The sequence below is a fragment of the Arachis stenosperma genome, chromosome 8 (genome assembly GCF_014773155.1).
Source record: "Arachis stenosperma cultivar V10309 chromosome 8, arast.V10309.gnm1.PFL2, whole genome shotgun sequence".
NCBI classification, from domain to species: domain Eukaryota; kingdom Viridiplantae; phylum Streptophyta; class Magnoliopsida; order Fabales; family Fabaceae; genus Arachis; species Arachis stenosperma.
In genome coordinates, this window is record NC_080384.1 from 20,367,535 (window position 1) to 20,511,713 (window position 144,179).

The 144,179-nt window shown below is 32.4% G+C and overlaps 10 protein-coding genes across 11 annotated transcripts; 6 read left to right on the top strand and 4 right to left on the bottom strand.

Annotated features, from left to right (window-relative positions):
* The first annotated feature begins 16,603 nt into the window (after positions 1-16,603).
* Positions 16,604-22,086, top strand: LOC130946874 (ATP-dependent zinc metalloprotease FTSH 4, mitochondrial-like). The gene is made up of 7 exons (XM_057875757.1): positions 16,604-16,761; positions 17,346-17,433; positions 17,697-17,960; positions 18,996-19,232; positions 19,332-19,456; positions 20,089-20,565; positions 20,924-22,086. Exons 1-7 carry the CDS (start codon positions 16,735-16,737, stop codon positions 21,815-21,817), a joined length of 2,112 nt encoding a protein of 703 aa, XP_057731740.1. The 5' UTR covers positions 16,604-16,734; the 3' UTR covers positions 21,818-22,086.
* Positions 22,087-22,882: 796 nt separating this feature from the next.
* Positions 22,883-25,380, top strand: LOC130946875 (acyl-lipid (9-3)-desaturase-like). The gene has a single exon (XM_057875758.1). The coding sequence runs from the start codon at positions 23,748-23,750 to the stop codon at positions 25,104-25,106; it is 1,359 nt and encodes a 452-aa protein (XP_057731741.1). The 5' UTR covers positions 22,883-23,747; the 3' UTR covers positions 25,107-25,380.
* A 7,304-nt stretch (positions 25,381-32,684) lies between these two features.
* LOC130945080 (NDR1/HIN1-like protein 13) lies at positions 32,685-34,046 on the bottom strand. Its single transcript, XM_057873747.1, has one exon. It carries the CDS (start codon positions 33,880-33,882, stop codon positions 33,094-33,096), a length of 789 nt encoding a protein of 262 aa, XP_057729730.1. The 5' UTR covers positions 33,883-34,046; the 3' UTR covers positions 32,685-33,093.
* An 8,926-nt stretch (positions 34,047-42,972) lies between these two features.
* Positions 42,973-46,673, bottom strand: LOC130944065 (uncharacterized). The gene is made up of 7 exons (XM_057872202.1): positions 46,482-46,673; positions 46,287-46,386; positions 46,077-46,197; positions 45,547-45,668; positions 45,300-45,421; positions 44,138-44,297; positions 42,973-44,051 (listed from the first exon to the last, which is right to left on the bottom strand). The coding sequence occupies exons 1-7, from the start codon at positions 46,618-46,620 to the stop codon at positions 43,943-43,945; spliced, it is 873 nt and encodes a 290-aa protein (XP_057728185.1). The 5' UTR covers positions 46,621-46,673; the 3' UTR covers positions 42,973-43,942.
* Positions 46,674-62,657: 15,984 nt separating this feature from the next.
* On the top strand, positions 62,658-63,401 carry LOC130945553 (uncharacterized). The gene has a single exon (XM_057874262.1). The coding sequence runs from the start codon at positions 62,658-62,660 to the stop codon at positions 63,399-63,401; it is 744 nt and encodes a 247-aa protein (XP_057730245.1).
* A 13,509-nt stretch (positions 63,402-76,910) lies between these two features.
* On the bottom strand, positions 76,911-79,004 carry LOC130945554 (uncharacterized). Its single transcript, XM_057874263.1, has 3 exons — positions 78,416-79,004; positions 77,727-77,874; positions 76,911-77,628 (listed from the first exon to the last, which is right to left on the bottom strand). Exons 1-3 carry the CDS (start codon positions 79,002-79,004, stop codon positions 76,911-76,913), a joined length of 1,455 nt encoding a protein of 484 aa, XP_057730246.1.
* A 1,825-nt stretch (positions 79,005-80,829) lies between these two features.
* Positions 80,830-82,955, top strand: LOC130944622 (zinc transporter 4, chloroplastic-like). Of its 2 annotated transcripts, none has more exons than XM_057873025.1 (5): positions 80,830-81,090; positions 81,199-81,250; positions 81,371-81,828; positions 81,901-82,191; positions 82,278-82,955. In XM_057873025.1, exons 3-5 carry the CDS (start codon positions 81,445-81,447, stop codon positions 82,731-82,733), a joined length of 1,131 nt encoding a protein of 376 aa, XP_057729008.1. In that variant the 5' UTR covers positions 80,830-81,090; positions 81,199-81,250; positions 81,371-81,444; the 3' UTR covers positions 82,734-82,955. The 2 variants fall into 2 exon arrangements, with proteins under 2 accessions (XP_057729008.1, XP_057729007.1); XM_057873024.1 differs by having other exon boundaries at positions 80,832-81,090; positions 81,416-81,828.
* A 29,031-nt stretch (positions 82,956-111,986) lies between these two features.
* Positions 111,987-118,157, top strand: LOC130945032 (serine/threonine-protein kinase EDR1-like). Its single transcript, XM_057873683.1, has 13 exons — positions 111,987-112,448; positions 112,601-113,041; positions 113,401-113,504; positions 113,692-114,782; positions 114,871-114,911; positions 116,174-116,242; positions 116,326-116,426; positions 116,555-116,633; positions 116,728-116,826; positions 116,921-116,989; positions 117,126-117,175; positions 117,272-117,448; positions 117,615-118,157. Exons 1-13 carry the CDS (start codon positions 112,143-112,145, stop codon positions 117,718-117,720), a joined length of 2,733 nt encoding a protein of 910 aa, XP_057729666.1. The 5' UTR covers positions 111,987-112,142; the 3' UTR covers positions 117,721-118,157.
* Positions 118,158-119,290: 1,133 nt separating this feature from the next.
* LOC130945556 (transcription factor MYBS3-like) lies at positions 119,291-120,283 on the bottom strand. The gene is made up of 3 exons (XM_057874264.1): positions 120,223-120,283; positions 119,976-120,071; positions 119,291-119,634 (listed from the first exon to the last, which is right to left on the bottom strand). Exons 1-3 carry the CDS (start codon positions 120,281-120,283, stop codon positions 119,291-119,293), a joined length of 501 nt encoding a protein of 166 aa, XP_057730247.1.
* A 7,310-nt stretch (positions 120,284-127,593) lies between these two features.
* Positions 127,594-128,645, top strand: LOC130946702 (abscisic acid receptor PYL2-like). Its single transcript, XM_057875540.1, has one exon. It carries the CDS (start codon positions 127,811-127,813, stop codon positions 128,429-128,431), a length of 621 nt encoding a protein of 206 aa, XP_057731523.1. The 5' UTR covers positions 127,594-127,810; the 3' UTR covers positions 128,432-128,645.
* The last annotated feature ends 15,534 nt before the right edge of the window (positions 128,646-144,179 follow it).

The following is a 144,179-nucleotide window of genomic DNA, read 5'->3' on the forward strand; positions in this document are numbered from 1 at the left end:
ATTTTAAGAAGAATAAGATAATTAATAACAATAATTCAAATCCTAATTAAAACTAATTCAAATCAAATCCTATCTTAATAGAATCTTCCAAAACCTTGAGCTAACTTTCATCTTTGGAAGAGTGGGCCTTGATTGGCAGTACACTTGGGCTTGTGCCATGGCACGCCAACTTATTGTGGGCTTTAAGACATTGCATGCCTGGGCTTGGCGTGGCACGCCAATTCTTGCAAAGCTTCTAGGACTTGAAGGCATTACACGCCCTTGAAGTGGCGTTACATGCCAGCTTATTGGCGCTCGAACGTGTTGCACGCCCTTGGTGGCATTACACGCTACTTTGTCTTGGCTTGGAGAGCATTGCACGCCCTTGGTGTGGCATTGCATGGCACTTACTTTGACTTGGAGGGTGTTGCACGCCAGTCTTTCTGCATGGCTTCATGGATTTAAATGCCATGTGCTTGGCGTTGCATGTCACTCCCTTTGCTTGCCTTTGAATGGTGCTTCCTTTACTTTTTGGTTTTTTTTTCTACTTACCTATATTTCTTTCAAAGTACTTAGAAAATATATTAGCAACAAAAAATACCTCAAATTAGTCAGTATAGATGAAAGAAAATGTAATTATCTTTAAGAAAATATGAAAAGAATGCAAGAAAAACTACTAATGATGCAGATGCATCACAGCTTCTCCGAACAAGTGAAGAAATTCGAGAAATTATTAACAATTTACTCATCTCTCACAGCAAGCTCACTTACTACAAGAAAGACATGACAAAGATCAAGATAGAATATGCACAACTTGAAGTTTCATATGCATCATCACAAAAAACTTATCATAAATATGAAACAAATGTTGCTCATGCAACCAATACTCTCAAACAACTAGTTTGACAAAGAGAAAAACTTGAAAAAGAACTTGCTCAAGTTTATGCAGATGAAGCTCTACTGCGAGGTCCTTTTCTCAAAGTTGATAAGAAAAAAGACATTAATTGAGAACTATGCGAAATGAAAAGCACTCGAGCTGAGATCAAAATAAAATACGAGAATTTACAACTCGAAGAACATAAAGAGATTCTTGTTTATAGCTCAATTGATGAAGAAAGAATACGTCTCAGATTCAACTTGGAAGAGCTTTTGGAGCCATATATATGAAAAAGTCATATCAAATTTCTTTGTATTTATTTTTTGCTTACACTTTTGTTATCTTCATGCTATCGATATTTTGTCTTTTATTTCAAATATTATCTTCTAAACATTGATACTGTTTTAAATATGTCCCCTAATAATGTTTTAAATATTTCAAATAATTGATTTTATAAGCATTTTCTGAATACAACTTAATCACTTGATAAGGTCCCTCCCAATTAAGGGACCACTTTCCATAAACTCTCGATTTCTTATCTAATGGTAAAATAGCCTTTAAAACTAATTCACCAATATTAAAAAAAAAAACTTTTTCTTTCACTTGTCGATTATAAACATGAGCTATACACTCTTTTTTACGGATAAGATTATCGAGTGCTAAGATACACACACTATTTAAATCATTTAATTTGTCAAACATTACATTCCAATAGTCTTTGATTGGCAAATCATCTTATCTCATCATTCGCATAGTGTTAAGATTAATTTTCAAAGCCAACATGGCGTCATGGCCATAGACCAATTTATAAGGAGACGTATTTGTCGATCCTCTCGGTGAATTCCGATAAGCCCATAAAACTTGACTCAATGTCTCATGCCAAGTATGTAGTTTCTTTACCAATTTGCTTTTTTATTAAATTAATCAAAATTTTATTGCAGTCTCAACTTGACCATTTGCTTGTACGTAATATGGAGTTGAAGTTATCATTGTTATATTTCTCGATGCTGCAAAATTTTTAATACGTTGGCCAGTAACACATGGTACCTCTATCAGTACTTAGAGTTTGAGGAATCCCAAAACAATAGATTATATGTTCCTCAATGAAATCAATAATTTCATTTGACTAGCTTCTACTAAAGGAACAACTTCTACCCACTTTGTAAAATAATCAATTGCTACCAAGATAAACTTATGATTCTTCGATGATGAGGGATGAATCATACCAATCAAATCTAAAGCCCAACCTCTAAATGGCCAAGGTTTGACGATCGAATGCAGTTCGGAAGCAGATATTTGTTATATTACACCATGTTTTTGACATTCTTGATATGCTTTTGCATACTCAATGAAATCTTTAATCATAGTCGGTCAAAACACTCATCATGCCGTAACACCCATTTCATTCTTTCTCTTACTTGATGTACTCCACAAATACCTTCATGAACTTCACCAAGAGCAATCGCTACTTCGGATTTGCTTAAACATCTCATGAGGCTTCCTTCGATACTTTTTTATACAATTCATCACCTACTACTACAAAGTTCATTGCTCTTAATCTTGTTTTTAGATCAACTTGAACATTAGGAGTTTATAGATACTCAGTAATTGGTTTCCTCCAATCATTATCATCCCACTCATTGATCACCAAAATTTCTCGCTCTTCGATGGGCACGAGGATTTGTTGCACCTTCACCAACTTTTCTAAAGTTCCAGGAGAAACTTTGTATCTCGAAGCAATTTGAGCTAACTCATTTGCTACCTCATTTCAAACTCTTGAAATATGTATCAATGATACTTTTTGGAATGATACCAATAATTTCCATGCTATTCATAAATACTTTTGTAGTATCTCACTTATACATTTAAACTCTTTCGATAACTGTTTTAAAACTAGCTAGGAGTCTCCTAAAATTTGAACATCTAATGCCCCTTTGTCAATCAATATTTTCAATCCTAATATCAAAGCCTTATACTCAGCCACGTTATTTAAACATAGATATTTTAATTCAAACAAAAATTTTTATGGGAATCCTTTTGAGGATATAACCAAAATACCAATACCAGCATTATCTTTATGCTTTGATCTATTAAAGTACAATTTCTAAGGTTCAAATTCGACAATATTTTCTCCTTGGTCATTAAGATTATCCAGTTGATCCACCGAAAAATCTGCAATGACTTGTCCTTTAACTACCTTAGTTGGGACACATTGTAAATCAAATTCTATCAAAGCAAGCATTAAATTTGCCAATTCGACCCCACAGAACTGGATAGAATAACATGTATTTAACAGGATCCATTTTTGCAATCACTCTAATAGTTTTTGCAATCATGTAACATTTAAGCTTTGTACAAGCGTAATAAAGGGAAAGGCATAAATTTTTGATAGGAGAATATCTCATCTTGATATCGGACAAAACCCTACTAAAATAATAAATAGCTATTTCATTCCCTGCTTTGTTGTCCTGTGCTAACATACACCCTATTGTGTTTGTCGAAGCTGCAACATACAATTTCAATGGCTCTAAAGGACAAACGGTAGCCATATGATAGGTGCATTAAAAAGATAATATTTGATTGAATCGAATGCCTCTTGATGTGCCTTAGTCCATTCATACTATGAATCATTTTTAAATTTGACTAAGGGAGAAAAAATTCAAGCTCGACCAGATAGATTCGAAATAAACCGTCGCAAGAAGTTTACTTTTTCAAAAAAAGATTGAACTTCCTTTTTCAACATCGGAGATGATAATTCCAAGATTACTCTAGCCTTATTTTGATCAATAGCAATTCCTTTCTTCTGAACTATAAATCCTAAAAAAATTTCCTACAGAGACACCAAATGCACATTTCAAAGGATTCATTGTTAATCTTTTTCGATGCATTGTATCAAAGGCTTTGAGCAAATAATCGAGATGTTGATCTATTGAACTCGATTTAACCATCACATCATCGATGTAAACTTCCATAAACGTTCTAATATACTCATGAAAAATGGCATTCATAGCACGTTGATATATTACCCTCGGCATTCTTTAAACCGAAAGGCATCATAACTCATTTATAAATACCTAAGGCACCAAGACATCGAAAGGCCGTTTTTGACATATCATCCTCAACAATAAAAATTTGATTATAACCAAAATATCCATCCATATAACTTAGAATTTCATTACCAGCCGCAGAATCGAGTAACATATCTACCACAAGCATGAAATACTCATCCTTAGGAGTTGCATTGTTTAAATCTCGAATAAATTTAGCTTTGATTAATCGCTCGATCTCCTCCTTTATTTTTAAATTTACTTCAAGAGCAAAACACCGATGATCTTGTTTTACTGATCGAGAGAATGACTTTGCTCAGCTAAAGATCGATCAAGACCAGACATTTCATCATAGTCCCAGTCAAAACAATCGTTGTATTCAGTCAACAGTTTAACCAATGCTGTTTGAAATTCCTCATTAATGTGTTTGTTAATATAAGTGGGCTTTATAGCACCGTCGACTCCTAAGTTGATTTCATCAAGCGGATCCTGTGATTCAAATCCTTTATTGATATGATCATCATCAACTGAAGTCTTTTCAAAACCTAAAGGTAGGTTCGAGGTCACATATACAATCAAAAGATAAATTCACAAAGTCACGTGAGGAAACATAAACTTTGTTGAAATCATCAGCTAAATCTGCTGTTGAGTCTTTTACAATACAAATATTTGGGGATACATCAATATTTGAATGACTGATAATGTTGCAAACACTAGCCCTAGAAGGCAAAATATATACTGCAGGAGATAAGATACTACTATCTTCGACTTTAGGAATCGAAACTGTCCTAGAAATTGAAATATGTTTTGCTGATTTAAAATTCCTACTTGAATTGACTTCATCAGAAGAATCATTACTAGAAAAGGAAAAACATGCTGCAGAAGAAAAACTATCCACATAATTTAATTTTTTAAAGATACTAAATAATTTGACATATCTTATTTGTTATTCATCTCAAAACGTCAGTTGTTGAATTATTATTTTCTTTAAAAATGCAAACTTACTCCCAGACAAGTGGAGTATACTCTGGTATTGGAAGCTTAAATTTTATGTTGAGACCTTCCTTAGTCAAGAAACACCCTTTTGATGTGTGGAAAATGATCCAACACAAAACTCACTGGCAAGTGTACCGGGTCGCATCAAGTAATAATAACTCACATGAGTGAGGTCGATCCCACAGGGATTGAAGGATTGAGCAATTTTAGTTTAGTGGTTGATTTAGTCAAGCAAACAAAGATTGATTTGAGTGATTTTGTATTTGACAGTAAGTAAATAGCAGGAAATGTAAAGGGAGAGGGATGATTTGCAGAAATTAAAGAGAATTCAAAGTAAAGGTACTGAATCTTAAAGAACAAGAAATTAAATGACTGAAACTTAAAGTGCAAGAAATGTAAATTGCAGTAACTTAAAGTGCAAGAAATATAAATTGCTTGAATGAAAAAGGGATTGAGGGACTGGGAATTCAGAATTTAAGCAAGAGAAGTAAATTGCAGCAATTAACAAAGCAAGAGGTGAACTGAAATTAACTAGAGCTCAAACATAAAATGAAAATTTGATTGCAGCAGTGGTTCAGCAGAAGAACCAAAAAGAAAATCAGATCTCAGGACTCCAGAGACTAGATAGCAGAGTCTAGATCTCAATTGCCTTCCTAGATCCAAGTTCACAAAGCAATTAAAGATAAATTAAAGATTGCAGCAGTAAAGGAAATGGAATTTAACTCAATTATGCAGTAGAAAAATCAAAGAGATCTTAAATGGAGATTGAGACAGAAGTTCCTCAATTCTTCACACTCAAGACTCAAACAAAACCCAGTAAAGAAAACAAAAAGATCAGAGGAAGAAGAAGTGAATTCTCTCCTCCAATTCTCAAGCTAATTGCAGAAATCCAAAAATAAAAATTGAAGATCAGAAGTTCTAAAGCAGAAAAATGGAAAGTGAGCTCTCAAGTTGACTAAGGATGAAAATTAAAAATGAAAGTCTGCCCCCTTCTAATTCTAACTAACACATATTTATACACTCTCTATTTTAGATCTAAGAATTTTGAGTGGGCTTGAAAGATGGGTGAAGAATTGAATTAAATTAGATTTTTAAGTGAATTTCAGCCCATGTTGCTCCCAGGAGGCTGCTCTGCTCTTGTGGAGAGCAGAGCAGTGAAGCTTTGTGTGGGGATCCATGTTGCGTGCTAAGTGTGGTGAGACATCAGGATGCTGCTCCGCTCTTGTGGAGAGCAGAGCAGTGGTGTCAAGTGTGCTCCTGCCCGTGTCATGATGCGCGCCCAAGCTCCCTGGCCTTGCGTCCAAGCTGCGTGCCATGCACCAAGGAGTGTTGCTCTGCTCTCCTTGTGGGCAGCGCAATGAGGCTTCCAAGGGGTCCTTGGTTCGAAACTTGGTGGAGGGAAGTGTTGCCTTTTTTTCTTGGTTTCCTTGGCACCAAAGTAGCGTCTAGTTCCTTGCTTCCTCAAGGTGTTGCGTTCGATCCTTGGTGGTTGAAAACAAGCCATTTTTGGCTTGTTTTCCTTTCATTTGAGAGCTACTTCCTTCCCTTCATGTGCTTGGGTTCGAAACCCATGGGTAGCACTTGGAGTTAAATTTTTCTTCAATTTTTTCATGAGGAGCCCGAAATTGCTCTTGAGGAGAGCAGAGCAGAATTTTTGCTCTTCCTTGTTTCTTGGCTTGAATTTGTGCTTCTCTCTCAGGGGGGTAGGGCAATGAAGCTTTGCATGCTTGGTTCATTGTTGTGCTCCCTTGGAGAGCAGTGTGCTCTTGGGGAGAGCAGTGTGGCTTCCCTCCTTCATTTTGCCACACTATTTTCTTTCTTGGGCCACACTTCTTAAGCCTCGCTTTCTTGTTTTCTTCTTTTCTTCACCTACAAATAATCAAAACAACCAATCAAAGTATCACCAAATTCACAAGGTTTATAAATCATTAAAAATCAATTAAATTTAACTTAAACCTCATGATTTAGCATCAATTAAATGGTGGTTGTTTGATTCAAAGAAACCATGCATTTTCATTCCAAATTACTTACTTAGAATGCAAGAAAGTGCATAAAAACTAGTGAAACAAGTGAAATTAGCTTGAAAAATAGGCATATGATGACTTGTCATCACCTTTGCAATTAGAAGTAGTCAGATTTCTATCAACATTCAAAGGTTTCAGCTTGTCATTGTAGACTTGGAAATCGACATGCATCTGCTCAACATAAAGACTATCATCAGCCTCTACCACTTCAGTCTTCCCCTCACTAGTCCAAAGGAGGAGTTTCTGGTGCACTGTCAAAGGTATCGTTCCAACACCATGAATTTAATCTTGACCTAATAAGGCATTATAACTCACCTTCGAAGTTACTACCACAAAGACAGTTGTTCGTGTTGAAGAACCAACTTGAATTTTAAGGGTAACTAACCCTTTTGCTGGTGTTAAAATTCCTCTAAAGTCAGTAACAGAAATATTGGTTGGGACCAGATCGTGAATACGCTTTCCCACCTTAACCAACATTCTTTCCCAAGAAGACTAATTGTTGTATTACCATCAACCAGCACTTTGTTTACAACAATGCCACTCATCATGGCCTTAATATGCAGTGGGCGCAGATGTGTGTTTTGTATATTAGTAAGCTTATTGAAACAACCTACTTCTTTATGATTGTAAACAAAAGCAAAGGCATCTTCATCTTCAAATTCAACTTCATAATCTCCACTGAGACTCCCTTCATAATGCCCCAAAAATTTTGATGAGATAATTAAGATTGTACTAACCATCTCTTCATCCTCCTCTTCGAAATACTCCTCATTGAGGTCAGCATCGTTCTCATTAGGCTTGGCAGAAACAACTTCTACTGCTTTGCCTTTACTCACCAGACTTGAAGATTTTGTTCTCTTCGGATAAGATTCACCATCAGATGGAAAGATCACTCGAGTCAAAGCAGAAGGTTTTGTCCTTTTGTTTGCAGAGGGTGAAGGCATTTTAGTCACAACTCGACAGAAATGTCTTCTGCCTTGATTACCCCTTGCCCTTCCTCGAGAATAATGATATCAACCACGACTATACCTTCGATGACCTCTTCGAGCTTGATGCTATTGATACTCTCGAAATTCATGAAATCTTAGTAATTCTTTATCCATTAAACACTAATAGCCTGAGATTGGTAAAACGATGGGAAATTGTTTTCTTGAGGATTTTGGGAACTCTAACCTTCTTGACGTCAAGTAAGATGCCTCTAACAAACTTGCTCTTCTTTATAAGCCAGTTCTTTCTTCATTCTCTCTTTTTCAAAAATTGTTGCAGTTTCAAACTCAACGGAAGTAAAACCAGCCATATTAACCTTAAAGAAATGAGGCTCAACAAAGTTTGTAGCTGCGTCAAATGGATCAACGTCAACCTTTCATATCTTTCTTTCCTTCATCGAACTTTAACCTCCCTTCCATGATAGCTTCATGAATCAAATCCCTGAAATGAACACAACTATTAGTCAAATGGTTGGTTACTTGATAAAACTTACAAAAAAGTTTTGCTTTTAAATCTTTAATTGAGGGTAAAGTTTTTTCCTCAGGCAAAACCAATTGTTTATCCTTGAGCAATGCATCGAATATCTGTTCCAATTTTGAAATATCAAAACTATATTTTTTACCAGCCTTATGTTTTGTTTCACTAACTTTCTCAACATTTGAAACTTTTTTCAATGATGTACATACATAAGGTGGCCCTTTCTTTAGTCCATCCAAATTGACTTCAAAATATTCGTTCTCAAAATCTTCACTCGAAGTTTTCATTTTGACATATAAAACCTTTTCCTTTCGAGCAATAGATTTAAAATTCTAGATTTTTTTCACTTTTAAACGCCTCTTTTTCTTTCTTGAGTAATCCAACCTATATAACCCTTTTAAACCAAATGAGCTAAATCAGGAATATGAACATTCAATAATTTTCAATGCATATAAAACTATAATCCCATAGTTGTTATCTTAACTACCTCACTTTCAGGAAGTGACACATAACATCTATTGCTTGCATTTTTTAATCGAATCATACAATCATCTATCAATTCACCAACAACATGCTTTATTGCAAAGAAATCTGTTATAGTAATATTTATCTCTCCCCTATAGAACTGGGTATGAAAAGCATTTTCTAACTATTCCCAGGTTAGAATCGAATTAGATCTCAAATTTTAAAACTAAGTAAAAGCATTTATTATTAAAGAGGAAGAAAAGAACTTCATTTTCAAATTTTCATCATTTGCCAAATTCCCTAATTTGACCATATATCGAGCAATATGCTCGATAGTTAATTCTCCCGCTTCCCCTACAAACTTAGTGATGATCTTAGGATTCTTTATACCTCTTAGGGCTTCAGCCATTTGCACTTCATCAAGAAAAACTAACACAAAATAGGGTTGATTAATGAACCATGAAAAAACTACCAAAAATACCCATGAAGTTTACGAATGATGACAAACATAAACTAAGGAAATTAATGATGTACCCATGGAAGATGAGTTCCGTATGACAAAAGTATCCAAATCCTAATTTTTTGTTTATAAAATTTCCAAACTATCCCTACCCTCAACCTCAACTCACTTTTTTAATCTTCCATAACTCAATATGCACCTTTAAAACTTGCCATGGAGTCCAAAACTACTCCTACAACAGATGAAATGAATCTTTTATGGTAAAAATTTTGGATAATAACGCAACAGATGATTGCAGCGCCGAGATTAACAAAAGAATCAATCAATACCGATGAAGAATCAGAGAAAGAATCATAAAGGAATTTTTTTAATCGTTGCATTTGTTTTTTCCTTTTTTTCTTAATTTGAGGGCTTTCTTTGTGTGAAGGGATTGGCGAAAAAATGGAAAAGAGTTCACCATACTAAATTTATCTGCTAGGAATCGGTCGAAGTCCTCTACCACCACCACCACCATTGATTTTGGCCTAGTCTATTATAGGAGTAGTTTTAGACTCCATGACAAAGGTTTTAAAGGTACAAGTTGGGTTATGGAAGGTTGAAAAAGCGAGTTGAGGTTGAGAGTGAGGGTAGTTTGGAAATTTTATTAAAAAATTAACAAAAAAATTAGGATTTAAATACTTTTGTCATACAAAACCCATCTTCCATGGGTACATCATTAATTTCCTTAGTTTATGGGTACTTTTGTCAGCATTCGTAAACTTCATAGGTACTTTTGGTAGTTTTTCCAATGAACCATGCATTAATACCTACTCAATTGAGCATATTTTCGACAATCCTAGTCATTTGATAATGATCCCACATTGATTAGCGTGAACTCTGTTCAAAACTTCATCATCATTCTGATTGTGTCAAATCATATGAGCCATATGATCATCTTCATTGGGATTGACATGTAAATTTCCTTGATCAAGACTCAAATTTTTAGGATTCATCCCAAAATTTTGATTATGGGGTTGACCTTCATCATAATCGATGATTCGAGCAATCCATTCGACTTGTCTAGCCAAACGCCCATACTTAGTTTCATCATTGGTCATTATTGGATTTAGAATGGTAGTCATTTGTTGAGTTTATAAATTAACTAAGTCATGATGGCTCTCATCAATGTGTTGTTAAAAAGCAACCATATACTTCGAATTATTTGAAGTTGAACCAGTATGATACTCTCGAGTCATTTCGAATGAGAAGTACTATGATGATTATAAACTGCATTTGACATATTCCCAAATCAAAATGGGGGTGCAAAATCACCCAAAATGGAGTAGCCTAGTGGAAGACGAAAAGGAGGCCAACCTACGGTTACTGGTGGTTGCACTGGGGTTGGAGAAACTCGAGGACGTGGCTACGCCCATTACCTCTGTCAGTTGCATTATTAACTGCAACATTTTTTCCAGAACTAGAATTTTGAATAACTCCTTCTGCATGGAATGTTAAACTTGCAAAAGTTTGTGCTATAACACCTTTACTACCAGAATGTGACGCTTCCGACTGCGCCACTCTGATATCGAGGATATTACAGTGACTTCCATATACTTAATAATAAAATAGGAGCCTTTTTAACTCGAAATTGTGTCGATATTTTCTATGAAAAATCGGAAATACTTTTTCTTGAAAACATACATACATACATACATACATACATACAAACTAATCACAACACTTCAAATATATATATATTTATATAAAGAACTCTTTATATATATATATATATATATATATATATATATATATATATATATATATATATATATATATATATATGAGTTCTTTATATAAATAACTTACAAATATTACAATCATGACTCCTATTCCTCTTTACAAAAGTATAATATTAATGGCAAGAAAAAATAATAATTAAGCTAATACAACAATATCGTATAAGCAAAAACGCAATAAACTCTTCATAAGCTTCTTCGTCCGTTTCCTAAAAAGATAAGGTTGTAGGGACTGAGAACCTAACCATACGGTCTCACCAGAGGAGTTTTAGAATTGTCATAAGAAGATACATATAAAAGAAAGATGTTTTCAACCGCATTAATTATTGCTCGTCTTATGAACCTTTTTGAAAACCAACAGTTAATTATCCAAAATTCAAAACTTCTTTTAAAAAAATCTTAAAAGTTACCTAGAGTGTATGAATGACCAACCTGTTACAAGCATAGGTTCATTAAATCTATGCTGAACCAGCTTGATTTTTCATACTTTGCTAAACCTCAAACACAAACCAATCACGGCCTCTAGCTCATCATATATTCAACCACGGCCTCCGGCCTAAGCAACTCAATCAACACCCAATTCACCACAATCCAACCAATCAGTCATAATCACAAGTACTGGAGTTCAAACACAATCAAGAGCAATTACATCAAGTATAGTAATTAGCAGTTAAACAGAATTATTCGTATAGGCAATCCAAGTACAATATGCACACCCAAACAATGTCACATAGATGCACATGATGTATGCCTATCCTAATGGTCATGAGCTCACGTGTCGGCAAAACTGGCATAACCCGACACATCCGGTGGCTAACCTAGATATTGTCTCTCTGTCGTGCATCTCCGTGAGGAATATAATAATCTCAACTTCATCAAAAGCCAGTCTGAAAGGGTAGTGCCCGCCCTTGCACCTATCACCGGAGGCAGCGCTATCCGGGATGCGTGCTCAGCCACGCTTACAACCAGAGAGAATTACGAACAAGTGGGATTAACCAAACAGCCCTTTTTTGAGTTGTCATACATATCCAGGAGGAACCAGGAAGGGGATTCTAACCTTCTACCATCTCTCTAGAGGTGATCTTACATTCTCAGGAGGAACAAAGAAGGGGATCTTCTCCTTCCATCATCTCACTGGGGTTGCACTCTGACATATACAACTAGGATATAGTGTCTATGCACACTCTTGGGATATAGTGCCCAATGCACTTTTCAATCTCAATCAAACTCAATTCATAATCATAATCAAACATAAGTCTTTGTACTCATCTTTATCCCAGTTCAAAATCATTCTTGGCCTATTCACTTTGAATAAGAAAATACATTTAATTCACATCATGCCAAGAATCCCCTCTTTCTTAAATCGTTTTCTTTTAAAACCAATACCACTTTTGTAACATTTTCCAAAACCTCTAAAACAACTTCACTTAAAACAAGTTCTTAAAAAAAAACTCAATTCTCACTTAACCAAAAATTTTCAAACTACTTCAAAACCATTTCAAATTTAAACCTCTTTCAAAAAACAGAAGAAAATCATTTATTAATCAATCCCTTCTGCAAGACCTCTAGATTTTAGGGGAGCGACAATGACCCTCATCTTTTTAACCAAACTTACAAAACTTTCCCAAAACATAAAAAGCTCAATTTAAAGTATCCCACGGTCTCCAACCGTCATCTCAAAATTAAATGAGTTAAATTATAAACCAATTACTCAAATTAACAAAATCATAGCTTCTTAATTTAAATCAATCAAATGAACTCGCTTTCAATTTAACCAAGTTTCCCCAAAATAGTTTTCAGCTTTACTCTTAAATTTAAGACATTTTCAAAAAGTCTTGAAATCCATTTCATTTTTACCAAATCAAGTTCATATACTTTAACTCCTCTAAAACTTCTCAAAACAGAACGCTTCAATCAAATTAACCAACTCCAACTTCTTTTCAAATACAAAACTTTTTCTTAAAAATTCAAAAATTGTTTAATCTTAAATACCTGTATTCATTACATCATTTTTTGCTTAGCCCCCAAAAATATAATTCTTTTCATAAATCATCAAACCTAAAATAAGTTAATTCTTGTTGCTAAATTTTACTTAAACACTTATAAAAAATTTTGGCAGCACCTCTCTTAAAACTCGGATTTTACAACCTTTACGGTTCCTTCGAAAACACATTTCTCAAAACCCTTTTTCCAATAGTTTTCAAAACCAAATCATTCCTCAATATAAATATATAAATAGAATTTCCAAAATAGAACCATTTCTCATCAACAACCCCACGCCAACTCAAGCAATCAATAATTCAATCACATCCATTCAAAACAAATCAGTTTAATCCATAAGACTCACATAATCACAAAAATATATTTTTCACATTAGTATCTATTTATAACAACTCTGTAATAGAAAATAAGTTTTAAGAAAATTCCTACCTCGAATAATCGAAACCCGAAAGCTATAAAACACGTCAAAATCCCTCTTTCTCCCGGCCCGCAATAGCGGCAGCCTAACCTCAACTCCACTCCACTTTCGCAGTAACCGTAGCAACTTTAATCGCACATGCAAGAACTAAAACTCAACCCTATGGCAATAACACCGCAAAAACCTCAGCAACATATAACAGAAATTGTGATTAAAGGGATTTTCAGAGCAAAGATAACTTACTATACCAAAAGGAACTAAGTTCAGTGCAGTCGCAGCTCTAGTGGTTGACTCCGGCGACCTCCAACAGCGGCGGCTTCAACTAGCAATAGAAAAATTCATTGTGACAACATCATCCAACATATACGACTTAAGCGACAACCTTCACGGTAATCACGACTTTGGCATCACAGAAAGGAAATTAAAAATAGGGGGTAGAGCTTACCAAGAAGGTGGCGGCTCCAATAGCGGTTTCCGATGGTCAGAACGGTGGCGTGGAGCTTCAGCGACGGCGACAGAAGTTTCATCGATGGCGACGCGGCAGCGGTGACAAAAATAGCCCTCCCTTCACGGCATAGCTTCACGTCTCTCTCTCTCTCTCTCTCTCTCTCTCTCTCTCTCTCTCTCTCTCTCTCTCTCTCTCTCTCTCTCTCTCTCTCTCTCTCTCTCTCTTCGTGAGTTCTCCGACGTCCCTCTCAGTGACGGCAGCTGATTTGATGGCAACAGAGGCACAAACAGTGGTGACGGGCTTTCTCTTGGCGACAACAGCGGACACGACGATGGCACGGGCTAGTAGCAGCAGTCTTCAAGCTCTCCCTGTCTCTCCTTAATGTCGCGTATCTCCCTCTCTCTGCGAACTCTCTTCCCGGTCACACAGTGGCAACGACGATGCAGTGACTCCCATTAGCGCCGTCTCCCTCTCCTTCATCTTCTCCCTTTTTTCTTTTTCTCCCTTGGTTCACTCTCTTATCTTTCTTTTCGTGTGTGTGCACTTGAGAGGGTGAAAGGGGGTAGTGGGTGGCGGCTGGTGAAAGGGTGTGAGGAGAGTGAGTGTTAGGTCAAATTAGGGTTGTGTTGTGTAATGAAATTGAGGATTTTAGGATTAAGGTAGTGTAGTAATTTTAATAAAAAAATAAAAGGATAGAGTAATAATTTAAAATTAAATTAAATATAAAATAATTATCTTTAAAATATTATTTTATTATTAACTTGCAAATCATTTTCAAATAAATACTAATTCAATGAAAATTGAAGATAATTAAATTAATTTCTTTTATTTATAAAATAAGGTTCAAAAGTTTAATATTTAAATTAGAGCACATAAAATTCTCATTATTTTTCAATTATTAAAACTCTAAATTATAAATAAGAAATTGTCCAATATATATATAGATAAATCTCTGAAAATATAATCTTAAATAAATATAATAAATTATAAATAATTTATTATTTAGTTTTCAAAAATTCGGAGTCTTAAGTGTACCACAATAACACAAAGATTATTATTTGAAGATTCCAAGTTATTGTTCGAAGTTTCTTAAGCTATATTAATAATTCTTTCACTTCGAAGTTGCATGCACTAAAACAAGACCACAATAAAAAAATCTTTGACACAATTTCATAAAAAATTATCCCACCGGACATACTAATTTGTTATGCAGATTTTTCGCATATTTGAATTAAAGAATTTATTCGCTGCAAGAAAGAATTTTAGTTGGTTTGAAATCTAATATTTGGGAGCTAAATCTACTCATCTTTTATAGATATTAGTTTTGAAAATTACACCAAACATTCTATTTTGAACAAGTAAAAGAGAGGAATATACAAAATATAAACTGCAATTGAATTACTTGAATTTGAAATTACAAAAAACAAAGTAAATGACTTCAAATTTAAAGAAAGTAGTAAAATGTCTCGAACCTAGTTGAAGGACTTTAAATTTAAAATGAAAGTGCAGAACTTAAAAAAAAACGGAAAAGAACTTGCAAAGGAAAAGTAAATTGCAGAAAATAAGATTACATAAAATTTAAAAGAAATAAAAAGACATGAAAACAATCCTAAAGAAAATAAACTTTTGACAGACTCAGAAGGTCGCTGGAATATGAATGTGTAAAAGTGTTTTTTGAAGACGAATTCCAATCTCTTATTTTTTCCAAACTTTGCTTATTTATATACCTGCCGAATGTTATCTTTAAACAGCCATAAAATAACTATTTTTGCCAAATATAGAATCAAATAACTATCCTTATGATGCATTGTTGATCTCGACACATTGTCCATCTATCCTCATTTTCGATAAATTATAGTAGATAATTTTTATATATATATTTTTTTAAATTACAATCTTTGCAAATATCGTGGAATACCATTTCGATTTACGAAATTCTTCGACTAACACTTCTATGACAATAGAATGTAGCATGAACAAACTTGTCATCATTATTTAGAAAACTTTATATTGGACACTTTCATTATCGTAAAAAAAATTAGATACATTTTTATGTTCTTAATTTCGAATTATCCTTATATTTATAAGAGTAAAATTTTTAAGATATTTATCAAAATTTGAATTTGAAAGGGTGAAAAATTAATAATATTACAATAAGAATAATTGAATAAATGATTAGAAATCAAAATCTAAGTATTAATATTCAATCACTTTTTCCCGTTATCTTTACCTATTTCACAACCATTGTCTAAAAAATAGAAAAAAATCATCATCTTTCTCTATTTCACTTGTTCTAATTACGAAATTTTATAAACAATTTCTTTCTTATTTTCATTGAAAGTGCCTGCAAAATTATCATTATAATAGAAAATATTGGTCTTCTAATTCTACATTCATTGCATGCAAAATTGTAGTTTATTAAAGCTATAATGAGTAACTTTGCTGTAACTACATGAGAATTGAGAAATTACTTTGTACCCTAATGTTGTAGTCAGGGCTTGCGAAATAATACAAAAGAATATAATTTCTATTATTCCTAACTAAATTAAAAAATAAATAATTTTTTATTAAAATAAAAAAGCCGTTAGGAAAAATAAAAAAATCTAAATATTATATCGGATGCAAGAAAGGGCAAAGATGACATTTTGTAAGAACGCCTAAAATTGATTAGCTGATTAGCTCGGAGGTAAAGACCAAAAGAGACACAGTCCAGAGAAGAAGAAGAAGAAAAAAAAAAAAAAACTGGAGAGAAGAAGAACGACCACAAGACTAGTGCGTTCATGGCGTGGAGGCATTTGATAACTCAGGTAATTTGTTTCCTCAATAAAAGAACTTGCACACCATCAATTTTTAACCCAACGTCAACTTGTTTCCCTATTGCTCTTTTTCTGAGTCATTATTCCGAGAACCCTAATTCTGTTAACATTGATTATTGATTCATTATTATGATCTCCTGAATGTATTATTATTAAAAAGTTTGAATCTTGAAGCGGATTCCGTGATTCGGTATTGGAGGGGTAGTATGGAAATGAAATGATTTATTGGGAACCGTTGTCTTGGCATTGAGGGTTTCTGTTATCTCTCGTGAGATGCTCGGTAAAGGGTGGAGGGTGGAAAATCACCCTTTAAGCTGTCTTTTTGCACTTTCAATTCAACCATCCCACAATTTTTTCTACCCTGCTCAGACACGCTTAACCTTACTGTTGGCCAAGTTACAAAATGCGAAGATTGTTAAGAGTTTGTTTTGTTTGCATCTATGGACACGCTTAACCATCATGAGATTTTGATATGCTATGGTTTATATGTAATTGATGCCAATTGAATAATTGATATCTGTTATATGTGTGTCTTGCATTTTAATCTGTCAGCTAATTTTTAATTTCTTTTACAGATAGCAAAGAATCAATCAGAATTGAGACTGGCAAAAAATTTGTTGGCTAGGAGTTATTTATCAATTGTAAAGTTTGAAGGCCGTGCAGGTTTGAATTCGTTGACCCTGTATCAGTCATATATTTCAGTTCATGTTCTTTGCTCTTGTAGAGTATCTATTTTATGCCTGACCTATATTACTTTTTGGTTAATTGGTTTAACCTTCAAAATTGTTTTTCTCTCTGTAATTCTTTAGTTTTCTTCTGTTTTAGCTGTAAAATTAATTATGCTAGGTTTAAAGTATCTGGAAAATATGTTACTTTTGGTATGGAGCTTTCTGTTTTTTGTTGAACATAGTTTCAAATTTTTGTAGGGAATAGGCTTTTTGGTGTCCAAGAGAGATTCCAGTCCAGCTATGTTGGCAATCTGGCTCGCCGAGTACGTGAGGCAGATGAAGCCAGTGAAGTTGCTCATCTTAAAAAACTTTATCGTCGCAATGATCCCGAAGCTGTGATTAGAGCATTTGAAAGTCAACCATCTCTGCAGACTAATCCAGAGGCACTTTCCGAATACATTAAAGCATTAGTCAAAGTTGATCGGCTTGATGAAAGTGAATTACTGAAGACCTTACGTAGAGGTGCCTAATTGGCTAGAACTGCTTCTTCTTCTTGTCACATATCTCATCAATAGTTTCTTCTTGTCACATATCTCATCAATCTTCTTCTTCTTCTTGTCACATCTCATCAATAGTTTCTTCTTGTCACATATCTCATCAATAGTGGTTTGATGACATGTTATACCTTGATAAAGGAGTTTTTCCCCTCCAAGCAAGCAGTTAAACTTGTGGCGATGAAGTATTGAAATTTTGATCATAATGGAGTGGTAAAAGGAGATCTACATGTCATAAGCTTCACTTTAGACATGATACATGATAGGATGAACTGACGTCGTTTGATCCATGTAGCCGACCTCATCTAGTGGGATAAGGCTTTGTTGTTGTTGTTGTTGTAATGCATGGGTAGTGACTATTCTACAGAAAAGGAGTACGTTTTTTTCCTGGTTGTCTCCTAAGGAAGATTTATCGAAGGCATGGGATGTGTTTTGTTTACAATTCATCTTCCATTGAAATTTAGAACTCATTTGTAGTATTTCAGTGCTTGTTCTAGTTTTTCTATTGGAACAGTTATAACTGTATATATGTAATACTTGAGTCAATAAGTAAGCATTTTCTCCCTTAAATGAGGCTGTCTATATAGATTAAGTGATGCCTTTTTGTAATTCTTAAAAATTATGTGACTAGAAATAGGTTGTTGGGGATTATTAAGCTCAATTAATGTCTTCCTCTATTAATCAAACAAATATATGATATTAGAGTCTGCCTTTTATCTGTGATTTAATGCTGCAAACCTGCAGTCACTACTTCTGTATACATTGTATATAGTGCCAGGAAGGAGAATGATGGGTTAAGACTGTGACTCAAATGAGTTATGAAAATGATAGAAGATTACAAACAAAGGCTACTTTTGATTTTTCCAATATATTAACATTTCAATGGCATACATATCTAAAATGTGTTTTTTCTCTTCTTACTTCATTAGAGTTTCAACATTTGTTTCTTTAGCTGATTTTAGAGATTAGTAGTTGTAACTGAGGTATGTGTGTGAACTTTCAGGTATGTCTAGTTCATTGAGGGAAGAAGAAAGTATAGGAGGTTTTTCTGCTCTTAGAAATGTGGGAAAACCTACAAAAGATGGCATTCTTGGAACTGCAAGTGCCCCAATTCATATGGTGGCAGCAGAAGGTGCAAATTTCAAAGAGCAGCTGTGGCGCACAATTCGGTCCCTTTTAGTGGTCTTTCTCTTGATCTCTGGTGCAGGAGCACTCATCGAGGATAAAGGAATTAGCAAAGGTATTGCCTTATCATTGTTGATTATCAGTTGATCAGACCAATTTAATATTGAATCTGAATTTGCCTAGTGGCTTCTTTGATTTGCTTTCACTTTTATAGGACTTGGCATGAGTGAAGAAGTCCAACCCAGTGTGGAGTCAAGTACTAAGTTTACTGATGTAAAAGGTGTTGATGAGGCAAAGGCTGAACTGGAAGAAATTGTGCACTACCTCCGAGATCCTAAGGTTGACTTTCTGCCTTTAACATTTTAAACTTTTATGTTAAGAAACATATGCTGCTGATACTGACTTATGTCCAATTTTCTGGTAATTGTGAAAATAGTTTAATCATTAATATTGTTGATGAGAAGATGTACCCATGTTGAACAGAAACTAGGTACATATTGTAAAGGAATCAGATTTATTGCCTTGGATAATGATATCTAAATATTTTGGATGCAGTAAGCATTAGGTTTCCTATTTGATGCTCCTTTGACTTTATTCGTTAAGTACCTTGGTACTGTAGTTTTCACTCTGTCAAAGGTAAAATGGTTGTATCTGCTAGTGCTGTTTCATAGTAAACATCTACGTGACACTTTGTGATGGAAGAAACAGGAAAGTGGTTTCAGCACATACTGTAATAAGTCTCCCATTTTGTTTTTACTACCTCCATCATTAATGAATAAACAAACAAATAAATACAGTTGGGTAATATGTTGACATGAGTGCTTATAAAGGTGTATTAAGAACCTTAATTCTGTTTGACTCTTATTGTGTGACTTTATTCTCTAAGTTGTATTTTATCTACTTCATTCCTGACCACACATGATGGTATTTTTCCTGGATTATATTTAGACAAATTGTTTCAATTGTGACAGCGCTTTACTCGTCTTGGCGGCAAGCTCCCAAAAGGCGTTTTGCTTGTTGGCCCACCTGGCACTGGTAAAACGATGTTGGCACGAGCTATTGCTGGAGAGGCTGGGGTTCCTTTCTTCTCATGCAGTGGAAGTGAATTTGAAGAGATGTTTGTTGGTGTTGGTGCAAGAAGGGTGAGGGATCTTTTTGCTGCTGCAAAAAAGCGATCACCTTGTATAATCTTCATAGATGAGATTGATGCTATAGGAGGAAGCCGAAACCCAAAGGATCAAATGTACATGAAGATGACTTTAAATCAGTTACTTGTTGAGTTAGATGGATTCAAGCAAAATGAAGGCATAATTGTGATTGCAGCTACGAATTTTCCACAGTCATTAGATAAGGCATTGGTGAGGCCTGGGCGGTTTGATCGTCATGTTGTTGTCCCCAATCCAGATGTAGAAGGAAGGCGACAGATTTTGGAATCTCACATGTCAAAGGTAAATATATTTCTCCTAACTTATTTTGTGAGATGTGATAGTGATTGTTTTATGAATGTCAAAATATAAATTGCAAGATTTTTAAGATCATCACATGATCTAATGCTCTTGCATGGTACCTTAAATTCCAGTTGTTCACTGATGATCAGGTTTGTCTGATCATGTTGATTTTGCCAACATGAATTGCAAACCTGTGAAAATTGCAATCGTGGATCCATGAATAATCCAAAGCATTTCTACTTTGCTTCAACATTTACATGCTCCTTTTGACCTCCTGCACTCTGTTTTATGGTTTATATTCACTGCTGATGTGATCAAACATTGTATATGCTGATTTTTTCTCTCCAATTTAAAACAGGTTCTGAAGGCTGATGATGTCGATCTAATGATCATTGCTCGTGGAACACCTGGGTTCTCCGGTGCTGACCTTGCAAACTTGGTTAATGTTGCTGCTCTCAAGGCTGCCATGGATGGTGCTAAAGCTGTAACCATGAATGATTTAGAGTTTGCAAAGGACAAGATTATGATGGGAAGTGAACGCAAGTCAGCTGTTATATCCAAGGAGTCAAGAAAGATGACTGCTTTCCATGAGGGTGGTCATGCCTTAGTGGCAATTCATACAGATGGAGCACTTCCTGTTCACAAGGCAACTATAGTTCCTCGTGGGATGGCTCTTGGTATGGTTCATCAATTGCCTGACAAGGATCAGACCAGTATCTCACGAAAACAGATGCTTGCCCGACTTGATGTTTGCATGGGAGGTCGGGTTGCTGAGGAGCTTATTTTTGGAGAAAGCGAAGTTACTTCTGGTGCATCCTCAGATCTTTCTCAGGCAACTAAGTTGGCTAGGGCAATGGTTACCAAATATGGTATGAGTAGTGAAGTCGGACTCGTTACCCACAACTACAATGATGATGGGAGAAGCATGAGCTCGGAAACTAGGTTGCTTATTGAGAAAGAGGTGAAGAACTTGCTGGAGACGGCTTACAACAATGCAAAAACTATTCTAACCACCCACAATAAGGAGCTTCATGCGCTTGCAAATGCTCTTCTGGAGCATGAGACACTCACGGGGAATCAGATAAAGGCTTTGCTTGAAAATGTTAACTCCCATCAGCAACAGCAAGCGCAAACAGTTGAAAACCAAGGCAGTTCACGGTCTAATCCAGCTGCTGCGGCTGCTGCAGCCGCTGCAGCCGCTGCGGCAGCGACTGCGGCCAAGGCTCAAGGTGTTGCCCCAGTGGGATCTTAGCAGGAAGAGGCCGGAGTAAGACATGCACCAAAATAATTATTACCAGATTTACATGTGCATATTGTAGTTTATTCTGTTACCCAGGGTTGATTGATTTTCGTCCGCTTCAGCCTCTGGATTGAACTCGTAATCTGGGTCAAGTTGATTCCATATTGTAGTGAGTCAAAGCTAGCGTAGAATGCTGTCATTGATATAGTGCCCGTTTGTTTTCCATTTCTTACCAACCTAATCACCTTTTTCAGTGGGAAAAATAAAAAACACGTTTTGTATCGGTGACTGTGTTTGGGTAAGATTCTTCTTATAATGAGAATCCAAGGAGAAAAAAAAGCTAATTTCACCGCTTCTCTTGAAGTTGTGATTAGTTGCTTCTTAAAACTGGGATTAAGGTCTCTTGATAAAACTGAAAACAAGAAAAATCTTTCCTACACAAATGCCTTTTACTTAGTAAATGACAACATCCACCCCTCACTCTTTTCACTGTCCCCTTCCTTTTAGCGTTTTCTCCTCCTCAGGAGTGCTCCCAAATTCCAGCCGTTCGATCGTAGGTTGCATGGAAAATATGTAATCATATGGTTCATAATGGAACTTGTATCGGATGATTGGAAGGATTTAAAAGGGAAGAAATTTAAGACGACCAATAGTTAATACACATCACATTGTTATCTTGATGTCTTTTGAAACTAGAACGGTAGTTTAATGTTTGGTACCAAAAAAAATTAATCAAAATCAGTCAGAATTTGTTTTATTTAGCATTTATTAATTACTGTAATAATTAATGAATGCTAAATATAACAAGTTTTGATTTTTTTTTTGTCTTCCTAGCATTACCGGTGTTTCAATTAGCAAGGAATGAATCAGAATTTAGACAGGTCAGATGGTCAGACTATTATTAGGTAGGAGTTATTTATCAGTGAATAAGTTTGATATCATGATCCTGACTCGTGTAACACCTGGGTTCTCTGGTGCTGACCTTGCAAACTTGGTTGATGTTGCTGCTGTCAAGCCTGCCATGGATGAGTAGTGAAGTTCGACTTGCTACTCACTACTACAATGGTACTATGAGCTCCAAAACTACGATACTTATTGACAAAAAATTTGCTCTGGTAGGATCTTAGCCGGAAAAGTGATTCATGCAGCAAAATTACCATTACCGGATTGAAACATGCAGATTGTAGCTTATTCAATTTTTCAGGGCTGATGCTGTTCCTTCAACTTCAGCCACTGGAACTAATTTACTTCAAGTTGACTCCGTATTGCAGTGAGTCAAATTAAAGGTCGTGTAGGATGATACCATTGTTTTTGTTTCTAATAATTTGTGCAGTTTATGTCGCATTTAAATTATTCATGAAATTCATTTTTGTTTTACTGTCATAGACAAGTAATACATGGTTATAGTGTGATAAATTTTATAGTATAGTGTTAAATACACATTACAAAAGTTCAATTTGTATATGTGTATTAAATCAAATTTATCAAACCAAGGAAGAGTGAAAAGAATATTAAGCTGAGGTTCAGACAAATGATGGGCCTATATATAACAATGTTAGATATTTCCAGTGTAATGTGTGGCTGAAGCATCTCTATGTGGCATCTTCTGAAAGCTTGAATTAGATAAATGTAATACGGTTCATTTTTTATTGGCTGAGGTTCATTTTTTACCTCCATTCCATTGTGGCGAAACTTCCTTGCTTTTCAGGTGACACCTTATTACATTTATTGGCTATGCTACACAACATACAAAATAACATTTCTCTTTTAATGAAATTCTTAAGTACTATTGGTTGGAATCATTTTGAGGAGTGGTAGCTGGCACTTTTCATTGCATTCCCACCTCTCTTGTATTCTCTATTCTATCCAATCCAAACTCCAATCCTGGTTGGCTACATAGCATTCATAATCATACACAAACACACACACACACACATTACCAATGGCTGGTGAGGTAAAATCCACCAGAAAGTGCAGCATTTCACTTGAAGAACTCAGCAAACACAACAAGATAGAGGATCTTTGGATCTCAATCCATGGAAAGATCTACAATGTAACCAACTGGGCCAAACACCACCCTGGAGGTGACCTTCCATTGCTTAACCTCGCCGGCCAAGACGCCACAGACGCGTTCCTCGCCTACCATCCCCTTGCAGCCTCCCAACACCTTCACAAATTCTTCACAGGGTACTATCTCCAAGACTATGCCGTCTCCCAGGTCTCTGGAGACTATAGGAAGCTCTTGTCCCACTTCACAGCAATGGGGATGTTTGATACCAAGGGACACACTGTCTTCTTCACAATGCTGCTCATGGCAGTGCTATTCTGTTCCAGTGTCTATGGCGTGTTCTGTTCTAGCAGCCCTTTGGTGCATGTCTGTTGTGGTGGCCTAATGGGATTCTTTTGGATTCAGAGTGGTTGGATTGGACATGATTCCGGCCACTACCAGGTCATGACGACGCAGCGTTTCAACCGTTTCGCGCAAATTCTCTCCGGGAATTGCCTTGCTGGGATTAGTATTGGGTGGTGGAAGTGGAACCACAATGCTCACCACATTGCTTGCAATAGCCTTGATCATGATCCGGATCTTCAGCACATTCCTTTCTTTGTGGTATCTTCCAAGTTCTTCAATTCCATTACTTCTTGCTTCTATGATAGGAAATTGAACTTTGATTGTGTTGCTAGGTTCTTGGTGAGCTATCAGCACTTCACATTTTACCCTGTAATGTGCTTTGCTAGGCTCAATTTGTTTGCACAATCTTTCTTCTTGTTGTTTTCCAATAGGAAGGTACCAAACAGGGTTCAAGAGATTTTAGGGATGCTTGTTTTCTGGATTTGGTACCCTCTTTTGGTTTCATTCTTACCAAATTGGGGAGAAAGAATAGTGTTTGTGATTGCAAGTTTTGCTGTGACTGGGATACAGCATGTTCAGTTCTGTTTGAACCATTTCTCTTCAAGTGTGTATGTTGGGCCACCAAGAAGCAGTGATTGGTTTGAGAAGCAGACAATTGGGACACTCAATGTGGATTGCTCTCCTTGGATGGACTGGTTCCATGGTGGACTGCAGTTCCAGGTGGAGCACCACCTGTTTCCGCGGCTGCCGCGGTGCCATCTGAGGAGCATTTCACCTCTTGTGAAGGAACTTTGCAAGAAGCATGGATTGCCTTACAACCATGTCTCATTTTGGAAAGCCAATGTGCTAACACTTAACACACTCAAGGATGCAGCATTGCAGGCTAGAAACCTTTCCAATCCCATTCCCAAGAACTTGGTTTGGGAAGCCGTTAACACTCATGGATGAATGGAAAAATTCTTCTACACATTGTTTTGTTAAGTTTCAGTTGTTAATTATTGGTATTTTGTATTTCCAATTAAGTTTCCTTTAATCCCTTTAGACAATGAAATGCTGAATACTACTACTCATCATTCATTGTCTAGTTTAGTTTGTTGGATCCAATTTACTATGTGATCCATTAATAATTACATTTTCCTCTAAATTGATTCTGGGTCCCTTTTTGTCTTATAGCAAATCATGTGTGGGTGAGTTAAGTATTAAGTAGTTTCCTACGTAGTTTCGGAAATTATGTGGTTTTTTGGAGGGTGCCAATTCATTTATAGATACGAATACTATTATAGGTAATGCTGGAGAGACAAAAAAAAAACAGCCAGAGTCTTATTTAGCATTAATTAATTGTCGCAACAATTATGTTAATTTTCGTACTTATATTGTTTTACACCCAACACTTGATGGATGGTGTAATTTAATTCACAATGAATACAACGGTTACATTTCAATATGAATAGAGCTAACTGAAACCAACTACTAATTCTAATAAGCAGCAATTAAGACCAATATGAATTATGCAATCCATTATTTCATAGATATATGGCCGTTTAGCACTCTCCTTGAAAACAAAGGCCCAAACTATAGATATAGACTTGGTTTACCCGGAGAAAAAAAAAAATACACTCGGCTCTTCATAAAGCTAAATCATCCCTGACCAAAAAAAAAAAAAGGCTCAATCATGATTTATGAATTCCTTAGATCCGATCCAGCCATGCTTATAATCAACTATTAATAATTGGCTCATAATGGAATTTTTGGTTAGTATAAATTAAAAAAGAATTCCTTAGAACTTAGCAGTATCAGAAGACTTTCAATTTAGGGAGAGTAAAAACACGTTTAAATTTAAGATGGTTAATTCTGGGAAGACATCTTCACGTGAAGATGATATTGTGAACGGTTAGATATATTTGATTGAATATATTTAACTAATTCATCTAATTATTTACAACAATATCTTTATATAAAAATGTCTTCATGAAAATAATTATCTAAATTTAAAAGCTACAATCCTATGAGAAGCTTTTAATTAATATTTTTTTAATAAAGTTACTTATGTTAAGAAAATTTAATCATTTTATACAACATATTTTGAAACTTTTAGTCTTCTAATACAAAATTTATACATTTAACACCTTAACAAATACATTAGCCAGATCCTTTAGTTAAAAACTATTTTAATTTTGATCATCTCAAACAATCGAATTGGGATCATCTAAAATTTAAATTTATACTTTAGAGAGTAAAATATGATTTTCTACTCTTGATTAATTTCTCTCTCATATTTATTCTTGGTCCCACCTATAAAATAAATAATGAGAGATTACACTTTACTCTCTAAAGTAAAATTCAAACGTCAGAGAATCCAAATTCCAAACAACCACCTCTTATCTAGAAGTGTTTAATATTTTGCATTGAATCCTACTAATGTTCAAAAAACGACTTAAATTGAGTGGTAAGTTGTTGTAGATTACCGTAGCTTAAGTCAGATTCTGAAACAAATAAAGCTCCATAGATCTAGGACCACAACAAAAATCCCATTTACACCTACTGCACTGTTTTAACCCCCATTAAAATATATTGAATTTATGATCTGAGTGCTTGAATGCTTGATTAAGGAATAAACTAATTAAGCCAAAGAAAAGTACTTATAAACAAAGGTCCTAGAGCTGGCAATGAAAACAACACTAGCAATATAGTAAGTTGATTGAGACAGTCCAGCCAATAATTGAAGGGCGTCATGTTCATGTTTCTTTGATCACAATACAAACGTTATTACTTTGCTTCTTCAATAATAATAATGCATCCGAAACAAAATTCTTTCAATCATTTAATTGACTGTGTAGTAGCAGCGGCAAATGATTTGCATGGACCATCACATTACAAGAGCCACAACCAACTTGGTTCGTTCTCCCCTTGCTTTTAGGGTCACAATCATCCAGACCCATTTAATTTCTCCCTCTCCCACGTAATTAACAACTAAAATAATTGTAGGTTTATACAAAAAATAAATATTTTATATTTTCGGTAACAAAAAGAGATCACAAAGCTATCTTTTTATTTCTAATGATGAAAATTATACAATACATATAGGCTGGCTGGTTTGTTCTGAAAATAGAAGAAGACAAAATAATAAAGATAAAATATAAGGTAGTGTTAAGTTAACATTCATGTTTGGTGAAATATAGATTTTTGAAGGACACGGAAAGACATAGATGGACACGAAAATATTAAATTTATGTACCTCTAATTTGGTGAGACACCAAGACACAATTTGTGAGACATTAATTTTTTACTTTTTTACCGTTATTCCATTTTTAAAATTTGTCCTCTTATCTTTCTAAACTTTTCTTTTTCATCTTCTTTTTTTAAATTTTACAATTAAATTTATCTTTCTATTTTCTTTAAAAAAATATTATACATTTAATTTTTTTGTTTATTTAAATTTTGAGCTTTAATTTTCTACTTTTTTAAAAAAATTATATATTTAATATTTAAATAATTATTTAAGATGATATTAGAAGAAATAAAAATATTAGAAGAAATAAAAAATTTAATAGTTATGATATGCAGTGTTTAAGGTAATGGATGTATAATGATGATAGTAAAACTTGGAATTGAATAAAAGATAATTCAGTCTTTTTAAATATGTGCATCTTATTTTTTATTTTTACTAAACATAATACATAAACATATATTTTATGTCCATGTTTTTTATGTTTATGTCTTTATATCTATATTTTATTGTATACATCAACTAAAGGAAACCTTAAAAGACAGAAACACAAAATTTAATATTTTTATATTCTAAATATAATATCTTTATTTATATTTCATCTGTTAAACACGTCTTTATTCCAGTGTCCTGTCCGTAAACAAACTTATAGAATAGGAATTTGAAAGTGGAGACAACAAAATCTGGTATTCATCACTAATAAGATTCTAGATAGGTAATCGTGGGTGGGAAGAAAAAACGAAAATAAAAGAAATGGAATTGAGAGAAAGAGCATACTTGATAGAGGCAAGTGGGATCGGTGTAGCCATCGTAAGCACGTGCACCAAATTAAGACACCCCATCACTGTCATGCGCTTCATTTGATGCTGATAAATGATCAAATCACTTGCATACACTTATTATAGTTGTTGTGTGCTACCTTTGTTTAATTTCTGATTTCCAATGTTGAAATGGAATTAATATCTGTTGATTTCGACCTGAGACTGTTCAATTTCTGTGTAGCTCGTTTTTATTGCCATTGTGTTTGGTTAAATTAAATGTGATCAGGATCAAGAGTGTTACATATGATGTGTGGAGTAGGGTAGGGACGGGATTTTTTTCTTTTTTTTTTGGCAATTGGAATTCTACAAATCATCTAACAATTCTAATGCACGGTTCTGTGTAGATTTGGACGAACTCTGGAAATTATTTGTGAAAATTTATAAGATCTTGTGAAATAATATTTAAATAATATTTAACACTGGATAAAAGTTTATAAATTATTTCGTATACCCGAATTGTAGAAAAACTTTTGATCAGCACGACTAATATAAGGTGAAAATTTAGGTGCAACTGTAAAGTTGATAGTTGAGAGCCGTTAGATGAAAATTTAGTCAAATAAGTTAAATCATCTAACGATTCTCAATTATCAACTTCACGTGAAGTCGACTGCACCTTTGTTTTTACCCTAATATAAACTTGAGTAAAATATCGTTTTTGTCCCCAACGTTTGGAGTAAATCCTATTTGTATCCCGTTTAAATCGTCCTATTTGTATCCCTAACGTTTGTAAAAGTGATTTAATGTTATCCTGCCGTCAATTATACATCATGAACGCTTTAGTTTGAGTTTTAAAAATCTCTTTTTGAAGTTAAAATACAAATGTCTGGGATAGAATCAATGATCCATTCCGAAAAATAGCTCATCAAAAGTTGAAACTAATTCCTACAACATTTACATAATTCACTTTTCTAGGGACATAATTGAATCTAAACACAAATAGTGGGTATAATATTAAAATCGAACACATCCAAGTGAGACATAATTGAGAATGAATACATCCAAATGAGAATAATTGAAAAATATAATCTAATTTGTTAGTATAATTGATAATAGGATAACATTGAATTACTTTTATAAACGTTAGAGATACAAATAGGACGATTTAAACATTAGGAACACAAATAAGACTTACTAGAAACAAAAATGATACTTTACTCTATAAACTTCCATAGAAACATCATTCGGTCAAGGGAATTGTGCACTTGGTTATCAGGATTGCATTTTATAAGGATTTAGCTAAAAATACATATTATGTATTTTATATTTTTAATTTATAGTAAAAATTATAACCCTAAACACATATAATTATAAACTTTATATTTGTTAAATATATGATAGTATATTAATTTTTATTTTTGTCGTATCAAAATTGTAATATCTTTGTTTATTTTATTGTGAATTGAATGCATTAAACTAAAATATAATAAAATTTAGGTTTAATTATTCTGTTGTTAGTTCTTATAGTTTTACTAAATTTTTAATTAGATTTTTATATATTTTTAAATTGAATTTCTATACTGTTTTTAATTTTGTAATTAAATTATTTTCATGTAAAAATATTAAAATTAACAGAATATTTTTTTAAAATACATACGATCAAAGATCTAATTAAGTTTTTAATTATAAATATTTTTTATTTGTGAAGAAATATTCAGTTAATTCTAATATTTTTTACACTAAAATAAACCTAAATATAAAACTAAAAGTAATGTAGGGATCCAATTAAAAAAATTATAAAAATTTAATTATAAATTTAATAAAACTATAAAAATTAATAAAATATTTTGATATATAATTTCATAATAAACTTTTTACATCTGATTTTATTGGAAGATATAAACTACATAATAAATAGTTTATTTTATATATATATTATGTTGATGTTATTTGAAATAATTAGTGAGTTTAAATCAATTTGTGTATTTTGATGAGTCATACTTCAGTTTTATAGATAGACTTAATTGTTAAATAAGCTAATTTAAATTTGGTGTGACTCAACTTTTCTCATTTCTCACTTCTAAGAGTTGGATCTATCTATTTATCTATCAATTTATAATATATTAAAATAGAGTTTAACATTTTAATATGATGTTATGTCAACTTAAATAAATAATTGTCACAATTTACTTATTACTATTATTTTTTAATTCTTTTATTTTCAATTGAATTACTTTTTAATCATTTTGCTTATACTTCTCATATGTTTCATTATTATGACTTAAGATTTTTTTTTTTCATTCTCATGGTATATATTTTTTTAGGTTATTCTCTAAGTTTTATATTCTGTTACTCTTTATATTTATATAAGACATTATATGCTTTTAATATTAATATTATTTTTCTTTAATAGATATAAATATAATTTATCATTTTCTTTTATACTCATTCTTTCTTATATTTACTATATAAAATTATAACTTAAAATTCATCTTTATTTTATTTTTCATTCTTATGATATTTATTTTTCATTAAATTACTCTATATTTTTCATATTCTCTCACTCTTTACTTATATAAGATACTATATAATTTCAATATCAATAATGTTATTTTTTAATAAATATAAATTAAATAATAAAACACATAATTCATCCTATTTTTTATACTCACTCCTTCTTATATTTTCTATATAAATTAACATTCACTTTACAATTATTCTTTATCTTCTCTTTTCTATCTATAATGTTTCTAAAAATATTTACAATTGTATTAATTTTTCTCACTAATTATAATCACTAACTCTCACTCGTTACTATGTTAACTATACACAATATATTCTCTCTGATTCACTCATTCTCAAATCATAATCATAAAATTTATTCTTTTATTTTTTTACTCATTTTTACTCATATTTACTATTTAAATTAACATACACTTCACACCTTTTTCTTGAATCTTTTTTATATAATCATATGTCTTATTCTATAAAATATTATTGCTAATATTTTACATAATTATTTTTATATTTAAAATCTTTTTTATTTTGTTAAATAATTGACTCATTGTATATTAAAAAATAAATTTTCTAGAATAGTTAAATATATATTTTTACAATTTTTTTTTTATCATTTCAACCTTTTATGTTTTTGAATATCATTTAATTATAATAACAATGTTGAAAATATACAATGTCGTAATTTATGAAAAATAAAATTAAAAAACTGCTGGTTATTTTCAGTTATTGAAATATTATATACTTATTTCTATTGTATCTAAAAGTATTATCGTATAAATTCATACAAAATACAATGTACAAAAAATATATATAACATATAATAATATCAAAAATAGATTTAACATTATTTTTTAATTTATATATCCATTTAAATTTTACTCAACGGACAGGCTTAAATCTAATTAGGACCAAAACTGAAAAATATAGAAACCATTAAAAGAAGCATACTGCAGGCCACGACCCATTGCCCTCAGATCAAAGAGCACATTTTTTGGGATCTCTGCTTTGGCCCCAAACCCCTAAAATTAAAATATTTGACCATGCCACTAGACAAAAGAAAAAGACACTATTGTTTCTTACTTTCTTACTACTTTTTAATTTTAGTAGAAATTTAGGTGAAGTGGACTTCACGCATAGAAATTTAGTCAAATCAGTTAAATCATCTAACGACTTTCACCTATCAACTTCATGTGAAGTGGATTCCACCTGAATTTTTATCTTTAATTTTCTTCTCACATTTGTTTCTGTGGAAACAGTTTCAATCCTCTGTTTACAATGTGAAATTGAGAAATTGCAATGGCACTGTAGTGTTTTTGTTGTTATAGAACAGCAATGTAACAGAGCAGAAAAAGAGAGAATCAAATCCAATTTGGGACAACGAGATTGCACGTGGCACTTAGTGTGGGACAGGTTGCTGAATTTCACAAGAAGGATGGAACAGCACCTGATCTCATCATCTAAACCCCAGTTTACAACAATTTCAGTACACTCTGTATTCTGCTCTGCTTGGAAGATCGAAAAATTCTCACAGCAAAATCTAATACAATACAGTCACTGACATCACCTCCATAAAAGTCCTCTCTTCTATATTTCCATCTTTGTTGAGGTCAAAATGTGAGTTAGACTCATCAGTGTTTCACTGTATTACTATTAAGAACTGTATTCTTTTAAATTCTTCTTTAATATTAAATAATAACACTAATGGATTTCCATTACAAAATAGAGACATGGAAATAACTGCTCACTTAACAAGCAAAGCAAGATTCATTGCTTGTGGCTTTCATTTTTTTCTCAATTCATCCATTTTCTTTCTTTCTTTTTTTAGTACTATTCCAACTCATTCAAGACTATAAATAAGTAATTGAGAATTTTCATCATTTCTACAAACTAAAGTGATAAATATAAGGAACAATCACTCCTAAATCAGTAAATTTTAGACAAGACAGGTTGAGTCACAGGTCTCACTAAATAATTCAAGGGTTTAGATTTTTTTTTTTTTTAAGAAAAATAAGAGAGGCATTTAGATTTCAAAACCCAGATATAATTTCAAGTTGTATTACTCTGAGGCAAATTACAGCAACAAACTACAATGGCATTAAGGGGGAAAATTTTCTAAATTTAGGACTTGCTTTGCCCTAAATCTCATATAACAAGCTCAAATTTCAACTTTTTCTTGGTTTCATTACAGATTAAGCTTTTTCAATTCTCAAAGCATGATATATTCCCTCATCATAATCAACCCATTAACCCCTCTCTATTAAAAAAAAAAAAAAAGCAATTATGACAACAAAAAGAATAATTTTAAAATTATAAAAGAAAAATAGGGACATTGATGATTGGATTGATTACTCATAACAACGAATCACCAATAATAATGAAACCAATCAAATTAAACACTTGGTTTTTTTTTAGTTTATAAAAATCTGAAGGAAAACTAAAAAGAGAACTTCCAGATCTTGATTCTGAGATCAACCTTACACTGGGAGTCGATGACGGAAGCAACAGCCGGCGACTTGCCGGCGGGGACGGTGCCCCTGATCCCATCGCAGGTGACTCTGATGCCAACCTTCTTGCTCTTGAGCCACTCCATTCTCATCTTCACCTTGGTGTCCATCTGAATCACCACCGGGAACCCCTTCTTCTTCTTCAGTGCCGATCTCATGGTGCTCAGCGACTCCGTGTCCAGATCCTGTGACCCCGACACCACCGCCCTCAAGCTCGTCTGGTTGTTCTTGTCGGACTCAAACGCTGTTAGCGACCCGTTCCCAATGAAAACGGAATCTGACAGCGCCGTCACGGTGAACGGATCGTAGAAGAACACAAGGTGGTTGTTAGGGTTCTTTGCGATGAGAGTGAGGTTGAAGAGTGTGGTCAGGTGTGAGGGCGAGTCAGTGGAGGTTGTTAGGTTCATCCTCGCAATGCGGAGGTTGGTGATGGAGAATTGCGGCTGGTGTGGCCGGTAAAGAACGTAGAGTGCGGCGCCTACGATTGCGGCGAGGAGTGCGGCGGCGAGGATGATGAGGATTGTCCAGAAGCAGCAGCAGCAGCAGATGCTGCGACCGGAGCGGTGCCGGCGGTGGTAGTGCGACTGTGGGCGATAGACTTGGCGGTTGGGGTTGTAGAGCTGGGATTTGACTGGGCCTTGGTTGCCGTTAACCGCTGGGGCTGCGGCGGTTCCGTTAATTGCGCCGTTTCCGTTGGGTTTGGAAGCCGGTTCCGTCATTCTTTGACCGAGGGAAAATGTGAGTGAGAGAGATGAAGGAGTTGAGTTGTAATGGGGTTTGAAAGAAAAGAAGCAAGCTTTGTAGAGAGAAAAAGGAGGAATGGAATGGAATGGAAGCGAAGGAGAAGAAGAGTGAAGAGGTGGAGATAGGTACCCAGAACCAAAAGAGGATGCTTCCACCTCACCAATTATGGAATCTTTTTCCCTTTTTTTATTCTCTCTTGTTTATACTTAATTGTCTAATATTTTATGTTAGCCTTCGTTTTAGTGTGGAGGAGAGGGTAATTAATTGATGGTAAAAACTCAGGTGCAGTCGACTTCACGTGAAGTTGATACTTGATAGCTCTTAAATGATTTGATTAATTTGACTAAATTTTTATCTAACAGCTTTCAGGTATTAACTTTACGTAAAGTCGATTTCACTTGAATTTTTACTTTAATTGATAGTAAAAACTCAGATGCATTCAATTTTATGTGAAGTTGATATCTGAGAACCGTTAAATAATTTGATTAATTTGACTAAATTTTTATTTAACGACTTTGAGATATCAACTTCACGTGAAGTCGATTTCATTTGAGTTTTTACCCTAATTGATAGTAGTAATAATGAATTAATTAATAATAATAAAACTTGGATCGGAAGTCAAGATTTGTGTTGTGTTAAAATTTGAGAGCCGCACACACACACGTCGGTTGCTGGCTTGCTGCCTTTTTAACATAACATGTGATTGAGTGAATTCTCAGGAACCTTGGGTCCACCTCCATTAAGGATTCACTCCCTAATAATTCATGTTTATTAGCTCTCAATTAATGAGTTAATAACATAACATATGGTCCAATTTGAAAGTGAAAAACTTGGGATATGCAAAATAATTACAAGCCCTAATCCAATCTCTTGTGGCCACACGTTTTTCCACCATATATATATGTCAATTTTTTCTTCCCAGGCTTTGGCTTTTGAGCAAACGTACAACCATGTCTCATAACGCAGTACTTTTACATGTATTGACACATCGTATCATTGTCCACTTACTATTGTAAGATATTACTAATTTTAACTTTAGCTAAATTATATTTTTTCCTCCTTAACGATTACGATTTTTTTAATATTTTTAATATTTGATTTTAATTTTAATATTTTTTATTTGTATCAAAATTATATCTAAAAAATTTTTAATTTAGTTTCTAATATTTTATATAAAATTAATGTTTAGAGATCATGTTAATAAAATAAAAAAAATTAAAAACAAAATTACAAATATTAAAAACAAAAATGTTACTTTATCTTTAACTTTTAATACTACTATTGTTAGTGTATTTTTTACTGTTGTTCAATTATTTATTTCTATTAATAGGATTTTTAAATTAAATGGTGCTACTAATATTGTGTCATGTGTGTATTGTCCAATTAACTATATATCATATACTAGTTATATATCATCAAGAAAAATATTAAATTTAAAAAGATTTTAATTAACATATAAATTATAACAGCGCATGTTCAGCAGGTATAACCTTCAAAATTCAATCCGAAGTCATAAGAAAAAAAAAACATGAGCAACAAAAATTAAGTTAAAATATGAAAACAATTTTAGTATTAAATAGGAAAGTTTTGAGTAAATGTATGATGCATCATCCGTAGCAAAATCGAAAGTTCCTTAAACAATGACCTGTACACTATCTTTTGTTATCAAGTCATTATTTTCGAATTCGAAAAGTTTAAGCAGTCAATTTTATATGCAGCTAACCGTATGTCTAAAATGAGCATAATAATAATGTGTTTATTGAATACGTTATATTTATATAAATCATTATATTTGATTAGATGAAAATTAAATACTAATATAAAGAAAGAGCATTGATAAATTTTAATAAATACAGAATATTTTAGTACATAAATAAAGAGGTCTGCTATACATATAAGTGCTTACAAGTCTTATAAGTTGGTACAAGTCCAACAAAAAACACGCATTATACTCCCACATTTAAGAGTAAATAAACGCACGTTATTCAACCATTTCCTGTTTTCAAAGCGCGCTACTTACCATGCATTATAAACGACTCTTCTTCTTCTTCCTCCATGAAAACGAGTTTCTTGCCAAATTTGAAGATAATGGAACTTCAGAAATACACTCAAACGATTACAGAAATACACTCAAAGGATTACAAAAACTACTCCCAAAGGATTTAAGAAATACACCCAAAATTCGTTGAAGTACACCTTATGTATAATTCAGAACTCTTTCTCTTTCTTCTCCTCATCTTCTGCTGCTTCTTCTTCTTCAAAAATGATTCAGAGCTTGATGTTAACAAATAATGAAAATCGAGAATAATGAAAAAAAAAAACAGAGAGAAAAGCACGTAAATGAAGAATGAGAAAAAGAAGGCAAGAAACGAAAGAAGAACGTGCACAAGAAGAAGAAGAAGAAGGTGCAGTGAGTAACGGTTGAAGAAGGAGAAAGAGAAGGCAAGAAACGAAAAAAAGAAGAAGAAGAAAAGGAAGAGGAAGAAGAACGTGCAGCAAGAAGAAGAAGGAGGTGCAGTAAAAACGTACAGTAATGGTTGAAGAAGGAGAAAGAGAAGGCAAGAAACGAAAGAAAAAAAAGAAGAAGAGGAAGAGGAAGAAGAACGTGCGCACGAAGAAGAAGAATGTGCACTTGTAAAGACTTGTATAAAAAAACGCTTTTATGTGGAGAATTTCTCATAAATAAATATTTTAAATGACAATACTTTAAAGGATAACAGAATCTTTTATTCTTACATAATTAAATATAAAACATATAAATAAAAAAATATTAGTATTCTTTATTCAATAAGATTAATTATTATGCAAAAATTTTTTATGATATTAAAAAATTATATTAAAATAAATTTTAAACTGTAACATAAAAATATAAAATAATTAAAATTTTATTTTATATTACTTGACAAATAATTAAATTATTATATTCAAAATTTATTAACTAACTAATTTTATTAAAGATATTATTATATAATATAATTTTTCATCAAAATATTTTAAAAATATAATTTAGTTAAAATATTATATATGATACATGAAAATATTAACTTTTTTTTTCAATTTTTTTTAGAAAAATGGAATAAATAATATAATTTTAAAAACATGTCTATCATATTACATATTTATTTATATTAGTGAGACCTAAATTAATCAAGCTTACGTAATTAAAAATATAAAACATATAAATACAAAAAAATAAAAGTATTTTAAAAATATTATGACATTTACACTAATTTTTCACACATACACATACACATATATATATATATATGTGGTTGAATTAGAGAATAAAAAATTTAACTAAAACAATAAAAAATACTTAAAAATAATAAAAATAAAAAATATCTTATTATAAATATATAATTTTAAATATTATATATATGAAACTTTAAATGTTTAATTTTAATAAATAAAAAATATATTTTTTTGTATTTATATGTTTTATATTTTTAATTACATAAATTTGATTAGTTTAGGTCTTACTAATATAAATAAATATATAATGTGATTGGGATGTATTTAAAATTATATTATTTTTATTCTATTTTTCTAAAAAAATTGAAAAAAAAGGGTTAATATTTTTATGTATTATATATAATATTTTAAATAAATTATATTTTTGAAATATTTTGATGAAAAATTATTTTATATAATAATATCTTTAATAAAATTAGTTAATTAATAAATTTTTTAATATAATAATCTAATTATTTGTCAAATAACATAAAATAAAATTTTAATTATTTTATTTTTTATGTTACAATTTATAAATTTTTATTTTAATATAGTTTTTTAATATTATAAATTTTATTGTATAATAATTAATTTTATTGAATAAAAAATACTCATATTTTTTATTTATATATTTTATATTTAATTATTTAAGAATAAAAGATTCCGTTGTCATTTAAAGTATTGCGTATTAAAGTATTGTCATTTAAATCATTTATTTATGTACTAAAATATTCTGTATTTATTAGAGTCCATAAATGCTCTAATTGTCTATATAAATGTGACGTATCCAATAAACACATAATTGTTGTACTCATTTTAAACATACCCCAGCTAAGCAATTAATTTTATAAAAAATTTTGATATAGTTTTATGCTTAAAAAATAGGCATCTTATTATTTTTTTTACTTCTTTTTTTTCTCTTTTTTGCGCTTTTTTTTTCTTTCCACGATCTCTCTCTATATAATATATATGCTACTTTTCTCTTTACATTTCTCTTCTTCGAATTATTTTTAAAATTTTTTGTACAATCATTTTAAATATTTATTTTTATCATATTTTAAATGTTTGTTTTTGTTAAATTTTAAATATTTTTTATAATAATTTTTAATATTTTTTATTTAATTTTAGATATTTTTTATTATATTTTAAATTTTTTTAAATAAAAAAATATTCAAAAAATCAAAATATAACAATCATTAATATCTAAAAATTCTAAAAAATATCATTCCAAATAATAAACAAAGCAACATCCAAAAATTCTAAAAATTTTAAACTTCTTTCTTTTAATCTCTTTCTTTTTAAATACTCAAATAAAAAATCTAAGAAGAGAGATTTACAATAAATTGTAGACCTTAGAACTTTACAGTGACAAATGAAGTAATGACAACGTATTTTTTCGCGACGTGCTCAAAATTCTGTCGCCAATAATTATGTGTAAAGAAAAACAAGCACATTAGAGAAGTTGACCACGTTGAAGAGAGGCACAAGGAAGAGAGACTTCAGCACGGTAGAGCAAAACAAGGGACCGGCAAAGGAAAGCGAACGTACAGCAGAGAGAAACAAAGGCACCAGGGTGGAGCTTAATTGAGATAAATGGAGCCATGAACCCAAACTTTTTATAAAAAAAAGTAGTATCTTTTTAAAAAATAAAAAATAGTTTTGTTAGTTCAAATGCTTTACTATGACTTAAAGTATTTAAGTTCAAATCTTTATCTCTTATTTTTATTGCATAATAGTTTTTAGTTTTAAACATTCAAAACATGTTGGATTTGGAACACTTCCTCTACATTTGAATTTAAATATAAAAAATTAGATATTTTTTATTTAATTTAATATTATTTTATATTTTACTATTCATTTAATTTAATTTTTTATATAATAAAAAAATATTAGAATATTCAATAGGTATTGATATTATTGTATTTGTATAAATTGATAAAAGAAATTCAATAAACATTATAAATTTTAATATTTGTCTTTCTAACTTCTTTTTTACATATTTTACAGGATATATATTCAAATTTTTATATAAAATAATCATAAAAAATAAAAAAAAATTGATGAATTTTTAAGAGAAAGACTAATATTTAAGAAGGAGAACATATAACTTTTACAATATCAATACCTGTAGATAACTCTTCTATTTTAATGAATCATAAGAAAAGTGAGATACAACCTTCAAAAATTCAAAAACTTGCATTTGATGATTTTGATCTTAATTATTTGGAATGAGACCTTGAAAAACGGCTTCAAATTTGACAATATCACTCAAATCAGAGAGATGAGGTAAGACGAACTTATCTTAAATGGGGTCCATATAAAAAATATCTTAACAATTATCTTCTATTTGGTCCCTGAAAAGTACAATAGAAAAAAATACACACGGCAAAAATAAGTACATATATAATACAAAGAGAAGCAAGGCGAAAAGAGACTTTATTTTGGGGAGATGTAAAAAAGAGAGTGAAGTAATTAAAATTTCATATAGTTTTTATGTTTTTATTGTAGTAATAAAATTAACTTTTTAGAATGAATTATATGTTATTTTTGATAATTTTTAAATTTTTTTACATCCTAACTAATAATTAATTATATGGAAAGAGAAGCACTGCAAAAAGAGACTTTATTTTGGGGTGTAAAAAAAAAAGTGAAATAATTAAAATTTTATATAGTTTTTATTTTTTTTATTGTGGTAATAAAATTAATTTTTTAGAATGAATTATATGTTACTTTTGGTAATTTTTAAAATTTTTTACATCCCAATTAATAATTAATTGTAGTTGATTAGTATCATAATTAGTTATCTAATAAGATTGTTTGAAATTATGAACAGACAAAGCAATCATTATTATTATTATTATTATTATTATTATTATTATTATTATTATAACATCGTGTTTGGTTGTATCGAGAAATGTTGTGTTATTTTTACGTACACTCACTTTTAACTTTTTTATTTCATATTTAAAATGATTAATAAAAAGATAATATAAATATAATTTCTGTTATGTATTTATGTAATATACAGTATAACATTTTATGCTTAGCCCACTTAAAAAAAAATCCACTTTTCATTGGTCAAAATCAACTGGTGGTTTATATTTTATAGGAATTCCCAAAAAGAATGCAGTAGCGCCAACTTGCTATCAGTAGCGTAAGGTTCCATATATTATGCTGTTTTTTTTTTTTTTTTCACAATAACTATTTGTTTTTCAGAGAATTTTTTCTTTTTTGTCTTTAATCTTTGAAAGAAAAAGAAAACTTATTATTTATCTAATTTAGAAAAATAAATTTAAGGAGCACACCTACTAATATCAATGTTCCAATATGTCCAATTCCAAACATTAAAATCTTGTCAGACTTTTTATAGAACTCGTGAATTGAATTGGAAACTCATAATCACTTCAAAAATACTATAATGGTTTTTATCTCAGGTCAAAGACAAACTCTTAAATAGAGTTCAGATTCGCGACAAATTAATTTTTGATTTGTTAGATTAAGAGATACTGTGAAAAAAAATTATATTATATTTACATCTATCTATTATTATTTAACCAATAATATTGCATGTTGTGGTTTTATATATAAGTTCATCTCGAAACTGTAAAATCTGAGTCAGTGCTGATTATATTAGAGATTGACAATTGACCCTGTAACCCTAAGTTTAGTTTAGTAATCGCATTCATTCATTGTTGCATATGCGTAACTCCAAAGCCAATTATTACCTTTGCTTCCCAACCCACTTGGTGGTCCACTTCTCACTTGGATATTTACCTTTTTAATTCATTTATCGTCTCCTCCTCGAGTACTTTCTTTGTTGCTAAATTAAATTGATCATTATATAGTGTATATATTATTTAAAGAGCATGATGACAAGTATTTTGTTACTATTTTGTATAGATAGAGTGAGGGATATCCAAACTCTACTCTTTTATGGTACACTGCCGACACTTGGATTTACATTATTTCAAATTTTAAGTGGGGCCCTTTTTTTCTTTTTGTACAAAATGGCGTGCATACTTTTTTACTATGACCAACTATACCAACCCCCACAATAAACATATGTGTGTGCTCTTGGTTTAGTTACATATATACTGTGCTTGAGTTGTTTAGTTTACATCAAAGTCGGTGCATACAGGTTGGAGGCTTGGTTCTAGTAGAGCATATTATAACAAAGTCTCCTAAATAATCACATTTGGGTTCAAATTCTATTAGTCAAAAAAAAAAAAAAAACTATTAGTGTGGGTGACTGTGTTGTATGGGTATATTGTGTTGTAATGACCAAAAAAAAAAAATCCGTCTATATACCAAAATCAACTATTGATAGTTAATTTTTTATGTGTACATATCTGCTTATACTACATTACATATAATTTCTCTTTTTTTTTTAGTTACACATGATATTTTTTAATTTGTCAAATCAAAAATTAATTGATTGAAGATTTGAGCCTTATTTAAAAGTTTGTCGCTGATTAATAGATTGCTATATGCAAAAGATAGAATTTGAACCTCTAACATTTTTTTAAATAGAAAGTAAGTTGATATCAACAAATTGAGTGCAGCTACATATATAGTATTATAGTGTGTGCCTGATTTGCACATGACGAACATATACCTAATTAATTTTAATTAAAAGTTAGAAATAAAATAATTTATATTTTAAAATTAATTTTAACAAATTAAATAGTATACCGATAACGCTGACTAAATTCTTTTACAATATATAATTATGAAAACGGCAGAAAATTTTTTTGTTGTACTTACTTTCTTTTACTTAATTTTGGATAGGGTAGAGTGCAATGAAGTCTGCCATTTTTTTTTTTGGTCAGGAAGTCTACCAATTTAAACACATCTATAAACCAATTTTGTGAAACGTGATAATTTGTTGTAAATGCAGGGAGTATAAATTTATCGTTGCAAAAATTGGCATGTTTAAATAAGGGTGGCAATATGTACTCTATTCGTGGGTACTCAATCTAACCTCACCTGGTCAGGTAGGGTTGTCAACTCGATCCGCAGCGGGTAGGGTAGGGTGCGGGTAGGATTTTCGTGAAGGTTGAGCCTCAACCCTACCCGATTAATCCGCACTTTATATATGTATATGTTATATATTTATATAAATATGTTTTAAGTGGATGTTAAACCAAAGATCTCTCACTAAATGCAAAAGATCATTAACCACTAAAAAAAATCATTAATTGATAAATTAAATATTTTTTTTTACATAAAAATCAGTTCTATTTTAAATTATCATCAAATTATATAATAATAGTGTATCTTTTCTGTAACCGCAGGTTAAAAACGGGTAGGGTTAGAGTTGAAATATTCTCAACCCGTGAATAGGATTGGGTTGGAACCAAACCCTACTCATTGCCACCCTTATGTTTATGAGCCTGAAAATTTTGGAAATAAGATTTTAGGGATGCAGTAAAGATTCAACAAAAACTTTTATGTGGTGACAAATTGGCAAACTTCCATTTTTATTTTGTTTATCCAAGGAGTCATCTTTTACTTTTAATTTGCTGATATCAGTCACTCTTGTAATCAGAAGCAACCTTTTCTTTGGAGACTTCAAAATAGAGACAGTATATTTTGAAAAAATTGATCACCTTAGCAAGATGGAGAAGGAAAGAGACCCCCAAGGGTGTATTTGCAAATTGTCAGGAAAAGGAAAGGAAATGTTATGGAAGGGGAAAAAAAGAAAATAGAAGAGATGATTTAAGATTTTTAAATTTTTTCTTATCCATGAGTTTAAAATAGATAAAGAAGAGGAATTTTGAAAGCCGATGTTCTCAAACTTGTGAACCCAACCTAAAGAAACCAAAGATCACCGATTGTAATACAAATAAATTATTGTGTATAATGTATATGCTGGTACAGCCACATGATTGTGAATAATATTAGGAGCCATCAAATAAGAACACACAAAAGGCTATTCAAAAGGACAAAGCAACGGCATGTGAAGCAAGCATATCTTTCCAAAGCACCTCAAGTCCCTACACGTGCTACAACCTTTGTTAGTGTTAAGCCTTTGATGCCACCCTCTTGGATTTATCGATCATCAAATGGTCACAAGAAAACATACAAGATCACAGGCTTATGTCAATCACAACGCATCAGAAACATTTACAGCCATCTTTCCTAATGAATTGTACCCAAATACGCATTAAATATACTCTAAGAACATACAAGTAAATCTTCGTTCTTCTCTCTATGTTAGTTACTCTCTCACTTCCAACAAGAAAACGAATGAGTAAAAATGAGACCAATAATAATAAGGAGTAATTGTCCTTTTCGATCCCTAACCATTTGTTCGAAAGACAAAGCACCTCTCCACAATTCGAAAATCTCTAACCGGTCCCGAACCATCCAAGTAATTGGTCTACGCACCCCTGTTATTGGATTAAGCAGTCCCTAACATATCTGTAGGTCACCGTTCACACGGCCACTTAGACGAATTACTTCGGGATAATGGTTAAGGATCGGAAAAGACATTTACTCTAATAATAAGACTAGAATACAAAGTCTCCAATGCCTCACAATCAACTGTTCCAAGACTGACAAGGGCAATGATCTCAACGACAAAAAGAAAAACAACGCGTGTCAGACACACACTTGTTTGTCACCTAAGGACCTCTATCATGTCGTAGAATGCACGAGCTCTCCCATCCATCATCCATATGGCCGACAATTAATGCAGGTAAGTGTCAACTATGATTCCTTTACACACATAAAACAAAGGAATTTGACACTACTAGACAGTTAAAATTGTTAGTTTTTCAAAGTTATGGAAGAGAGTTTCATCTAGTTTGTTTTGACTTGCTCAGTGTGCTGTAAAGTCTCAGCCATATATAGCTCAGTTGAAAAATCATCATTCACTCCTCTTTGATGTCGATCTTTAAGATCAACTAACCTGTCATCAAGCCAACAGATTATTATAGAACAAGAGTTTTTCTCTATGTGAAATCAGAAGAGTTACAAGGCATTTTGATCAAAAACCTTTGAAACTTAGATTCCCTGTAGATGAGCATTATGCTGAGCACAATTGGGATCAACGACAAGCATAAGTGTTCCAAAGAATGCCCGCTGATAATGTAGTTATTTGCATGGTAAAGTTTCTTGTCAGTAGCGCCTTCAAATTTTGCTAGCAGATAAATACCTGTGCCAAAACATTTCAAGCTTCAAAGCTTACCACAAAAATGAATGGTATATATGGGTATTAGTAATAGCCTATTACTCAAGGTCATGACCAAGATTTAAGTTCCTGAACTTGTATGTTAACAGCTGTCTTGTTTTCCTTAAAATTTACATCATTCATGGACAGTGTAACAGAAAGGAATATATTGCTTATAGGGGGCAGCGGGTCACAACACAACTGAAGAATGTTTCATGGGACAAATAAGGGGAAAAGAAATTATAATACAAAATGCAACAAGGGGTTAAAAAAACAATCAAGCTAGCTCTCATTCAGACATTAAGACACAAGTATGCCCTCAAAATCAGAGAAAAAAATATATAATGAGTGATCCTTCCTGAGGGCTAGTATAAACTCAAAACACAGAAACTTGTCCTAAAAGCTACAGAACCAGGCATAGCGGTAGTATAGCAAAGGCAAACCCTGAAATCAAACTCATTTTAGGGGACTATAGTCTTATATGCACTAGAATTCATCACAACTATGATAACCCCAATATTATTGACTTCCTCTTGATTAGTGCATCTTTGATGAGAGTTATATTTTTCTTTTCATAATCAAACAGAATATCTTAATACTTGACCCTTTATCTTATCCCTATCCCTATCAAACTGGCTACATCATTACATGAAATCCACCCTGTTATAAGAAAATACCACTAGTTTCCATTCAAATGAATAAGTCCATAAGCGCCCACTATATAGGGCATTAGCAGTGTGACCAACAAGTGGAGTGACATCTTCCTTTCCCATATATTCAATTATAGTTTATGTAAGGTACCCACCAAAGTTCATTTGGTAGAAAATATAAAGCTGCGAATGGTACAAGAGTTTACTTCTTTTCTTAGAGTTTCCTATTCCTGTTACTACTGCCATTTCATCAAGGCAATGATGGCAGTCGACAGAGTTAGCAAACACTAAACAAAGCAAATTAAAACCACAGCATTACAAATGTCTATGAGATTACCTGTAGCCAGAAACCAATATCTTGAGTGAGTGTACTTGGAGCTATACATAAATGCTATTACTGGAATAGCTAGAGGAAGAGTCAACTGGAATATCATGCAGAACCGAATGTCATTATAATTTCTGCAACCAACTAGAAGACAGAATTCAGACGAAAACTGGGATACTGTTTCAGCACCTTGACTTGAAGAATGAATTCAAAGACAGAAACAGCAATTTTAAAGTATGTAAGGAAAAGAAGAACTAACCGTTCATAAACTACACAAAGAACGGCAGCAAAAATGAGTGCAAACAGGCAGAACAACCCGATCCTCTGGCCGAATCTCTCAACAACCAATGCGGAAAAAAGCGAAGAAAATGCCACCATCATCTGGCATTGACAAAACCAGTGAACGTTTGAGTGAAAATAGATGCGAGAATAGCAGTTCCCAGACATCATTGCAACTTTGTAAAGTAAAAAAAAAATGCATTTAGACAGAGTTACTGGAAAACTAGTACAAGAACAAGTATGAAATTTGTTAATTTCCATAGCTAAATTACGAGTATTCCTTTAGAGAGAATTCGGTGAGTGGTATATGGAACTGAAAATTCGTTACACCATCAAAAGTATCTACTGTTAATGTGTTAGTTTAATCAGAAAGCCTCTCATCAAAACGAATCCATCATGCAGTTGGAAAATGTCTTCTATTTACTACTTAAACTCAAACACCATAGAGTATAAAAAAAAAGGGATAAGAATCAGAGAATAAACGTCGAATACTTGGTCTGCAATACCAACCGGTAAAGTGTCCCACAACACACGGTGGTTGTCAGGCTTCAAATGGTAATAAGCAGAACCAAAAGCCACGCCTACTATTCCAGCATAGAATACTACCCAAGCATAGACTTCTCCTTGAGAACTGAAAAAAAAAAAAAAAAGGACTGCTATCATCTGAAGACAGCGATCGTAGCAATTTTAGTTAAAATGGCGAGAAGAGTAGTGGAAAACCTTATGTAGAAGACAGCTCCATCGAGGGCTAGAACAAAGCCCAGAACACCAACAATTAAGAAAGGGAAATTTGTGATGACATTGATGGTGTTGGGAACACCTGCAAAAGAGCGAGAAGCTGAAACGATGAGAAGAAGGAAAACAAAAACAAGAGAAGTGATTAATATGGTTGAAGATTGAAGCGAGCGTGGTTACCGAGAAGATTGCGCATGTCAACGAAATGGTGGTGGTTGTGGGAGCGAGGGATAGTGGGAGTGAAGAAGAGGATACAAAGAGAGAAGAGAAATGCAGGTAGCCATATACGACTTGCGTTGAATCTTGGTACCCAAGCCATGGGTGAAAATGAAATTTGGTGTGAGGTTTTGGGTTTTGGGGGTTTGATTTGACTATGGAGTATGGGGGTTCCTTCGAATGAGAGGAAAAGGAAAAGAAAGAAAAATAGTTAGGTCAGGTGGTGGTTCGAATGTTGGAATGAGAAGGACCCCAGGGTCCAAAGGTAGACCAGAGACCCCACGTGGGACCCCTTTTAACGTTATGTAGTAAGGTAACGGTGCCTACTGCATGCTCATTTTCAGTTTCATCCATCATCCTTCCTATGCGTAACAACAATGTTAAATATGTGTAAAATAAATAAAAGATATATAAAATAAAGATGTATAAATAGAAGACTTTATTATTAATATAATTAGCTCAATAATATTTATATATATATAATAATATTATATGTTGTATTGTGTATATATATACAAAGATAAGAAAAAGTATTAAAAATAAAGAGAGAGAGAATTGCATTTGTTTATTGTTACTATCTTAATATAATAAAGATGGTTAATATTGCTATTAATGTTATATGTAAAGAGTAATAGAAAATAGAATTTAAAATACTTATAAAATAAAAGAAGAGAAATAATTGTAATAGTAATATAAGGAGAAGGGTATTTGATTGCAACATAAAAGGGAATCGATTTCTTATTATTTGGTTGTGTGTAGTAAGAGAAAAGAAAATAAGTGCTTTATAGTAAGAGAGAGAGAGAGGGAATATATTAGTTATATTATTGCTAGGTGTTTTTATTCAGAGGTTTGAGCCTCTATTTATAGGTGTACAAGATGACATTTTTCAAACTATAATAAATAGAGTCATCCTTGATAAACTAAGTTATTTTGGAAATGGGCATCCACATTTGATCTTATCACAACACTCCTCCTTGGATGCCCATTTAGGATTATTGCCTCATTAAAACCTTACTAAAGAAAACCTGTGGGAAAAACCTTAGTGAAGGAAAAAGAGTACAATATCTTTTGTGATGGGGACTGCCTCATTAAAAACCTTGTCAAGAAAAACCCAATGGGAAAAAAACCTGACCAAGGAAAAAAGAGTACAGTCTCCCCCTCTTGCCGACATCATTTAACGTTTCGAAATCGGCGCATCCCAATCTCATGTACCAATCTTTCAAAGGAGGATTTTGGGAGTGACTTTGTAAATAAATCTGCCAGATTGTCACTTGACCGGATCTGTTGGACATCAATTGTCCCTTGATTTTGAAGATCATGAGTGAAGAAGAATTTGGGAGAAATGTGCTTTGTTCTATCGCCTTTAATGTATCCGCCTTTAAGTTGAGCAATACATGCTGTATTATCTTCAAACAGGACAGTTGGAGCTATCTTATGATCAATCAGTCCACATGATGACATAATATATTGAATCAAACTCCTCAGCCAAAAACACTCGCGACTAGCTTCATGAATCGCCAGTATTTCAGCATGATTAGAGGATGTTGCAGCAATTGTCTGTTTCGTGGACCTCCAAGATATAGCTGTACCACCATATGTGAACAGGTATCCTGTTTCAGATCTCCCTTTATGTGGATCAGACAAGTATCTGGCATCTGCATAGCCAACTAGTTGTGACTTGGATCCGTAGGGATAAAACAATCCCATATCAACCGTTCCATGAAGATATCGAAAAATTTGTTTGATTCCACTCCAATGTCTTGGTTGGGGAGGAACTATACCTTGCTAGTAAATTCACCGCGAATGATATGTCAGGTCGCGTATTATTAGCAAGATACATTAGTGCTCCAATGGCACTAAGATATGGTACTTCAGGACCAAGGATATCTTCATTTCTTCTTTAGGACGGAATTGATCCTTTTTCACATCCAAAATCTTACGATCATTGGGGTACTTAATGGGTGTGACTTATCCATATAAAATCTCTTCAGATCTTTTCTGTGTATGTTGTTTGATGAATAAAGATCCCGTTTTTATATGCTCGATCTGCAGGCCGAGACAAAATTTAGTCTTTCCAAGATCTTCATCTCAAACTCTTCTTTTAGAGTTTTTTATTGTTGGAATCTCTTCAGGAGTCCCAATGATATTAAATCATCAACGTACACAGCAATTATAATGAACCCAGATGTAGTTTTCTTTATGAAAAACACCTGGGCAGATGTCATCATTCTTGAAACCGTTTTGGCTAGATACTCAGTAAGACGATTATACCACATTCGTCCAGATTGCTTAGACCATATAAAGATCTTTGCAATTTGATGAGTATAACCCTTGTGAATATTCACTGGATGGTTTAGATATCTTTAATCCGTCAGGGACTTTCATATAGATATCCCTATCTAATGAGCCGTATAAATAGGCTGTTACCACCCATTAAATGCATATGCAGTTTTAGATATGCAGATAAACTGACCAATAACGCAATGTTATCGCATCCACTACAGGGGAATACGTTTCTTCATAATCTATATCGGGCCTTTGTGAAAAACCTTGTGCCACAAGTGGGCTTTATAGCGCACAACTTCTTTTTCTCATTTCGTTTTCTCACAAATACCCATTTGTATCCAACAGGTTTACATCTGCAGGTGTACGGACTATAGGTCCAAAGACTCACGTTTTGCAAGTGAGTCTAATTCAGCCTTCATGGCTGCTTCCCATTTTGGCCAATCATTTCTTTGTCGACATTCTTCAACTGATCTTGCCCATTTCTCTCCTGTAAAGACATAATTTATCGAGATCTCGTCGTTTTCACAAATTTCAGGTACCTGAACGTCTTCTGACGTTATATCAGAATTTTGGACAACTGCAGGTGTCTTTACTATGTCTTTTTCAACAGGAATATTATTTACCTCTTTTCTCTTTCGAGGATTTTTGTCTTTGGAACCGACAGGCCTGCCACGCTTCTGACGTGTATTTGCTTCCGTGGCTATTTGCCATACTGGGACATCAATTCGAATTGGGGCATTTTCCATCCTACCACGCTTCTGGCGTGAATTTGCTTCAGTGGCTACTTGTCCTACTGGGACGTCAATTCGAATTGAGGCATTTTCCGCTGGTATGTAAGATTTGGTTATCCTCTTTGTATCGGAAAATGCATCAGGCAATTCATTTGCTATTCTTTGCAAATGTATAATCTTTTGAACTTCTAGTTCACATTGCCCTGATCGAGGATCTAAATGCATCAACTATGATGCATTCCAATTAAGTTCCTTTTCAGGAAGCTTACTCTCTCCCCCTAATGTTGGAAATTTTGATTCATCAAAATGACAATCCGCAAACCAGGCTTTAAACACATCACCAGTTTGTATCTCAAGATACCTCACTATAGAGGGAGAATCATATCCAACATATATCCCCAATTTTCTTTGGGGTCTCATTTTGGTGCGATTAGGTGGTGCAATGGGAACATATATCGCACACCCAAATATTCTTAAATGGGAAATATTTGGCTGCTGGCCAAAAGCTAATTGTATAGGAGAGAATTGATAATAACTCGTTGGCCTCAAACGAATAAGTGCTGCGGCATGTAAAATAGCATGCCCCCAAACCGAGGTTGGGAGATTTGTTCTCATAAGCAAGGGTCTAGCAATTAATTGGAGGCGCTTAATAAGTGATTCTGCTAACCCATTTTGTGTGTGAACATAAGCTACTGGATGTTCAACACTTATTCCATTAGCCATACAATAAGCATCAAAAGCTTGGGAAGTAAATTCACCAGCATTATCAAGACGAATTGCTTTAATTGAATTTTCTGGAAATTGTGCTTTTAATCGAATAATTTGAGCCAGTAATCTCGCAAACGCCAGGTTGCGAGAAGATAATAAGCACACATGTGACCATCTCGAAGATGCGTCTATCAGGACCATAAAATATCTAAAAGATCCACATGGTGGATGAATAGGTCCACATATATCACCTTGAATCCTTTCTAGGAATTCAGGGGACTCAAATCCAATCTTTACTGGTGATGGCTTTAAAATTAGCTTTCCCTGAGAACATGCAGCACAACAAAATTCACTAGTTTTAAGAATCTTCTGGTTCTTTAGTGAATGTCCATGAGAGTTTTCAATAATTCTCCTCATCATGGTTGTTCCCCGATGACCCAATCGGTCGTGCCAAGTTATGAATTCATTTGGGCTAGTAAACTTCTGGTTTACAGTGGCATGTGATTCAATTGCACTAATCTTGGTATAATACAACCCAGATGAAAGTGAGGGTAATTTTTCTGATATAACTTTCTTATTTGAATCATGAGTTGTGATATATAAATACTCATGATTTCCCTCATTCATAGTTTCAATATGATATCCATTTCGTCGAATATCTTTAAAACTCAACAAGTTTCTTCGAGACTTGGTAGACAACAGTGCATTATTTATTATAAATTTTGTTCCTCCAGGAAACAAAATTATAGCTCTTCCGGAGCCTTCTATCACATTGCCTGAGCCAATAATAGTGTTAACATATTCCTCTTTTGGCACAAGATGGGTAAAATATATCACTTTTGAGAATAGTGTGCGAACTTGCACTATCCGCAAGGCATACATCTTCATTACATATCCTTGCCATTCTTCAAAACAAATAATAATAAAATGAGTAGTATGCACAGTTAAATTGAATTGATCAGAATTATTTTTCTAAGAAACACTGTACATAAAATGTCATATACTAAAATTTTATTTTAAAATTTGACACATTTAATAATTTCAAAATTCATATTAATATTCATTATTATGTACATCATTTGAAACTTAAATACATAGAAAATAAACTTAACAATAAGTTCTTTACATTATTTATTTACATATATACTTCACAATCCCACATATTAAACTATTCCATCATTGATCAAATGACCAATATTTCCTTCAGGGTCCTCAAAGAAATCTGATACATCATAATGAGTGGTGGAGTTCTCAGCATCATTTGAACAAAATTGTTTCCTTCCTTTGTCGTTCTTTTTCAAAGATGCCTGGTAAAGATCGACTAGGTGCCTTGGGGTACGACAGGTACGTGACCAATGGCCCTTTCCACCACAGCGGAAGCACTTCTCCTCTGTTGATTTATTCTGCCTGATATTCCTTTCTTTATCCCACTTCTGGTGAGATCCTCTCTTTTGAACATAATTCTTTTTCCTTCCATAATTTTTCTTATTTTTAAAAGCTTGCCATTTACCTCTTCTGGGGTAATGATTTGCCGCATTTACTTCAGGAAATGGGGCGGCACCAGCTGGGCGCGCTTCATGATTTTTCAATAATAACTCATTGTTGCGTTCGGCAACAAGAAGGCAAGAAATTAACTCAGAATATTTTTTAAACCCTTTTTCTCGATACTGCTGCTGCAGGAGCACATTCGAGGCATGGAAGGTTGAGAAAGTTTTCTCCAACATATCATGATCAGTTATTTTTTTCCCACACAATTTCATTCGTGAGGTGATTCGAAACGTTGCAGAATTATATTCATTTATAGATTTAAAATCTTGTAAACGCAAATGTGTCCATTCATATCGGGCCTGAGGAAGTATTACCGTTTTCTGATGATTATACCTTTCTTCAAGGTCTTTCCAAAGATCTGCAGGATCTTTTAATGTGAGATATTCATTTTCAATCCTTCGTCAAATGACGACGGAGAAAAATCATGGCTTTAGCTTTATCCTTCTGGGATGCATTATTTTCAGCCTTAATGGTATCTCCAAGATCCATTGAATCAAGATAGATTTCAGCATCTAATATCCATGATAAATAATTGTTTCCAGATATATCAAGAGCATTGAATTCAAGATGAGAGAGTTTCGACATAATGAAAATATTACCTGAGTCTTCCTAAAGATTTGATCAGAGTCTCGTGCTGATAACGTGTTGTAAAATAAATAAAAGATATATAAATAAGATGTATAAAGAAGACTCTATTATTAATAAATTAGCTCAATAATATTTATATATATATAATATATATGTTGTATGTGTATATATATACAAAGATAAGAAAAGTATTAAAAATAAAGAGAGAGAGAATTGCATTTGTTTATTGTTACTATTTCAATATAATAAAGATGGTTAATATTGCTATTAATGTTATATGTAAAGAGTAATAGAAAATAGAATTTAAAATACTTATAAAATAAAGAGAGAAAGAATTGTAATAGTAATATAGGAGAAGGGTATTTGATTGCAACATAAAAGGGAATCGATTTCTTATTATTTGGTTTTGTGTAGTAAGAGAAAAGAAAATAAGTGCTTTATAGTAAGAAAGAGAGAGAGAGAGGGAATATATTAGTTATATTATTGCTGTGTGTTTTTATTCAGAGGCTTGAGCCTCTATTTATAGGTGTACAAGATGACATTTTTCAAACTATAATAAATAGAGTCATCCTTGATAAACTAAGTTACTTTGGAAATGGGCATCCACATATGATCTTATCACAACAAAATAATTAATTATGACCTAAATTTTGGATTTTCATGAATTTTTTTTACCCATTTACTAGTTGTAGGGCTGAAAGTGAGTCAAGTCGGCTCAAATTCGATTCATTAATAGCTTGATAAGCTAAATTCGTGAGTTGATGGATTGAGTTTGAACTTAATTTTGAGCTCATAAATTAAATAAGTCAAGCTTTAGTTTGGATAAGTTCAGCTCATTAGCTCGTAAGCTAGCTTTATTATATATATAATAATATTAAAATATAGATTAAATGCATATAAGATATGCGTATTAATAATTTAATATATACATATAATAGTAATATATAATTTTACATATATATAAATATTTTTAATTGTTTAAAATTTTATAGTCATTTTTTATATATATTTTTTATGTAAGACATAAATAAAAAATTTATAATTGATAGATAAATGATATATTAAATTTATTTTTTTTAATATTTTTTAATATATATAAGTTATAATTTATTGATGTAGAATTATAGATTATGTTCCTATTATTTGAGCAGTTCGCGAGCTCGAGTCAATTCGTGAGTTTTCGTTGAGCCGATCTTGAGCTTACAAAATAAGCTCGATTGTTAATGAATCAAGTCGTGAGTCAAACTTAATTTTCGTGAGTCGGGCCTTAGTTTAATCTAATTCGACTAAACTCGTCTCACTTCCAACCCTACTTGTCATACTAATATATAAAAAATTAATTGTTAACGTATCAAATATATATAAAAAAAATAAAGGATGAAGCTTTTTTTAATTTAGTTCGACCAAATCAAATTTATATTTTTATTTATGTTTTATTTTTTTTTCTTTTTCCTTCTCTTCACTTTTATCATAATCATCGTCATCATCTCTTTCTTTTTCATAACCTTGATTTCTTTTTCTTCTTAATTCAATATCAAATGATTAATTTAAGGATAACAAAAGTGATATAAAAATTTTAGATTAATAATATAAGAAATTTGTTAAAAATAACACCAAATTTTTTTATAAATGACACAAAAATATTTTAAAGAATCAGAAATTTAAAATTTTAACTCATCAACTAATAAAATACACTCAAATATATTTTAGAACAAAAAATACAACAATTTATTACAAATGACACAGAAATAATTAGACATGTTATATATGAGTTTAATACCATAGTTCAATAATAAAAAAATTTGGTTAAAAATTTTTATGTTAAGAAGTTTTGTGTTATGGTTAAAAAATTTCAATGTCAAAATTAAAAAACTTTGTGTCGTAATTAAAAATTTTTGGTACTATTTTTCTAATAAATTCTACACAATTTAAAACTCTCAATCCTTTGTCTCTTCTTGTTCATTGTTTTTTTTCTTCTTATTTCACCCCCTTTAACAAAAACTTGTGTCACGGTTAAAAAAATTCATTACTATTTCTAATAAATTATGCCCAATTTTTTCTTCATCATCATCAACATCATCATCATCTTATTTCATATTCTTATAATTTCTTTATTTCACTCTCTTAACAAGAACTTGTGTTACGGTTAAAAAATTTCGGTGTCAAAATTAAGAAACTTCTTATGGCACAATTAAAATATTTTGGTGCTATTTTTTTGGATAAAATTCTACACAATTCAAAACTTTTTAACCTCTTCTTGTTTTTTTTCTTTTACCTACTCATAATTCTTTTTGTTTCACCTTCTTAATAAGAATAAAAAACAAGAAGAAGACGAAGAAACAACCAAGAAAAGGAGAAGGCATTGCAAGAAATTCTTTAAGTATCGTCGAATTTAGCGTCAGACTCAATTCAATGATAAACTCCTTGTCAATAACTAATTACTATCGGATTCTAAAATTCGATGATAATTTTTGGTAAAATTAGCGACTAATTCCATTAAATAATTGACAAAAATATGGAGGTGATTACCGTCAGACAAATTCCAACGATAAGTTTGGCGCCATGTGCTATGGTTTTGCGCCACATTACCTTCAAATTAATCAACAGTAAACTCGATGATAACAATAATTTTTTGTACTTATTAGAACCTATAATCAACAATTAATAGTCAAATCTCAATTAATAAAAATCAAGGAGTATTTTTAATGAAAATAGTCAACTATATATAAGGTAAATATTAGGTGTACAGAATAAAAATTCAAAGAAATAAAATATTTTCAAACAAAGCATAACAAACCCTAATCACTACGATTCTTGATAGGTATCATCATTGACATCTCCTTGGTCCTGCAAAGGTGGCAGTCTACCTAAAACAAGAATGAAAATAGTTATGTGGCTAGCGTACAATATAATTATATAATAATCTAATTAAAGTTTAAAGATATAACAAACTAGTTAAACTATACTTAGGTTACTGTTATTCGGATTCATCATCTTCTTTCTCTGGTTCATCCTCCTCTTTTGAGGTAACTTCTTAATTATCGAACTCGTCTTCTTCTTTTTTATCTCCATCTACCTCATTTTTTTTTCTTAATCATCATCATCCTCTATTAATAGCATGTCATCGTCTACTCTAAGGTTAATGATGTCATTATCCATAATAGTCGACCTAAGAATAACCTAATCTACCTACAAATATTTTGCCTTTGACCCATCATTCGAGCAAATACAACTTTTGGTTTAGACTATTGATCATTGTCAAGTTTCTTTAAGTTCAGATCTGACCGCCTACAAGTGTCCATCAAGTCTAACCTAACCTTATTGCTATCCTTGGTTCACTCGTCGTCTACTACCGTGTGTATGATATTATCAAACATATTTTTTTAATATGGGTCTGATGGTTTCAGTGGCTAAGAGAAGGGGGGGTTGAATCTTAGCCCCCTTTTTGCTTGATAACACTTGCTGGCTTATTAGACTAATTCTGGAAACTTTTACTCTTTTTATCTCTTCGCTACACACGAGACTTTTTGTTTTGTCTCGTCCCTAGCCACGAGACTTTTCTTTTTGTCTCGTCACTTGGCACGAGAAACTTCTGGTTTTTGCTCCTGTGTATTTGAAAAACAGAAATGGAGTAGAAAGAAGAAGATTGCACCCAGATATATCCTGGTTCGGCTGCTAAGTGCAGTGCAGCCTACATCCAGTCTCCATCACAAACATGATGGAATTTCACTATAATCAATCTGATTACAACTTGTAAAATGCTAACCCAACTTACAAGGGGATTCCCACAGAATCATGAAACACAACATAGATGAACAAAGGACCTCTAAGACATCTATGGCTTTTTCTTTTAATTTTGCACTCTCTGCCTTTTTCCGCTCTATGGCTTTTTCTTACAAACCTCACTGTTTGCCTTTTTCCATGAGACTCAAGACATGACAAAATTAAACAGAAAAATTACAAAACAGAGAACATTGAAGGAGAAGAGAAAACTGTTAGCTCAGGTAGCTCTGAGAACTCTATGTCTTGCACTCTCAAAATTTTCTCCTTGCTTCAAACAGTGGTTGTCCACCCTTATTATAGAAGAAAGGAGCCTCCACTCATTGAAGCAAAAACCGAACCAACTTCTTCCTCCTTCAACAAACAGAACCGGTTCGGCCACATAGAGAGAGAAGAGATAACCATGCAAAACCCAACATGCAATTACCTCTAGTCCTTCCTTGATCATCAATCTTCATCAATCCGAGCTCTCCATCCTTGGCTTGCTCTCCAAGATGGATTTCTGGCCCTTGATGCTTCATGATGATGATGACTTCATCTGCTTCAATCTCTGCCTCAACCATCACTTCGCCACTCTAGCTACTTCCTGTGGTGGTTGAGCAGAATCAAAGACAAGCCATGCTTCAAGAATCTCCCTTGCTGGCCAAATCTTCATCTTCCTTTTCTGAGCATGAAGAGCTCGAGATTACCTCACCAAATCTAACCATATTTGGTAAAAATCTCAGCCACTACATACTTTTCTTTTTCGTGCCATCATAGTGATGGTCCTGTAGAGTGTTCTTCCTTCCTTTCGGTAGCTTACTTTTGCTTTCATGGACACCATTGTTTCCTGTGTAATGACTGAAGAGAAGAAAGAAAGAGATGAGAGAGAAGAGAGGATCTGAAGAAAAGCAATTCAAAGTGATTAAACAAATTAATTGAAAATAGCTTGTTTTTACTTCCCTTAGAGTAGCGTGCAGCATTAAGCAATCAATCTTGTCAAACACAATTTCTCTCTCATAGTTCTCATGCATTTATTAACTCTACTTCAAAGAGATTTGAATTCCATCACATGGTATGAGTGGAGTCCGTTGGGAGTGTGCAGCATAATTAAAGAAATGGGTTTTATTTGTTAAAAGGATAAAGCAATATTGTGTGCCCCATCTCCTTTTGATTTCGGTCCAAGCAAGTTGGTCATTTACCAACAATAAATTTGGGCTTGCATATTTAAATTTGGCCCAACATTATAATGATCAATTCAGCCATACAGTATTGAATATTTTTGAATCAATGCTGAATTGATTTAACCAATTGGGCTTAAGTAACAATTTCTAGCCCAAATATGATTTCAGCCAACATTATCACAATGTCTTAATACCAAGGCTGAATATTTTTGATACAATTGAGTTTGATATATTTTTTCTTTTCTTTTCGGCCCAGTAACAATCCTGCATCACAAGATTATTAATTAACATATGTTAAATGAAAATCAATTAATAATTTTGCAATTAAATATTTTAATAATGTTTGCTCATCACAAAAATTAATTTGGAATTTTCCAAACTCATCAGGGTCACATCAAGATAATGATAAACCAAGTTCTCTTTTCAATAAGGCAACTTTCAAAATATGCTTTATTTTGTCAAATTATGCTTCCTGCCATATCCCAAATGCCCTACTCCGTTCTCGACGATCTTAAGGATACTACTGACTCGATGTCACACTTCTAAACCACTCAATCTAACGGGTTTCTCTTCTAGTTCAGTTTCATTCTTCCTAAATGAATTCTTGTTGCACAAAAAAGGATGGTCAAACTCGAAGAATCTTTAACGACCATCGAACCACGAATTCTTACCCTTATTCTTCAATCAAAATGACTTTGTATCCTTTATACAAATGGGACACAATATTCTACCTTGAGTAGACCAACCAGACAACATCTCATACGTAGAAAAATCGTTAATGGTCTACATCAATGCAGCATACATTTAAAAGTTTGTTTTAGTTAAAATATCATATATCTCTACAGCATCAATTCACAACTCATTCAACTTATCCACCGAGGGTTGCAAGAACATATCAATTTTGACCTTTGAATTGCTCGAACCAAGTATGATGCAAGTTAAGAATATGTATGACTATTTCATGCTCATTTTGAGATGTAGGTTATAAAGAGTCCCCACAATAGGCTAACAAGAGTACGTGTTACTGAAATTAAAGTTTTGTGCAAATCCATCAGAGCACAAAGCTAATCTAACATTTATAGATTCTCTCACAAATATAGAATGGACATGATCAAAGTACTTTCAAGACTCTTCTTATGACAGGTGCATCATAAAATTATTGTCTCTCTTGTTGTTACTATGTCATGTCATGTGAGAGGCCGAACTCATTAAAGCATATAATTTTTTTAACTTAGAGATTAGGGATAAGTAGTGCATCCTTTTGTTTGAAATTCTATTTAACCTTCATTTACCAATCTATTTTCTATCTACTTAATACCTCGGTGCATTACAAAATTTACAAGTAGTAAAGTCTATATCCCTTTGTAATACAGCAAACAATCCCTTTGAAGCTAGTTTCTTTGCTTCATAATGGCTTTGAGAGATGTCAGTAGTCCCAGCTGGTACTAATTTTTTATCAAGGGCGGATCACTTAGCAAAAGACTCTCAGTTGTGATTTGACTCAAACTTACTATTCATCATTGTAATCTAGATAAATAATTTCGAGTGAATATACCCCTCAAACAACGGTTGCGTGGCATATTTTAACAGATCATAAAATCTCTTTGTCTTTGGGTTAGACTCTTATTCAACATCTTTTATATTATTAACACTGATTGCATCAAATACTATCTCGTTGCATCTCTCTTAGTTACCTTTCAATTCACCTCTTCTAAATTCATCTCTCTAATGACTCGAACCCTCCTTGATCGACCAAACTTATTGAAATTTGGTGCAGACCGATTGATTCTCTGTTCATCAACTTCTCTATGTTCAGTTCATACCCAATATCCACTCTTAATCCCATTACGGTAAAGGTGAAGGTTATATCTGAAGGTCCAAAAAACTTAGTCGGTCGACACTTATAACACGGGCACCTAGTTACCCCTTGAAACCTAGAAGATTCTCTATTGAAGACATACGCAACAAACTAATCAACCCCCTCAAAGAACCTAGGTTTTAAACTCCCCATTTGACCGTTATTCCTATCATACATCCACAAACGATAATTTAAAATCATTTTGAAACAAATAACCTAAAATTCGACCAAGAACACAACTTATTAAATTTTTTAGAATTTTGATAGTGCTTATTTTATAATTAGAATCCTCTACCAAATATATGTTTTATTTTTTTCATAAACCAAACATTTTTAAATAATTTTAATGAAAATTTGATAGAATTTTTCACTAAAAATTTTATCAATTTTTAAGAGAAAACAATTGTAGGCATAAACTAAAACAAACACGCATTCAATAAAATATCAAATCTTGGTTCTTCTAGTGTGTAATCCCTTATTACTTCGTAATTTTTCAACAAGAAAGCGCCATTAGAGAATCTTTTCATACTTCTGTCCTAAAACTGTATCTTAGGAAAAGTAAGTATAGCATAAAACTTAAATAATTTAACACGTTTAGAGATAGCACGAACAATTCACGTATATATTAGCACGAATAACCCATGATTAACACCATATGACGTTCAAACAAAAAAAAATCCTAAAATAGAATAAAGTTAGTGAAATCTAAAAATTAATAACATTTGTAAAAATAATTAATCTAATTTCAAATCTTAATTAATAATAAAATTAACTTAATTAATTTAAATTCAAGTCTAAATCAGTCTAACTTCAATCCTAAAGTAAATCCTAAATTAATTTATCTAACTAATTATTCTAATTAGTTATAAACTAACTTAATTAATCAACTTAAAGAAACTAGAGCAAATGATTCATCAAAAGCTATTTTTTTCTCTTGATTATATCATTGTGCAACAAGCCTTGCTTAGTTTCTCACAATCTTGCTATCTTATCCAAGTTTATTTCTAAATATTCATTTTGTTCCTGTGACTTCTTGTCATTCGAATCTGGAACCAAAGTCTAGACCTTATTCTTTTTAAATTTTTTTAGTTCATCTTTCATAGCTTTAAACCAAGACGAATCTTCAATAACCTCTTCCATGTTTTGAGGTTCTATTATTGAGATAAGGACAAAATTGTTTGATTCTAGCCTTCTTGTAGATGATCTTATTGTAATTCCATGTGAAGGATCACCTATGATGAATTGATTAAGATAATTCTGAATGAATTCTATTCTCTCAATTTGAAAACATTTGGAGTAAGGTTTAAGTATTGGTTCTGCAGTTTCTAAATTTTTTGCAGTCGTATTGTCTCCTAAAGAATCAAAAGATAATTTTATTTTGTCTCTAGAATCTTCATTTGCAGCAACATCTGCAGAATCTAATGCTATTTTAGGGACAACACCTTGTCCAGAGCCATTTTTAACCTCTTTATCATATGTAATCATCTATATAAATACTAAAAATAGAGTTAAGCCCCACTTTGGTCCCTGAGATTGACGAGTTGCACCGATTTAGTCCTCCAGATCCCAATTGCACTAAATTAGTCCCCCAGATTCGAAAAAACGCACCACGTTAGTCCTTTCCCTATTTTCCGTCACCGGAGGTCTGACGCCGTTAGTGACTTGGCAAATTTTGCCACGCTGGACACGGTGGAAACGGCGTCGTTTGTAGATTGGCGCTAAAATCCCCCTTCGAGCGACGTCGTTTCTATGCGATGGAAAACAAAACGTTGGCCTCTCCCTCGTTGTTCTTCACTCTTCGTCTTCAACCCTTCCATGACTGACACAGAGAAAAACGTCTCTCTTCCGTTACTCACTAAAATCAGAAACGAGTAAGCAATAGATTCCGGAGACTGCTTGATCACAAGAAAACATGAACAGTTGTCTGAGGAGGTACTTTGCTGCAACAAGGAGCTTCTGTTCCGTCACCGAGGTTAGTGAAGAATTTAAAAATTATTTTTTCAAATTTTAGGGAATGCGTTGATGGTTGTTGATCATAGTTTATTGCTTTGTATGTTTTTTTCCCTAAGGTTTGTAGTGGAATTTGGGTAGGGTTTTATTTGGATGTTGTCTGCAACTGTTTTTTTGGGGTTTGTCTTCATGCCTGTTCTGATGGTGGATAAATTTTTTTTATTTTGATATGTTTTCTATAATGTATGAATATTGATGAGAAAAGTATGTTAAAGGGATCATTGTGTGGAACTGTTGCTGAAAAGAAATTTTTGTTAATCATGCAGATGGATGTGCACTTAGATATAATGTTCCACCATGGGGGAAAGTTTCAGAAAGATGAAAAAGGATGACCATATATTCTCCTGATAAGAAGGCATGCGTTGGGACATTGATGTAGATACTTTAGATGTTTTTTGGGTGAGAATTATTATAAGGAACTAGGATATGATAGGATAGGAGAATGTTGGTGCATGTGCCAGGAGGAGTTTAGAAATTGGGTTAAGAGCTCTGAATTGTGATGATGAGCTGAGAGAGATGTGTTTCATGGGTGAAAAGAATGAGGGGCTGATTGATGTTTTACTTTGAGCATGCAGTTTCAACACCAGAAATTCTTGAGGAAATGAGATTGTGGAGTATGTTGAGGGCCATGATGATTTGAGAGAGGTTAGTGATGAAGCTGACCATGAACCCCTACAAGATGAAACCCCAAACCCAGATAATAAACCCACTACCCCTGCTGATGAGACTCCATTCACCAAGAACACTGAACCAATGCATAATACCTCACCACCCAAGACCACAGAACCAAAAGATCCTGGTGCTAATAACCCAACAACCCAAAACAGTAATCCTACTACCACACCCAACTCTAATCCTAGCCAACTACTGCAGAGCCTGTTACCACTACTCCTCCAGTTCTCCCAAAACTGAAACCCAATTCAAATGTCAACCCAAACCTGAAAGCCAATACTACATCATCACATAAGGCCACTGCTAACCCGAAGAATGCCTCTAAGCCCAAGCCCAAGCCCAACAAGAATTCTGTGTCTAAGCCCAAACTAAAGCCAAAGTCCAAAATCAGAGCTAAGCCTATTGCACAAGGTCTGCTTCACAAGTGAGGACTAGGAAGCAACGAAAAAAGAAGTGCTGAGGTTGTCTTCTTCTGAAGATGAACACACCACAGAGGACAGTTCATATGATCCTAGGAGATGATAGCTCACTGATATGATGTTGTTAAAAAATGTGAGACCAAGAGGAGAGAGCCTGGCTCGAAGCATGCACCCTGCTGAGGGACTAGCAAAGTCTAAGAGGAAGTTTTCTTAACGATGATGACGCATTGGTGGTGGATGATGAGGTGATGTGGAGTGAGTTTCTTAGAATGCCTGTGACCGGAGATGAAAATCTGGACAACTCATATGATCCTGGAGCAGAGTCTGATGGTGCCAACTCTTGGCACTCGGGGAAATGAAGACTCCTCCTCCTTCGGATGAAATTTTCTGAAGAAGAGCCAGATGATGTATTCCCAGTATTTAGAGATGGTATTCGATTCGGGGATTTAAAACTTGAGGTGGGGATGAAATTTATACAAAGTGGGAGTTCAGAGAGGGCTGTGAGATGCAGGGCTGTTTGTAAAGCTGAGGATTGCAAGTGGGTGGTATATGCATCACGAGATCACGAGGAGACATGTTGGCAGATAAAAACCTTCAATGACGACCACACATGTGCTAGAGAGGCCTCCAACCGAGCTGCAAATAGGAACTGGTTGACTAGCAAGTTAGTGAAGAAGGTTAGGAAATATCCTAACTTCAGACAATGTGAGGCAGCTGTATACTTCAAGTCCAAGTGTGATCTTGTGCTGAATAGGAATTCAATTTCTAGAGCCTTGGCAGACCCTAGAGCTGTGGTGTATGGGGATGAGAAGGCCCAGTATGCAATGGTAAGGGACTATGGAGAAACCCTATTGAAGTGTAATCCGGGGTCAACAGTTAGAATAGGGACTATCCCCCAACCAGATGGAAATGTGATCTTTCAGAGGATGTATGTATGTCTTAGTGGGTGCAAGAATGGTTTTAAGGCCGGGTGCAGGCGACTGATTGGTTTAGATGGTGCGTTCCTTAAAACTCAAACTGGAGGCCAGATTCTATCCGCTGTGGGACAGGACGCAAATCATCACATCTATGTTATAGCATGGGCAATTGTGGATGTCGAGAACACGGAGAACTGGAGGTAGTTTCTGGAGCTACTCCATGAGGACCTTGGAGACTATAAAGAAAACAATGGTGCTTCATGAGCGACATGCAGAAGGTAATATAAATGGCTATTGTATGCCCTTTCCTAGTAGGTTGTAGTATTAGAATTGGTATAGCATATGCTAGTTAAAGTAAGTACCTTGAACTGAATTGTATTGATGTGAACTGAATGAAAAACTGTTTGTGTATAGTATGCTGTGAACTGAATTGTATGCTGTAAACTGAGTTGTATAGAGCTGTGAACTGAATGACTTTAATGTTGTCTACTGTTTGAGTATGATGTGAACTATGCTGTTAGGGACTGTTAGGGACAATTATGTATCACGATGTGTAACTCAGGGACTATTATGTATCACGATTTGTAAGTAAGGGACTATTATGTATCACGATTTGTAAGTAAGGGACTATTATGTATCACGATTTGTAAGTAAGGGACTATTATGTATCACGAGAATTGTATCTGTTTCACATGCAGGGCCTGCTTTCTGCAGTCCAGGAGGTCATGCCTCATGTCCACCATAGGTTCTGCGTGTGGCACCTATGGAGAAATTTTAACAAGCAGTGGAAGGATTTAGAGTTAAGGGTTTACTTTGGGAATGCGCACGATCAACAACTTATCAAGATTTCTCTGACAATATGAAGAAGATTAAGAAAATTAATGAATGCGTGGAGTTACCTGAACAAGTGGCCTATGGAGTCCTGGACAAAGTCAGCATTTAGTCATGCTCCTAAACTGGATAATATCTGCAATAACGCTTGCGAGGTCTTTAATGCAAGAATTAAGGAAGCAAGGGCCAAGCCAATCATCACGCTACTTGAGGAGGTCAGAATGTTTGTTTTGAGAACAATCGCTAAAAACAAAGTTAAGTTGGCTAAGCATGTAGGAAAGCTACCACCAGTGGTTCAAAGTAGGTTGGACAAGATCAGGAAGGAGTCTAAAAGTTGGATGCCAATCTGGACAGGGGATGATGAGTATGAGAAGTTTGAAGTTCATGGTCATCCAACTAACATGGTAGTGGATTTGGGCAAGCGACTCTGCACATGTCAATTTTGGATGCTAACAGGTAATTACATACTTTAGTAACCAAGAGAACTTTGTTAAATACTTTAATGACACATTACTTTGTTAATTCCTTCAGGAATGCCCTGTGTGCATGCGTGTGCAGCCCTCGCAAGGGTGAATAAGAGGCCTGAAGATTTCTGCCATAAGTGGCTCACCATGGACGCATATAGAGACACCTATGCACATTACATAAATCCATTGCCTGGACAATCTCTTTGGGAAAAATCTGACCAGAATAGACCACAAGCTCCAAAGAAAAAGAAGAAGCCAGGACCAGTAACAAAGAAAAGGAGAAAGGATGCAGATGAGGGTAATGAGGGAAGCAAGAAGTCTAAGGTAACTGGGACACTAAAGAGACAACTAAAACCGTTTACATGCAAATACTGTCTACAAAAGGGGCACACAAAGAGGGGTTGTCCAAAAAAGAGAGCAGCTGATATTACTCAAGCTCTTGCTGATGCAGCTGCAGCTGCTGCTAAGACAAAGCCCACTGAACAAGCACATACTGAAGCTCCTCCAGATGCACCTGCTCCGGCTCCTCCAGAAGCACCATCTCAGCTGCTCCAGAAGCCCCTGCTCAGCCACCTGCACCAGTTGAGATCGACCTCTCCCAGCAAAACTACTCCGATGCACAACAGTCCCAACATAGTCAAGAGGTAGTTGCATTTAGTTTCACAACTCATACTCAAAATTGTTGTTCACGTTAAATTGAATTTATGTCCTACTGAAACAGGATCCACCTGCGAGGCCATCCAAGTTGCAGACAAGAAGGAGGTCCTCCACACCACCATCAGGCTCGATTACTGTGGATCCACTACAAGGAGCAAGCTCAGCCACATCTTCAAGACTGGCCAACTTCCTCAAATTTGTCCCAACACCTGGCTTCAAGCCACCAAGGAAGAAGAAATGAAGATGTACCTGATCCTGTTTTTGCCTATTTTGGATGAAACTTGGCTGCTTTTTGTAAATGATGCTTTTTGTTTTGTGGCCTGAATTTATGGCAGTAGACTTTTAGTATATTTGAATTGAATATGACAATGATGGCACTCTGTGTCCTTGGCTAAGGTGTTTTTTTGTCTTAAGAGTTGTCATTAATATGGCAGGATTATTGTTACTTTTGTTAAACTTATTGATATGGATATTGTTATTCTTACAATTTCTTCCAGCTTCAATTATGCTACTTCACATGCATTTTTTTTGCAATTTCTTTCAGCAATTTCATTGAATGACAGAAAACAACTATGACATCTGAGAAGAAAAATTTTAGTTTCTTCTAATACACTTCCACCCTGAATACAGAAACACAAACCCATCTTCAAGCTTTAACTACCACATAAAACCCACAACAAAAACTACAAACAAAGCCAAACCTAAATGTACATTTTTTGGGTTCTAACTTCAGCTTCTATCTTCCCAATTCTCCAAGCCAAATCCACCCTAACTTGGTCACCATCCACGGTAGACATTACCCTTCCTCTCAGGTCTTCTTCTCCAATGTCAGCCCAGACAAACAAACCACACCACCTCTTACCATTAACATTGTAGTTAGGGCACCCAAAGAATGGCTTGTTAGGGTTAGCCTCTGTTGTGGACCACCGAAGAACAGGGCGGCACCCACACCCACACCACTGCGGAACAACCGAGACTCTACTTCGACTGGAACTCCTACTGTTGGACCGCATGGAACTCTGGCTCCCACTTGCAATCATGCTGGTAAACTTGGAAGGGAGCAGGAGACGAAGAACCAGAGAGAAACGGGTAGAAGAAGAAGATGATGGGGTGACATGATGAACTTAGGTTTTAAAAGGGGGATAAGGACTAAATTGGAGCAATTCAAACTTTAGGCCACGTCATATAACTGTTACTGTGTCCAGCGTGGCAAAATTTGCCAAGTCACTAACGGCGTCAGACCTCCGGTGACGGAAAATAGGGAAAGGACTAACGTGGTTCATTTTTTCGAATCTGGGGGACTAATTTGGTGCAATTGGGATCTGGAGGACTAAATCGGTGCAACTCGTCAATCTCAGGGACCAAAGTGGGGCTTAACTCACTAAAAATACCATTAATCTCAAAAAATGTGACATGTATAATTTTCTCAACAGTTTTAGAGTTTTTAATATAAATTCTATAGGCTTTACTAATTGTGTAATAATTAATGAACATTCTTCCACATCTCTTTGGATAAAATTACCAAAGTTTTCTTTTGTTCAGAATAAAGTATTTCCATTTAAAGATATGAAAGTATTTTATAATTGGAGGAGTTCCTTTCCATAGTTTATAGGGGATTTTCTTTAAAAACTTGCGAATGATAGTTCGATTTAAAATATAGCATGCAATGTTTACTCCATCAGCCTAAAAAAAATTTGGAATATCACTTTCACATAACATTGCTCTAGCCATCTCTTGAAGGCTTCTATTCTTTTTTTTCACTACACTATTTTGTTGAGGTGTTCTTGGACAAGAGGAGTTATGTGTAATGACATTTTCATCACAAAAAAGATTCAAAAAATAATTTTAAAATTTTTTTTATGATCACTTCTTTTACAAACAAGTTTTAAATATTTTTTTAATTTTGAACATTCCTGTTGAATTTTTGAAAATCTTGAAAGTATCATTCTTATGAACAAATAAAATTACCCTATCATATCTAGAATAGTCATCCACTATAACTATATCATAACTTTTACTTCTAAGTTTTTGAGTTCTAGTAGGACCAAAGAGATCAATATTTAAAAGCTCTAAAAGACATTTAATAGAGACATCTTCCTTATATTTAAAAGAAATTTTAGTTTGTTTGCCCATTTGACAAGTATCACAAATGATATCTTTATCAAACTTTATATTATGAAGACCTCTCACTAAATTCTTTTTAACTAGTTTAGAGATTTGGAACATGCTTGTATGCCCTAGTCTCTTTTGCCAAATTTATTTTTCAAAATCAATTGAAAAAAGGTATTTCGTATTTTGATTTTTTAGTTCATTTAGTGTTAAACCATAAACATTGTCATACTTTTTGGCCATGAATAAAATAGAATTAGAAATTTCATCAATCACCTTGCATTTGATTTTTCTAAAGATGACCATATAATCATTATCACATAATTGACTTATGCTAATGAGATTATCCGTTAATCCTTCAATGAGTAATGCATTGTTAATGCAAGATGAAAAGTCCTTACCTACTTTTCTAATGGTTGTGATTTTTTCTTTAACATCATCTCTAAAAGTCACAAATTCACTATCATATTCACTTAGCTTGATGAAGAATATGAATTTTTCATCTGTTATCAAGATTTCACATGTCTTTGCTCTTCTTGAATACAAGACAAATTTACAAAATTTTCATAAAATTTTAGGTATTCAAACTAATTTAGATTCTTTGATAATTCTTTTTTATTGCTCAAAAACATTATAATCACAAACAATATTATAAACATAATTATCAGTTTTCTTTTTGTAAATGAAACATTGAGGAAAAGAATGTCCATCTCTATTACAATTAGAATAAATGTTGCTTCTTATTGAAAAAATTTGAATGATAAAGAATATTCTTATTTTAAAAGAGGTGGCCTTGTAATTTTTATTAGAAAAATATTGAACCATTTTTATTTTGGAGGAAGAGGCTTTAAAATTATTTTTTAAAATTGGTTTTCTCTCTTTCACAAAACCAAGATCAGATTTTATAAAAAAGGACCTTTGATTAGCTAGCTAGAATTTTGTCCAAATTTTCAAAACCTTGAACAAACTTTGTTAAATCAATGTTTAAATTCTTGATAATCTCTTATAATTTTTCATTTTCAGCAAGAACATCATTTGATGCATCAGCTGAATTCCTCATTTTTAGATCCTTAATTTTTCAATTTTCAAAAGCTCATTTTCTTGTTTTAAAACAGAGGAGAATTCTGTCATGCTTAATTGTTCTTTGAGCTTGGCATTTTTCAATTTCAAAGCATCATTTTTCTTTTTACATTTGCTATATTTATCGAAAAGTTTAGCAGAATTTTTAGTTAAATCATCAATAATAAGATACAATGATTCATTTATCCAGTAGGAAGCTTAGTAAAGTCTACCTTATCATAATTAGTTTGATTAGTCATGAGTCAAATATGATATTCATGATCAAAATCTTTATCATCAGTGTCATTTTCAAGATGCTCCATGATATCATAAGAACCTTCTTCTTCTATCTTTTGTAAAGTAAATAGATATTTTTTTTACCATGAAAATTTGAATACGGAAGAACTAAATAAATTTTATACCTATGAAAGATAAATTATCTTTGACAAAAATATTCAATCGTTAAATTTTTATTAACTCCAACATTAAATTCTAAAATTACCCTACCACTAATCATCTTCAACTTTGAACCTCTTTTCATGCCTCCTTCTTCATTTCTTTTTCTTTCTCTTCTTCCATTACAGAAACAAAATGAAAAACTAAAGAACTCTAAGCCCTATTCCTGCTCGCCATGTAGCAACACCTTCAATGACACCAAATTTAAAGACCAACATAACCCACTTTCATTTTAGCAAGTTCTCTTCCTTTAAGCCTCCAAAATGCTCCTTTTTAATAGTTTTAGAAGTAGCTCATTTTTGAATTGAGCATTCAAAACTAGAAGAAGTTCTTTTCCATAAATGTTTCTAGAACCATCATGGAACTTGCCAGTGTGGTAACTTTCTTTGCTTTAACCAAAGAGGTTTATGAGGGTTCTTCTTTTTCTTTGGCCATTGGCATCAAGTTCACCGTGAACCCTCATGAAGGCACTTTTTTCTTTTCCATGAATCTCACTTTTTCCTTCTCTCCTCAAACCCATTCTTTTCTCTATGTTCATGTACTATTGCTAATGCTAAAGGTTCTCTGTTTATTTATCATGATTTTAAATTATGTTTTTTATAATCAATTAAGTTGTAATTACTATGAATGATTCCAAAAAATAAAAAGACAAAAAAAAGAGTAAGATAGACAGATTTGAAAAAAAGATAGATTTAAGTTTAGGATTTTTTTGTTTTTCATTTTGTTTTTAGAATGGAAGAAGAAATGAAGGAGGCATAATAGAAAGTTGAAGCTTGAAAATAATTGGTGGTAGAGTTAATTTTGAAATTTAATGTGTTAATGAAGTTAATAAAAATTTAATGATTGGATATTTTTGTTGAACATAATTTTCGGGTATAAAGTTCATTTAGTTCTTTTGTGGTCAATTTTGCCAGCGTTTAAATCTTTCATGGTCAGAAATAGTTATTTACTCTTTTTTGTTATTGTTCTTTTTCTTCTTTTGTGGACAGTCTTATCTATAATGGCCAAATTCTTTATAGTGATGACAGATAACCTTACTTTGATCCCTTTTGAAGTCCTTTGAAAAAAAATCATTTTTTCTTTCCACTTTATCTCATCATTCTCCTAAGCCTTCTAGCGAAGAAGACGAGCTCATCATCAAAGAGATTATCTTCTGATTCTTCATCTTTGGAGGAGATATTGGATTTTAACGCACGATCTTTATTCTTTGGTTCATGAAGAGTTATTTTGTAAGCTAGCATATTTTCTCTTTTCGTCGTAGGAAATTTTTTTTAGATTGTTCCTTTCAGCAATTGCTATGCTCTTGGTTTTCCATTTTTTTATGAGACTTCTTAGAATTTTTTTCACGAGCTCTTTTCAGTGTGTTTCTTCACGAGAGCATCAAGATTGTTAATGATTATGAAGAATCTTTCAAACATTTCGTCCATATTTTTACATTCTTTCATCAGAAATATTTCGTACTCTTTTATAAGCATGCCAATACAAGTTTTTTAAACTTGTTTGGTACCTTTATGAGTGAACAATAGCTTGTCTCGTATCTCCTTTGGGGTTTTATACCTTGAAACTTTTCTAAATTTTTTAAAACTAATTGCACAATGTATCATGTTGATAGCTTTGTCTTTTAACTCTACTTTCTTCTTGTATTCATCATTCCATTTATTATCCTTTTTTAGAACAATATTTTCCTTCGTATTGACATTGGTAGGAATGTCTGGTCTATTGAGAATAATCTTCTAGACATTACAATCGATAGATTTTATGATGATCCTCATCCTTTCTTTTTAATAGGCATATTTAGTGTCATTGAAGTATGGTGGCTTATTGTTGGATTATTCTCCTATTAGAGCGTATGCAACAATATTAATTGGCATAGATCGTTAACTCCAAATTGTTAAGTTAGTCCCTTGAGTCGAAAATCTTATGTCAATTGAAAATTTTTAAGTAAGTTGAGAAGGGAGGATTAAATCAAGAAACTATTTTTGAAAGTTAATAAAATTGATTGTGCATAAATCATGAAATAAGAGATTATTTTGCTTTTTGCTTATCTCAAAGTAAAAGAATAGAAAATGATAGTACAGAGATGAGAGTTAGAGAATAAGTGACAACGCGATATATCTTGGTTCGACTATAAAGTGTAATGTGGCCAATATTCAGTTTCCATTATAAACAATAGTGGAATTTTTACTATAATAAAAAAAATTACAAACACCAATTCAAAAGATTCATATTTTTGTAACTCATCTGAATTAACCCAATCTTAATAATTTCTAAGTACTAACTCAACTTAGATAATTTATAGTTATTTTTTTAAATTTATAATTAAATTTTTTTTGTTAAATATGGCTTATTTCGGTGTACCTATGTATTTTTAGAGACGATAACAATGGTTGTCATTGTTAAATATGTCTTATTTTTTTAATTTATAATTAAAAAAATCCTTAAAGAAGCCATACTTGTTGTCTGTATATTTTTGTGTATTCTTATAAATTGTTTGTATATCTATATAGTATTTTCTAGATAATGATATAGATTAAAAGTGTGTTTTTTAAAAAACTTGAGTGGAGTTTGCTGGGTTAAGCGGATTTGTCAATTTTTATAGAGTTCGTCGGAGAGTGTAGCAAACTTACTTAAATTAAAAAAAAGCATATTTTAAAAATAAAAGTCCAAAAATTATATTCGAAAAAATATGAATTTTTTTATTTTATTATTGAAAAAATCCCACAAAAGCTGTGCGTATATTATCTGAATTAGCTCAAATTAGTTATCTTATTCCGTGGACAAATCATGATATATAAAGCTTGTTGATCTCTTCTTCAATGTAAGAAAAATTTTCTTTTTGATCCAAGTAGCCCTTGCACAAATCAATGTTATAACCGTTAGTATTGGAAAGGGAATCATTCCTTTTTTATTCTTTGATCACAAGTGCAACAGCTTCTTATTCTAGAATGACATGATCTTTGGAGTATATAGCTCAATCATGCAATTTTTAATTTTTATATAGATCAAAGGGGTGTGCTTTACCGGGTTATGGGAACCGGGGGGTGAACAAGGATGTGGTGTCAGGTGTTGAAGAAATCGGACCGTGCGACAAAGGTTCTGCAAAACCGAGGGTCCGATTTGGTGCAACGAAAACGGATGGTCCGTTTTGTTGCATGGTGGCCACGCGTCAAGCAATTGTATTTTCCCAAACGGTGCCCCACAGACCAAAATGACGGATGCATTAAGGAGTCTTACCCACCATCCGAGTTATTTCATTCAGCATTCATTTTCAACCTCAAAACTTCATAGTTGTGCTTCTTTTCTCTGCTGCTGGTGGGTTTGCATAGTGAAGAAGATAAGAAAATGCAAAAAAAAAATAAATTTAAAGATGTTGATCGCTCTGAACTTCATATAATGCATTATCTTAATCATTCTGATTATGTAAGTTTAGTGTGTTATTTTTAATTTTTATTATTATAATTATTATTGTTGAAACTTAGTTGTTGTTATTATTATTGTTAAGATCTGAACTTAGAATTAGGCATAGAATGGTTAGGACTATTTTTAATATTTTTCGTTAAATTTTTCACGATTTCTGGATAAAAATAATTATTGTTAGTGTGTTAGTTATTATTATTGTTAGTGTATTAATGGTATAAACATTGTTGGACTATGTTGCAGTTTAAAAGAAAAACGCAATAGTTTTTTTTAATTTTTTAAATATTTTTTATTATAATTATTATAATGTTGGAAGAAGGGAAAATATGAAAATATGTAGAAAATAAATTAAAAAATGTTAACCGAATTGTTATTAATTTTTGGATAGAAAGTTTTTTTTTTAAAAAATTTTATAAATATTTAATTATTTATAATTATTAGAACATTAAATATTATTGTGGCCTTGCACACAGGAATAAATAAATAAAAACCGAATGGTTATTATTAATTTTTAAAAGTGTGTTACTTTATTCGTAGTTAATTGTAATTATGATTCTTAGAAAGTTAATTATTATTGTTATTAGAAAATAAATTTAAGAAGAAAATGATAGAAATTATTAATATTTTTTGAAATTTAGAAATTATGTATGTAATTTTACCTAACTTATAGTTATAGTTAATAAATAATTGATATTACAAATAATAGTAATGTTAAGATTTGATTAGGAAATTCTTTTCCATATCGCAAATAAATAAACAAATAACATCTCAAGTTTACTAATTTTCTTAAGATTTGATTAGGAATGTATATATATGTATGTATTATGAATCTATTTATATCTATTCATTAGTTAATGTTATTAATAATGAGTTGACTGAAGCACTAATTATTTGTTTTAGTCGAATTAAGTTAAAAAATTTATGACACAGGTTTCAAGTAATATTTGTTATTGAGTTAGTTGTGCAGATTTTATTAATGAGTGGCTGTAACTTAAAAAATCTTGTCCTCTAGCAGTAAGTAATATAATAATAGTAGTTAATGAGTTGACTAATAATTTATTATGTTTCTTGCAGAAATTAAGAATGTTGACCTGTGATCATCCAGTTCTGCCGGATCGGTACAACGATCGAGTGGAGGAGCATTTACGAGTTACTGAATTTTATCATGCATCTCAAATTGGTGTCGTACAAAATAAAAAAGCACTCGTGAATGCTCTAATCGAACGCTGACACCCTGATACACATACGTTTCACCTTCCAATTGGTGAATGTGCCGTAAGTCTTGAAGATGTTGCTCTAATTTTTGGTCTTCCGACGGATGGTCTTCCAGTTACTGGGATGACAATGAGTAGTTTCCCAGCGTTGGAGGCGGAGTGTTTGCATCAGTTTGGAGTTGCACCGCGTAAGTCAGACTGTAGAGGATGCTGCATAAAACTAACTTGGCTGCGGGATCTAAAAGAAAACATTCAGCTAACTGATGAAATAAGTATACAGAGGTATGTGAAGTGTCACATTATGTTGCTGATCGGGACGATCTTGTTTGGGGATAAATCTGGAGCAGGTGTGCACTGGAAGTATCTACCCTTGCTTCGTGATTTTGCCGGTATTGGACAGTATAGTTGGGGATCAGCATGCCTAGCACACCTCTACAGGGCATTATGCAGGGCATTTCGTTATAACTGTAAGGAAATGGATGGTCCAATAACACTTCTGCTCGGTTGGGCTTGGATCCGAATGCCATACCTATCACCACTTCCTAGGGAACCCCACAATTTTTCACTAGCCAACAGGTAATATTACGTTACAATCTACCTGTAACTTTATATTTAAAATCCAGTTTAGCTAATTGAATATATGATATTAGGTGGCGTAATTGGGAGCGTGGTGACAGACGATATAGATATCTTAATCTAGCTCACTTTAGGAAGGCCTTTGATGACCTCCAGGAAGGCCAGGTGTGTTTTAATTAAAGAATTCTTAGTTTCGGTTTTGGTGTCCTGAGACATAATTATGAAGCTCTCTTGCATTGTTGTTGTTATTGATATTCTGGGTTGTAATCAGTAGTTTCTTTTTTCTTTATTCCCAGTTTGTGTGGGTTGCATATGCTGTGAATCGCGTGGATCCGAACATCATTCCTGTTGAAATCTATATGCAGTCGGTTGTATGGACCGCTATTGTTCCATTGGTGTCATTTGAATGTATCGAGTGGCATGCTACCGATAGGTTTAGGCGACAGTTCGGTTTTGTACAGGGAGTACCTCCTAAAGAGCGGAGTCTGGACAAGGCCCATGGAGAAGTCCTGACTGGTCCTAAGAATCTTAACTGGGCCACAACACCGAGTCATTCAAGTTGGGTTATGTATTGGACAAACAGGTATAACTACGTTCTTTCTGAGCTTCCCATGAATTCACCGCATCCATTGGAAACTTACATGTTGTGGTACCGGTCAAAATATGGGGACCGGTTGAACTTGTCGAATCTTGTGGGTCAAGACAGTGATGAGGATCATAAGGACATGGATGAGGGTAATGAGGGTATGGATGAGGATAATGAGGGCATGGATGATGACAATGAGGAACTGGATCCACAGTTGCCGCAAACATCTATTCTGATTCCACTTCCACAAGAACAACCTCAGTTCTCAAGCCAGTACGTACCTCAGACACAGTTCACCCCGTCATTTCCAATGCATCAACAATATTGGGGTATGTCATAGTTTAATCCCGGAGAAGGAGGTTCTTTTAGCCAATTGCTTAGGTTCATGGCTGCAGATGCCGGACAATCACAGTATGGCAATCAAGCTGAGTTCCTGGCGGGTAGATATTCATTGGATGCGAGGCTCCCTTGCCATACCTCATCGGTCGCTTTTGGAGGGTTTGTATCTGTTGACTCTAGTAGAAGTGAAGGTGGACGCGGAGTACTTAATAGTCAAAATCCTAACCGTGTCTCCATGGGACCTGTTCAAGAAGATGCTAACACACCCGAGCAAGACACGAATGCGTACATAGTAGATGAACCGGATGAGGACGACGATGATGAGGAGGATGAAATAGAGGAGTTCGATGAGGATGAGGAATCCCGCAATGATGGTATTATGTTTTGTCTTGTGCTTTATATGTTTGATTAGCAATGAGAATTTGTCTTATTAAACGGTAGATTTGTGTAGTTTTGTTAAATGAAATGTTGTATCCGTATTGGTTTGACTACCTAGTGTCACAAAATTTAATTGTTTTTATTATTGTGTATACAGGTCAGGCACACACTCCGGATGACAAAGGCAAAGGTTACAATCTGAGGATTGATCCACCACGTCGCAGTGCTAATCGATACACTCCATCTGTGTTCAAAAAAGTCGCAAAGAGATGCAAGAACTTCGTCAATGATGTCAAGTGGGCAATGAGAAAGTAGTTCTGATGTAATACTCTTATTTTTGTCTTAAAAATTTGGACTATGATTAGGGTACTTTGCATGTGTTGGACATTATGTATTAATGACTTGGACTACTGTATTCATAATGATGTGGACTATGGTATGTTTAAAGATTTTATGTATCAATAATGTGAAATATGGTATCAATAATTTGTACTATGGTATGTTTAGAGATTTTATGTATCAATAATTGATGTCATATTATGAAATGGTTCACATGGAGGTTCTTTCATATGAGAATTGATGTCATATTATACAATGTTACATATATCATACATTGTTAACTCAAATAAATAGCTCCTGACAAAAGGAATAATGTGACATATATAATATCATCTCAGAATAAGAATCTACTGGCGATCTCTGTCAGCATTTGCCCCACCTGACTGACGGCATCTGCTGCGGCTGTGTCCCTCAGCTCCGCATAGCGTACATCGCCTGAGTCGACGTAACATTTGCGTGTCCATCTCATTCAAGAAACGCGTCATTTTGGGGCGACCTTTCGTGACGCGTCTCAGGAACGGATTCGGGATAAACCGAGGTCCGTTGTAAGCAGGCCATGTGGTGGGGTTACCAAGTGGCCTAAACCTTGCTCGGTACACCAGACGAACTTGGTCCATCTTATACAAATCATGAACATACACTTGCCAATCCAGTCTCTGGTTGGCACAACATGCAAACACATGTCGACAGGGGATCCGGTCAACCTGAAACTCACCATAGTCACATCGAAGGCCACGTAGGTCCACTGCAAACTCTAGTCCACTTGGCATCTCACGCACCTCAAAGACCTCATTCTGCCGGTCAAAGCAACTAACCTGAATTTTTCCTGATGCAAGTTGGTTTGCATGCAACTTCGAGGTCACGACATCAGAAAACACATGGCCAGCATTAATCCGGGCTTCCGCCTCCGCTCTTTTTCGTGTAAACAACTTGTTAAGCCTGTAGAATGTGGCCTTTACAAGGGCAGTCACGGGGAGATTGCGTGCACCCTTCAATACTGAATTGATGCATTCCACTAGATTTGTCGTCATATGACCCCATCGATATCCACCGTCAAAAGCCAACGCATACTGTTCTCGGGGGATTCGGTTTAACCAGTCAGTGTAGGTCTCGCCCTGTTCTCGTAAACGCTGGTAATGCACCTCGTACTCCCGCATCGTCCTCGAATATCCTGAAGGATCAAAAGAAAAATTTGAAACAAAAGAGGTCAACACACTTATTGAAGGGAACTCTGTTACAAAATTAATTAGCTATAGTGAGCGGTGCCTATGTTGATGACCAGTTTCTACAAGTACGGCGCCTTGAATTTTCTCAGAAAGTTCGACTCTATATGCTTGATGCAAAACATATGAAAAGCTCTAGGAGGTGACCAAGCCCCGTTACTCCTTTCCACATCTGCATTTATGGATTCGTGACGGTCGGATATCAGTTCCACACCATCCCGAGTGACAACATGCTGACGAAGGTTACTTAGAAAAAAGTGCCACGCATCTGAAGTCTCTCCCTCCACAATCGCAAACGCAATTGGGACGATATTGTTGTTGCCATCCTGTGACACTGCCACTAGTAGACAACCCTTGTACTTTCCGTACAAGTGAGTCTCATCCACCTGGACAACTGGCTTACAATGTCTGAATGCTCTAATGCAGGGGTAATAACTCCAAAAGACACGATACAACACTCGAATATCAGTCACTAAGTCATCGCCTTGATATGCAGGCATAGTCTCAAAATGAACAACAGCTGACGGCTCCTTGTGACACATGGCCTCAAACCAAATAGGCAACGCTTCGTACGATGCTTTCCAGCCTCCAAATATTTTTTTCACTGCCTTTTGCTTAGCGAACCATGCTTTCCGATAACTAACAGTGTAGTTGAATTTCGATTGCACCTCTACTATAACCGATTTTACCTTTAAGGCGGGGTCAGCCTCAACCAACGGCTTAATTGCTTCTGCAATTGTGGTCGAATCCAGCTTCGAATGATCCTGAGAAATTGTTGCTCTGTACATGTGTGACTGCCATTATACTCCTTATAACCCAACAGTACTTCCGGCTGATGCTAACCCGGATAAGCCAATCACACCCCCCATACTGTGTACTTCGCATAAAATGTCAACGGCTCAGATTCATACACCCGGTAGTCTACGCTTCTTCGAATAGTATACTCTTTTATCGCTTTAATAACAGCTTCCCTAGAACTGAATTCCATCCCAACGGCGAATTCACCATCTGCGACAAAAGGAATTTCTGCCACCAGGACAACCATACAACCAATTTTAAAAAACACAAATATTTAAACATTCGAAAATTAAGGTAAAACATTTTTTACTGCATCAATTATTATAAAAACCTCCAAAATAATTATATTTAACTAATTTAGTAAATAAATACTAATTTATATTCAACTAACTGGCTAACACATACTAAATTTAATTTAACTAATTTGCTAGTTTACCATTCTATACTAATAAATACTAATTTATAATATAATTTACAAATTTACTAATAAATATTAATAAATACCAATTTATATTTACTTAATTTACAAAAATTACTCATAAGTACTAACGGATATTTAATTAACTTCATAACGAATAAATTTTAATTTATACTCAACTAATACAATAACTCCCAAATAAATTTCCTATCTTAAAGTTAAAACACAAACAGGTAAACAAAAATAAATACTTATCGATATTTTCACACCTTACTACGCTACTTGGTCCAACTATCAAGATATATTAATAAATAATTTCAATCCTTCTTATGAGTTCGGAGAATTACGTACCTGCACTGATATAATCCGGAAACTCCGGAACATGCATGGCTTCCAAATCCAAAACTCGCATGAATGATAGCTCCTCAAACGGCACATCATTTGCCAGTGCAGTTGCCACGTCAGACACATCCGGAGCTATAGCTCCCTCACCTGCAACCCCATCTCCATATGGACCAACAAATTCGTAGTTGCTTTCGAACTCTTCTTCACTGTCACTATTGTAATTTTCCCGTAAAATATTCTGGTCGGCCTCAGATTGCTCAAACTCAACATACAACTCGATGAACAAGAGTTGACTCCGATTTTCAATATACATGGAAAACATATCTTGCATGCTCGCTTCGTCCGTTACATATTTCGTTTGAAACTGGACGAATCCACCAAACACTTGTATAGGATATCTATACAGAATACAAGATATTCTTATTGCCCTCTGAGAATTAATCTGTTCACAGATCACACCTTTGAGCTCTTCAAATGAGATTGTGAAAGGAATCACAACATCTAACAGATTTTCACAAACAAATCTGACTCCTTCAGATGTTTGTAACAAAATCTGACCAAAATAATACACCTTCAATAATACTCTGTCACTCATTTCTCTCAATCACATTAACAAACTCATAAACTTTGGTTTTGGATTTCTAACTATCATGCGAAACTAGTCAAGAAGACAGGAACTAAAAACCAGAGTAAAGAGCCGTTGAAGAAGGAGAAGAAGAGGATGTGAGTTGTTGTTAGGCTCAGATCCAGTTTCACCAACTTTTATTTAAAGCTCGAACCAAATCGGACCATGCGATTACGTTTAGTGAATTCAAAAAATTAATAAAAAAATCATATCGGACCCTCCGATTTCATAAGCCAACACAAAAAAAAAAGTATTCACCTCTATCAAGTCAGACGGTACGATTTACATCATCTGGATTTACAACAGCTCTTCATCCACAAATCGGACCTACCGATTTGCTTTGTAAAAAATGAAACTCAAACAACTCGCACGGTCCGAATTGTTGGACCTGACAGTAATAAAAAAGATGCCCCACATCTTTGTATTACACTTCCATGACTCCATATCCAAATAACACACACGCAAAGCCTCCATATCAAAAAAATTGAACCGTCAATCTTGTGTTGTTTTGCTTAAATCATAAATTGTTAATTTTGATTCTTTGATTTGTTTTTATTAATATCTACGATGTTCATAAAAATAATAAATTAAAAAATAATAAATATCAATTATGTTTGTCATACCAGAGTTAAAGATCTAAATCTTGATTCAACAAATTACATAACACTGACTTTAGCTAAAATAATATTTACTAAAAAAACATTTTTTCTTGATGCAAGAACCACGCTTACTCTTCAAATCAAATCAAAATTAAATTTCATAGAGTAAAATTGAAATGAGAAAAATGATTAAAAATTACATAAAAAATATTGAGTAATGATGTATTAAAATAAAATATGTCATATTATACTTTTATATTTTAATTAATTTTTTTATATTATACGATATTATTTTTGTTTTAAGACAATTTATCTTAATATAAATATAGTGTAATATTTGTTAAATTTAATTTTTAAAAATAATATTTTATTATTTGATATATAAAATTTATAAATTTATATATACTAATTTTATTTAGATAAAATTTAATCTAATTTATTTTAAATCACTTTTGAATTAAGTTAAAATAAATCCAACATCTTTTTAAATTTGGGCCTAATTAAACTCGGCCTAGCCCAGCCATGGACATTCGTATTAGCAATGAAAAATGCAAGAAAACACAAAAGCGTCATGTTCAATTGGAAAAACTAAAATTGAAAATAAATAGAAATGTTAGAAAGTAAAACATGTTAGACGTTTCCTATTATTATTTATCACAACACTTCATAAGTGAATTCTATTTTATATTTCTTTTTTATTTTTTAAATTAAATTATATAATTAATTAATAAGAATTATATTTTTATACATATGTTTATAATATTTAATGTATAAATAATACTAGAATAATAACTTTTTTTATTAAAATATTTGACAATAAAAAATGCTACGTGTTTTTTTAAAATTTAATTTTTAATTAATTTTTTAAAAAATTTATTATTTTTTAATTAATTTAAATATTTACTTTTATATATTAGTTATTTATTTTTTATTTTTTTATATTAAATAAAAAACAATATTTAAAAGAGATCTAATTCTAATGGTGCTATCTACAATTTGACAATAATAAATTGCGAGGCTGGTTGTGCGGTGGATGTAATGAAAAGAATTTAGTAATTCGTAAATTGAATATTTAAATAGGTGCAGCGTGTTGGTGTTTCCAGATATAAAAGTAAGAGAGAGAGAGAGAGAGAGAGAGAGAGAGAGAGAGAGAGAGAGGAGAGGAGATGTGATGAAAGAATGTCGACACTATCGCGCTCATTTCCTTGCAAACAGTCAGCAGCCGAAGGAACCCCCTCCTACTCTCTCCCCTCTCAACACCCTCACTATGACGACACCCTCTCTCTTACCCAATTCTCTTCCCTTCTTCATGTTCCTCCTTCTCCCTTTCATCTTCATCTCATTATTAATATTTCAGATTCCTCGGCATCCAACTATTCTACTATAACCCCCCCAACCCATACGCACTCTCCCAAATATCCCTCTAGTGCTATCATCATCCCATGTTTCTGATTGAGGTTTCTTCCCTTCTCCCTTTCGTTCCTTTTTCCCTTTTTTTTTTCTCTTTATTCTCCACTTTCTCTAGATGAATAATGATCATTCTTTTTCAATTGTTTTATTCACAGGATATCTGGCCACCACTCCAGCAATTCCTATCGAATACTCGTCTTCATTCAGGTACGTGACTAACCGCGCTCCACCAATCTACAATTTGATAATTACAAATAGGGTGCTTCGTAGATCCGAAGGAATCTTTTCTAATATTGCACAAATTCACACTAGTTAATTTTTGTAAAGGGAGTTTCTAAATTCTTCCACACCGGTGCTTTTGTTTCCCCAAAGCATCGATTTTCCAGCAACTGCCGGAATTCATGGCGGCCTCCACATGCGGCGACCGGGATGCCGAGCTCTGCCGTGATGACTCGGCCGCCTTCGTTCTCAAGTTCGTGGCCATCGCTTCCATCCTCCTCGCCGGAATGGCTGGGATCGCCATTCCGCTCATCGGAAAACACCGCAGATTCCTCCGAACAGACGGAAACCTATTCGTCGCCGCGAAGGCCTTTGCGGCGGGTGTCATACTCGCCACCGGGTTCGTCCATATGCTATCAGACGCTACTGATGCGCTGAACAACCCGTGCTTACCAACGTCACCGTGGCACAAGTTTCCGTTCACCGGGTTCTTCGCAATGATGGCGGCTCTCTTTACGCTGCTGCTTGATTTCGTGGGGACTCAGTACTACGAGCGGAAGCAAGGGGTGAACCGTGCGGTGGAGGAGCAGGCGCGAGTTGGAACTTCGGAATCCGGCGTAGAAGACGGGATCGTGGAGGCGAACCGTGCGGTGGAGGAGCAGGCGCGAGTTGGAACTTCGGAATCCGGCGTAGAAGACGGGATCGTGGAGGCGAAGGATTGGAGTGGGAAGGTTTTTGGAGAAGAAGAGAAGGGTGGAATGCACATCGTGGGAATGCACGCGCACGCTGCTCACCATAGACATAACCACCCCCATGGCCAGGACGCTTGCCATGGCATTGGTGGCGGCGTCAGGCCCCACGACCACGGCCATGTCCACGGCACGCATGAGGAGGAGGATAGTGACGTCCGCCACGTGGTTGTTTCTCAGGTAGCTTTTTTAGTAACAAAATAGAACAAAAATGAAATGCTTTTAACACTTGATGATCATGATTGTGACTTGTGATTATATTGCAGGTGCTGGAGCTTGGGATAGTGTCGCACTCAGTGATAATTGGGTTGTCTCTGGGGGTTTCACAGAGCCCATGCACCATAAGGCCCTTAATTGCAGCATTGTCTTTTCATCAATTCTTTGAAGGGTTTGCACTAGGAGGGTGCATCTCCCAGGCACAATTCAAGACCTCATCCGCAACAATAATGGCTTGTTTCTTTGCACTAACCACACCCACCGGTGTTGGGATCGGAACCGCAATCGCGTCGGTGTATAACCCTCACAGTGCGGGTGCACTGGTCACTGAGGGCATACTGGACTCTTTGTCAGCAGGGATTTTGGTGTACATGGCGTTAGTGGACTTGATAGCGGCAGATTTTCTTAGCAAAAGAATGAGTTGTAATTTTAGGCTGCAGATAGTATCTTACTGTATGCTTTTTCTTGGGGCTGGATTGATGTCTTCGCTCGCAATCTGGGCTTGACAATGATTCAATCTGATCCTTCTTCCGTTATACCTGTAAACTAGTAGTACGTCGATCAATAACTCGTATCACACCACTTTTTTGTTTTCCTTTCTGTGTTACTTTGGTTTCTCTTTACCTTCTCTGCCTTTACGTACAAACTGAAAAACGTGTAACCACTGTAACACGGAAACTAAAGATAAATACTGTAGTCCGGCTGTTGGACTGAAGAATTCACAAATCTGTGCATTAGTGTTTTGAGTTCTATCTATTCTATATAAAACGGAATATTTTCTTATTCGTTTAGCCAAGTAGGCAGGCAGGCAGCAATGTGTTATTAAATGTTTTAGATGTTAGTTTAGTGTTTTCCTAAGTTAGTGATATATTGTAAATTTATAATTTGATTTTATTTTAGTATATATTCTTGAATGTCTGGTAATTACGTAAGACTTTAAACGTGTAGCTAGCGATGAAAATGGGTCGGAGGGTGTGTTAGGAGCTTGCAGTGTGGGCCTGTGTTTGATTTTGTCATAAAATACTTTCAGACTGATTTTAAAATCTAATTTTATTAATAGGTCACAAATTAGTCTAAACAGATTTCATGCCTAAATCTATTAAAATATATATAATAATTTTGCTAGATAATTAACAGAATCTAGCCAACAAAATAAGAAGGTAATACATATTTTTGAATTATATTTTATTTTTTAAATTATTATTAATTAGTGATTATTTAAATTTTATTTTTTAAATATATAAAATTAATAATTATTAATTACAGTTATTTAAAATTAATAGATTAAAAATTATTTATTTATATTTTTTTTATAAACAACTATTTTTATAATTAAAAAATTAAATTTTTTAATTTTATTATATTTTATTATAAATATTTTTTATATTTTAAATATTTTAACAATTTAAATATTGTTATAAATATTAAATTTAGTATATTACATAAAAATAATTTTTAAAAAGTAGATTTTTGAATTTTTTTATCAAGTCTTTTATTAGTTAAATTCAATAATAAATCAGACTTAATATTTAAAAAAATTATAATAAATAATAGGTCAGACTCAAATAATGAAAATGAAGAGATTATACTATTTAAAATATAATTTATTAATTTTTTTTAAGTTAAAAATGAGATTTAAACGTAAAATTTTTAAATAAATATAAAAAAATTATTCTATTTAAATTATAAAAATAAAAATAGTTGTATAAATAGAAGTCTAACTATTCATTGAAATTTTTTTTCAAATATTGGGCTACGGTGGTAACTCCCAAAAATTATCGTTGAGGCACATATTACGCCGTTGTGGTTGGCGGCAGCAGGATATTGCAGCTCAACCAGACAACCACACTGTTAAGATTAAAAACAGCGATGACATTTTGTGTTGACCAACAATTTTACCTCCCTCTTTAGTGTATTTATTTACTATGTTTAGACGAGTCAAACCATGGGCCCTCCATCTTTTACTGTGCCAAATGTCGTCTGTGGATTGGCTGCCCTGACTTGACCACCTTAGTCTAAGACCGCACCTTTGTATATAAATATATTTCTTTAATTCATTTTAAATATATATATATATTTTATATTTTAATATATAATTTATACATTTAATTAATTTATTAGCTAATTTGTATGGACACATTATATGCTTGGAAATATAAATTATTAACTATTTTGAGATAAATTTTAAAACACATTTAATCTGTTACAAATAAATCTTATTAACTCTTTCAAGATAGATTTACTTATCCTAAGGTTTTAACAAACTTTTCATTACATATTTTGTTTCCTTTGTAGTAAGCACTTTTTTTTAAGTTTTGGCTCCTCATTTATTTTTTTTATGTTTGGATGGTTTCTTATTTTTTTTCTCAATATTGTTTGTTTGGATTGAAATTTGTTAAATGAGAGTTTATATAAAATTAATTTTAATTAAAAGTGAGTTAGTATTAATATTATTTATATTTAGTAACCTTTATATTAAAATAGATTATAATAAAATAAATATTATTTAAAATTATTTTTAAATAAAAAATTACAAAAAAATATGAATTTAAATAATTATTTTATATTATTTTATTTTAGATATTTAAAATAAATTTTATTAATCAATTTTATAATAAAAATTAATATTTATTTATTAAATTAAAAATAAAATATACAAATTGATAAAATATACTTTATATCAAAAATAAAAATAATATATCAAATAAACTTTATTAAATTATATTATCCATAATTTTTTTAGTACTCTCAGTAATCTTTTATTCCATACTATTTTAGACTATAAATTTTTATTATTTATGACTCTATTATTAGTTATAGTTAGTTTTTTATTTATTTTGTCTTTTGTAGTAGGATCAATAATTTATATTATAATAAAATTATAATAATAAATATAATATATAAGAATTACAATTATAAATTTTACAAAGCAAAAAATAGAAAAATTTCATATAAAACAAAAATAAAACACAGTAAAGACAGAAGAAAAGAACTCATATAAAAAAACAATAAAAATTTTATTAAAAAAATATAATTACATACATGAAGGAAAATTACAAAAATAAGAGATAGAATTAACAGGAAAAAAATAAATTCAATTAATTAATTGACCAATGTAATTTCTTAAATTCAAAATTAAAAGATGTGAAATTACATTTGCCTTCAAAAGAGAAAAAATAATCAAACACACAAAAAAAAGCATTCAAAAATTTTAAACACACTTTTTTTCTTCTCAAAGTTAAACCAAACACAGTTACAGTCATTCTGTTGTTTCTTTATAAAACATCTAAATGTATGCCTTAAGTTTGAATTGAGTCTTCCTTCTAATCTACTTTCAGTGTTTACAGAAAAAACACATTTATATGCATATGACAGATAGGCACATATTTAATTACCGATGAGTCATAAATTATTTTATTATTGAAAAAAAAATAAAAACACCAACTTTGAGACCCTGTTGCTATTAAATATCAATTAATAGAAGCAGAAAAGCAAAATTGAAGAGTTCTTACCTCTTACTTCTTCTTGTGTGAGCAGAGAGAGAAAAGTACCATATCTTGTTTGATGGAAGAACAGAGTCCAAACTCTACAACAGAGTCTATGATGGTGAAGCTGCAGGAACTTCGAGCAGATTTAGAGAACGACATGATGCAAATTCCGTTGGAAGAAGAAATGGTACAAAAGTTCATGCAAGACCTCTATAAGGAGATCAATACAAAAACTACAATTGCATGCTCCGCTAACCCCACGCCACCAGTGCTGCCACAGAATGACATTTTCAACCCCCTTCTTCAGAACGAGGATCAAGAAAAGAACATAGAGCACTTTGGAGCTGATTTTGATGATGAGTGGCTGTCAAAAGTTCTTGTTTGGTGCCAGATTGTGGACAATAGTGAGTGGTTTTGAGTTCAACTCCGTCATGATATGATTATGATAGATGTATCAGATGCTTTCTATGATAGTGTTCGTTTCTACTTGTATGTATACTTGCATGTATGCCAGTGTTAATTAATATTAATAATTAAGTATCTTGTCATGTGTGAACTATTAGTAGTAAATTAAAAGTATAATTTGGATGTAAATTATTTGGATGTTTGTCATATATATATATATATATATATATATATATATATATATATATATATATATTGTATAATTAAGTTGTGTTCGTTTGTTGTTTCTTTCTTTTAGTTTTGCCTACTCTTCTATCTTACTATTTTCTCTTTTACTTTCAATCAACCATCAAAACTTAGAAGTAAATGCAACAGAGTGTATTACAAGATATTTGCCATAAATAATTCATATGTTGTGAAATGGAAAATTATATTTGTCAAATTGTTGTCGTAGTTACTTTGTATTACAAGATATCTCAAGTCTCGTGAAAAAAGGAAAAAAAATCCTATCAATTTAGTCTTAAAAAGTTAGGATGTCCCTCATACATTTTATGAGACATGCATGGCTTTGTATAAAAAAAAATTAAAATATTTTAAGAGTGCAACTCTTATTATTTGAAAGTTGATTATATATTCAACTGTACAAAGAGATTTCTAATATAACTATTTTTAAGGGTATAATTAAAATTTATTAAACATTATAATATTATTAGTAGGTATTTTTATTTTTAATAAATAAATAATATATTTTGGATTTAAATATTATATCCTTTTAAAAAAAATAAACTCTTTCATCAATTAATAAAGTCTTCAATTTGTATAGAATAGATAATTTTGATATTTTCAATAATTAATTACACTAAGTAGGATAGTAAAAATCTTTAATAATTGATTTGTACTTATTAAGTCAGATCAAATTACACTTACCAAATAGTGCATCTATGTATAGATGAGATAAATTAATAGAAGCACGAGAATATTAACAAATCTTTTAAGTTTCGTAGATGAAGCAAATTCTTGTCCGGTCAACTGATAAAAACAATTTTTTGCTTGCTCTTTACTTTGTATGTAGTTGACTAGTGTCCAAATTTTTTTTAAAGAAAGGAGCTCAATTCAACATTATGGAATATATATAGTTCAATCTAAATACGAACAAAAATAAAAGAAATTAGTCTTAATAAATACAAACATCTTATGTCAACTAACACAATCACAAATAAAAAAAATACCACAAAGAATTAAAGATTTTTATCTACTATCATCTTTAATATTATCATCCATGGCCTATAGAATCATTGACGCTCTTAACTGTGCACTGAGTATATACGAATACTGAGTACACACAGAGTACACTACACCTATTTCCACTTTTAAGAATATTGAGTCTATTATTAAAGTAGTCATAAGAAAATCTTGTACACAAAATTACATTTTTTTTCTTATATACTAACTTATATGTATATATCAAGGCAATTAAAAATGATAAATCTTCTCTTAAATCAACTTTCTAAATGTTATAAACTTTTATTAAGGATTTACTTGGAGATATATGCAGCAATTATTTGCACAGGTTAATACCAACCGTAATAAGTAATAACATTATAGAATTCATTTGGAGATGGTTGAAGTCAATATCTTAACTTAGCTTTTATTTTTTAAAACACAAGTTGTTCGTTCACACTTTATTGCCACAAGTAAGTGTTAGTGGTTTATTTTAAAAATAGAGTTGTAAGCATTTTTTTTAGTTTGAGTTCAGCTCAAAGTTGAAAAGCATCTTGTCTTTTAAAGTTTTGGTTTTCACAACATACTAGAATACTTTATTAACATAGTTATAAAAAAATATTAAATAAAAATAGAAAATCAATTAGTATTGATTTAAATGTAGATTAATATGAAAAAATGTTTATTGTCTGATATTTGTAATAATAAACAAAATATCTATTACTTTATATATTATATACAATATGTTATATAATATAGAAAGTGAAGTATACAATATTTAAAAACTAATTAAAATTAATTTAAATAAATAAATTTTATTATTCAATTATCTCAATTAAAATTTTAATAATATAATTATATTTTCTTTATATATAATACTCTCAATAATATATATTTTAAAAATATAAAATATTTTAAAAAATATATTTTTATTATTATGTCTCTTTTGTTTATATATAAAAAATTATATTTTTTAAAAATATTTTTAGATGTCATTCCATTCATAATATTTTTGTAGTTTTTTATATATTCATTTTTATGTTTGATATATATATATATATATATATATATATACCAAGTTATAAATTTATGTTTTTTCATTTTGGCTCTCTCATTTATACGACATTTGTATCTAGTACGTGTTGATCATCCTGTACTAACATAAATGATCAAATACATATATTTATATATTTAGCATTGTGTTCTTTTGTATTGTATTCTAGAATAGTATACTTTTGTATCAGATGCGTTTACGGAAAGTTACAAAAATTACAGGATATTAAATGTCAGCGTAGCATGTTGCATGCATTATTGTCTGCAGTACAAGTGTAACCGTGCATGTCATGTAATAATCTAATATTAATTTTATAGCTTTTCATATAATTATTATTAACAATTTATTCTAAACGACTATGCTAATGTATTATGTTTTTTAATTTTACTATGATAAATTTTTACCATAAAACATAAACTTTAAATATTGATTTTTATTTTTTTATCATCTTATTAATTAATATAATAAAAAAAAGTCTATCTTACAAAAAATAAGTTACTAATAAAAAATAATATATATATATATATATATATATATATATATATATAAGTACAAATATTTACTTTTATTCATGATTTATATAAAAAAATTCTCTAAAGTCAATAAAATTATAAATTAATTATTATTGATTTGTAACTTATATTATGAGTAAATTTGCCGTCTTAATTTAAAAATAATTAAATTTTTATTTTTTTATTTAATTAACTCCTTTACTTTAGAAGTTTAATCTTATATGTCATGTTTTCAATAACAATGGATATTGGATACTAACATATAATATAATAATTATAAAATAAGTGACTATTTAAATAACAGTGAGTATTAATAAATATTATTGATGAAATAAATAATACAAATAAAGACTACACTATTATAATGTAAAAAAAAAATTAATTGGACGAAACTTTGATTCATTAAGATTTTTTTTCTCTTTCACTTGAAATAAAAGAAATTATATTTTGTTAATCCATCTCATTTGTTATAGTCCATCATCAATATCTTTTTCAAATTCAATTGATAGAATCAATTATATGCATCTTCTTTGATTCTTATCTTTTCTAATTCTAGTACTCACAAATAACCTGCTAATCATCTTAATATACCTTATTTTTTTCTATTTATTACTTCTTTTTTGTGCAAAAAAAATTCTCTCCGTCACATATTTATATATTAAGAATACTTTCTAAGATTTTTTCTTGAAGGGAGAGAAGAGAATAACCTATATATACACACACTAATACTTGTTTTATCCAAATCTAACTTAAATTTGCATTCTACTCAATTTTACTACAAATTGAGAAATAGAGCACTACAATTTAACATAAAGCTTTTGCTTAAATTCTTCAATATCGTTTTATTACTACGGTATTTTAAATATCATTTTGTTACTTAAAGGATAAAGGGGGAGTACAACACACTAAAATTCCTCTCTTAAATTGAAATTCAAGAACAAAAACCTACAAAAAAAAAATATATCAATCTGTAAAAATATAGATCTCCTTATTAGTAAAACTGTTGAAACCTCCTTTCAATAGCATTTGAATAAGACTACAACTCTTTTGACGTCTGTGTCCCATAATTTTATATTAGCCACGTCTGTATGATGGCCAAGTTAACGGTGGCTAAATAGCTACAAATTATTTGACAAATATATCAGTGACATTTGATAATGGAAAAAGGCCGATTAAAAATTTCAGTTATGTACAAATTTTATTTATGACTAATCCAAGGAATGCATTCCACCTAAACACATGGATAAGACAAATTTTAGGACAAAGCAAACGGAAAACGGGAAGAGCTAACAGAGCGATGGTGGTGTGGTACAAGATGGAGGCGATAGTGGAAAAAAAAAGGGAAAAAATTGGATATTAGGTAAAAGAAAGCAATCTCATTGAGGAAAAGACGGAGAGGCAGATAGGTCATAGGTGGCGGTAGCCATGAATACCAATTGCTGGAACCATAGCAAGAAGCCCCGTGGAATCAAAGACTGCATTCGGTTCCTGTAGCTCCAGGTAGAAGAAGACATTCCTTGCCGACTCGAGGCTAGTGTTTGTAGCGGCAAACCAAATCTGCTAGGCTGAATACAAGAAAAGGAATTGTATGATTAGATGATGTTTCCCTTATTTTCCATCTCTTCTCTGTTAGTATATTATTGGTGAAAATTTATGTTCAATTAATTTTATGGAAATTGATGGTGAATATTAAGTTGATATGTGAGAGTTGTTAGATAAAAATTTAGTCAAATCAGTCAAATCATTTAGTAATTTTTAAGTATCAACTTTACGTAAAATTAACTGCACTTAAATTTTTACTAAAATTAATAATTAAAAATTATTAAATAATTCAACTAATTTAATTAAATTTTTATTTAATAATTTTTAACTATTAATTTTATGTAAAATTAATTACACTTTAATTTTCAACTATATTATTTGGTTAATGTGGAGATTAGAAACCAAAACCAAAAAACAAAAAGTATTTATTGTATCAATCAAAAACATGGTCTGCAAGCATTCTATCTTCTATGTGTTTTTTATTGTGACTCGTCACTCACTTGTAGTCACCTTTTGTATTTTTTCCATTTACTCAATTGTTATTATTTAGGGTAAAACAGTTATATAAACTAAACCAATAACAATATATATAAATCACCCAAATTAAATAACGTTACATAAATATTTTAAATTATATTTTTATATAAAAATTAAATTAAATTAATTTAAATTATATAATATAATAATAAATTGAAAGATTCGAATTACATAGAAGCATTGTTTGAAATATAAATCGAATTGGTTAAATTTAAATTAGTATAGAACTAATTCGATTTATTACTTATAACAAATTATTGATATTTACTATTTTTAAGTTAATTATTTAGTTATTTTATATTAATTTTAAAACATAAATGTCAATAAAAAAGTACCTCCTATTTAGATTAAAATAAAATATCAAAAAATCAAAATGAATAAAAATAGAAATTCAGCTTTTGTATTTTAGTTTAAATTTCAAAAAATTTGTATTTTTATAAACTTATGAATTTAAAACAGAACATTCAACGATTTTTAAAATTTTATTAAAAATTATTCTTTGACTTATTAGCATATAAAAAATCATTAACAACACTTTTGATACTGAAAAAGTTAATATAAAATATAACCCTCCAAAATAGTTATAAGAGTTAAAACTTGAATTTTTGTAATTATAAAATGACCAACTATATTTATACAATATGTAATTTGACCAACTATATTTATATTATATTTTAATTATTTCTCAAATTACATATTATATAAATATAGTTGGTCATTTTATAAATTATAACTATCTGTTATTTCTAACTCTTAAAAAAATTTAAGTTTTAACTCTTATGCCACATTGGAAGACTATACTTTATATTAACTTTTTTAATATCAAAAGTCCTGATAATAATTTTTTAGATGCTAATAAGTCAAAAGATACTTTTTAATGGATTTTAGAAATCGTTTAATGTTCTGTTTTAAATTCATTTAAAAAATGTAAAGTTTCTGAAATTTGAATTAAAATACAAAAGTTGGAGTACTTCTTTATTGACATTTCAATTTAATTCAAGAAATTTTTACTACAAAATTTATAAAAAAAAACACCAACCTAATTGAATTACAAATTAAAATAATAAAAATAATGGTAAAAAATAGAAAAAACCTTAAAATATGATTACAATTTCATTAGTATTTTGAGCAACATTACATAAAATATTGTGTCGAAGAGACACATAAAATAAGTAATATCTAATTAAAATAACAAAACCCTATTTAATTAAAAAAAACATAAAATTAAAAGCCCGGTTAAAATAACATAATAGTTATTGGCCATTATTGCATTAAAGAAAATTCAATTTATTTTGGTAACATAAAAATTCAATTATTTTATTGTTAAATGCCATTGCTAAAACCTAAAAGTAAGAGTTGCAACATAGGTCAGCCTGACGCGCTCCACTGAGCGAGCCAAACTTATCCCATTTCATTTTGTATCGTGGGTTCAAAATAGCAGTTCATAATATCTTTTGACAAGTTGGCCCATTTCTTGTTGAATTTTTAATAAATAAAATTCTAAAATCCAAAATCTTATAGAAATATAAAGTAATTGAGTAATTTAAAAAAAATTAAATTATCGTTTTTGTCTTTAACGTTTGTGTAGATTTTAAAGTTGTCCTAACATTTAAATCGTTTATTTAACTTTCTAATATTTTAAAATTGTCCTACTTTAGAGTCATGCCAGCTAATGCACCTGCGTGAGAGTGATTTGGACTTTGTTAATAATCTGTTACAAGTAGTAAATATTGTTCCATACTAATTCGAATCACAATAATTTGATTTATACTTCAAACAAAGCTCTCATGTGATTCGAATCAATGTGTTTCGATTTATTATTATATTGTATAATTCAAATTAATTTAATTCGATTTATATAGAAGTATGATTTGAGATATTCATGTAATGTTATTTGATTTGGGTGATTTATGTAGTATTAGCATTAGTTTGGTTTATATGAGAGTTTTATCATATTATCTATGGTGCTTCTGTTTATACATAAATTTTAGAAGGATGAAAAAAATTAAAAGAAAAAAAGTTTAAATAATACGAAAAGATGGAGGGTACTTTTAATTCAAAAAATTTATACTAAAAAGTTTATATAAAACACCAAACTAGTTGAATTACAAATTAAAATAATAAAAATAAAAGTAAAAAATAAAAAAATCTTAAAATATGATTACAATTTTATTAGTATTTTGAGCAACATTACACAACATATTGTGTCAAAGAGACACAGAAAATAAGCAATATCTAATTAAAATAACAAAATTTTAATTAATTAAAAAATAACATAAAATCAAAAGCTTCGTTAAAATAAGGTAAGAGTTATTGGCAATTATTGCAATAAATAAAATTTAATATTTTTTTGGTAATGGAAAAATTCAATTATTTTGTTGTAACATGTCATTGCTAAAATTTAAAACTAGGAGTTACAACATGAGTTAGTCTGCCTCACTCCATTGATGTCTGCTATTAAGCTAGCCAAATTCATTCCATTCCATTTTGTATTGTGTTTAAAATAGCAGCTCATAATATCTTTTGACGAGTTGGCTCATTTCTTATTGAATTTTCAATAAATAAAATTCTAAAATCCAAAATCTTATAGAAATATGAAGTGGTCGAGTAGTTTTTCTTAAAAAAAAAACTAAATTATTGTTTTTGTCTTTAACGTTTGTGTAGGTCTTAAAGTTGTTCTAACATTTAAATCGTCTTATTTAATTCCTTAATATTTTAAAATCGTCCTACTTTTGAGTCATGCCAGCTAATGCACCCTGTGTGGGAGTGATTTGGGCTTTATCAATAATCTGTTACAAGTAGTGAATCGAATCAAGCTGATTCGATTTATATTGTTCCATACTAATTCGAATCACACTGATTCGATTTAGTACTATAGTGTATAATTCGAATTTAAACAATTCGATTTGTAAATCCCGTAAAATTAACAAATAATTAGTCAATAAATTAATTTTTAATAAAATAAATTAGAAATATGAATTTTATAGTTTAATAAGATAGAGCTAATTAAAATAAGAATTTTGACACTAATTTTAAAGAATTTGGCCTAAAATTGGGCCACGTAAAATTAACGAATAATTAGTCAATAAATTAACTTTTAATAAGATAAATTAGAAATGTGAATTTTATAGTTTAATAAGATAGGCTAATTAAAATAAGAATTTTGATATTAATTTTAAAAAATTTGGCCCAAAATTGGGCCAACGGATTAACTCGGTTGAATTGGATCCATGTTGGACCCCCAAGGCCCAACCCAATACCCATTAAATAAAAAGAGCTTCAGCTATTGTCCCTTCCCTCAAAGGGAAATACGCTGGAACTTGGCAAAAAGGCGGAGGGTTACGGTGAGAAGAGGAGAAGAAAAAACCTAATCACCTCCAATCTTCAATTGCTTATATCTTTCAATTTAGAACTCTAATTGACGAGTCGTCAGTAGTCATGCCTTTGTCTCGAAATTCACTACGAAACCCATATAACAAAGTTACTGGTAAGCCTCACTTTTATTCTCAGTTGTTCACTCTTCAATTTTGAAATTCTTGAGTTTTGGTATTGAGATTTTGTGTAATTTCGATGTTTAACTTAGTGGACTTGCCGAATTTTGTCCCAATTTTCTGTTGGTAAGGTGAACAATCTCAGCCCTTGTGAAATTGTGTATATAGCAAACCCTATTTTGATTTAGTAGTGTTTATATGATACTAGATTGATTTATGTATTTTGAGAGTAAATTGGTGGTATTGAAAACTTGAAGTTGGCTTTCGGGGATGAAAAATATATTTGGTGAGGTCTAGGAGCTTGTGTATCGAGAGCTTGCGGTGCCTTGTGGCTTAGGGAGAAATCAGCCAAGGTATGATTTTGATTTCTTGTATTTAATATATAATGTCTTGTGAAAATTTAGGTTAGATGACTTAGGATAAGTTGGATTGAGACTGTTGATGGTGGATATGTTAAGGTTAATAATTTTAATGTTATTATTGGAAATGTTAGAAGAATTTGTATGCAAGATTGAGGTATGATTGATTTTGGTAGAAGGTGAGATTGTGATGCTAAATTGGTATGTTGTGGTGTTGTTTATGTGTATAGAAAGTTGATATCTTTTGGTGAAAATAGAGGTTTATGAACTTTTGTGAAAATCTGATTTTTGGCCAAATTTCGGTAAGCCATAACTTGGCTTCTGAACTTTCAAATTATTTTAAACTTGTTTCATATAAAAATTGGGTTCGTGATGTTTACGCCATTCGAAGAACGGATGAAAAATGTTTTAAAATGAGAAAGTTATGTGCATCAGAAGATCGATAAGTAAAATTGAAATTCTGCAGACTTAACCATTTTTTGACTAATCTGCAATGCATGCGTACGCAAACCCGTCCATACGCGGACGAGGTAATGCGTATGCGTGATGGGCAAATTGCACTCTCATACGTGTCCGTCCCTGTTTCAGCAAACATGAATTTTGTGTTTTAAAACTTAATTTCGAACTTCTAAACCTCTATTTTTACTCTTTTAGTCCCTAGATCTTAGTGGTATGCCTAGTAATGAGATGAAGTTAAGAAAATATGGTAACTTGGAGATGAAGAAAGCTTGAGAAGTGACGAATTAGGTATGAGGAGGCCGGTTTATATATATATATATATATATATAATATATATATATATATATATATATATATAATATACTACTTAAATTATGAAATTGGCTAAAGAAAAGAACAAACATTGTATCTGAGCACTCTTTCTTGAAAGTGCGACCTTAGGAGATGGTGGAAGGTGAGGATCCCTTTCTTTGTTCCTCCGGGTATTGTAAAATCGCCGCCAGCGAAATGGTAGAGGTTAGAATCCCCTCCTTTGTTATTCTTGAGCATATGTGAACGTACCTCCTGGGTAGACGTAAGGGTTATGGTTTCGTCCCACTTGCTCCAGCTTGGTTAGTACAGAGGCTCCCTGGGTAGATGCAAGGATTGTGGTTTCGCCCCACTTGCTCCGGGTTATGATGAGTTATGTATAAAAGTGTAAATATATTATGTATAAGTAATGCTATGGCCATATTGAATGATTATGAAATATTTATGAATGAATATGAAATAATTTTCTGATATACGAGTTTCTTTGGGTAAAGTACCGTGTCTTACCACCGTATGTTTCAGATTGAGACTCGATACTCTGTTGACCCTACAACATAAGAGTGACCGGACACTTATAAATTCTCGGGAAAGATATCCCCCAATGAGCAAAATTTATATATATGAATGAAAAAAAACTATGCATAGACTCTTGGGGATGCGCGTCGAGGGACAGTCCAGGGTTTAGCAGCTGGACTTATCGGGTTGATTTGATAACTGATAGATGAGACTCATCAGCCATAGGGCAGGCATGCATCATATGCATATTGTTTGAATTGCCTGTTTGTGCATTATTTGGGAATGCCTAAGTGAACTTACCATGTTAATTGTTATATTTGCTACCTGTAGTACTTGTATTCTATCCATGTTTGTTATTGTATGCTTGGTTGTCTGTGCGGTTCTCTGGTGTTGGAGGATTGGAGGAAAGCAGGAGGATTGAGGGTTAGGTTTGAGTTTTAGATGAGATAGAAACCTTTAGAGAACCACCCTGACTTATGGTTTCTGCTTTAGTTTTTTAAGCTTTATAATATGAGTGTCGGTGTTCTAAGATTGCCCCTGACTTTTCCAAGACCTTATATCTTATGTATGCGACATCTTTACCGTGCTGAGAACTCCCGTTTCTCATTCCATACGAATATTTGTGTTTTTCAGATGCAGATAGAGAGGCACCTCACTAGGCATCTGGAGTTCTCTACACTGAAGTGGGGTTTTAGGATTTGATATTTTGTTCCATTTTGTTATCTCTCTCTCTCCCTCTCTCTCTCTCTCTCTCTCTCTCTCTCTCTCTCTCTCTCTCTCTCTCTATTATGTATGCGACATCTTTACCGTGCTGAGAACTCCCGTTTCTCATTCCATACGAATATTTGTGTTTTTCAGATGCAGATAGAGAGGCACCTCACTAGGCATCTGGAGTTCTCTACACTGAAGTGGGGTTTTAGGATTTGATATTTTGTTCCATTTTGTTATCTCTCTCTCTCTCTCTCTCTCTCTCTCTCTCTCTCTCTCTCTCTATCTCTCCTCTCTCTCTCTCTCTCTCTCTCTCTCTCTCTCTCTCTCTCTCTCTTCTCTCTCTCTATATATATATATATATATATATATTATGCTTTAGTGTTGCACCTCATAGAGGTTTATGGAGAACTAAGATTACTTTTATGTATTTTTGGATTATGGTTCCTTATATGTATTTATATGACTATTTTCTGGCCAGTCTTATTTTCACAAGCTGAGTTCGGAGCTTGATATTTTGTACTCTTTACCTTCTACTCTTGCTTTTATATATATATGTTTATGAACCTTAGTTTTTGTGCTTTTAATTTTGCGATTTTGCTTTAATTATTCCTTCAAAGCTCCTCGTATACTACACTCTTTCAATTATATATATATATATATATATATATATATATATATATATATATATATATATATATATATATATATATATTTATTTATTTATTTATTTATTATTTATTTATTTATTTATTTATTTTAGATGTCGTAATACCACACCACCTATATTTTACGACTTAAGTATAAAGGTCTGTGTAGTAGGGTGTGACATAATTTATACTTCAAACAATGCTCCCATGTGATTCGAATCAATGTGTTTCAATTTACTACTATATTGTATAATTCGAATTAATTTAATTCGATTTATATAGAAGTATATAATTTGAGATATTCATATAACGTTATTTGATTTGGATAATTTATGTAATATTGACATTAGTTTGGTTTATATAAGTGTTTTACCCTTTTATCTATGATGCTTCTATTTATACATAAAATTTAGAAGGATGAGAAAAATTAAAAGAAAAAAAGTTTAAATAATACGAAAAGATGGATGGCACTTTCAATTCAAGAAATTTATACTACAAAATTTATATAAAACACCAAATTAGTTGAATTACAAATTAAAATAATAAAAATAAAGATAAAAAATAGGAGAAACCTTAAAATATCATTACAATTTTATTAGTATTTTGAGCAATATTACACAAAATATTATGTTAAAGACACATGGAAGATAAGCAATATCTAATTAAAATAACAAAATCCTAATTAATTAAAACATAACATAAAATCAAAAGCCTCGTTAAAATAACATAATAGTTATTGGCCATTATTGCATTAAAGAAAATTCAATTTTTTTTGTAACGGAAAAATTCTATTATTTTGTTGTTACATGCCATTGCTAAAACTTAGAAGTAGGAGTTGCAACACGAATTAGCATGCCGCGCTTCACTGTCTGCCATTAAGCGAGCCAAACTCATCCCATTCCATTTTGTATTGTGGGTTCAAAATAGCAGCCTATAATATCTTTTGACGAGTTTGCCCATTTTTTGTTGAATTTTTAATAAATAAAATTTTAAAATCCAAAATTTTATAAAAATATGAAGTGGTTAAGTAAATTTTTTTAAACTAAATTATTGTTTTTACCTTTAACGTTTGTGTAGGTCTTAAAGTTGTCATAACATTTAAATCGTCTTATTTAATTCCCTAATATTTTAAAATCTTCCTACTTTAGAGTCATGCCAACTGATACACCTGTGTGGGAGTAATTTAGGCGTTGTCAATAATCTATTATAAGTAGCAAATTGAATCAAGTTGATTCAATTTATATTGTTCCATACTAATTCGAATCACACTGATTTGATTTAGTACTATAGTGTATAATTCGAATTTAATCAATTCGATTTATACTTCAAACAATGCTCCGATGTAATTTGAATAAATATGTTTCGATTTACTACTATATTTTATAATTCGAATTAATTTAATTCGATTTACATAGAAGTATAATTTGAGATATTCATATAACGTTATTTGATTTGGGTGATTTATATAATATTGGTATTGGTTTGGTTTATATAAGTGTTTTACCATATTATCTATGGTGCTTCTATTTATACATAAAATTTAGAAGGATGAAAAAAATTAAAAAGAAAAAAGTTTAAATAATACGAAAAGATGGAGGGTACTTTCAATTCAAGAAATTTATATAAAACACCAAACTAGTTGAATTACAAATTAAAATAATAAAAATAAAGATAAAAAAATAGGAAAAACCTTAAAATATGATTACAATAAGTGTAATTACTTGTGCTATACACGTGATAAGATTGAAATTATAATTTTAAATTATTTTTTAAAATTAATTTAAATTATAATAATTTGATTAATAAAAAATTAATATGTTATGCATTGTTTGTTTTTTTTTTTAAATTTAGTATTAATTGGATTAACTCTAAAATAGTTATTAATCGATTTTAATAATCTACTTTCTTCAATAAATCAGACATATATACTGAATGTGATCATAAATAATATAGTAATAGTTAAATCTACCCACAAATATATTGGCTATTATCACACTCTAAAACAAATTAAATATAAAGGCTATTAGCACGCACTTATAAATTTATAAAATCGCACTGTCTTTAATTCGTGCAAGGGTTTATTTATCAAATAAACTTAAAATATAAACAAAAAATATTTATAAAATGGACCTAGCATCACTTGAAAGAATCATGGAAAATAATCAACTTACCTTATCATCCATAAGAACCATTTCTATGTAAGTCGTGTTATTCTTGTCAAATTTGGATGAGACTTTTCATAACCTTATAATTCTTGCTTTTATTTTTCAAACTTTTTCATTACATAATCTATCATAGGTAATACTGTTGATAGAATCGTAGTTAGTATCCTTTAGGTATGAAAAATAATAAACAGAATAAGTTCTATGTTTGAGGTACGAATTTTCTAGATGATAAATAATTGTAACAATACACTATTAATCCTTATATATATATATACACACACTAATTATACACGGTAATAATTAATAAATATTTTCAATATATATGTTATCGACATTAATTATATGCCAATATTTTTAGGAAAGAGCTAAAAGAGGAGATATATAAATATATATAATATTATTGCTATATAGGAAGCATACATAAATTGCTACATTTTTTTATTATGTTATACAACTTAAAATTATACTATTATGTTATTATTAATCCTAGATACTTGCTATAATTATATCAAATTTAATTATGAATCTAAACAAATAAAATAGATAACATTCAATATTATTTTTTTTACATTCAATATTACTATAAATATAAAAAGTAAAATAATTAATGAAAAAATATGAGTAGAAAATAAAACATATTAATTAAAATTCAATTTGTTATCTAATTAATCTTGTATCCATACGATATAACTTTACAAAAATGTTATGAATCACAACCTTTTTTATTTTACAAAAAAGAAAAACATTATATGTAGCCTTTAGTAGTACAAAAAATAATTATAAAAATTAATTATTGATATTGATATTAATCATAATTGATTATTAATACTCTAATTTTTTAAAATATATTTTACCTTTTTAAAATATAATGTATGTACCGTGTAGACTTTATTATTATTATTATTATTATTATTATTATTATTATCCACTAATTGATATCAAATTAAATGGGTCACTATTAATGTGTGCATCAATTATCTCCTAATAAAATTATTGCACTTGAATGAGAATTAGAACTACATCAATTGATATAATTAGAATGATTAAAAATATCGATGATTTGTAAGTAGTTTAATAACGCATTAAATATTAATTTGATATAATTATAATGAAAATATTTTCTTAAATTAATATAATCATGCATTATTCATGAGCTAATTGTCATATAATTAAAATAAATTTATTTGAGAAAAAAAATTCATGTATAATTTTTAAAAATTATAATAATTTTTTTATTTATATATACGTATATATTAATTTTATTAAATAATTATATATATATATATAAATAAAAAAATATATGAATTATATTTTGTTAAACTTCATGTTACCAGCTATTAAAAACATTTAAATCACATGTATTAATTTTTTGTTATAATTATTTTGTTTTATATATATAATTATTTTTTATTCTACAGTCGTGCAATAATATTTTTTATAATATTATTGGTATATATGAAGCAGCTTTATATTACTATAATTATATCAAATTTAATTATAACTGTAAATAAATAAAATAGGAAACAATCAAAACTAATTTTTTTATAGTCAAAATTTACTGTAAATATAAAAAATAAAATCACTAATGATTAAAAATTTGAGTAGAAAATAAAAATTCATAAACTAAATTCAATTTGTTAACTAATTAATTTTATGTCCATATAATATTATTATTATTATATATTGATTAAAACTGTGAATACATACTAATAAAATTATTACATACAAATGAGAATTAGAACTATATCAATTATATTAATTATATAAATTCAAAATTATTATTATTATTATTATTATTATTATTATTATTATTATTGAGTAATGATGATAATTCATGTGATAATGAATATTACCTATAAAACATCTAAATTTATGTGACAATTATAATTCAAAATATACTGTATATGAAGTCACGTGAATTATTATTATAATTGATATAATAATTGCTATAATTGCTACATATTCTCAATCTTATCGGTTGTATCAATTTAACTATATCAATTATATTCAAATTAGTAGTCAATTATTTTTATGAAAATTCTTGCTATAATTAGGTTATACTTATGAGATTATCTTGTATTAATCGTTATAATTAATTTAATAAAGATATTTATTAAGTATATCTATATTAATTATATGCCAATATTTGTAAGAATGAGTTTAGAAAAGTGATATATAAATATATATAATATTATTGTTATATAAAAAATAGATTTAAATAATATATTAAATATTAATTTGATATAATTATAATAAAAATATTTTTCTAAAATAATATAATCATACATTATTCATGAGCTAATTATAATACAATTAAATGTATAATATTATTCTATATTATTTATTTACCGTCATGATTTGATTTGATTATTTTCTAGTTTATTTACTTACACAAATGATTAAAATATATAACATAACTATCGTAATTATTATAATTTTATGATATAATTATAATTAACATATTTTATCATAATTAAATATTGATTTGATATAATTATAATGAAAAAAGTTTCCTAAAATAATATAATCATACATTATTTATGAGCTAATTATAATACAATTAAAGATATTATTATATCATAATGTCTACTTACTATATTAATATAATATCAAAAGATACATGTTTCATTGTTTTTTATAGATAAAATCAGTTTTTATTGGCAACTAAATTGTGTTTAGGTCAACGAAAACTATATGTTTAGGTAGAGATTTTTTGTCAAATATAATGAAAATACAAATAAAGAAATAAAGGATAAAAATAAACTTAAATAATATATATGGCACCACTTTATTTTATTAATTATTAAATTATTTAAAAATAGTACATCCACGAAAAATACTCATAATATATAAATTGAGACAATAATTTAAAATTTTCTAATTATAATTTAATCAAATACTAATATTAAAGCCAAATTACTTAAACAATATTGAATCTATTCTAGTTCTTAGTCACGTATAATATAGAGTCATTCTCGTAACGATAACCAACTGAAATAACATCGTAAATATCAACATTTAGAATTCGTGCAAATTCAAGCCATCCTCTTGTTAAATAAGCTTCATCATCCACTATCCATACAATGCGACAAGGTATAGAATTGCCACACCGAGAAACCAAATTAACCCTTATTCCTCTCAATGGCATTGCATGCATGCAAAAAAAAGCCGATAATTTCTGAAAAAAATCACAATAGGTTATAAAATTATTCTAATAATGAACAACTTAAAATAAGATAATTTAAATATATTAGCAATCGTTGAAATTGCATATCCGAGTTTGTCACGAATTTAGCAAAATTGAACTTAAACTGAGAGAATTCAATCTCATTATGTGCTCCACTTTGAAGATTTTCGGGCAGACGTAAAAAGCATGGAGGAGACGGAACTTGAACTTACCCTATAAAATTCCGTGGATGCAATTTTTCAATCAAAAATCGAGCTCCTCCCAAGAAAACTAACTTTAACCACATTTCATTAGGTTAGTCATAATAGGTAAGTAGATCCAACCATCCTTCGGTAAAGTAGAGATTATTGCCCCTTCTTTGAACGCTTACATCCATGTAGTTGGAACCTGAATCAGTGAAGACAACTCGATGAGGTATTTCATGGATGTGATGCATTGTAAACGATTGTGGTAAAAGACAATCGAACTGGAACATTAAACGATAAGAATAACTTAGAGTAACAACAATTAATAAATTATTAAAAGAATAATATAATATAATGAGTATATAAAAAATATTATAAAAAATTATAAATTGTATCTTAAATGGATCAACTTCAATAAAAAACGAAAAATACATTTTTATTCTATGAAGTAGTAAAAAAAATACTAAATATAAAATTATGAGTTGACTCTCAAATTTAGATTCATGTACCACAGAAAAACACTATTTATAGACCTTAGTAAAATAAAAATAAATATGTAAATTACTTATTATTAAGGCAATTTTTTATTATGTGCAGTAATTACGCATTATAATGATAAGTAGTTTAATAGTGCATTAAATGTTGATTTGATAATGAAGATATATTTTTAAATTAGTATAATTATATATTATTCATTAAATATTAATTATAATATAATATAATTATAATAAAGGTATTTTTTATAAAATAATTTAGAATAGATGAAAAATTTCATTCGTTTTGGAGGGAAAATGGACTCACGAGAGATCGACACGTCACCCTTATTAGTTAGGAAAAAACCCAATTTTAGTATATTAAGTAGATAGATAGATTTTATTAGTATTTTGAGCAACATTACATAAAATATTATGTCAAAGAGACACGAAAGATAAGTAATAGGGCAAAAAACCCTAATAAGCCAAGGCAAGTTGCAAATTACCTAAATAAGCCGAAGTGAAATTCATTTCAGCAATGAGCCAAGCCCTATCTTTATATAATTCGAATCAGCATGGTTCGAAATAGTCTTCTTAATAAATCGAACCAGCTTAGTTCGAATTAGGCTGACGAAACTTTGCATGTAATTCGAACCTACCTGGTTCGAACTTCAATCCAACGTAATTCGAACAAGCTTCGTTCGAACTATAGCCAAGTTTGTAACGTATGTAATTCGAACCAACCTAGTTCGAATTACCCTTAGCGTGGCTCCTTCATAATTCGAACCTACCTGGTTCGAATTACTAGTGATTCGGCTATATAAGGAGTTCGAATCAGCCTCATTCGAACCATTCTTCCTTTCCTCTACCCCACCAAATCTCAGAGAAAACGACCCAGATTCTCTCCGACGAAGACCTGAACGGAATACTCTGCTGATGGGGGACGATCCGGCACGGTTATATCGCCTGGACGGAGTTGCTCATATAGCCGGGGTCATCAACGACGAGGTTAGTACTGAAATATTTTTGATGCTAGCGGTATATGTGACTTAGTGGTTTTGTTTTGTGTTGGTTGTTTTATGTTAGTGGTTTAGTTAGAGGTTTATGTTAGTTGGTTTATGTTAGTGGTATGGTATAGTTATTTTATGTTAACTGTTTTATGTTAGTGGTTTTGTGTTAGTGGTTTGTGTTAGTGGTTTTATGTTAGTGGTTTTGTGTTAGTGGTTTTGTGTTAGTGGTTTGTGTTAGTGGTTTGTGTTAGTTGTTTTATGCTAGTGGTTTGTGTTAGTTGTTTTATATTAGTGGTTTCTGTTAGTTGTTTTATGTTAGTGGTTTGTGTTAGTTGTTTTGTGTTAGTGGTTTGTGTTATTTGTTTTATGTTAGTGGTTTAGTTGTGTGGTCCATGTTAGTTGTTTCGCATGTGCTTCTCCTTCATGGAATTTTGTGCGGTTTTATTTAGTATGATGTTTAGTTGGTGATTTATTGTTTTGGTTATCTTTGTTGTTAGTTATGAAGCTGGTTCTAACAATGTGGTGCATGTCACGTGCCGCCCCAGCGATGCATCAGGAGCATGCGGCGGCAGCAGGGCATGCGACTCGATGACAGATACGTTCCGTACTTGCAGATGGCCAGACTATACCATCTTGCAAGATTGAACGATAGATGGTTCCGGTTAGACGAGGCCCTTGTCAGTGCATTCGTCGAGTGATGGCGTCCGGAGACGCACACGTTTCACATGCCGTTCGGAGAGTGCACGATCACACTTCAGGACGTGGCATACCAGTTGGGTTTGCCTATTAGAGTTTCATTTATACATCCAGGGTGCCCGCCCAGGCTGGGTGTGGTTCCAGGAGTTGCTTGGAGTGGTTCCACCTCCCAGCCAGGTTCAGAAATACACAATGAACTGCAGCTGGTTTCAGTAGACTTTTGGTGAGTGCCCCGATGGAGCCGATGACGAGACTGTGCGGCGATATGTCCGTGCGTACATCATGATGTTGTTGGGTACGCAGTTGTTTGGGGACAAGTCTGGCAACCGCATTCACATCAGATGGCTTCCCTACGTAGCTAGGCTGGAGGAGATGGGTACCTATAGCTGGGGTTCTGCAGCACTGGCATGGTTGTACCGGTGCATGTGCCGAGTGGCGAACAGACATGTGGTCAAGTTAGCGGGCCCACTTCAGCTACTTCAGTCTTGGATCTTCTAGCGATTTTCTCGGTTTAGGCCTTCTGGATATGAGACGTTCAGCTGGCCATTGGCTTCGAGGTACTCTACTCAGCCTTCTCTATTTCATTTTAATATAAATAAATGCATGTTCATTAATAATGTATTAGAAATCCTAAACACACAATTAAGTTGCCATAAGACACATGTATGATGCAGGTGGTCAGGATACAACCCTTCTGGTAGCGAGAAGGGTTATAGAGTGGAGATGTGGGGGCTGAGGATAGACCGGTTACAGCACCGGGAGGTGAGTACGCTACTTAATAAGTTTCTTTATTTAACCACACTTTATGAGTTGGCCTGACAATGGAGAGTTCTCCGTGCAGTTTATGTGGATGCCGTACACCACTCCCGACGTACTTCAGGTTGTGCATCCAGAGGTTTTGGAGCCTCGGCATATGGCGTTGTGGCGGTCAGTGACGTCGCTGATCTACTTTGCTGTCATAGAGTGGCATCAGATAGATAGGGTTCTTCCGCAGTTCGGAGGGGTGCAGCCCCCTCCAAATCCCGCACTGAACATCGACTTTCTGATGTCGAAGGACGGCAGAGGCGGCGATCGATGGTTTCCGTACGATCTTCAGAAGTGGCATCTGTATTGGGAGTCCCGTGCGGACACGGTGCTGAGGTTTGATGTTGTTGCCGACCCTCGACCATCGCATTTGTTTCTCGAGTGGTGGAGTCAGCATGGAAAGAGGTTCTTGTCTCTGGATATGCAGTTGGGGGATCCGAGAGCCGTTCCTATTCCAGTTGAGGCCTCACAGCGAGGTGCCGGGCGAGTTCCTGACATGGATCGTCTTGAGGACGTGCTTGACAGGCGCAGGGTTGAGAGGAGAGCTCGTGTGGGTACACGACGGAGCCAGCGTGGGTGGAGGTGGCTTGATGCGGCTATAGACGATGATGACCATGCTGGTCCGGCTAGAGGCGGACGACGAGGCCAGGGAGGGAGACGGAGAGGGCGTGGTGCCGATGACGATGACGACAATCAGCATGGTCCGGTGGGCGGGGATGGTGCAGGGGCTGTTGCAGTTGGTGGTGTTAGTACCCACGATGGCGGACATGGAGGAGAGTGGTATGGGTCAGGTATGGGTGATGGGGCTGAGCCTGGTGACACTGGACTTGGGCCTGTGTCTCTTGGGGATTACTTCGTTGGTGTACCCGCCCATGACCAGCCTCAGCAGGAGGGTACCCCTTGGGTTATTCCGGGATCACAGTGGTCAGATTTCCTTGGCTCAGATACGCTTGATGCGGACTTCGGGGGTCCACAGTTTCTAGCGGACATTACCGCCATCATGCAGGAGGACATGCTGGCCCGGAGGCGTGGTGAGACCTCCGGCACTCAGGCACCCTTAGACGTTGATCTGAACGAGCCTCATACGGCATCTGTTGGTGATCATTTTGGTTTGGGAGGCACCCCACCATCCGCCTACGCTGCTGCATCAGAGTCTGTTGCCGGGCTATCTGCGGCAGCCTCCCATTTTACGCCACCTGCACAGCCTGACCCGGATGAGGACGCAGATGAGATCGAGGATGAGGAGCCGTTTATCCGCAGAGGTCAGCGGGCACGGGTACCCCGTCGTTGCGGTACGGGCTCGCATCTGTTTAGATGAGTCATGTATCATGTATTTTGTTCCGTAGGGTTTATTCATGTATCACAGACATTGTACTTTTGTTGTTATTTTAGAGCGGTTTTCCTTTGTTGTTTGTTCATCGAATTGTACTTTGAAAACGGGTGTTTACCGGATTTATCAGTGACTATATATAATCATTGCATCATATAACAGTCTACTATGTACATTTATTTATTAAATTTTGCATTTAGGGTACTTGTAGCAAGACTCAAAGTGATACATAACATATTCATTACTTAATGCAGCATGCTGAATACATGAAAGTAAAAAAATCAACAATAAACTTAACTAAAATAAGTACTACCGCTAAGAACATGGCTACTAATGTGCACCCATTCCCAAACTCAGAACAATTGCCCACATACCGGCGATAATCAGACTCGACTACCTTGTACTGTACCCCTCCCCGGATGCTGTAAGTCTTCACACTTAACAGGGCCTGATCTTTATCCTGAAATTGCTGACCAACCTGGAACTCTGTCAGACCAGCAGTCCCTTCCGCATCTCTAGCTCCGAATCCAACAGAGTGCCCAGAAACCCCCTCCTGCCTCATGGCATCCAAGTCCAAAGAGGAAACATGAGGTGGATACTGCTGTGTGCCAGAGCTAGAACCACCTACCGCCAATGCAGGCTCACTCGCTCCAATATCATCGCCGCTGTCATCGTCAATCATATCCGGCTCGACGTCATCCTCCTTTGCATCACCCAACAATCCGTCTCCAACGCCAAGCGGTGCAACGCCCAGTAAAGCGTCCGGCAGATTTTCCCTTGAACCAACCTCGTCAACTACGCTGCCGTTGAGATCAACAGCAAAAGACGGGGAGGCGACAGGTTGGACCACTGGCTGGTACACAGGGACGGAGGAAGAACCAACGGCAGGCCAAGAACTAGAACCGGCTGTCGTGGCTAAAGTGGTGGTATTCCGGTTCGAACCCCCTGAGCTGGATACCACATCAACCAGTTTTGCCAACAACTCTGGTGTCCTCACCTCCGGAAACTGTCGCCGACAAAGAAACATTACTTGCAAGTCCTCGTCACTACTGATCGTGAAACAATCATACTTCACGGTATCCTAGAGGACCGTCACTGGAATGCGATAGTAAAACTTCTTAACCCGCTTCGCACCTTCCTGACCAAGTTTCATTAGCACAGATCTAACAAGGTCATCATAGCTCGTCGAAGGACTCACGACAATACAGAGAGGATCCTTATCTGTGAATTTCACACCGGAACGAGTTTTCCTCTTAATGGATCCTCTGTGGTGAACCAAAACAACAAAACTCTCCTCACTAGCCATCTTACACCCTCTAATGAGAGCAACTCACGTTTACAACCATATATGTACTGCTCTATCTCCCACTAATTCGAACCAGCCTTCATCGAATTAGGGATTTTGTAATTCGAACCAGCCTGGTTCGAATTACTTGATGCAGCTTCTCTCTCTCTAATTCGAACCAGCTTGGTTCGAATTACGTGCGTTGCTAGTTCGAACCTACCAGGTTCGATTTATTTGGTTCGCTTTCCTTGTAATTCGAACTGCACTGGTTCGAATTATTCATGGATGCAGTTCGAACCAAGCTGGTTCGATTTATATTAATATATGGTTTGGCTCATTACTAAAACGAGTTTGATTTTAGCTTATATTCGTAAATCCGACCTGCCATTGGTGTATTATGATTTTTTGCCCTAAGTAATATCAAATTAAAATAACAAAATCCTAATTAATTAAAAAATAACATAAAATCAAAAACCTCGTTAAAATAATGTAATAGTTATTGGCCATTATTGCTTTAAAGAAAATTCATTTTTTTTTATAACGAAAAAAATTCTTATTTTATTTTTGTATGCCATTTCTAAAACCTAAAAGTAGGAGTTGCAACGCGTGTTAGTCTGATGCACTTCACTGATGTCAGCTGTGAGCTAAACTCATTCCATTCCATTTTGTATTGTGGGTTCAAAATAGCAGCCTATAATATCTTTTGACGAGTTCATTCATTTTTTTTGGAAATAAAGTAGCTCAACACAATAGAGTGGAACAAATTTAAAGACAAAAAGCCGATCAACACTTAGAAAAACACAACTTAAAAATTCTCCATGTCATCTTCGGCATGGCCATCAACAACATGAGTTCACTCATTTTTTATTTCATTTTTAATAAATAAAATTCTAAAATCCAAAATCTTATAGAAATATGAAGTGGTTGAGTAGTTTTTATTAAAAAAAAACTAAATTATCATTTTCATTCTTAATATTTGTGTATGTCTTAAAATTGTTCTAATATTTAAATCATCTTATTTAATTTTTTAATATTTTAAAATCATCATAATTTAGAGTTATGTCAGCTGACGCACTTGCATAAGAGTGATTTGAGCTTTAGCATATACATATAAATTGTGCTAAGGTAATGTGATTTAGATTAAAATAACGTAATTTTTATTATCTTAGGACCATTTATATAAGTTGAGAAGCACAATTTTTTAGGACGATATTAAAAGAGTTTTATACGTAAATCATCCTAAGATGTGTGATATTTAATATACTATCTAAAACTTATTATCCTAAAATGATTCATATGATATAAAATTCAAGAGAATAATATTTTGAAATTTTATTTAAAGAAATGTGATAAATTTGATCTTTTTTATTTTATTTAAATAAAAAATCTAAAAGATATGCGTATTTTTTATTTTCTTTTTTTCTCTTTTTTTATTCAAAAAATTTTAGAAAAATTAAAATAAATGTCAACAATTTTATGTATATATATATATATATATATATATATATATATATAATATTTTAAATAAATTATATATTTATTAACGTTTTAGTAAAAACTTGTATTATATAATAATATTTTTAACAAATAATTAATTAATAAAATTTTAATATAACAAAATTTAATTATTTATTAAGTAAAATAAAATAAAATATAATTATTTTATATTTTTATATTACAGTTTAAAATATTATTTTAATATAATTTTTAATATTATAAAAATTTTATTACATAATAATTAATTTTAATAAAAAAATATCATATTTTTTATTTATATATTTTATATTTATTATTTAAAAATAAAAAATTATAGTTATCATTTAAAGTATTATATATTAAAAAATATATATTTATTTATATATTATTAATGTCTAATATATTTTATATTTATTATAATTTATTAATTCTAATTTTATATTAATTTTTTATTTATATTTATTAAAATTTAATAATTTATAAAAATACAACATATTAAATATGTACAAAATTACCGTGCTTATTTAGACATATCCTAACTGTAATACTTTACCATAATAGCCAAGCAAATACCAATAAATAGTTCAAATGATATAATCTTTCCATACTCAATTAAGGGATTACGAGTTTAAGTCTCCTATCTTCGATAAAAAAAATATCAATAAAGTAATATTTATCTCTTGCACACAAAGTACATGTTAACACATGTAAGTTTGAATATAATATTATTGGAAGCATTTCAAGTGCACCAAGAGTACCGGTGTACCAGTTATTTTAACCGTTGATCTGAATTATAAAAAATATATATAATATATATTAATTAAAATCAACGGTTAAAACAACTGGTACACCGGTGTTCCCTAGTGCACTTGAAATGTTTCCAATATTATTAACCAGCATAATTTGAGCTAGTTTAGGAATCCCATAACCGAAACCATCAATTAAAAAAAAAAATTAACTACTAAAAATATTCTCAAATTATTTAAATACACAAATTTTACTATCAATAAAAATAATTTAAAAATACGATAAAAATATTCAACAATAAATATATATTTTAAAAAAATACTTTAGAGATTAAGTTTGTATATAATTTTTTATAAGCATAATTAAAAAATAAGATAATATTATTCTTAAAATTTGATAATTTTTTTAAATATATATTTTTTGTTATTTTTTAAAAATAATATTAGTTGTTAACAAAAATATTATAAAAAAATATATTTAACGAAAAATCACCAAAATTTAAGGATAATAATATCTCATTTTTTAATAATGTTTGTAAAAAATCACATCAAAATTCAATCTTTAATGTATTTTTTGAGAAATACATATTTAATGTTAGATCATGTTGAAAAAAAACTAACAATAATCATGTATTTCTCAAAAAATACATTAGAGATTGAATTTTGATGTGATTTTTTGTAAGTATGATTAAAAATAAAATATTATTATTCTTAAAATTTGGTGATTTTTTTGTTAAGTATATATTGCTTTGCAATTTTTTAAAAGTATTATTGGTTGTTAAAAAAATTTATAAAAAACTTTATACTTAACGAAAAATCACAAAATTTTAAGTGTAATAATAGTTTATTTTTATAATCATGTTTATAAAAATTACATTAAAATTTTATTTTTAAGATATTTTTTGAAAATATATATTTATTATTAAATACTTTTATTGTGTTTTTAAATTATTTAAAGATATTTTTGTCAATACTAAAACTCGAATGTATTTTTGTGGTTAACCATAACAAAAAATAAAAACTTAGAAAAAAAAAAAAAGAATCTGGCCGTGAATGTTTTTACCAAAAAAGACCTGAAAGTGTGAAATCAGAAGAGTCCAAAAGGGAATAAGGTTGTTGAAGATATTTTAAGATGATAGTTATGGAATCGGGATGAGGAAAAAGTGCGTAATTTGGAGGGAATAGAAGGTAGGCAGTTGAAGTTAATGCGATCCAATGTTATAGAATCTTCCAAGTCCCATTTCAGTTCATTCATGTTCATCATATTCTGGTTTTGGTAGTAAAATCGAAATCAATAACAGTGAAATATGGGGAGAAATAGGATGAAGAATCTGTTTAGGAAGCTGCACATCGGTGGTGGAGACGGCGGCGATGACGGTGACGGTGACGGTGGCGCTTCTCCTACTATGAACGAACTACCGAGTCGCAATCTGAGTGTTGCAGAGCATGAGCGTGAGCATGAGTTTCAATTTCAGATGAGAATGGCGTTGGCCATCAGTGCTTCCCATCCAATTCCAAACAATGACGCTGACTCCGATCAGATCGATGCCGCCAAGCAGATGAGCTTAGGTTCTGAGTCTTCCCTCACACAGTTCCAATCCCTTCGCTATTGGGTACTTCTTTCACTTTTATTTCATTCTCGTAATCAATTAAACTTATCTCACTTTTTCATTTTGTTGTTAATGTTTAATCAATTGTAGAAGCTTGACATTGTTAAAGGGGAGTGTTTTCTCTGAGTAATTTGTTTGGTTTTTACCTCTGGCAGAATTATAGTGTGATAGGTTATGAGGAGAAAGTGATGGATGAGTTTTATGATGTTTATGGAATCTCTTCAAATTTCATTCGTCGAGGAAAGATGCCCTTATTGGTGGATCTGCAGGCTAAAACCACCTCACAAAATGGTGATCGTGAAGTCATCTTGGTGAACCGCTTGGTTGATCTTGAGCTGCAGCGGCTTGAGGAAAAGGCCTGTGCCTTATTCAATGACTGTCCTATTTCTGAAAAAGGACTGATTTTAAGTGGCTTGCTGCAGAGACTTGCTGATATTGTTGTTACCAGAATGGGTGGCACAGTTGGTAGTGCAGATAAAATGATAGAAAGGTGGGCTAGGAGGAGTCATGAGTTAAGAGATTCTTCAAGAACCATTGTTCTTCCTCTTGGCTCTCTTGATGTTGGACTGTCGCGTCACCGAGCCCTGCTTTTTAAGGTTGCAACATTCTCTATATTTTCTAGTTATGCATATGCACATAAAATTATCTCAAATATCTTATAACAGTTTTTAACACTTTGTGTGCGAAGAACATTGTTTTCTCCGTCAATTGACATGTATGTTCTGTTTCGACCCATCATTCATCAAAGAACATAAAAACCCAACAGTGCAAAGTTGCATTTCCAAGTTTATGGTGCACAGGTGATATGCATCAAGCTAAATCGAGCTTTCTTCATTTCTCTTTAGCCAAAAACATTCACTTTTATGCCACCTCCAACTTTGATGTAATTCATGCAATTTACTTGATAACCATTCAGAAGTTTCGATTAAAACATGTTTCTTGTCCCGGTGCATAGGTACTTGCTGACAAGATTAATATTCCTTGCATGCTGGTCAAAGGGAGCTATTACACTGGAACTGATGATGGAGCATTGAATTTGATAAAAGCTGATGATGGAAGGTAAATCTTATGCTAGAATGTTAATGGCTTAACTGTCTTTTTAAATATTGTTGTCCAAGGATTGTTTACCATAGATACTTTATCATCATACCTTTATCACCTTAGGTCTCTAATAATAAATGGTGCATGCCGTGCACCATGGTGGAACAAGTTCAAGAGCTGTTATTGACTTGTTGTAATGACACAGTGAATACATCATTGATATGATGGGTGCACCTGGGGTTCTTATTCCTGCTGAGGTGCCAAGCAGTCAGCTCCAAAAGTATAGCTTTTCTGTAAGGAATTGTGAAGAAGTTGTCCGAGTGGGACTGTCTAACCGAACACATTTGATTGATACTAGAACTCAAGTCTTGGGTAGCTCACCTGATCAGTGCAGCAAAAAAACAAAAGCAGTCAGGTCCCAGTCAGAAAAACCATTAAATGTGGGTGGTCAAACAAAACTAGTTGATAATATCCATGTTGGAATGAATGAAAGAGAGAGGTTTGGACATAATTTGGGAAATCTTTTAGAGTCACTGCATAAATCATGTGAATTCTCATCACATAGAGAAACATCACCTGCAGAAAAGATTCGCGTAAACAATGTATCCAAGTATGTCCTCAGTGCAGCAAAGAACCCGGAATTCGCACAAAAACTACACACAGTTTTGCTAGAGAGTGGAGCCCTCCCCCCACATGATCTCTTTTCAGTTGTAAATCCACAAGATATGGGTGAAGATAAAACATGTGAAGAATTTGTCAGGGATATCGTTCAAGATGATCCAACTAGGTTGTCATTAAGCTACAACAAATCTCTCATACCCTATCAAATGAAGTGCACTGCCCATGATACTAGGTCAGAACAGCAGAAAGAATTTTACGTAGATAGATATGATAATTCCACACAGTGTGATTGTGAATGTGATAAGACCGGGAAGGGGTCTGTGATGGTTTGTGACAATAGAGTTGATGGGTTAGAGCAATCTCATTACTTATGTAAAGAGCAATGTCTCCAATCTGATTTGCCCAAGAGAGCTGTTTCTTGTGAAACACGTGATAGGTTTGATGTTTCCCATGATGGGGATGACAAAAATGGTTATAATGAGGTTGGTGTAGCTTTAAATGACGTTGGATTTTGTAAAGAGTCAGCCATTCAGATAAATAAGGCACCCTGTATAGAGTCAGCAAAGTGTATCACATATGATCATAAAAATGACAGAGTTAACCCAGTCTTGGGGGAGAGGAAAGAATGGGAAATTCAATGGGAGGATCTTCGTATTGGTCAACGTATTGGTATCGGTAAGATCTATAATTTACTAGCTGTGCCTTTCATTCCCCTTTATTGTACTCTTGTGACTAACCTCATAAAACTGTGGCACTCCTTCAGGTTCGTGTGGTGAGGTTTTCCATGCTGATTGCAACGGTTCGGTAAGTGCTCTATATCCTCACCTCCTAATACTTTTCAGGACATTGTTGATTTCTTGTGATAAAATCAGGGAATAGCAGAAGGTTAGGATTTTATTGCTGCACAGGGACTGCAATTCGCACTCCCTAGAATGTTCTACATGGTTGGAACTACCAACTCAGGGAGAGAGAGTTCTCTCCAATTCTAACTGAATTAACAAAACAGAAAAGCATAAAAACAAAGCTAACTACAACCCAGCTACTAATAGGTAGTTAAGAGTAGAGTTTAACTAACCAACCAGCCAGCTAGACCAAGCTAAACTGCTACTTACCTCTTCTCTTGTAAAATAGCCCAAACCTGTTATTATTAGGCGCCATTCTATCAAAACTCCTCCCCTGGACAACCACCTTATCCTCAAGGTGGAACTCCAATGTGGCCGCCCTCTCCCAGCTGTCCTCACAAGAACAGAGACCCTCCCAGCGCACCTCTAAAGCACCGTCTTCAGCGGTCCGCGGTGCCAAAATCTGTGAAGGATTCACCACCAGCTCACCATCCTCCTCCTCTTCATGGGAGCTATTACTCGTCCGCCACATCTATCCATCTTGACAGAGTTTCTTCCAAGATATCTATTTTGCTTCCATAAATGGATAATTTTAGCATAACTCCTAGTCCTAGATGACTGCAAAATCTATATTAATGTACTATGCCAGAAGTTTGATTTTGATGTTTGTTTTCCCAGTTGCCATCATGCAGACTTAATTCTGAAAGATGAGTTATAGTTTGTGGAATAACACATTGGAAGTAAAATTCCGTGTCTCTCAAATTAAATAACCAAATTCCTTTTCATTAGCCGCTTTTCAAGGTTTATCTTCGAATCGCTAAAATTGGAATTTAAATATGTATGAAGGGGAATTAAAGAATAAAAAATTTGAATTGTGAGGGTAGTGATGGAGGGTAAAGCATTCAACTTATTCGTGATCATTTTGCTTGGTACAGGGCTCTCTAAGTCAATATATAGCCGATTTCTGTATGGCTGTAGATATTTTATTAATTGCTCATTTTTGTTGATAGAAAATAAAATATGGATGAATAATTATGCCGAGATGTCTATTTTGCTTCCATAAATGGATATTCCTTGGCCACTTTCATTCTTTCTTCTCAAATTTTGTTTGTGTCATCATGCACTGGTGTAGGGTTAATTTTATATATGGGTTCGTGTGAAGCAGTAGTCATGTTGCAAATGCACTGATTTTGATAGTTTTGAATTAATGGTTTGCCATGGTAGGAAGTTGCTGTGAAGAAGTTTCTAACACAAGATTTTTCTAGTGATGCAGTGGCTCAGTTCAAATCTGAAGTAAGAATCTGATGTTATACACAAATCAATGTTGCATTCATGTGCTTACATATACATTTTTACCCATGCGATGCATTTACTAGGTTGAGATCATGTTAAGACTGCGGCATCCCAATATTGTGCTCTTCATGGGAGCTATTACTCGTCCGCCACATCTATCCATCTTGACAGAGTTTCTTCCAAGGTCAATGTTCTTTCTTCCTTTTCTTGTTGTCGTTTAGGTTTGGATTGTTGTTTGTGTGCGTGCATGTGTGGTTGATTTCCTACATGTTTATTTTGTTTGTTAAAGTATATTTGCCACTTGGTATGCAGAGGGAGTTTATATGGTCTATTGCGTAATCCTAAGTTTCAACTTAATGACAAGAGGCGGTTGCGTATGGCTGTTGATGTGGTAATGAGATGAAATTATCCTTGTATTTAACTTCATATCCTCCATTCTCTTTGCCTTTAATTGATGTGAAGATATTAACTGTCTTAAAAACCAGGCTAAGGGAATGAACTACTTGCACACAAGTCATCCTCCCATTGTCCATAGAGATTTGAAGTCTCCGAATCTTCTTGTCTCCAAGCATTGGGTTCTTAAGGTAATCAAACTTTAAATTTTTTATCTTTTCCCCCTTAGAGAGTTTGGTTTATGCATCTGAAAATAAGGCACCATACCTTGTTGTCTCTTGATAGGTCTGTGATTTTGGTCTATCGCGGATGAAGCACCATACATTTTTGTCATCAAAGTCCTATGCTGGAACGGTAATTCTTACAAATTAACGGACTTTGAAAATTATTGGGTTACACTCTTAATTCATTCATTTCTTTCATAAATTAGAATTATGATGTATAGCTTTAAGCTAAGTAACACAGTCCTAGATAAATCTTTTGCCTGCAGGCCGAGTGGATGGCACCAGAAGTCTTAAGAAACGAGCTTGCCAATGAAAAGTAAGTTAATTATGAATGACACTGTGACCTCTAATAAGAAACCTGTTTATAAAAATTCAGGATATGATTAATAGTTAAATCTTGTGTTGGTTTCAGGTGTGATATATATAGTTTTGGAGTAATCTTGTGGGAGTTGGCTACGACAATGATCCCGTGGCAAGGTTTGAACCAAATGCAGGTTGTTGGAGCTGTTGGATTCCAAAACAGGCGCCTTGAAATTCCAGATGATGTTGATCCAGAAGTAGAACAGATAATACGTGATTGTTGGCAAATGTAAGTTAAAATTAAATTACATTCATATTATATATGATTACGATGGCAACTTAACGGTGTTATTAATGTGATTCATGGAACTCCGTGATTTCAATCACGTATTGGTATTAAATATTAATAGTAGTTTTTCCGCTTGTTTGATTTTAGTTGGGTGTTTGAAATGCAGGGATCCACAGTTACGGCCATCATTCTCCGAGTTATTATCTCGCCTCTGCCAACTTCAACATCTTGTTGTCGTTAAAGGTGTAAAACGAGCTCCACACATCAAATGAAGGGAAATTCATTTTTGTGTATCACTTTATATTATTCTTTGAGAATGAGAGAAAGCAGAGCCGGCATATGGTGCAAGAAAAATGTTTCGCAAATTATGAGTCTCACGTTGATTAGTGTGTGAAACATTCCTTATTCTCTCTCTCTCTTTCTTTTTATTTTTTTCTTTTTAGATTTTAGAGTCCAGTTAAGTCCACTCTAATGCAGATGAGTGTCGTATAGCCTTGACCAGTAACAAACGAAACCCCATCAGAACACAAAAGAACTGTAAAAGAAAAAATGTGAGGGGAGGTGGATGTTACAACATTAGATTTGTATATAGATCTTACTAGGGGTTGTAAACTTTTGATCACCGAGTCGTATATTGATAATAATCTTTTTTACAACACCAGAATAAAGCATCTTATAGAGTTCTCGACCTTGTACAGTTTTGCAATTAGTTGCCATTGATTTAAATTTTAAATTTCAGTGGTCGTTCTTTAATACAGAATATTAATCCATTTTTTAATTATAAAATTGTTTTTTTGTTAACCTTCATTTTGAAAATTTCATAGTTTAGGATTAGAATTTAAGATATAAAATTTGATATTGAAGATTTAAAAAAGTTGTTGATTTTGATCGAAAAAAATTGAACTCTTTAGTTGAATTTTATACATAAATAAAACCCAACAAACAAGTAGAAATATATAAGAATTTAATGAATCAATCATAATCTAATTACTAGTTCTTTATTTTGGTAATATACAGATGTTAAAGCATATTTTGGAATATTATATATTAATATAATATTTAGACATATCTTGTTATAATTTCATATTAATTTAGTTTTATATTAGATTCATTTCGTTTTTACGATTGAATTATATTTTTGTCTTATAAATAAATAAAAACATGATAATAAATAGGATTGTAGAATTACTTAAGAAGTAGTAGTACTATTTAGTATTTACAGTAAGGATAATTGAATGATGCCTACCAATTTTTTTTTGTCTAAATTACGTAAATGTGAGTATTGAGAGACGAGTTCCACTCTTTTTAAAAAATTATATTATGACACTATAAAATATATCTAAAGTTGCAACTTCCTATATATATATAAGTCACTTAAATAAAGATATTTAAAATATTTTTTTTAAAAATATTTTTTAACAATTAAAATTTAACATATGTAATAAATTAAATCATATTATTTCTGTTATAATTAGATCGAATAAACTAATTTAGTAAAAAAATTAATGAATCAAATTTTAAACTTATTTAAATTAATACTTTTTTTTATAAAAAAATACTACAATCTTTCTATTATATATATAAAAGAATATTTTAATTATTTTCTATAATAAAAATATTATAGTTATTTTTTATAAAAATATTAATTTAGATCAATATAAAATTTGATTTACTGATTTTTTGGTTAAATTAATTTATCTGATTTAATATTGATACAAATTACACAATTTAATGACGTTTTAAACGTCTTTTATCTTGGTGATTCTCATATATAGAACACTAAGTGGCACAAAGAGAATATATGTAGGCACATACAGTAAGTTACACTAGCTAGCCACTTTATTAGAGGGAGGGAGAGGGAGTTGCAAGTTTCAATTCTAAATCAGGAGCTGCTGCGCCTTGAATTGAGGTGCAATTTGTTGAAGTTGCAGAGGCAAGCCAGTGAGATAGAACAACGGCATCGCTATTCCTAGTGCCCTCATTTGCTAGGGTGAGGCGGTGTTTTCTTGATCTGAAAGTGTTCCGCCGGCGAGTCTGACGGAGAAAATACTTTTGTGCATGGCTGGCCACTTGAGTGGGTGTTCTTGTTCTCACAAAACATCTGGATATGCCTCTCCAGTTACCCTTCCCCAGCTTCTCCATCCCCTCTAGGAATATACGGTGCTCCTCCTCACTCCATGCCAATCCTGATGATGATCATCGCCAGTAAATACTTACATATGTTTTGGATCCATATATGTTATGTTAGATACTGATAAATATTAAATGGTAAAAACTCATATGCAGTCGACTTCATGTGAAGTTGATAGCTGAGAGCTGTTAAATAAAAATGTAGTCAAATCAGTCAAATTATCTAACAACTCTCAATTATCAACTTCACGTCAAGTTATCAAGTTAACTGCATATGAGTTTTCACCGTATTAAAAATAGTGAAGAAGTTGACACTTTTATGAATGTAAGTAGTTAATATATATATATATGAATCGTCAAAGTCTGATATAACAGATTAGAATATAGTTATATGTACCTTTGTTATTGTCTTTGATCGTTGACATAAGACCACTACTGCTGGCACCGGAGGTTAAGTAAGAATAAGATATTTCATGTGAATTTTTATTTGCACCTACAAGCGACGATGATAAAGAAGCAGCAGCAGATAAGGATAGCAGGTAGTCCATGCATGAAGAAGAAGAAGAATATTGATTATCATCAAGTTGTACCCCAAAGAGCTTTAGTCCACTACACCCTACACCCCCCTGTGGTACTACTGAGACTGTGGTTGCAAGTCCTTGAATTGTGACCAGAATTCCCACAATACGTGCATTTCCTTGCCATTATTATTATTATTATTCTCCTTTCTTACATTTCACAACCACTCTTCGCCCACTTACACATATATATAAAGACCGGGTTTCACGTACGTACTGCCCACCCACACATATATAGACTCAGAAAGAGAAAGAGAGAGAGTAATATCGCACAAAAAGTAAATCAACTAATATTTGAAAGGTTATTTTAGGTAATTAATAATTTTTTTGAACAATATGAATAATCACCAATCAAATCAAAACATACTATACTTTTAAATTACCTATCTAAATCTTAATATTAGAATAACATCACACACTTAATAAAATAAACATCTGATATATTCATTGTTCATATTGTTTAGTATTTTTATTATTTACCTATACTTTTTTATATTTTAAACTCTATTAATAATTGTGCGTTCTTTGGTGGCATTATATTGATTATGTTCATAGTGCGTTTGAAAAGGGGTATATCCGTATATGTGTGTGTGAGAGAGAGTGGAAAGGCAATTAGATTAGAAAGGAAGAACACAGTTTTTCTCTTGGACCCTTTCTCACCCAAGGTTTTGAAGCTGCAACACAAAACTTGAAGAAACTAAAGTGCTCTCTTCCAATCATAATTGTCCAATAAACTCGTTAAAAAATTCCGTCCTTCATGTAAATTAAAGGAGCCCATGTGTGTGTTTGCAAGTGGCACCTGCGATATCTCGTATTATGAGATACATGTATGTTAGAGATATTATTCCTAGATAGAAAAAAAAAATCGACCTAAATAATCTAAATTTATTTTATTTAGTATTTATTATAAAAAATATTAAATAAAAATAAAAATAATAAATTTTAACAGTATTTAGTTAATATTTTTTGTTATTAAATATTTAAATAATAATTATTAATGGATTAATATATTTTTTATAAAAAATATTAATTTCCTAATATTTCATTACAATAATTGAATAGGTTTAATTTAATTTCAAGAGTAGTGTTAGGAAGCCAATGGTCTAAGTGTACAATATGTACAATGTGTTAAATCTTTGGTCTATGAATAAAATGAACATCATCCATACTATCCAATTTTGGATCTAGAACTCTAATATCATATCATTAAACCACTCATTCCAAGAGCGTAACCTGATAGGACAATGTAACACTAATGATTATATTTCTAATACTTTCTAAACCTCCATTATACGCATTGTACCCTTAAGCCATTGGCTCCCTATACTTTTCCTAATTACAAAAGTTTAAACAAAAAATAATTCATCCTAAAGTTATTGAGACAAATTTGATAAAGAGAAAATACAAGAAAATAATCATTTTTCAATTAATTTTAATTAACATTTTATTTTTATTGTTAAAAGCATTTTTTTAAGGGAGTCATTTAGATAAAGTAGCTTAAAACGTCTTTTTTAAAGATGTTTTTAAATAATTAAAATTCAATACATATAGTTAGTTAAACTATGTTATTTTTATCAAAATTAGACCAGATAAATTGATTTGGTCAAAAATTGATAAACTATACCTTAAACTGGTCTAAATTAATATTTTTTTATAAAAAATAATTATAATATTTCTATTATAAAAAATGATTAAAATATTATATATATATATATATTAAAAACCTTAAATTTTAACTTTTTTCTTTTCTTTGTGTTATTATAGATTAGAATTTAGAATTTTTAAAATTAAAAAAATATATAATAAAAATATTTTAATAATTTTTTTATAATAAAATTATTGTAGTCATTTTTTATAAAAAATATTAATAATTTAAATCGGTTCAAGATTTAGTTTACCAATTTTTTGATAAATCAATTTGTTTGATCTAATTTTGACAAAAATAATATAGTTTAATCAATTATATGTGTTAAATTTTAGTTAATAACAAATATCTTTAAAAAAAAGACGTTTAAACATTTTTATCTCTTTTTTTTAATCCACATTCATTATTCTTAATTACTATTCCTAGTCTCTTAGGTAGCGTTTGTTTTGAGGTACTGGGACAGAGATTGAGAGACTGAGACACAGTATCATGTTTGTTGACTCAAAGACTAGTACTAAAATTTCTGTCTCTGTCTCTAAAATTTCAGTATTTCAATATCTCCAAAAAGTAGGGACACAAGGGACTGAAATTTTTAGAGATAGAGACTGAAATTTTAATAACATTTTATACCTAAAATACCCTCATTTCAATTAATTAATTCCAATTTTATCCTTTTTACAAATTAAATCAAAGTTTTATTCTTGTTTCAATTTCTGTCTCTCATTTTACACCAAATAGAATACTGAAATTTATTTCGATCTCTGTCTCTTAGTCTCTCTCTCAACCTCAATCTTCCAGTCTTTGTCTCTCTACCAAACGCTACCTTACAACTCTTTCTTTTCTCTTCCCGATTCCTTCTTCATTCAACCCCCCATTTCTCTCTCATTGGTCTGCTTTCTTTCTCTCCTTTGTCGTCTAGAGCCATTGTTGACACATACATTTTTCTAAAAAAATCTTCTAAAGCGAGAAGAATAGAAAATCAATAAAGTGATAAATTAAAAAGTTAATCCTCATACAATTTATAATTTTTATTATATATAAATCATCTTATTTTAATTTAAGAATAATTAATACATTATTTTACCCATTTAATCACTTCAGAGCAACTAAAGTTGTTGCCATCCAAATCTGAAGCCATCGTTGCCACCTCCTCCTCCTCTCGTTCTACTTGCTTTTGTTGTCTCCACCTCTTTGGTTTTATTTTCTCGCATCATTATTGTTGTTTCCTTCACTTCTCTTACTCACTGTCATAGTCAACAACTTTAATTTGCTCCGACATAAAATACATAGGTGTTTCATGCTTTCTTTTCTAAATTTTTTGAGTATATTGTTTGGACTTGTAGATGTTCTACAATAAATACTTTTGTATGTTCTTTTTAATAGGTTTCTTTATGTTCTTCTTGTATTAAATTTTGAATGTTTGTTTAGATGGATGAGTGATTTTTTGTATGGGTTAGATTTAGGTTTCCTAATTTCGGATGTTTAATTTGACATAACTGAATCTAATGATGAATTTAGGGATAAGCACTTCTGTTAAAGGTTAAAATTTAGGTGCAGTCGACTTCACATAAAGTTAATAGTCTAGAGCCGTTAGATGAAAATTTAGTCAAATCAGTTAAATCATCTAATGGCTCTCAGTTATCAATTTTACGTGAAGTCAACTGCAATTGAGTTTCCATTTTTATTAAAATTTAGACAGTACTTATTAACAAAAGAAAAATAAGTAATTCCATATCACTAGATGTAATTTTACATCATTAAAAATACTAATAATGACTAATTGATAATTACAAATCACAAAACATACTCACTTCTAACACTCCTCTAAATGTATATCTCACTTTCGGGTATTCATTTTATTAGAGTTTCTGATGTTCTTCTAGTATTAGAATTTAGATGCTCATTTGTATGGCTTGCAGAATTTTCATGCGTTTTTAATTTTGGATGAGTAACTTAATATAACTAATTATGATAGATTTTTAATTTTGGAGGTTCTAAATATCTCACTCTTTGACGATTTTGGATGCTAAATTAAATATAGTTTTAGAAGTTCAATTGTATAAAATTTTGAATGTGTGACTTTTCTTTTTTATTTTGGATGTACTCATACTTTCAGATATTTTTAATGGGGTTTTGGATATTCTTCGAGTATTAATTGAGTTTCGATGTTCATTTGAATTGTTTGAGAATTATTGAATGTGTGTTATTAGATTTAGAGTTTAAAAATTTAAATGTGTAATCGAATTTTAATCCTTCGATTCTTTAACTTTTATCATCTAACAAGTGACCACCACTGGAGAAGATGGCTGCCAATGAGTGATTGCAGGAAGGTTGTCATTGGAGAGTGGCCGTTGGTGGGTGGTTGCCAAAGGTGGTCATAGTAGTGATAAGAGTGCTGTTAGAACTTAGAAGAAAGAGAGAATGCAAAAAGAAAAAAATAATAATGTAAGAGTGAAACGAAATTTCAAAAGAAAAAATAGAAAAAACTGTTTCCCTACAAATAGATAATTGTCTTTATGCATAATTATTTATAAATCAAACATGTTACGTATATATATATAAGATTAGTCATAAAATTAAGGTAAATTCTACCCAATTTCTTTTTAAAAAATATATAAATTATTTTTTATATAGATGTGGTACATTTTAATTGAATGTTTACTTTTAACTTGAGTTAATTTAACTTAATGAGAGTAAACATTTTAACTAAAATAGAACCATTCTATAATTAAATAATTTTTTAAAATGAGGATATGACTCTGGCTCGAGAAGATTGGGTTATGCATTCTGCAACGTCGTTTGCAAGATATTCTCATTACCCACTCCCTTAATAAACGACCTTACAGGAGAGACACTTACATGCCTCAATGCCATGCATCTTGGACAAGGACATCTCGATCCAGTTCTTGCACCAGCATTACGCCGACACAGTGTAAGGAGTGACGAAAATGGTGCAGGAAACTAATGAATTTATCGTTTGGAGTTAAGATGATTGAGAATTTCAATTTTAAAATTAAACTAACTAACGTATCCGTGGGAAGCAGTGGTTTTGAGCTTCCTTTTATTAGATGGAGGATTGGGGGTGAGCGATAACGAATAAGGAATGGGGGAGAAGCTATCACCATTAAAAAGAATTAGAGTACGTTTTCTAGTAGATTAATTTGAAAAAAAAAAACTAGCATTAAATTTTTAATATTTATCAAATTATACATTCATCATTTTTAAATTATTTTTTAATTACAAAATAATTTAACTATAGTTAAGATATTATTCAATCATAAAATAACATATCACAGAAGATCATTTATATATTACTTCAAAAAGGTACAGTAGAATTTACCTAAAATTAATGATAAAAAAAATACACATAACATTTTTATTAAAATTTGACTAACATTTAATTAGCAAAAAAAAAGTGAATAATATATTTATTTATTTATACACAAATATACCGTTAATAACTTAATGGCTTATTTTTAATATGCACATAAGTTGTTTGTTAAGTTGTCTTGTTTGTACCTCGGACATAATACTCATTTTATATCTATCTAATACTTGCATCTTCTGTATCCAACTGTGTTTTAATTAAAAAAAATTGAAATTAGTATTATTGTGTGTTTGGTGTCGCATGATGTTGTGTGTCTATGATAGTGTCCCGGCTAAAAAATGAAAATTATGGAAATGTAACTAGATCCAAAGACTTTTAACACTTGAGACAAAAGTTACATGACGTCAGAGCAACTTTAGCCTGCATGGCCTTTATCTGGCACCATACATAGTGTAGCTCAAAGTTTTGGTGCATGTATCTTTTTTTTTTCGTGGACTGCAAATTAGGTGTATGATAAGATGAATACAGCCCAAAACTTGTGATAGACAAAAGTTTCGACCTAGCGAGAAATTGTCCGCAGCCCTTTCCTCCATTTTTAGAGAGCATAGAGCTAAGGAAAATGCTTTGAGGAGAGCTGTTCTGTTTGTTTTAAAATTAGGAAGATGAATATCAGTTGAGATTGATGAAGGACCGAGTCTTTTTTTTTTTGTTAGATATGTTGTACAATCTCCAATCCTAAATACCACAACACACGCATGCTACATACCCATACAGTCAAAGTTTGAATTCGAATACAGCATATTAAGAGACATAAGATCTTACCAATTGAACTACGTTTCAGCTGCAGCATGCAGGACCGAGTCTGATTAGGACTATTAATATTAGTAGCTGGGTTAGGGTTGGGTTATGTTGTTGGGTGTGGGTCGGGTTTATCCGAGCCATACCATGTCAAAAACAAAAAATAAGGCTGCGTTTATTTCTAAGAACAAGATAAGATAAGACACTGAAAATAGAACAGGATAAGATATTGATGGACAGAGACACAAAATTTTGTATTTTTGTATTCTGTTTGGTGATAAACTAGAACAAATTATGAAAATTCAATTTATTCTCATTTTTTTCATTCAAAAAATTTGAGATGAAAAATATAACAATAAAAAATATAATTATGAAAAATTAACAAGAATAATAAAAGAAAAAATAAAAAATAAATTGTGTCCCTTGTTAGTGTAACTGCGTCCTTCTTGTTAGGATGGACACAAAATACACTAATTCAGTGTCTCTGGATATAATGTCTCTGTCTATGTCTTTTCTGCCAAATACGATTTTGTGTCTCAGTGTCCTGTCTCTGTAAACAAACTCAACCTAAGGGATTAATTTGAACTTTAAGCCCAGATTTAGTTTATTAACATATGCGCCACTACACAGGCTGTACCAGTGAATAAGATTGAGAGTGTTCATATATTGCTATCTTTTACCAAACGGGTGTAAATTATAGGCCCTGATGGGAATTGTAATTTGGTGCGTAGTGGTAAGTGGTAACTGGAATATAATGAGGCGACTCAGATATCAATGACAAAATCTTGTCCAACTTTGATTGGAAGAAGCAAAGGTTGTCTCATTTGTAAACTTCAAAACAAGGCTCATGTCTCTGTCTCCTCCTCATCGCAGGATTTCCTCCAATCCTAAATTTGGAACGTTTTGACTTTGGCTTTTTTGTTGGATGAGCTTTGTTTAGTTTATGGTTTAGAGTTTTGATTAAGATATAAATGGTTTAAGTAGAAAGAAACGAAGATAAAGACAAACACAAAACAATGCAACTCAGTCCTCCAATGAAGAGCTATTACTACTATGTCAGTGACAGTGTCGGTTTTGAATTTTGAATAACGTTGGAACCAAATATGTCACGCAAATATATCTTAATTAAGAAGAAATAAAGGTGCACATTATATACGTGTTGCAAGAGGATCGTATTATTATCTTGGTTCTAAGTTCTAGGTTCTAACACACATATTAATATAATTAGTTAACACTTGAAAACAGTCAAAAGCAAGAGAATCTATCAAAGTATGATGGATTTGACCATCATCATCAAAATGACATTATCACATGATTATTCATATAATAGTCAATATATCACAGGCAAAGAAAAAGAAAATAATAATTACAGAGGCAACAAGCAAGCTAAGAAATAATGGTGGGTCAAGGGTCAAGGGAGATAGAGTCATGAGAAGAAGAGTTTCGAGTTTAGATGAGCAAGCATAGACAAGTTTGTTAGAGAAATCACATGATCCACGAATCTCCAGTTTATGTTTTTTCTTTTCAACAATTGCGACCACTCCTCTCAAAATTGCGTTCCCATATATAGAGCACATACATATCTATCCAAAAAAAAAAAAGCTGGTAGCTAGGTTTAGTTTGTATTTTTATTTTTACTGTTTTTATAAAATTCAAAAAACAAAAAATATTAAAAATAAAAACTCTAATCAAACGCAGTTGTAGTAAGGTAGGGTACACTCCAAGCGTGTGTGTTCATGTGATTCTTCTTCACTATATATTATTATTCATCATCTCTTTTTATATCCATATATATAAATAAATATGAACACAACAAATTGAACTTCGTTCTTACCTCCTCCATTACCCTCGAAACCAAAACAAGAAACAACGAAAGAATTAAAATGGCATCATCATCTTCTTCTTCTTCATCATCATCATCAGCAGCTGCAGCACAACATGCTCCTCTTCTGCAGGGTCTAACACCAGAAGAACACGCAGAACTTGCACAAATCATCAACACATACCACAAGTTCGACCCGTCTCCGAACACCTGCAGCTCCATTATAACGCAGCGCATCGACGCGCCAGCGCAGAGAGTGTGGCCACTCGTTCGAAGCTTCGAGAACCCTCAGAAGTACAAGCACTTCATCAAGAGCTGCAACATGATGAAGGGAGACGGCGGCGTCGGCAGCGTCCGCGAGGTCACCGTTGTTTCAGGCCTTCCGGCATCCACGAGCACCGAGAGGCTGGAGATTCTAGACGACGAGAAGCACCTTCTGAGCTTCCGCGTGGTCGGCGGCGAGCACCGTCTTCAAAACTATCGGTCAGTGACTTCGGTGAATGAGTTCAAGGAGAAGAATGATGAGAAGGTTTACACGATAGTGTTGGAGTCTTATGTGGTGGACATACCCGAAGGGAACACTGGTGAGGATACTAAGATGTTTGTGGACACTGTGGTGAAGCTCAATCTTCAGAAGCTTGGGGTGGTAGCCACTTCTACTACACTGCATGCACATCAATGATTCTTAGTCGGGTGAAAACTTAGATGTAGTCAACTTTACGTAAAGTAAATAACTGAAAGCTATTAGATGAAAATTTAGTGAAATAAATTAAATCATCTAATAACTTTTACGTATTAATTTTATGTGAAATCGACTATACGTACATTTATACATTTTAAATTATTATTAGGATCGGAGAGTATTGGACTCTCATATATATCATCTTTCTCTTATCTTATAGAGACTTATATTAATTAATTAATTATTTTTTAGTTCACTGCTAATTAATAATCATTGCTTTATTTTGCATCTAGCAATGCAAGCTTAATTAATAATATATATTCTTGTTCCAACCTTCTATTGTTTTGTCCTCTCTCATCTTCTTCCTCATAACAATATATCGAAAACATGATCATGATGATGATGATCATAACTTGTATAACTTGCTGGAATAACGTTGGAATTATTTCATTTGTACACCTAGTATGGTTGTAAATTTTTTTTAGATTTAATTATTAAATCCCGCTACGTTACCAACACTATTTCTGGCAACATCTGCCAACTCTTATTTATAATTGTGTTTAATGAAAGTGTCTTTGTGGATGTGTTTAATAAAAATATCTTTTTTATAGATGTATTTTAATAAAAGTGTCTTTATAAATATATTTTTGGATGTGTCTCTTTATATATGTGTTTAAAATATAATAACTAATTATTGTTGGCAAATAATATATTGGTACCCTATACTTTTCCTTAATTATTCTATTAGTCTTTATAGTTTCACAAAATTTACTATTAAATTTTTATACTTTTTTTAATTGAATCTCTATACTATTTTTAATTTTATAATTAGATTTTTTTTGTGTCAAAAATATTAAAATTAATAGAATATTTCTCCTAAAAAATATGTGGTTAAACATCCAAAAAATATGTGATCAATGATCTAATTATATTTTTAATTGTGGGTGTCTTTAATTTACAAAAAAATATTTCGTTAATTTTAATATTTTTTACATTAACATTAATCTAATTACAAAATTAAAAATAGTGTAAAGATTCAATTAAAAAAATATAAAAATTTAGTTATAAATTTTGTAAATTATAAAACCAACAAAAGTAATTAATTTTTTTTTACTAGATTGTGTGGTGTCCGAGATTTCCATATCAACTAGCCAGTTATCATGGGCAAATTTTTACCATTAATAAACTCATCATTAGACACATAATAGAGTTTAACTTATTAACTAATAATTTTCATTTTCAATTTTTGGTGCTATGTGGTGGGAATGTTTATTTTAATACATAATACATACATACCCTAAGCTACTGGTACTAAAGTTATTTTTTATATAAATTTGATTAGTTACTTATTGTTTAATTAATTAGTAAATTAAAGGTGACTTCTATAGTCATCACCTTATAAAATTGAATGTATTAATAGTTTACAAAAAGTTATCATGAATTGAATATGATGGACACGACATATTTTGTTCAGTAGAAATAGCAACACAGCACGTCGAATTCGAATATAGAATGAATTATGTTAGGCGAAGAAGTTGAATAAATGTTATAAATATTAATGAGCTCTGATACATATAGGTACTCCAGTATAATTCATATATGAAACATTTGGAGTAATAATTAGTGCTCCAATGCAATTAATATATACATTCGTAATTAGTCTATTATTCTTTATTATTGATGCTTAATTCAACCAATTACACGAGCGAAAATGTTTAATAACCAAAGAAAATCAATTAAAAATAGTCATAATTTACTTTATTTAGTATTTATTAATTGTTGTGACAATTAATGAATGCTAAATAAAATGAGTTCTGACTGTTTTTTTTATCTCTCTAATATTATTCTATATTTAAGTGAAGTTAATTATTAAAAATTATTAAATAATAATTTAATTGAATATAATAACTTTAAATTATTAATTTTATATAAAAATAATTACATGCTACATGTATATTAAAAGTAGCTACTAAAATCAGCTACTAATATAAAATATATGTCAAAAATATAAATACATATTAAAAATAAATTAAATTATATATGTATTTATATACAAATATATTAGTGATTGATTTTAATTAGTGACTGATTTTGTTGTCCGAATAGCATCTTTGTTGAATGAATTAATAAAGAAGCTGTTTCGAAGTTGTCTTAATTACTGAGATGACGATGCTGAATAGTATTATGCATGGTTGAGAATATGCTTGACAATTTGACATCATGCATGCGAATTTTTTGGGGCTTTGGCTTTCGTGTACTCAAATATGGAAAAAGAGGGAGCCATACATGGAAAAACGGCAAATAAACGAGAAATAGATGGTGAGATTTCAGCTTGGTAGCATTAGGAAGTATGAATAATATTAAATAAACAATTTAATGAGAGATTGATTGGTGGAAAAAGGTGGCTGGTAGTTGAGTTTAACACCTTTTCGTGCGGCTTACATGTTAACCCTGAATTCAACGGCAAGGACAGAAAAAGTGAGAAGCCCTTGTGATCATCACTTGTGACCAACCTTCATCAACATGTGACTATCAACTATCATCCGTATATCATATCTCTGTCACCCACATCAAAGTTCTAATACAACCGCGATTATATATACTATATAGTTGACTGATAATAGGATCTTTTACATAAAAAAGTTAAGAAAAAGACAAAACCATATTAAAAAAAAAACTAATTTTGGTTACGTTTAAATTTGTGTCTTATTTGATCATATATAAGTCATGATTACGCACAATGATTTCTAGGTGAAGCAAACAAACGATTTACAATAAAGATAGGATGGTAAATTACGATTGTATCAAGGAAAAGGAAAAAAAAAAGTATATGAACCAACTCCATGGAATAACTTAATTAATTATAAATATAGTAATTAGTTTTATTTATTTATGATTTAAAATATTGGTTATTAAATATTTTATCACATTCAAATTAGGAGGAGATACGTTTAATATTATTGTAATGTGAATTATAGAAACTGATTCAATTAGCTTCCATCTTTTCACCTTATTTCCCTCTCCAAATACCTAAAATATGATAAATTAGAAAACAGATTCAGAATCATCCAATTTACAAAGAAAAGAAACATCCTAATGCCTAGCATAAACACCATCCACGTAGAGGTTTTAGATTCACCTAGAGACATTTGACTAGTTTTTGGCTGGAACCATCTTGGTTTCCTAGTATTATTGTAAGAAAAATACTATTTGTACACTAAAATCAGCTACTAAAATCAATCACCAATGTATTTATGTATAAATACATGTGTGGTTTAATTTATTTTCAATATGTATTTCTATTCTAGCATGTATTTTATACTGGTGACTAACTTTGGTGGCTGATTTTGGTATACACGTAGCATAACTCTTGTATCAATGATTTAAATGTAAATGAAAAGAAGATAAATCATGGTTATCAAGTCAATCATAAACAATCTACCTATTTACTTTAAGTTTGTATAAGATGCTGAATGTAGTTGCAAAAAAGATAATCTCATTGTAAAGGAGGTTCTTTTGGGAAAAGAAAGATGGATGATCTGGACTGGCTCTTGTAAAGTGGGAGATATGGTACAAGTATCGAAGAAGCTAGGAGGTTTGGGAGTAGGAGATGTGGTGGTTCGTGATACCACTTTACTGTTTAAATGGTGGTGGAGATTCTCTAAAGAAGACTATCTGTTATGGAAGAATGTTGTGTGCTCGTGCAATAACTTGAATCCTAGCCAGCTGCTGTCAACTCAAATGTTACCAGTAAAAGGGGGTCCGTAAAGAGAGATATGTCAACTGCAGATAAATGAGCAACATATGAAACAGAAGATGATTGATGGACTTGCTATAGAGGTAGGAGATGGAAGATTAACCATATTTTGGGGGGATACATGGCTACAAGCGAAAAAGCTGAAAGACTCCTTTTCGAGACTTTTCTTAATTTCAAACCAAAAAAGAATCTGTAATTGAGGATTGTGATTTTTGGAATAGGTTAGAGTGGGTTTGAAACTTCCAATGGAAGAGGAAATTCTGCCAATGGGAGGCAGAAAGCTTGAATCAACTGCTTGAGGTCTTGCAATCTGTAAGATTGATAACAGAAGTATAAGATAGAGTGGTGTGAAAATTTGACAAGAAAGGCATTTATTCTACTAACTCATTTGTGTAGATTTTGCAGGAAGAGACTCTGAAGGATGACATTGTTGGTTACAGATTCGCAAATGAAATTTGGAAAGGACTTGTCCCGCCTCATGTCGAGTTGTTTATGTGGTTTGTGCTAGTAGGTCAAGTTAATACTAAGGATCGACGTAGTAGATTGGGTATCATTGAACAGAGGGATACTGTCTGTGTATTGTGCAACAAAAACGTTGAAACTGTACAACACTTGTTTGTTACGTGTGAGTTTTCTTGGTTGGTGTGGTGTGCTTGGATTACTCATTTTGGTCGTCATTGGACTATCTGGAATACTATCAAAGAACACTGAGAGTTGGAGGACTTTGTTTTTGAGAGAAGAGTTGCGCAAAAAATAGTTAGTTAGTTTTTTTTCGGTTATATGAAATGTCTGGCTACATAAGAATGATGTCATATTCTAGAATAAGACAACAGATGTGAGGAATTGTGTTGCTAGCACCTTTGACTGTTCAATAAAGTGGTGTGATAGTTTATCGATGTTGTTGATAATTATGCCGGAAATGACATAGAAGTTGTTTTAGTTTTATATACTTTATTTTGTTGCTTGTTGTTTATATGCTCTACTTTATGTGTTGAGTTTCTACTTTTTTCAAAAAAAAAAAGAGATAAATCATGGTTCTTATATTCATGATTTGTGTGGAATATTTTCTTATTCATGATTTAAAACCAATTTTTTTCACCAAATTCGTAGTTTTCTTCGTGACTCAATTTTTGCAACCAACTAAATGATGTGTGAGCATCTTATCTATCTTTTCCTAGTGAATTCGCATCTAATTTGTTGAGTTTAATTAAGAATTAATTATATTTTAGCCACTATGGATGATATTTTGAGTTTTGGGCAATTTTATTTATTTAAGGTAGCATTCGGAGGGATTTGATGAAGTTTCTGCAGAGAAAAAGAAGAAACCAAAGAGATGACCAGCGAAGACCGACGCGGACGCATGGCTCACGCGACCGCGCGGAATGGAGAAATCGCAATGATGCGTTCGCGTTAGGAATCTGCACAAATGATGCGAGCGCGTAGACGACGCGGACACGTCACATGCGCGATCTGCAATAATACAGAAAACACTGGTTACGATTTCTGGGCTGTTTTTGACCCAGTTTCCAGCCCAGAAAACACAGATTAGAAGCTGCAGAATGGACAAAGCAAGTGGTCCCCACCCATCAGTTGAAGACTTGTTAATTAATTTGAATTTAAATTCAAATCTTATCTTTTAGGAAAAGATTATTATTTTTAGTTTTAGATAATTAGATTTTAAATTTATTAGGATTAGTAATATAATAGGACTCTGTACATTTAGACAGGGACACACAGAGAGACACTTTTACCAGAACCCTTATTTTTCTTCTCTGAACCATGAGCAACTAGTCCTCTATTGTTAAGGTTAGGAGCTCTGTCTATTTGTATGAATTTATTCGTTTGATCTTTCTAATTTAATCCATGTTTAGATTTATATTTCAATAATTATTTTCGCTCTTTATTTTATGAATATGGGTGAAACGGAAGTATGACCCATGTTCTAATTGAGTTCTTGTGAAACTTGGAAAAGATTTTTACTTGAACAACAGCTTGAAAACATATTATACTGAATTTTTAATTGTTTGTATTTAACGGGATACGTGACATATAATCCCCTTAATTGTGGATAATTAGGATTCTTTTGGCATATAAACTAAAAATTGATCATCACCCTCTAATTGAAATTAATTGACCAAGAAATTGGCAATTAATGAATTTTAGAGGAGACTAGGAAGGTCTAAGGAATTAGGGTCTAGTCACATATAGTTTTTCATGAAATTAAATCTTGCATAATTAAAATAGTTAGTAAAAAAAATAAATCCGAAAAAATAGACAACTCTGAAACCTTAACTGCTTTCTCAAATATTTTATTTCCAACTCATTGCTGCTTGCTTTCTGAAATTCTTAAAGTACTATTTAATGCTCTTTGAATATCTCAAAACTATTTTCTGCTTGCCTAACTAATCCTATCAAATGCTCTTGTTGCTTGATCCATCAATCCTCGTGGGATCGACCCTTACTCACGTAAGGTATTACTTGGTAAGACCCGGTGCACTTGCCGGTTAGTAGTGTGGGTTGTGAAATTCCGCACCACTAAACCTATAACATTTAAATAGTAGTTTATATACAAATAAAAAGAGCATGGAGGTAACCAAATCATATAATTATATATTTATTTTAATTTATTTAAATAAAAATTTATTAATAATTGTTTCGACGAGGAATAACTTCGAGCGAGGTATAACTTGTCGTTATCGGGATATGCCTTTCGTTCTTCTCTTTCCTGAATAGGCGTGCTGTGAACTTCTCAGAATTTCAACCCGTACGTAAAATCTGTAAAAATTAACTCTGACGCTCAAGTCAGTACTTATCTTTAGAATATTCTAAGTATACTAAGAGTGTCAGGATAGTTCTCCTATTGGTGATCTTGATATCCTAGCCTATCTCCCTATTTATTGTTATTAATGATAACCGACTTATGGTTATCTCACCCGAGATTTAGGCGGGCACTACAAAAGTGTGAGACGATTATTTGATGAGATCATCAGGTTTAGATATTTCAAATGAGATTTTAAGGTATAACGTTATGCTGCCCAAATTTTTAGGGATAAACAGTCCACAAGCTTAACTTGCTCTCCTTTTTATGTAAACAAGTTGAGCTTTTGTCTGAATAATATTTTAACATTATACTTTGGAATGAAGTTGTCCTGTTAATCTCCAAGCTCAACACACAGTCGTTTTGTTAGTAGGGGCAAGCTTGGGTTTTCCAGCTAGAATAATACGAAAAATGATTGTTTGAAATAGTGTGATGTAATAACTATTGTTGCACAATTACTTCGAGGAAATCACTGCTATTTATTGGAATAGTAAGTGAACAGTCTATAATCAAACGGTTACTAATTGAGTGTAGGAAAGATCGTGTGCTAGTGCTTATGTTGGTCTCTTTATTACTCTCTATTCGGATTTTGAAAAATGACACAATTATCTATATCATCTAGTCAAGCAATAAAAGAAATGAGTTCAAAAGGTTAGTAATTTTCTTTTTATTTGTTTGCTTGTTGCGTTCTGCTGATGGCTAGAAAAAAGATTGTAGAAGTGAAGGATAATTTATATGAGTGGGTGTATGTGGATGTAAAGTGCCATGCTTTCTTTTCAAGAATGCAGAAACTTAGTCCGAACTCAGTGCTATGAAATGGTAAGAGATGGTATGTCTGTTAGTATGGAATTTCTCCCTTGTAATGGTGAAGAGAGGGTTTGCAAAAAAAAAGAGGGAATTGGGCTTATTTTTATTCATATACTTGGTATTAACAGAGTTGAAAGTTAGGTTTTCTTTTTCAAAATTTGAGTGCAATGTTTAGACACAACTAAATTATGCACCTTTGCAATTACATCTAAATTCACGGGCTTTCCTTCGAGCCAGTGAATGTCTGATGGAGTTTCTCGAACTTCCTCCTTCATTGAACATATTTTTTTTTCTTTATTCCAATCTAAAGGCATGCGAAAAGGTCTCTGGGTGAACCTTATTAGTCACACAGGCCAGTCACTATTCATTTTGTACAAGTCTTCTTTTAAAGACTTCAAAAAAATGCTTGTGAAAAATTTGCTCATCGGAGACTGAGTATCCCTTCTTTCTAGATGAGGAATTAGGTGAGAAATTTTTTCTATACTGATATCCAGAACCCATGCAAATATTAGATGCTGATATGAGAAGTGGTGAAGAAAAGTATTTTATGTATAGCTATATTGTTTTTATATTGATTTAATGTGAACCATTGTCTACGTAGGTGATTGGTACGAGATTGTTATGTATGGGTCAGACAACAGAATTACTGGGAGCTAAGGAGAGAAAGGAAACAGAAAGAGTGCCAAAACTAGAGAAATCTTTGAAAGAAATGGATGAGGTTATTGTCGATGTGAAAGCAAAAATGAAGAGCAAAGAAGAAGAAGTGGTGAAGTTACAAGATCAGATCACATTTTGCACGGTCAAATTAGAGAGGCTGATAATGAAAAAGGAAAAATGACCTCCATGATTCATGAGCCCAAAAATGAGGTTTTAGAGATGTTTTCCAATGGCTTTGATCGTGCTGTGAGTTAAGTGGTGGTCTTCTCGCCCGAGTTTGATGTCGATAATATTGATGTTACCAAGATTGTAGTAAATGGAAACTTATTGATGATGAAGCTGCGGGAGATAAAAACATGGCAGCTGGTGAAAAAGATAGTTGATATTTCATTTGTGTTAATTTGTATGTTATTGTATTGTCATAGTATGAAACTTTTTTGTGAATATGCTGATGTGTTGTTGGATGATTGCTGATCTTGAGTATTGGTGTTGTATGATGTAATACCCTTATTATCAGAATGTCACGCTTCCTGCTGTGCGACTCTGATAGCGAGGAGTATTACGATGGCTTCATATATTTAATAATAAAATAAGAGCCTTTGACTCGAAACCGTATCTTTGAAAAATCTGAAAAATATTTTATCTTGAAAACAAACAAGCACATACATATAAACAAAACTTCTTACATATGTAGCTTATAAATATAGTATACATACAAAGCATACAACTCCTATCCTTCTTACAAGATTATAATAATAAAGGAGAGGAAAATCTATAACATATGTATACAAACAGAAATAGCATATCTAAGAACTTAGCAAAAACTCTACAACCTTCCTCGTCCGTCCTGAAAAGAGAAGTCTGTAGAGGGTGAGAACATCGTCCTCGTTGGTTCTCAGTAGAGGGTTTAAGAATTGTTATAAAAGGATACATATAAAAAAGAATAATGAATTTTGAAAACAGAGATCTTCATTCGTCTTATGAATCCTTTTTAAACCACAACGATTGATAGTATAAGAAAAACCAACTTCGTATCTTTTCTTATAAAAAGTTCAAATCTGACAATTCGCATAACATTTCAATACATACAAAAGGGTTAATCATTCTAAAAACTCACCAATCACAGCCTCTGGCCCAAACATAACCAATCGCGGCCTTTGGCCCAATATATAATCAAATATCGGCCTCCGGCCCAAATCAAATCAAATTACCATCACCACTATCATCAATCCACCACCAAATACTCAAAATAGAAAATCAAACACAAACACAAACAAATACAAGGCAAACACATTTAAATAACAATTACAACAAATATCGCAGTTATCAGTTAAACATAATTTATCAGATAGGAAAACTAAAACAATTAAGAACACCCAAACAATAGCAAACAAATGCAGTATGATGCATGCCTGTCCTATTGGCCATGAGCTCATGGGTTGGTTACTTTGCCAGAACATGACACATTCGGTAGCTAACCCGGATATCATCCTCTTGAAAATCGGTGAGCGGTACACCACTACGATTCCCACTTGGTGAGCGGTACACCACCACGATCCCCACCATTGCGAGTGGTACACTACCACGATCCTTGCAAGATTTTTAATTGGAAAATACACACCCGTAGGCGGTAAATAACTACGATCCTCACCATCTGTGAGCGGTATACCACCACGATCCTCACTGACATTGCAACACTGGACAAGTGGTACACTACCAAGATCCTTGCCAAGTCAAAACTCATATTCAAAATCACAACTTTCTTAAAATCTTGACCCAGAGCAAGTGGGACTAAGCCACAACCCTTGCGTACTGCCCACGTATTTCAAATATCAAAATCTTTCTTTAAAAACAATTCAAATTCATTTCTCTTTCATAAAACTCCTTTTCACTAAAACAAAAATCTCAAATCAACTTCAATAATCTATTTTTTTAATTCTGTTTAAAAACTCCAAAGTATATAACTCTCAAAGTTTTATAAAAATTTCGGCAGCATCTCCTCTAAAACTGAGACTTTGCCACCCTTCTCGGGTCCCAACCAAACCATTTATCAAACTCTTCTCAATAATTTTCAGTATCAAATCCTTTCAAAATTAAATCAATTCTAATATTAAATCTTTTTCTAAAACCAACCAACTCTAATAGCAAATGGGAAAGGCATGCGTCGCGACACATGGCGCATTAAGCGCTACGTGTCACGTTTTTGAGCTGATGAGTCAGCGAGGTTAAATTTTTAAATATCTTGAAAGGTAATTAAGGTAATTGGACATGGTAAAAACTCAAATAATGATCTCAAGTGGTGGTATTTACTTAGAATAAAGATTGGGTAAATTACTAATGTAAATGACATTAGTAAAGCCGAGCTTTTTAAATCTTTCAGACCCAATATCAATTGACCGTCCTTCGTCAAATAAAATTAAATAATAACATAATTTTTATATTACATTATTATTCATTTTATTTAAAGATTACAGAAAAACTTATCATAGACGTTACGCAAACAAAACGTAAAACTCGTATACTCGACTTTAACGCAAAAAAAAATAAATAAATAAAATCAGGATGTTTACAAGTTAAACTTTAATAATCATAAAATCAATTTTATTATTCTTAGTAAATTAGTTTCTAAAAATAAGGAGGTCCAATTAATAAAATAAATTATAACTTATTTATATTTAGATTTTTCGAAAATGCGGATCGTTATATATGAATTTTTAGACTTTCGCTTAGAATGGTGAAATTTTATTGCATTTAGCTATCATGATATTGCTAGCTTCCAACTTTTGCAAGTTGGTTAGATACAGGTAGAAAAGGATGTTAAATATTGTTTGCATTGATGAGACCTTCCTTTGTAGAAGGTGTGGAGTGATCGGCCTCGTTAAAACCTCTCCAAGTAAAATCCGGTGTCGAAAAAAAGCTCGTGAGTAGGAAAAAGAATACCTTTCGGCTCTGACTTTTACAAAGAACTAACTATAATATAGGCGTAATTATGATATATTCCAAGTGTTAGGAGGCTTGGTTCCTACCAAAGTTTGTAGAGAGTATGCTCCCTTTCTGTGAACTTTTGATATTTTGAAAGGACCCTCCCAAGTCACAGCGAGATTTCCTGCTTTGGTGGCTTTCTGGCATCTTCTAGTTTGTGAAGAACTAAATCCCCTTGCTGTAATACTCTTGGAATCACTTTTTTATTGTACTTTCTTTGTATGGTAATTTGCAAAGACTACTGCCTGAGTCTAGCTTAATCGCGTTCTTCATCCAATGTATCCAGCTCGGCAAACCGTGCTTGTGAATTAGTTTCTTTGTCCAAGAAGTCAGTTCAGAGCGATCCTTGAGAAATTTCTAATGGTATCATGGAATTTGCGCCATAAACTAGTCGGAATGATGTCTCTTTTGTTGTGGAGTGTGATGTCATGTTATAGCTTCATAGAATTTCAGGGATTAGCTCAGCCAACGTCTTTTATCCTCTGCTAGTGTTTTGCGTAAAGCCTGCAAGATAATTTTGTTAGCGGCCTCTGCAAGCCTATTAGTCTGTTGCTCTACAAAAGAAAAATAGTGCTTTACATGAAGATTTTATAAGAAGGATGCAATTTTCTTATCAGTAAATTGGTTATTGTTATCAGTAATAATTTCTTTGGGTAATCCGTATTTACATATAAGAAATTTTCAAATAAAAGATCTTACCTTATCCGAAGTTATTTTGGCAAGTGGTTGTGCTTATATCTATTTTGTAAAGTAGTCTATTGCTACGAGTAAGAATTTTACCTGCCCTTGTGACGTGGGGAATGCTCTGAGAATATCGAGCCCCCATTTATGAAAAGGCCACCTGATTTTCAAAGTGTGCAACAGCTTGGCTGAGCTATGGATGGTTGGTGCGCATTTCTGATAATTGTTATAGCGTTGAACTTTTTCCATGCAATCCTTTTTAAGTAAAGGCCAGAAGTATCCTGCGTTTAAAAGTTTTGAAGTTAAGCTTCGACCACCTATGTGTGTACCACCACATACTCCTTCGTAGACTTCTGAGATCACTAGATCAGATTATGCAAACATGAGACACTTGAGTAACGACCTAGAGAACCCCTTTTTATATAGGTCATCTCCAATTAGGGTAAAGTAGCTTGCTCTCTTTTTAAATAATCTCGGGTTTTCTTCTGATGCTGACACCTGACCAGTTTTCAAAACATGTTTGCTATATATACTTGGTTCCCCAAGGGTTAGTTGTGATAAAGCTGGTGCTATATCTTGTGTTCTAGAGGTGGCTAACTTAGATAAAATGTTTGCTCTACTTTTTTGTTCCCTAGGGACATGCATGATTTCAAAATATTGAAAATATATTGTATGAAATGCTTTACTGCATTCAGATATTGTTCTAGAAAGGAATCTCGTACCTAGAAATTACCATTTACCTATTGAACGACCAATAAAGAATCGCAATGAACTTTGAGATAATGAATATTTGCCTCTCTTGCAAGTCGCAATCCGGCAAGCAACGCTTCGTACTCAAATTGGTTGTTGCCTTCCTGAAATGAGAATTTGATTGATTGCTCGGTGAAGACTCCAATGTTGTCTTTAAGAATTATTCTGACTTCACAACCTTCGTCATTGGAAGCTCCATTGGCATATAGTTCCAAGGGGTAACCACTTAGTGAGTGGTGGTGAACTCGTTGATGTCGGCATCGTCATTGGATTTGAGCCTTCAATGATCCTTTTGATTGGTATGAGATGTCGATTTCTGAAAGTTCCACTGACTATTTGATATGTCAGCCAACAAGATTTGGTCGTGTTAGAATTTGGCACAATGGTTGATTTGTCCGAACTACAATCTCGTGACTTTGAAAATAATGGTGAGATGCCGAGCTATGATTATTAAAGCAAATGCTAACTTTTCGATAGTTGGGTATCATGTCTCTGCATTCTGTAGAACCTTACTGACAAAATAGATTTGGTGTTGCTCGTTACCTATTTCTGTAATAAGCAGAGCTAATTGCATAAGGTGAAACAGAAAGATATAAATAAAAAGGTTTACCGTGTGTTGGCTTATGCAGTATTGGCGGGGAGCTGAGAATATTTTTAAAATTGGTGAATGCTTGTTCACAATCTTATGTCCATATAAAGTTTTTGGCTTTTCGCAAGCTATAGAAAAAGTGGTAGGACTTTGCAGCCGCCACTGGTAAGAACCTCGATAGAGTTGTGAGGCGCTCGGTGAGTTGTTGGACTTCTTTGATGGTATTAAATGATTTCATTTGGATTATAGCTCAGCACTTATCAGGATTCGCCTCTATTCCTCTTTGTGTTAACATAAAACCAAAGAATTTGCCTCCTTGAACCTAAAATGCACACTTCTCAAGGTTCAATCGCAAATTATATTTCCTCAGTTGTTGGAAGACTTCTAAAAGGTCAGCTTAGTGAGCTTCTTTGGATTTTGATTTTACCACCATATTGTCGACGTATACTTCCATATTCTGGCCAATCTGATTTTGGAAAACCTTGTCCATTAACCTCTGGTATGTTGCACCTGCATTCTTAAGGCCAAAGGGCATCACTTTGTAACAAAAACTACCATGGTCAGTTATAAACGTATCTAATTATAGCTAGAATAAGCATCCATAAAATTAAAACTTTAAAACCTGAAGTGTTGTCAACCAATTTATCAATGCATGGCCAAGGATATAAATCTTTCGGGACAAGCCTTGTTCAAATATGTAAAGTCTACATACATGCGCCATTTACCCACCCTCTTTTTCACCATAACTACATTTACTAACCATGATGTAAACCGAATTTCACGTATGAATCCTGTGTTAAGTAGTTTTTGAGTTTCCATGACGACCGTTTCCTTTCCTTCATTTCTGAGGTTTTGCTTCTTCTGTCGCATTGGTTAGACTTTTGGGTCTTTGGCGAGTCTATGGCACATAACACGTGGGTCAATTTCGGGCATATCCACAGGGGTCCATGCGAACAAATCGGCATATGCTCGAAGCAGTGTGATGAGTTTTTCTGTTTCATATGCAAACAAAGAATATTCAACGTTAGTTTATTGAAATTCATTTTTGGTGGGGTTTACCTTCTGGAGTTCATCCATTGGTGTTGGTCGGTTGGCAATATTGTCTCGAGGGTTAAGCTCGGCTAACGTTGGTATATCGTCGGTGTTATAAACAGTGTTGACCTGTTGGATTGGCTTTGATGTCGGTAGCTTCACTTTCAACCCTACATTGTAATATTGCCTTGCTTTTTTATGGTCAACATGCACAGTTGCAATGACGTTGTCCTGTACATGAAACTTGACACACAAGTGAATTGTAGAAATAATAGCTCCAAAAGAATTTAGGGATGGTCGCCTTAATATTATATTATAGGGGCTAACATAATCAACTATCAAATATTGAATATCTAAACTTTTTGAATGTAGATACTCCCCTAAGGTTGTTCTCAACCAAACATAACCTATTATGGGAACCCTTTCTCCAGAGAACCATACCAACTATCCGGATGATGGTTGCAATGTTTTTTTGCTTAACTGCATCTTTTGGAAAATTGAAAAGAACAAAACGTCAGCGCTACTTCTTGGATCAAGTATAACTTTAACCATCAAATCCCCCATGGTCATGGAGATCACCATAGGGTCATCAAGGTTTGGACATTGGGATTGCAGATCTGATGCGTTGAAAGTAATGTTAGGGGTGGAAGAGGTTGGCTACTGTAATAGCGAACCTCCCTCCATGGTTAACATAGTTGAGTAACTTCTTTTTCTGGCCGAGTTGGTAATACCTCCACCTGCGAAGCCTCCTGAAATATAATTAATGACTCTCCTTGGTACAGGAGGTTGATTCGAAATAAGCCATTTCTCTTTGTCTTTAGAGGTTGAAGTGAGGTTTGGCTGTTTTGGTGCTGTTGGGGGATTTGTAGTCTCTCTTTGAATTCATTTGTTGACATACTTATCAAGCAACCCCTGTCGTGCTAGTCACTCCAATAGATCTTTTGCCATCACGCATTTATTGGTCGTGTGACCGAACTTTTGATGAAAGACACAGTGTTTTTGTCCACATACCTCTGGTCTTGATAAGTCCCTGCCTTACTGGGCAGTGTTATGATCTTAGCATGAAGAATTTCTTTGATTATGTCTTCTTGCTTAGTATTGAATTGAGTATATGAGTCAAACTTGGGTGTGAGTTTGAACAGCTTGCAGTTGTCTCTTCTGCCTTGAGCTCTGCTCGATCTTTCCTCGTCTCGCCGGGTTGGTTGTTTTTCATCTTTTCGAGCTTCGCAGAGCTCATCAATTTCGATTTGCCCCACTGCTTTTCTCTGAACTCAGTGAGCGTCTTTGGCTTGGCTATTTCTATTGTTTCCTGAAACTTTCCCGAGAAGTCTGCTTTTGAGCGTATGCAGATGAAAATCGGGGTTGAGATTTGGTATCTCCATGGCAACCTTTGTTCAAACCTCATCATGTAATCCTTTAAACTCTTATACTGACCCTACTTGATCGTGCTAAGGTAATCGGAATCATGCATGTAGATCTTTGATGCGGCAAAATTATTGGTGAATAGGTCGGCCAGATCATGAAAAGTGATAACAGATCCTGCAGGCAAATTAGAAAATTAAATTAAGGTTGAGCCATCCAAAAAACTAGGAAAAGACTAACATAAAATAGGATGAGAAGCTCCATTCAAAAGCATCATAGAGCAAAATTTGGTGACATGTAAGTTTGGGTCACC

Excerpts from the sequence above, each read along its gene's own strand:
- LOC130946874 (XM_057875757.1), top strand. The coding sequence starts at position 16,735 with ATGGCGTGGAGGCATTTGATAACTCAG. Across the intron at positions 16,762-17,345 it reads GGAGGCATTTGATAACTCAG|ATAGCAAAGAATCAATCAGA; the intron begins GTAATTTGTTTC and ends TTTCTTTTACAG. Across the intron at positions 19,457-20,088 it reads ACTACCTCCGAGATCCTAAG|CGCTTTACTCGTCTTGGCGG; the intron begins GTTGACTTTCTG and ends CAATTGTGACAG.
- LOC130946875 (XM_057875758.1), top strand. The coding sequence starts at position 23,748 with ATGGCTGGTGAGGTAAAATCCACCAGAAAGTGCAGCATTTCACTTGAA.
- LOC130945080 (XM_057873747.1), bottom strand. The coding sequence starts at position 33,882 with ATGACGGAACCGGCTTCCAAACCCAACGGAAACGGCGCAATTAACGGA.
- LOC130944065 (XM_057872202.1), bottom strand. The coding sequence starts at position 46,620 with ATGGCTTGGGTACCAAGATTCAACGCAAGTCGTATATGGCTACCTGCA. Across the intron at positions 45,669-46,076 it reads TGTTGTGGGACACTTTACCG|ATGATGGTGGCATTTTCTTC; the intron begins GTTGGTATTGCA and ends TGTCAATGCCAG. Across the intron at positions 44,298-45,299 it reads ATATTGGTTTCTGGCTACAG|GTATTTATCTGCTAGCAAAA; the intron begins GTAATCTCATAG and ends GTTTTGGCACAG.
- LOC130945553 (XM_057874262.1), top strand. The coding sequence starts at position 62,658 with ATGAAATTTTCTGAAGAAGAGCCAGATGATGTATTCCCAGTATTTAGA.
- LOC130945554 (XM_057874263.1), bottom strand. The coding sequence starts at position 79,004 with ATGAGTGACAGAGTATTATTGAAGGTGTATTATTTTGGTCAGATTTTG. Across the intron at positions 77,875-78,415 it reads TCCGGATTATATCAGTGCAG|AAATTCCTTTTGTCGCAGAT; the intron begins GTACGTAATTCT and ends TCCTGGTGGCAG. Across the intron at positions 77,629-77,726 it reads CCGTTGACATTTTATGCGAA|AGCAACAATTTCTCAGGATC; the intron begins GTACACAGTATG and ends ACACATGTACAG.
- LOC130944622 (XM_057873024.1), top strand. Across the intron at positions 81,251-81,415 it reads GAATACTCGTCTTCATTCAG|CATCGATTTTCCAGCAACTG; the intron begins GTACGTGACTAA and ends GTTTCCCCAAAG. Across the intron at positions 81,829-81,900 it reads ACTACGAGCGGAAGCAAGGG|GCGAACCGTGCGGTGGAGGA; the intron begins GTGAACCGTGCG and ends GGGATCGTGGAG.
- LOC130945032 (XM_057873683.1), top strand. The coding sequence starts at position 112,143 with ATGGGGAGAAATAGGATGAAGAATCTGTTTAGGAAGCTGCACATCGGT. Across the intron at positions 117,176-117,271 it reads AACGAGCTTGCCAATGAAAA|GTGTGATATATATAGTTTTG; the intron begins GTAAGTTAATTA and ends TGTTGGTTTCAG. Across the intron at positions 117,449-117,614 it reads ATACGTGATTGTTGGCAAAT|GGATCCACAGTTACGGCCAT; the intron begins GTAAGTTAAAAT and ends TTTGAAATGCAG.
- LOC130945556 (XM_057874264.1), bottom strand. The coding sequence starts at position 120,283 with ATGGCAAGGAAATGCACGTATTGTGGGAATTCTGGTCACAATTCAAGG. Across the intron at positions 120,072-120,222 it reads TTCAAGGACTTGCAACCACA|GTGCAAATAAAAATTCACAT; the intron begins GTCTCAGTAGTA and ends CGTCGCTTGTAG. Across the intron at positions 119,635-119,975 it reads GATCAAAGACAATAACAAAG|GATTGGCATGGAGTGAGGAG; the intron begins GTACATATAACT and ends GATCATCATCAG.
- LOC130946702 (XM_057875540.1), top strand. The coding sequence starts at position 127,811 with ATGGCATCATCATCTTCTTCTTCTTCATCATCATCATCAGCAGCTGCA.